General features: G+C 53.7%; 6 protein-coding genes across 9 annotated transcripts; 2 read left to right on the top strand and 4 right to left on the bottom strand.

Annotated features, from left to right (window-relative positions):
- The first annotated feature begins 7,837 nt into the window (after window positions 1-7,837).
- On the top strand, window positions 7,838-40,222 carry PINX1 (PIN2 (TERF1) interacting telomerase inhibitor 1). Its single transcript, XM_038771130.1, has 7 exons — window positions 7,838-7,971; window positions 13,002-13,111; window positions 13,609-13,701; window positions 14,800-14,878; window positions 22,958-23,050; window positions 26,857-26,936; window positions 38,869-40,222. The coding sequence occupies exons 1-7, from the start codon at window positions 7,953-7,955 to the stop codon at window positions 39,445-39,447; spliced, it is 1,053 nt and encodes a 350-aa protein (XP_038627058.1). The 5' UTR covers window positions 7,838-7,952; the 3' UTR covers window positions 39,448-40,222.
- A 14,517-nt stretch (window positions 40,223-54,739) lies between these two features.
- SOX7 (SRY-box transcription factor 7) lies at window positions 54,740-62,292 on the top strand. Its single transcript, XM_038771455.1, has 2 exons — window positions 54,740-54,974; window positions 61,304-62,292. The coding sequence occupies exons 1-2, from the start codon at window positions 54,740-54,742 to the stop codon at window positions 61,843-61,845; spliced, it is 777 nt and encodes a 258-aa protein (XP_038627383.1). The 3' UTR covers window positions 61,846-62,292.
- Window positions 62,293-72,736: 10,444 nt separating this feature from the next.
- On the bottom strand, window positions 72,737-79,170 carry CX2H8orf74 (chromosome X2 C8orf74 homolog). Its single transcript, XM_038771454.1, has 4 exons — window positions 79,103-79,170; window positions 77,265-77,442; window positions 73,776-74,167; window positions 72,737-72,963 (listed from the first exon to the last, which is right to left on the bottom strand). Exons 1-4 carry the CDS (start codon window positions 79,148-79,150, stop codon window positions 72,766-72,768), a joined length of 816 nt encoding a protein of 271 aa, XP_038627382.1. The 5' UTR covers window positions 79,151-79,170; the 3' UTR covers window positions 72,737-72,765.
- A 14,008-nt stretch (window positions 79,171-93,178) lies between these two features.
- Window positions 93,179-113,303, bottom strand: LOC119949587 (acrosin-like). Its single transcript, XM_038771453.1, has 11 exons — window positions 113,299-113,303; window positions 112,829-112,929; window positions 111,751-111,937; window positions 110,605-110,855; window positions 109,789-109,931; window positions 108,514-108,825; window positions 108,331-108,472; window positions 101,502-101,547; window positions 100,715-100,807; window positions 95,353-95,774; window positions 93,179-93,252 (listed from the first exon to the last, which is right to left on the bottom strand). The coding sequence occupies exons 1-11, from the start codon at window positions 113,301-113,303 to the stop codon at window positions 93,179-93,181; spliced, it is 1,776 nt and encodes a 591-aa protein (XP_038627381.1).
- An 864-nt stretch (window positions 113,304-114,167) lies between these two features.
- On the bottom strand, window positions 114,168-116,659 carry PRSS55 (serine protease 55). 3 transcript variants are annotated; one of them, XM_038771239.1, is made up of 5 exons: window positions 116,418-116,656; window positions 115,860-116,043; window positions 115,059-115,309; window positions 114,723-114,862; window positions 114,168-114,468 (listed from the first exon to the last, which is right to left on the bottom strand). In XM_038771239.1, exons 1-5 carry the CDS (start codon window positions 116,602-116,604, stop codon window positions 114,181-114,183), a joined length of 1,050 nt encoding a protein of 349 aa, XP_038627167.1. In that variant the 5' UTR covers window positions 116,605-116,656; the 3' UTR covers window positions 114,168-114,180. The 3 variants fall into 3 exon arrangements, with proteins under 3 accessions (XP_038627167.1, XP_038627166.1, XP_038627168.1); XM_038771238.1 differs by having other exon boundaries at window positions 115,860-116,046; window positions 116,418-116,655; XM_038771240.1 differs by having other exon boundaries at window positions 114,223-114,468; window positions 114,723-114,833; window positions 115,860-116,046; window positions 116,418-116,659.
- A 1,655-nt stretch (window positions 116,660-118,314) lies between these two features.
- On the bottom strand, window positions 118,315-132,875 carry MSRA (methionine sulfoxide reductase A). 2 transcript variants are annotated; one of them, XM_038771122.1, is made up of 7 exons: window positions 132,701-132,875; window positions 128,216-128,284; window positions 127,040-127,159; window positions 126,342-126,446; window positions 124,562-124,668; window positions 120,243-120,368; window positions 118,315-118,846 (listed from the first exon to the last, which is right to left on the bottom strand). In XM_038771122.1, the coding sequence occupies exons 1-7, from the start codon at window positions 132,828-132,830 to the stop codon at window positions 118,682-118,684; spliced, it is 822 nt and encodes a 273-aa protein (XP_038627050.1). In that variant the 5' UTR covers window positions 132,831-132,875; the 3' UTR covers window positions 118,315-118,681. The 2 variants fall into 2 exon arrangements, with proteins under 2 accessions (XP_038627050.1, XP_038627051.1); XM_038771123.1 differs by lacking the exon at window positions 120,243-120,368 and having other exon boundaries at window positions 132,701-132,874.
- Window positions 132,876-139,447: the final 6,572 nt, after the last annotated feature.

Here is a 139,447-nt window from a genome sequence, read left to right as displayed (position 1 = left end):
TGTGTCCTGCTGCATGGTTCGGGTGTATTCGGTGCATTAAGACTGTCGTGGGAGGTGGGGGGCGGGGGGGGTCCTCAGTGAAAAGAATGGATGTTTCAGGGTCCTCGCAGTGACTGTTTCGTTGACCAGAACCCCCCCGGCAGTGAGCGTCTCGGGTTTTAGCTTTTTCCTCCGGCGGGGTTTCCGGGTTTGCGTTTTCTGTTTGGAATCGTCGACTTCCTCGTCGCGTCTCGCGCCCTCTCGACTGCATCTCTTGTCCCCGCGCCCCAGGGTCCTCCCGGGGTGGGCGGGGGGCCAGCGCCCGCCGTCCAGATCTGAAGCCCGTCCCAGTGCCGGCTGGCCCACGGGGCGGGGGGCCCGGCCTCTACTCCTTCACGCCACCCCCTTCTCCAGCTTTCCCCTTCCATCCGAACCCCTTCACGCCATCCCCGTCCACCCAGCCCCCTTCTCCATCTCTTTCCCGCCCACCCGACTCCCTTCTCTGGACCACCCTGTCCGTCCACCCAACTCCCCTTCTTCATCTCTTCCTCACCCCCCCATTCCCTTCCCCATTTGCCCTGCCTTATGTCCTGCCCCCTACCCCCAGGACAGTGCTGATTAGCCCAGATCACTCCAAGATGAACTCCTCCTCCCTCTTCCTTCCCCTCTTTCTCCTCCACCCCCTTCCCCTTCTCCTCCCCCTCAGTTCTGCCCCATTACCAATTCTCCCTCCTTTTCTTCCTCTTCCTCCTCTTCCTGCTACTCATTCTTCTCCTCCCCCAGCTCTTTCTCCTCCTCATCCTTCTCCTCTTCCACCACCTCCTCCCGCTCCTCCTCGTTTTACTCATTAATCTCATTCTTCTCTCCTCCTCCCCCTCCAGCTCCTTTACCACCTCCTTTTCCTTCTCGTCATTCTTTTCTCCTCCTCCTGCTCCTTTACCACCTCCTCCTCCTCATTCTCCTCCTCCTCTTCCACCACCAGCTCATTTTCCTCCCCATTTTATTCATTCATCCCCTCATTCATCTTCTCCACTCCTCCTGCTCCTCTACCGCCTCCTTCTCCTTCTCCTCCTCTGCCACCACTTCTTCTTCCACCACCTTCTTCTCATTATTCATCTTCTCATTCATCATCTCCTCTCCTCCTCCTCCTCCTTTTTCTCCTCCTCCTCTTCCTCCTGATCCTCATTCTTCTCTTCCACCACCTCTTTCTCCTCCTCCTCCTCCTCTTTCTTATTCTACCCATTCATCTTCTCATTCATCTCTTCTTCCACATTCTCCTCCTCCTCTTTCTCCTTATTTCTCTCCTCCTTCTCTTCTCCTCTTCCGCTCTCTCTTCATCCTGCTACTCCTCGTCCTCTTCCTCCCTCTCCTCCTCACGGGGTCGTGGGGTTGCTGGACTCAGAGGTGGCCGTGCCCTGAGCCAAGCCCAGAGGCCCACTGGGGACCGGGAGAGGCAGGGTAGTCCCCATGTTGATCTATGCAGCCCATTTGTCCTTCTGGGAAAATGAGGGGCATTCTCCCCACGCCGGGCCACCAAAGTGCTTTGAGGTCTCCAGATGAAGAGCCCTGGGTGCTGGGCCGAAAATCTGCTCTCCGGTCATTCTGGGCCGGAAGCAGGCGCCCCACACCCTCAGGAGGGACTGCCAAGGTTCATGAGATCGCCAAGTCGAGGGCTAAGGGGCCATCCAGGCCAGTCCTCCGCTCCCGGGCTGGTGGGCAACCCCAACCATCGAGGACAAGCCTGGCTTCATCCTGTCGTTAAAGACGCCCCAGGGCAGAGGCATCCTCCCCACCCTGCCCCACTCCGAAACACTGAGCCCATTCCCTTGGGGGCCGGGGGTGGCTCCCCCCGACCTCGGCCTTCCACTGGGGATGGGCCTCATCCACACGGCTCTCCCGCCTGCTGTCCTCGGGCCTTCCGGCCTCCCCGTCTCCCCACCTGCCCCCCCACCCTTTACCCCCATCCTCCCCCTGGCTCTCCTCTTTCCTCTGCCAATGCGGGGACTCACTGGTCTTCCTCTCAGACCCCCCCCCCAAGTTGATTTTCACTCTTCCTCCTGCCCGCCCCCGGAATCCCAGACCCCGTCCCCTCTGCCCCTACGCTGCGGGGCTTGGTGCTTTGATCTCTAGGTTCCTCCAAGCAGAAGAGGTCATCTGGTCCAGTCCTCCGCCTCCGGCCTGGGAGGATGGACCACCCCCCCCCGACTTCCCAATCAGATTCTTCCCAGTCTCTTGCCTCTCTGGCTCTCCATCTCAGGACCCCCCGCCCAAAGGGAGCCCCGTCTCTCCTCAGAAGATGGACGGACGGGACTCCCAGGGGACAGGAAGTGGCTAAAGGTCAACAGCTTCCAGCTTCAGGTGCTCTGCCCCCCCCCCACCCCCCCCGCCACCCCTCCCAGCCCACCGGTGGGATGCCAGTCCACCGGTCCTGCCGTCCCCTGGAAGTCTTCCAGAGGCCTGGCCCTAGCACCCCCAACTCCCTCCCCCCGGGTCTCTCCGGCATCACCCCCGCCGGCTACTTGGCCGGTGTCCATCCTCCCAAGGCCCGGCTCTGCCGAGCGACCCTTGGTACGCACGGCCTTGGGGTCGGATCACCGGCCGCCCCGGGCCGCCCAGTATCCACCTCATCACCGGGGTTGGCAGGGCACCTACCGTATGCAGAGCATTGTGCTGGGCTCCTGCTGTGTGCGGACCTCGGCACCGGGCACCTACTGCGTGCAGAGCATCGTGCCGGACGTCTGCTCTGCGCAGAGACTTGGGCCGGGTGTCCGTTGCATGCGGAGCATTGTGCCGGAAGGCTGCCGTGTACAGATCACTGGTCTGGGCCCCCCCCGGTGTGCAGAGCACTGTACTGGGCACCTCCTTTTTGCACAGCAAGGGGTTGGGGATGAATCCCGGGGGGTGGAGAAGGAGGGGAGGTCAGTCGGTTCCCATCCCACGGGCTGCGCATCTCTGCCCTCTTCCCGAGCCCATCAGGACTTTCTTGCCTTAACCGTCCCCCGCCTCAGCTTCGCCCCTCGGCCCCCATCCCCGTCCCCCCCGGGCTTCCGGGGTCTCCCCCAAGATGGGCCCCCCCCTTCACTTTGCTTCAGATCTGGACTGTCCGGGCGGTGCCCCCCGCCCCCCCCAACCCGTCCTCCTCCTCCTCCGTGCCCTCTCCGCCCCTCCGGGTCTGCCCTCGCCCCCCGGTCGCCCCCGCCCACCGTCTTCCCGTGGACGATAGTGAATGTATCCGCCGCCACGTGCGTGTGTCCAGGCCGACCCGGGGGCGGGGGCGAGGAGGGGGCGACCACGGGCGGCGGGAGGAGCCCGTTGCCCGCTTTCGGGCGCCCCTTCCCAGGCCCGGGCCCGGGCCCGGGCCCAGGCCGGTCTCACGCCAAAACAAGCGCAACGTCGTTTCTTTCCCACTGATTCCGTGTCATTTCCGTGTTTTCCTTGGGACATGTACTGATGCTCAACAAAAACAGATTTATACATGAATCAGAAAGTATTTATTTCGATTTTAATACATTTTAATACACTTTCCATTTTAATACATTATAATGTATTGACTCGACAGACAGAATATATAAACAGTTCATTTTAATAACCCGCCTGTGTCTCTTTCTTTCGCGGGGGCCGCGGGGCAGCCGGGGTGGGGGGGAAGGGTCGAAGGGGAGGGGACCCCAAGATTTGGGGTGGGGGAGTGAAGGTGAAGCGCGGGGAAGCCCCGAGGGTCCTCTCCCTCACCCCCTCCGCCCCCCCCCAGCCTGTGCTATCAGCCCTCCTCACCAAAATCAATCGTATTTATTGAGCGCTTACTGTGTGCGGAGCACTGTACTAAGCGCTTGGGAAGTCGAAGTTGGCAACATCTAGAGACGGTCCCTACCCAACAGTGGGCTCACAGTCTAGAAGGGGGAGACGGACGACAAAACCAAACGTATTAACAAAATAAAATAAATCGAACCAAAACACAGATTGCGGCATTGGGCAACACTTCCTAGGCGCCAAACACTGCGCGAAGCACTCTGGTAGATCCATTCAGTCATTTGCTCATTCAGTCGTATTTATTGAGCGCTAACTGTGGGCAGAGCATCATCATCATCAATCGTATTTATTGAGCGCTTACTGTGTGCAGAGCACTGTACTAAGCGCTTGGGAAGTACAAGCTGGCAACATAGAGAGACAGTCCCTACCCAACAGCGGGCTCACAGTCTAAAAAGGGGAGACAGAGGACAAAACCAAACATACTAACAAAATAAAATAAATAGAATAGATATGTACAAGTAAAATAAATAAATAGAGTAATAAATATGTACAAACATATATACAGGTGCTGTGGGGAAGGGAAGGAGGTACATATCTATTCTATTTATTTTATTTTGTTAGTATGTTTGGTTTTGTTCTCTGTCTCCCCCTTTTAGACTGTGAGCCCACTGTTGGGCAGGGACTGTCTCTATATGTTGCCAATTTGTACTTCCCAAGCGCTTAGTACAGTGCTCTGCACACAGTAAGCGCTCAATAAATACGATTGATGATGGTTGATGATGATGATGAGGTAAGATGGGGGGATGGAGAGGGGGACGAGGGGGAGAGGAAGGAAGGGGCTCAGTGTGGGAAGGCCTCCTGGAGGAGGGGAGCTCTCAGTAGGGCCTTGAAGGGAGGAAGAGAGCGCTGTCCTAAGCACCCAAGGAGTACAAGTATAAATAGTGACATCCCCTGCCCACTGCACAATTAAATCAGAGTCTCTGTCCCTTTCTAAGCTTTCGGTCTCCAGGGGCCGCGGGGGGAGGAACGTGTCTTGAGTCCCCAGATGAGGAACTGAGGCACGGGGAAGGGAAGTGGTATGCCCAAGGTCACACAGCAGGTAAGGGGCAGAGGCGGGATCATCATCATCATCATCAATCGTATTGATTGAGCGCTTACTATGTGCAGAGCACTGTACTAAGCGCTTGGGAAGTACAAATTGGCAACATATAGAGACAGTCCCTACCCAACGGTGGGCTCACAGTCTAAAAGGGGGAGACAGAGAACAAAACCAAACAGACTAACGAAATAAAATAAATAGAATAGATATGTCCAAGTAAAATAAATAAATAGAGTAATAAATATGTACAAACATATATACAGGTGCTGTGGGGAAGGGAAGGAGGTAAGATGGGTAAGACTTGCCCAAAGTCCCGCAGCTGACAAGTGGCGGAGCCGGGACTTGAACCCATGACCTCTGACTCCAAAGCCCGGGCTCTTTCCACTGAGCCACGCTGCCTCTAACTGTGTGCAGAGCACTGTACTAAGCGCTTGGGGGAGGGCACTATAATCATAAACAGACACATTCCCTGCCCCCAAAGGAGCTTAGTATCTAGAAGGGGAGACAGACGCTAACAGATGACAGATGAGGGGGACAGATGAGGCCCAGAGGAGTGACGTGGCCTGCCCAGGGTCGCCCAGCCGACAAGTGGCGGAGGCGGCATTCGAACCCATAACCTGTGACTCCAAAGCCCGGGCTCTTTCCACTGAGCCACGCCGCTTCTCTAACGATGGGCATCTGGCTTTATTTCTATTTATTCTAATAAAATGAATAGAATAGATATGTACAAGTAAAATAAATAAATAGAGTAATAAATACGTACAAACATATATACAGGTGTTGTGGGGAAGGGAAGGAGGTAAGGCCGGGGGGAGGGTCGTGAGGTCTAATCCTGGCTCTCTCACATAATAATAATAATAATGAGGGCATTTATTAAGCGCTTACTACATCATCATCATCATCATCAATCGTATTTATTGAGTGCTTACTATGTGCAGAGCACTGTACTAAGCGCTTGGGAAGTACAAATTGGCAACACATAGAGAGACAGTCCCTACCCAACAGTGGGCTCACAGTCGAAAAGGGGGAGGCACTGTTCTAAGTGCTGGGGAGGTTACAAGTGTTGTTTTGTTAATATGTTTGGTTGTTATTGTTTTGTTGTTATGTTGCCAACTTGTACTTCCCAAGCGCTTAGTACAGTGCTCTGCACACAGTAAGCGCTCAATAAATACGATTGATTGTTTGGGTGACACGTTGGGGCGACGGTTTTTTGGAGCACGTGACTCTCTCCCCCTCGTCCCCCTCTCCATCCCCCTATCTTACCTCCTTCCCTTCCCCACAGCACCTGTATAGATGTATATATGTTTGTACATATTTATTACTCTATTTATTTTACTTGTACATATCTATTCTATTTATTTTATTTTGTTAGTATGTTTGGTTTTGTTCTCTGTCACCCCCCTTTTAGACTGTGAGCCCACTGTTGGGTAGGGACTGTCTCTGTATGTTGCCGATTTGTACTTCCCAAGCGCTTAGTACAGTGCTCTGCACACAGTAAGCGCTCAATAAATACGATTGATGATGATGATGATTGATTGATTGATTGATTGACGACTTGACACCCGTCCACGTGTTTAGTTTCGTCGTCCGTCTCCCCCTTCTAGACCGTGGGCCCGTTGTCGGGTAGGGGCCGTCCCTATATGTCGCCAACTTGTCCTTCCCGAGCGCTTCGTCCGGTGCTCCGCGCGCAGTAAGCGCTCAATAAATACCACTGAATGAATGAAGGCATGAATGAATGAACATAAAGAAACTACAGATACGGACGGAAGTGTTGAGAGACCAGAGCTGTCCTCGGAGGCCTGTGCCGGGGCATAGCTCCGGCACCTCTGGATCATCGTCAATCGTATTTATTGAGCGCTTACTGTGTGCAGAGCACTGGACTGAGCGCTTCTCAGGATCAGGAAGGGCACAGCCCTGGCACCCCTGGACCGGGCAGGGCCCAACCGCGGCACCTCTGGACCAGGCAGGGCACGGCTCTGAGAGGGGGGGTCCTCCTTGGTAACCATGAAGCAGCGTGGCTCAGTGGAAAGAGCCTGGGCTTTGGAGTCAGAGGTCATGGGTTCAAATCCCGGCTCCGCCACTCGTCAGCTGTGTGACTTTGGGCAAGTGGCTTAACTTCTCTGGGCCTCAGTTCCCTCATCTGTAAAATGGGGATTAACACTGTGAGCCCCACGGGGGACAACCTGATCACCTTGTAAATTCCCCAGCGCTTAGAACAGTGCTCTGCACATAGTAAGTGCTTAATAAATGCTATTATTATTATTATTATTATTATTATGACAACCACATCACCTCTCTCTTGGGAAACGGACCGGATCGCATCACTTTCTCTACTCATTATGGGTGCCTGCTGGTTATCCCTCCAATCCCCTGCTTCCGACCATTTGAAAGGTAAGAAATTCCCTAAGGGAGGGAGGAAGGGAGAGAGGGAGGGCCTCCTTCCCCATCCCAACCTTCTCGGATCCCAGGGACATCAAGGGAGCCCCCAAATCCTCCGCATTGATTCAACGCACGCCGGTCCCTGCCTCCCTACCTGTTGGGTAGGGACTGTCTCTAGATGTTGCCAATTTGTACTTCCCAAGCGCTTAGTCCAGTGCTCTGCACATAGTAAGCGCTCAATAAATACGATTGATTGATTGATTGATTGTACTTCCCAAGCGCTTAGTCCAGTGCTCTGCACACAGTAAGCGCTCAATAAATACGATTGATTGAATGAGTGATTGAATGAATGAATGAATGAGCAAAGCTCCCCCCCGCCCCCACACACGCTGAGGCCTCCAGGGGTGGAGCGGTTGGGCCCCGCCCCCGCGGGCGGCGGACGAGCCAATCAGCGGCGCCCCCGCCCCTGCCCTTCCCCGGGCGGAAGTGGCTGCCTCGTGTCGTCATCGCCGCGGGCGGCCGACGAGCCAATCAGCGGCGCCCCCGCCCTCCCCCCGGGCGGAAGTGGCTGCCCCGTGTCGTCATCGCCGCGCGCCGGAAGTGGCGGCGGTTGGGAGCCGGCTCGGCCGCGCGGTCTCCTTGGGGCCTGGAGTTGGGCCGCCGCCCTTCATCCCTCGACGCCCTCCGAGGTTGCGGGGACCCTTGAGGCCCCCTGCCCGCACAAGGCCGCCATCAGGAGCCCGCCGGGATGGCGATGCTGGCCGAGCGTAAGCGCCGCCGCTTTGGGGGGGGGCGAGCGCGCATGCGCGGGCGGTACCACTCTGGCGGGGGGGGGATTTGGAATGGGACGGCCCGGCGCATGCGTCGAGGTTGCCATGGCGACCGCGGCCCGGAGGCTTCGCGGCCCTGTGGAAAGAGCCCGTGCTTGGGCCTCAGAGGTCAATCCATCTAATCGTATTAATTGAGCGCTTACTCATCATCATCATCATCATCAATCGTATTTATCGAGCGCTTACAGTGTGCAGAGCACTGTACTAAGCGCTTGGGAAGTCCAAGTTGGTAACTTATAGAGACAGTCCCTACCCAACAGGGGGCTCACAGTCTAAAAGGGGGGAGACAGAGAACAAAAGCAAACATACTAACAAAATAAAATAAATAGAATAGATACGTAGAAGTAAAATAAATAGAGTCATAAATATGTACAAACGTATATACAATCAGTCGTGTTTATTGAGCGCTTACTGTGTGCAGAGCACTGGACTAAGCGCTTGGGAAGTCCAAGTTGGCAACATCTAGAGACAGTCCCTACCCAACTGTGGGCTCACAGTCTAAATGGGGGGAGACAGAGAACAAAAGCAAACATACTAACAAAATAAAATAAATAGAATAGATAGGTACAAGTAAAATAAATAAATAGAGTCATAAATAGGTACAAACATATATACAATCAATCGTATTTATTGAGCGCTTACTGTGTGCAGAGCACTGGGCTAAGCACTTGGGAAGTCCAAGTTGGCAACTTATAGAGACAGTCCCTACCCAACAGCGGGCGCACAGTCTAAAAGGGCGGAGACAGAGAACAAAAGCAAACATACTAACAAAATAAAATAAATAGAATAGATAGGTACAAGTAAAATAAATAGAGTCATAAATATGTACAAACATATGTACAATCAATCGTATTGAGCGCTTACTGTGTGCAGAGCACTGGGCTAAGCGCTTGGGAAGTACAAGTTGGCAACATAGAGAGACGGTCCCTACCCAACAGTGGGCTCACAGTCTAAAAGCGGGGAGACAGAGAACAAAAGCAAACATACTAACTAAATAAAATAAGTAGAATAGATAGGTACAAGTAAAATAAATAAGTAGAGTAATAAATATGTACAAACATATATACAATCAGTCGTATTTATTGAGCGCTTACTGTGTGCAGAGCACTGGACTAAGCGCTTGGGAAGTACAAGTCGAGAAGCAGCGTGGCTCAGTGGAAAAGAGCCCGGGTTTTGGAGTCAAGAGGTGGTGGATTCAAATCCTGGCCCCGCCACTTGTCAGCTGTGGGACTTTGGGCAGGTCACGACTTCTCTGGGCCTCAGTTCCCTCAGCTGGAAAATGGGGATGAAGACTGTGAGTCCCACGGGGGACAACCTGATCACCTTGTATCTACCCCGGCGCTTAGAACAGTGCTTGGCACATAGTAAGCGCTTAACAAATACCAACATTATTATTACAAGTTGGCAACACCTAGAGATGGTCCCTACCCAACAGTGGGCTCACAGTCTAGAAGGGGGAGACAGAGAACAAAACCAAATATATTAACAAAGTAAAATAAATAGAATAGATATGTACAAGTTAAATAAATAAATAGAGTAATAAATACGTACCAACATATATACAGGTGCTGTGGGGAAGGGAAGGAGGTAAGGGGTGGGGAAGGTCGCGAGGTCTAATCCCAGCTCCCTCACATAATAATGATAATAATGAGGACATTTATTAAGCGCTTACTACGTGCAAAGTACTGTTCTAAGCGCTGGGGAGGTTACAAGTGTTATTTTGTTAATATGTTTTGTTGTTATTGTTTTGTTGTGTTGTTATGTTGCCAACTTGTACTTCCCAAGCGCTTAGTACAGTGCTCTGCACACGGTAAGCGCTCAAATATGATTGATGGATTGATTGTTGTCTGTCTCCCCTTTCTAGACTGTGAGCCCGCTGTTGGGTAGGGACCGTCTCTATATGTTGCCAACTTGGACTTCCCAAGCGCTTAGTACAGTGCTCTGCACACAGTAAGCACTCAGTAAATACTATTGAATGAATGACTGAAAGGTTGTCCCACGGGGCTTACAGTCTTCATCCCCGTTTGACAGATGAGGTCACCGAGTACCAGTGAAGTGACTTGCCCAAAGTCACACAGCTGACAATTGGCAGAACTGGGATTTGAACCCATGACCTCTGACTCCAAAGGCCGTCCTCTTTCCACTGAACCACAGTGTGTCTTGTTAAGCGCTTGTATATATTGTGGATATTTTTTTTTTTGTTATCTGTCTCCCCCTTCTAATAATAATAATCATGGCATTTATTAAGCGCTTACTGTCTGTTCTAAGCGCTGGGGAGGTTACAAGTGTTATTTTGTTAATTTGTTTTGTTGTCCGTCTCCCCCTTCTAGACTGTGAGCCCGCTGTTGGGTAGGGACCGTCTCTGTATGTTGCCAACTTGGACTTCCCAAGCGCTTAGTACAGTGCTCTGCACACAGTAAGCGCCCAATAAATACGATTGAATGAATGACTGAAAGGTCCCACAGGGGGCTTACAGTCTTCATCCCCATTTGACAGATGAGGTCACTGAGGCCCAGTGGAGTGCCTTGCCCAAAGTCACACAGCTGACAATTGGCAGAACCGGGATTTGAACCCATGACCTCTGACTCCAAAGGCTGTGCTCTTTCCACTGAGCCACGCTGTTTCTTGTTAAGCACTTATATATATTGTGGATTTTGTTTTGTTATCTGTCTCCCCCTTCTAATAATAACAATGATGGTATTTATTAAGCACTTACTATGTGCACAGCACTGTTCTAAGCGCTGGGGGGATACAAAGTGATCAGGTTGTCCCACGTGGGACCCACAGTCTTCATCCCCTTTTTCTTGTTGAGGTAACTGAGGCTCAGAGAAGTGAAGTGACTTGCCCAAGGTCACACAGCAGACATGTGTGGGAGCCGGGATTAGAACCCATGACTTCTGACACTCAAGCCCGGGCTGCTTCCACTGAGCCACACTGCTTCTCTTGCATGTCAGCTGTGTGACTTTGGGCAAGTCACTCAACTTCTCTGGGCCTCAGTTCCCTCATCTGGAAAATGGGGATGGAGACCGTGAGCCCCACGTGGGACAACCCGATTACCTTGTATCTACCCAAGTGCTTAGAACAGTGCTTGGCACGTAGTAAGCGCTTAACAAATACCAACATTATTATATACTTGTCGCAATGAATCCACCGGATTTATTGAGCGCTTACTGTGTGCGGAGCACTGTACTGAGCACCTCATTGTGGCTTTCTCCCTTTATTGTTGTTTTGTTGGTATTTGTGAAGCGCTTAATCATCATAATAATAATGATGATGGTATTTATTAAGCGCTTACTATGTGCCGAGCACTCTTCCAAGCTCTGGGGTAGATATAAGATTATCGGGTTGTCCCACGTGGGGCTCACAGTTTTAATCCCCATTTTACAGATGAGGCCACTGAGGCACAGAGAAGTTAAGTGACAACTTGCCCAGTCACACAGCTGATAAGTGGATGAACAGGGAAGTTAAATGGCACAGAAGTTAAATCACACAGCAGACAAGTGGCGGAGCCGGGATTAGAACCCACAACCTCTGACTCCCAAGCCCGGGCTCTTTCCACTGAGCTGCCTATATTATTGTTATGGTATTTGATAGGCGCTTACTATGAGGCAGGCACTGTACTAAGCGCTGGGGTGGATACAAGCAAATCGAGTTGGACACAGTCGCTGCCCCCATTTTCCACCCCCATTTTCCAGATGAGGTAACTGAGGCACAGAGAAGCAGCGTGGCTTGCATTCATTCAGTTGTGTTTATTGAGCGCTTACTGTGTGAAGAGCATTTTACTAAGTGCTTGGGGGGAGTAAAATGAGCAAACGGACACATTCCCTGCTTGGGATGGGTACAAGCAAATCGGCTCGAATACAGTCCCCATCCCATTTGGGTCTCACAGTCTCGATCCCCATTTTACAGATCATCATCAGTCGTATTTATTGAGCGCTTACTATGTGCAGAGCACTGTACTAAGCGCTTACAGATGAGGTAACTGCGGCACAGAGAAGTGAAGTGACTTTCCTAAGGTCACACAGCAGACAAGAGGCAGATCTGGGATTAAAAACCAGGACCTTCTGACTCCCAGGCTTGTGCTCCGACCACTGAGCCACGGTTCCATTGTATTGTACTCTCCCAAGCGCTTAGCACAGTGCTCGGCACCCAGCAGGTGTGCACCCGTTTCACCGCGTAAGCCACCGTTTTAACCAAGTGCCCTTCCGATCCGAGCTGTTTGCCTGGATATAGAGAGTTCATCAATCAATCAATCGTATTTATTGAGCGCTTACTGTGTGCAGAGCACTGTACTAAGCACTGTTCATGACAACACAGCAGGTTTTTGAGAGTTTGGGCATAAACCAGGGGATTTCTGGAGCCAAAAAAGAAAACTGTGGGCTCGACCCCACTGCCGCAGGTGGCTCTGGGTCCTGTCGGCCCTTCGCCCCGGTGCTGGTAGTTTCTGAGGCGGAGAAACTGGGCCCTGCCCCGCCTGAAGCCATGGATGCCGGGGATCATCACGGCTACTGGGGTTGCCGGGGACTGGGGTTGCCAGGGACTGTGTCGCCGGGGACCGCAGTTGCCAGGTCCGGTTGTTCCTATTCACTGTGGTTGTTGGTGACTGTTTTCCGGGGACCATGGTGGTTGCTGAGAACCACGGTTGTCAGGGACCGCGGTTGCTGAGGACCTTGCTTAATCAGATGCCGTGGTTATCAGATGCGGCGGTTACCGGGGGCGGTGGTCTTTGGAGACCATGGTTACCAGATGTGATGGTTGATGGGGGTAGAGGTTGCCGGGGACCGCGGTTACCAGATGCTGTGGTTGCTGGGGACCCCGGTCGCCGGGCCAATTTGATTTCCGAGTGGATCTCATAGCGTCGCCTTCCTCCTCCGGTTGGGGTCTCGGGCCGGCCTCCCCGGGGCTCCCTTGAGGCTGCCCCGAGCCCCGGCACCTGCTGAGAAGGCCTTTCCCCTTGGCGCCGGCAGCCCGTCGGAAACAGAAGTGGTCCTTGGACCCGAGGAACAGTGCGTGGAGTAACGACGACTCCAAGTTCGGGCAGAAGATGCTGGAGAAGATGGGCTGGTCCAAAGGAAAGGTACCACGGGCCGCGGGGTGGGGGTGGCAAGGCCCTGCCTGGAAACTCCTAGGTCTGGGCAGAGAGTGGGGTTCGGGGGGCTGGGCCTGTCCAGTTTAGATGGCACTGGGGGGGTGCCAGCCCTTTTGTCCCCTGAGGTACAAGAGCGGGCACCCACGCGTGAGGAAGCCAATCCCCACTTGGTCCCATCCCTCCCCCTCGTCCCCCTCTCCATCCCCCCCATCTTACCTCCTTCCCTTCCCCACAGCACCTGTATATATGGTTGTACATATTTATTACTCTATTTATTTTACTTGTACATATCTATTCTATTTATTTTATTTTGTTAGTATGTTTGGTTTTGTTCTCTGTCTCCCCCTTTTAGACTGTGAGCCCGCTGTTGGGTAGGGACTGTCTCTATGTGTTGCCAATTTGTACTTCCCAAGCGCTTAGTACAGTGCTCTGAACACAGTAAGCGCTCAATACGATTGATGATGATGATGATGATCCCTCCACAGGGTCTCGGTGCCCAGGAACAAGGGGCCACGGAGCACATCAAGGTCACGGTGAAAAACAACCAGCTGGGGCTCGGCGCGACGGCCAACCACGAGGTGAGCAGAGCCAGGCGCGGGGCCGGCTCCCCCGGACCCCCGCGGGACCTCCGGGAGCGTCCGGGGACTCGGGGGGAGCCGGGCTGCTTTGTAGGGGAGGTTTGGGCGGTCGGGGGGAGCCGGAGATGGTTGAGAGAGCTGTGAGCATATGCGGGGAGCTGCAGGTATTGGGGAGTGTCGGTCAATCAGTCAGTCATATTTATTGAGCACTTACTGAGTGTAGAGCATCGTAATAATAATAATAATGATGGTATTTGTTAAGCGCTTACTATGTGCAAAGCACTGTTCTAAGCGCTGGGGAGGTTACAAGTTGATCAGGTTGTCCCACGGGGGGCTCACAGTCTTAATCCCCATTTTCCAGATGAGGTAGCTGAGGCCCGGAGAAGTGAAGTGACTTGCCCAAAGTCACACAGCTGACAGTTGGCGGAGCCGGGGTTTGAACCCATGACCTCCGACTCCAAAGCCCGGGCTCCTTCCATTGAGCCACGCTGCTTCTCTAAGTGCTTGGGAGAGTACAGGATAACAGTGAGCACGACGAGCTTTGAGTCGAGAGGGAAGAAAGACATTAATATAAAGAAATAAGTTACGGATATCGGCGAACGTGCCGGAGGCTGATTAAAGGGAGCAGGTCAGGGTGACACGGAAAGGAGAGGGAGAAGAGGAAAGGAGGGCTTAGGCAGGGAGGGCCTCCTGGAGGAGGTGTGCCTTCAATAAAGCTGTGAAGCCGGGGAAACTGAGGCAGGCCTCCTGTAGGCGTGTGTATGCGTGTGCGGGTTCGGGTGGAGGCCGAGGGAGAGCTGGGCCGAGGTGGTTGACTCAGCCGGTGGCGAAGCAGCGTGGCTCAGTGGAGAGAGCACGGGCTCTGGAGGCGGAGGTCACGGGTTCAAATCCCAGCTCTGCCAGTTGTCAGCTGTGTGACTTTGGGCAAGTCCCTTCTATGTACCTCATCTGTAAAATGGGAACTAAGACCGTGAGCCCCCTGCGGTGCAACCTGATCACCTCGTAACCTCCCCAGCGCTTAGAACAGTGCTTTGCACAGAGTAAGCGCTTAATAAATGCCGTCATCATTATTATTACTGACTCCCGCGTTATCTGCAGGACAGCTGGCTGGCCCACCACGACGAGTTCAATCAGCTCCTGGCTCAGTTGAACAGCTGCCACCGGAAAACGGAAGCAGGTAAGGCCTCCGTGACCCCCCCGCCCCCCCAAACCGTAATCGGTCACGCGTGGACGGGCCAGAGCTCTGTACTGAGCCCTTGGGAGAGTCCTAAGAGGTTAGAAGGCTCGTCTTATCATCATCATCATCAACATCATCAATCATATTTATTGAGCGCTTACTGTGTGCAGAGCACTGTACTAAGCGCCTGGGAAGTACAAGTTGGCAACATATATCTTCTGCCCTCAAAGAGTTTACGGGTTAATGGGGGATACGGACACAGAGATTCCAGCTCTACCGACGTTATATTAATGTCTGTCTTCCCTCTAGACTGTAAGCTCGGTGTGTTTGCTGTTATACTGTACTCTCCCAAGCGCTTAGTACGATGCTCTGCACTCAGCGAAGCAGCGTGGCTCAGTGGAAAGAGCCCGGGCTTTGGAGTCAGAGGTCATGGGTTCAAGTCCCGGCTCCACCGCTTGTCAGCTGTGCGACTTTAGGCAAGTCACTTCACTTCTCTGGGCCTCGGTTCCCTCATCTGTAAAATGGGGATTCGGACTGTGAGCCCCCCGTGGGACAACCTGATCACCTTGTAACCTCCCCAGCGCTTAGAACAGTGCTTGGCACATAGTAAGCGCTTAATAAACGCCATCATTATTAGTACCGAACAGTCATTCGTTCATTCAGTCGTATTTATTGAGTGCTTTACTGTGTGTGAAGCACTGAACTAAGTGCTGGAGACCTGTACTAGGGAATCAGTCAAACTTGGGAGGGAACAGTAATCAGTCAGTTTATCGCTGGTATTTGCTGAGCACTTCATGCAGAGCACTGTACTGAGCGCTTGGGAGAGGAGACTAGAGCTAGAAGACACGATCCCTACCCTGGGATGTTTACTGGGTGCAGAGCACTGTATTGAGCACTCAGGAGAGGACAGTAGAATTAGTAGACATGATCCTTGCTCTCAAGCTTCGAGCTTACTGTGAGCGCTAGGGAGAGGACAATAGAAATAATAAATAATAAAAATTATTTCCTTGAACTCGAGCTGACCGTCTGCTTTGTGCAGAGCGCAGTACTGAGCACTTGGGAGAGGACAGTAGCGTTGGGCGATATGATCCCTGTTGTCGAGGAGCTCCCAATCTAGCGGGGAAGCCTGACTTTAAAAACAGTTAGAGAAGAGGAGAGAGACCGAGTGGATAGGTCGATTGATGGGTAAGCGCGTACCATATAGGGTCTGCGTAGGGATTTGGACTGGAGTGCAGCAGGTAGGCGGGTGGAGGTGGCACAGTCGTATTCCGGGGAAAGTGGGAGATTCATTGGGGAAAGACTCCTGGAGGAGGTGGGCTGGGCAAGGGGCTTGGTGGGGACATGAAGAAACTGTGAGCCCATTGTGGCCAGGAATTGTCTCTCTTTATTGCTGTATTGTACTTCCCAAGCGCCTAGTACAGTGCTCCGCACACGGAAGTGCTCAGTAAATACGATTGAACGAATCTGGAGGGGGTGCTCTTGGCCTCGGGGATTCTGTCCCCCTGAAGCAGCCCCTCTGCGTCCGGTCCTCGGGGGCTTTCTCCGGGTGCCCCCAACCTGCCCCAGCTGAGGGCTCGTTTTGCAGGGGTTACCCTCCGGGGGCCGGGGCCCAGAGTGAGGGGGAGTCCAGCCCGAACCCACCCCTCCCCAAGCGGTGTCTGCACTGCTGTTGACCACACCAACGTAAGGAGCAACTTAAGGGGCCGACTGTTGGAGGGAGGTGACCCCAGCCTGTCCGCAGCCCCGGGGGAGGCTAGGACCGCTCAATTCCGGTCGGGGGGGTTGATCTCCCTTCGGTTGTGAAGCCGTCCCGTGCCTCCGTAGGCACCTGAGGTGGGGGGCACAGGGGAGGGTGGGGACGAGCCCCCTCTTGTGTGCCCGCCTTCTGACGGATTTATTTGGAGGGAGAGGCCCCAGGGCGGCTGGGAAAAGCCGGTAATTATTGGGTGGGGGCGGGGTGGGGGCCCGCCCTCCCTCCCTAGGCCGAGCCCAGCCGCCAACAGATTTATGACCGCGCTGGGAGGGGCCGGGCATCTGAGAGCACGAGGGGCCCTGGTGGGGGGAGACGACCCCCCAACAACCGTTCACTCGGGGGTGCGAGGTGTCGGGATCAGCGGAGCTTTGGGGGCGGGTGGAGGAGTGGACGGTGGCAGGGGCGGCTCCCCGGGGAGGCGGCAGGCCCCGTCCCCGCCCTCAAGGGAGACGGGTGGGGAATGAGCGCCAGAAATCCGAGCCGACTGGGACAGACTCGTGCCGTGTCCTGCCCGCCACAGTGGGTGGCCCCGAGACCCTCCTACCAGAGCGGAGATGGCCCGGGGACCCTCCTGGCGCCCTTGGGCCACCCAGCTCTCCGGTGCGCTGCCCCAGCCCTCCAAGCCCACCTCAGTTCCACCCTTGAGCCCCAAATGAAAACCTGTTAGGGTGGACTCTTGCTGTGGGCAGGGAATGTGTCACCTGCTTGTTTTGTACAGTACATCACTCTTGGTGGGTGGTCCATTCAGAGCCTCCCACCTCTGCCTCCCACCCTCTAACTGTGGAAGGCCCTCAAGGCTCAGTTCTGGGCCCCCTTCTACACCCATTCCCGGGGAGGACTTCTTCGCTCCCACGGCTTGAATTCCCAGCTGTACGCGGATGATTCCCAAATCTCCCTCCGCAGCCCCGACCTCTCTCCTTCTCTGCAGGCTCGCATTTCTTCCTGCCTTTCCTACATCTCCGCTTGCTTGTCCCGCCAGTACCTCAAATTTAACACGTCCAAAGCAGAACACCCCATCTTTGCACCAAAATTCTGTCCTCCCCAACACATTCCCCTCACTGGAGACAACCCCCTCTCCTCCCTCCTCACAGGCTCCTAACCTGGGCAGTAACCTCAACTTTCCTCTCTCATACAACCCACATATCCAATCCGCCACCGCATCCTGTCGGTTCTTCAGTCTCGTCACGGGAAGGGAGTGTGTCTGTTATATTGTTGTATCGTACTCTCCCAAGCGCTTAGTACAGTGCTCTGCAAAGAGTAAGTGCTCAATAAATGTGATTGAGTGACCTTGCAACAGTTCTGGAAACCGACCTTTCCTCTCCATCCTCATTGATCCAACCACTTACCCTTTCCCTCCTTGATTACTGCATCATTCATTCATTCATTCAGTCGTATTTATTGAGCGCTTACTGTGTGCAGAGCACTGTACTAAGCGCTTGGGAAGTACAAGTCGGCAACATCTAGAGACGGTCCCGACCCAACAGTGGGCTCACAGTCTAGAAGGGGGAGGCAGAGAACAAAACCAAACATATTAACAAAATAAAATAAATAGAATAAATGTGTACAAATAAAATAAATGAATAGACTAATAATTACGTACAAACATATATCCATATAGACAGGTCTGTGGGGAGGGGAAGGAGGTAAGGTGGGGGGGAGGGGGAGGAGGGGGCTCAGTCCATGCATCAGCCTCCTCACCGACCTCCCTGCCTCCTGTGCCTCCCCGTGCCAGTCCATGATTTACTCTGCTGCCTGGATCATTTTCTTAAAAATATTTTCAGCCCATAATAATAATAATAATAATAATAATAATGGCATTTGTTGAGCGCTTACTATGTGCAAAGCACTGTTCTAAACGCTGGAAGTGGGAAGCCCGTGTCTTCCCACTCCCCATAGAAAAACCTCCTATCATCGTCATCATCAATCGTATTTACTGAGCGCTTACTGTGTGCAGAGCACTGTACTAAGCGCTTGGGAAGTACAAGTTGGCAGCATATAGAGACAGTCCCTACCCAACAGTGGGCTCACAGTCTAAAAGGGGGAGACAGAGAACAAAACCAGTTACTTCCGAAGTAAACAGATACTCCGTACCCATCGGCTTGAAGGTGCTGTCAGCTCTCCCTCTCGTTCCTTACCTCGCTCATCTCCTACATTTCAGCCCACACTCTTTGCTCCTCTAATGCCAACCTACTCTCTGTACCTCCAGCTCCTCGATCTCGCCGCCACCCCCTCGCCCACGTTCTCCGTCTGGGCTGGGGCTCCCTCCCCGTTGGTCTCCCGCAGGCCACCCCCCTCCCCACCTTTAAAGCCCTCCTAAAATCCCATCCGCTCCAAGCGGCCTCCCTCTTCAACTCTTCAATTCCTCTCCCACCCTTCCCTCGGTGTTGACTGGTTGTGTGACCCTTAGGAAGCAGCGCGGTGGGGTGAGTAGAGCTCGGGCCTGAAAGTCAGAAGGTCAAGGGTTCTAATCCCAGCTCCACCACTTGTGTGTGATGCGTGACTTGGGGGAAGTCACTTCGTTTCTCTGTGCCTCTTCTGTAAAATAATGATGGCACTTATTAAGCGCTTACTATGTGCAAAGCACTTGGGGATACTGTGAGCCCCACGTGGGACAGGATCTGTGCCCAGCCCCAGCGCTTAGGACAGTGCCTGGCACTGTAAGCACTTAACAAATACCATAATTGTTATTATTATTCTAATACCCCAGCTCCACAGCACTTATATCTGAATCCTTAAGCTCAGCTGTCCCTCCAGTCTGTAATTTAACGTTTCCTCCTTCCAGATTGTAAGTCAGTCGTATTTACTGAGCGCTTACTGTGTGCAGAGCACTGTACTAAGCGCTTGGGAAGTCCAAGTTGGCAACATATAGAGACAGTCCCTACCCAACAGTGGGCTCACAGTCTAAAAGAGGGAGACGGAGAACAAAACCAAACATACTAACAAAATAAAATAAATGGAATAGATATGTACAAGTAAGTGCCTAGAAGGCAGGCATAGTGACTACTAACTTTATTACACTGTAGTCTCCCAAGCGTTTAGTACAATGTTCTGTGCACTCTAAGTGGTCTGTAAACCCCATTGATTCATTGCACCCATTGGGTTCTCAGTAAATTCCTTCATTCATTCAAGTGTATTGAGCGTTTACTGTGTGCAGAGCGCTGTACTAAGCGCTTGGGAAGTACAAGTCGGCAACATAGAGAGACGGTCCCTACCCAAAAACGGGCTTGCAGTCTAGAAGGGGATGCTTCTCTGTCTGGGCCCCTTGTGTCCCTTGTCCCTGCCTGGGAATTTGTACTCCCCAAGCGCTTAGTACAGTGCTCTGCACACAGTAAGCGCTCAATAAATGTGATTGAATGAATGGGACCCGTCCCCCACCCCCAGGGAATCTTTCCCAGGAATGGGGGAGGTGGTCAGAGGCGCAGCAAGCGGGGAGGGGAGCAGCCTTCCTGGCGTTCCCTTGGCCTCTCCCACGGAGCGGTGGGATGTGACCAGGGGCCGGATCTGTGAACCCTTATGGGGCCAGGAGTGGCCACCCCACCCGCAGCAGACTCCCATCCACCACTTCATCAATCATCATCATCATCATCAATCGTATTTATTGAGCGCTTACTGTGTGCAGAGCACTGTACTAAGCGCTTGGGAAGTACAAATTGGCAACATACAGAGACAGTCCCTACCCAACAGTGGGCTCACAGTCTAAAAGGGGGAGACAAAACCAAACATACTAACAAAATAAAATAAATAGAATAGATATGTACAAGCTAAATAAATAGAGTAATAAATATGTACAAACATATATACATATATACAGGTGCTGTGGGGAAGGGAAGGAGGTAAGATGGGGGGGGTGGAGGGGGGACGAGGGGGAGAGGAAGGAAGGGGCTCAGTGTGGGAAGGCCTCCTGGAGGAGGTGAGCTCTCAGCAGGGCCTTGAAGGGAGGAAGAGAGCTAGCTTGGCAGATGGGCAGAGGGATTGGGGGCATTCCAGGCCCGGGGGATGACGTGGGCCGGGGGTTGATGGCGGGACAGGCGAGAACGAGGTACGACATTTGACCCACGGGCCGCAACGGGAACCACCCGGCGTTTCAGGGGGAGCTGGGGACCTGGACCACGGCCTCACTCAATCAATCAATCGTATTTATTGAGCGCTCACTGTGGGCAGAGCACTGGACTAAGCGCTTGGGAAGTCCAAGTTGGCAACACTCCCCGTGACGTTCCCCACCGAGGTCACAAGGGGGCGCCATCCCCCCTCCTTGTGGACCTCTATGAGCCGCTCCGACTTGGCTTCCCTCCCCCCATCCCACTGGGCAACCCCTCTCCCTCCAGCGGAGAGGATCCCGGTGCCAGGGCGGACCGCTCCCTTCCCCGCCTGATCCCCCTTGGTGCAGGGGGCTTCTCCGTTCCCTTCCTCCGTGGAGGGGATGGCTGAGACCCCGCCAGGAACCCCCCGCCCCCCGGGGCTTGAGGAGCCTCTCCACCGCATCCGGGGTCCACCGCTACCGCCCCTCCCTCCCCCGGCAGCTGTGTCCACTTGTCCCCGGGCTCCCAGAGGTTCCTGGCGGCCGGAATTCCGACCCCCACCATACCAGCGGGTGGGACAGGGGCTGCCCAGGGCCCTAGCCTGGCCTCCCCCCACCGCCACACCCCCGGGGCCATGGGGGCCCCGGCGCCAGGTTGTATGCACCAAATTTATCTGCCAACTCTGCCGTATCATGCTCTTCCCAGCGCTTAGTACAGTGCTCTGCATTCATTCATTCAGTCGTATTTGTTGAGCTCTTACTGTGTGCAGAGCACTTTACTATGCGCTGGGGAAGTACAAGTCGGCAACATATAGAGACGGTCCCTACCCAACAGTGGGCTCACCGTCTGCACAAAGTAAGCGCCCGATAAATATCATTGATTATGACCGGCTAGCCCGGCATGAGCCTCCACCCCACCTCCCCTCTGACTTGCTTCCCTACTCGGGCAACTACCAGAGAAGCAGCGTGGCTCAGTGGAAAAAGCCCGGGCTTTGGAGTCAGAGGTCGTGGGTTCAAATCCCGGCCCCACCAACTGTCAGCTGGGTGACTTTGGGCGAGTCACTTAACTTCTCTGGGCCGTAGTTACCTCATCTGTAAAATGGGGATGAAGACTGGGAGCCCTCCGTGGGACAACCTGATCACCTTGTAACCTCCCCAGCGCTTAGAACAATGCTTTGCACATAGTAAGCGCTTAATAAATGCTATTATTATTATTATTATTACCCCTTCCCACCTGGTCTCCCTTGGCTCTGGCCCCGGTGCCAACCCCCGGTGAGACAGAACTCTGGTTAAGCTCTGTGGGAAACCTGCGGGGACGTCCCGGTCCCCGGGACTTGGTCTTTCCGAGCAGAAGGAAGTCCAGGAGTCGAGGGTCTGGGGGCTCAGCTCGGATCTGGCTCTGCCGCTGGCCTGTTCTGGGCCCACCCCCCTCCCAAGCCCTGTGTCCCGCCCCCCTACCCCAAACAGTGTGGAGATTTTGGGGTCCTACGTCCGCTGCAGCGGCAGTGCCAGCAGGACTTATTGGGTTCCCGCTCCATGGAGGGCACTGTAGCGGCTGCTTGGGACAACCTGATCACCTGGTAACCTCCTCAGTGCTTAGAGCAGTGCTTTGCACATAGTAAGCGCTTAACAAATGCCATCATTATTATTACTGGGAAGCGGGGAGTAACCAAGTGGCCCATTCCCTGGCCCCAAGAAGCCTCAACGCTAACAGGAGAGGTAGATTGAGTCCCTGCCGGCAAGGCTGCTGGCATTCATTCATTCGTTCAGTCATATTTATTGAGCTCTTACTGTGTGCAGAGCACTGTACTAAGTGCTTGGGCAACATATGGAGACGGTCCCTACCCAACAACGGGCTCACAGTCTAGAAGCAGGAGACAGACAAAACAAAACATGTAGACAGGTGTCAGAACCGTCAGAATAAAGAGGATTATAGCTATCATCGTGGAAGTAGCGCTATCCATTGAGCGCCGATTCTGGACACTGTGCTACTGAGCACCTGGGAAAGTCCAGCCAGGGCCCGGGAACCCCGCGGGGAAGCGGACCTGCCTTGGGCCTGATGATGTTGTAGCCACCCCAAGGCTAGGCGGTGAACACGTCCTCTGTGGAGTCCACAGCTGGGAAAAACAATTGCCCGGATTTTCCCCAGATGCAAATAGGTTCCTTTATCCCCGACCTTAAAGCTTCCCAAAGACAGGTTCCTGGGGCTTGCTGGGCTCTGCACAGGCAGGCCCGGGCCAGGGGCCGCGGGATCGTGAGCCAGCCGTCGTAACCTCTTCCCCCCGTTCTGCCCTCTCCCGGCCCGCAGGTTCCTCCGACTCCAAAGAGAAGCCAACGTTCAGCCTGGAAGAGAAGTCAAAATCGTCCAGGAAGCGGCTTCACTACATGAAGTTCACGAAAGGTGAGAGGAGTCGTTCACATCCCGCCCCAGCCCGCCCGCCGGGTCCCACGAGGGACTCCCAGGGGCAGAGGCGGCGGGGGTGGGCCAGCCGACCTGTCCGAGGGCGTCCGCTGTGGGCGTCGAAGGATCCAGGAGGAGCCCCCTCCGGGCAGGGATGGGGGTGTGGGCTCTCCGGAATTCTCCCCCCTGGCCATGGGAGAAAACAGAGGCTGTGTCCTGGCTTTTCCCTGCTTCCTGGGGTCATCTCCCACCCCCCCCAGCTCCGTGGGGAGCCCTGGGCATTTTACGCGGGACCCCTTTCCCCTCGGGCCACCCCGGAGTGCAATTTTGGCGCCAGCAGACGTGAAAGCGGCCCAGGCTGGGCGGATGGTTGGAGGTCATCCGCTCCAGCCCCCTGCCTTCAGGCAGGTGAGTGGCCAACGCTCCCCCTGCACGGACATCCCAGGGCGGAAGCCGCCCCGACTGCCTCGGGGGTCTGGCCCGCGTTTGGTCAGCCGCAGGCTAAGAGGTCTTCCCCAAGAGGAGGGAAGGTGGCTTCCGCCTCGGAGGTGGTGGCGGGGGAGCCCGGGAGACTGTGAACCCACTGTTGGGTAGGGACTGTCTCTATATGTTGCAAATCTGTACTTCCCAAGCGCTTAGTACAGTGCTCTGCACATAGTAAGCGCTCAATAAATACGATTGATGATGATGATGAGAATCGGCCCCTGCGCCGCCCTCGATGGCAGCTGTCAGTCTCTCCTCCCGCCCCTCCACCAATCCTTTCCCCTGTCCGGCAGCCGGAACATGGAGCCCCGTTGTCCTCCAGAATTGGGTCCCGAGTCAGTCCCTTCCCCACTCCCCTGTACTCCTCCACGTGGCCTCCCGAGATGGTCCATTTCACAGGCCAGGAAACTGAGTCCCAGAGAGGGGGCATCCCTCGGGAGTGGCTGGGGAGGAGGAGGAAGCTGTAGTTTTCCAGAGTGCCTTGGGGGCTCCGGTCTGCGGCCAGGCCGCTCGGGGTGGCTCTACGAGCCCCAGATTGGACTGGGAAGGGGCAACTCGGCCTCCCCGACGGAGCAGCCCCCGCTGCGGGCCCCGGCTCGCCGAGGGCCGGGTGGAGGTGAGAACGTGGAAGCCCCAACTTGAACGTGCGGCTCCGTGGCCAGGATGGCGCTGGGGGGCCCTGCCCGGGTGCCCGGGGGCACAAGGACTGGCGAGAATTTCTCCTCCCAGTTGTGCAATGGTGGGTGGCGCCGGGATTGAGTTGCACAAGGCTCCAGCTGCGTGTCCCCTTCTGCTGCGTAAACAAGGAAACGAAATGCAAAGTAAATGCTTCTGGTGAGTGGGGTGCTGTGCGGGGCCGGGGCCACGACTCCCGCGCTGCCCGCGCCGGGCCGTGCCCTCCTCTTCACGGCCGCGGGCGCCGCGCCGCCTCCGTCCGGGCTCCCGGGGGACCACAGATGGGTCAGTCGAAGATAATAATGATGGCATTCGTTAAGCGCTTACTATGTGCAAAGCACTGTTCTAAGCGCTGGGGAGGGTACAAGGGGATCAGGGTATCCCACCTGGGGCTCACATTCTTAATCCCCATCTTACAGAGGAGGTCACTGAGGCCCAGAGAAGTGAAGTGACTTGCCCAAAGTCACACAGCTGACAAGTGGCAGAGCCGGGATTAGAACCCATGGCCTCTGACTCCCAAGTCTGGGCTCTTTCCACTGAGCCACGCTGCTTCCCTTATGATCAGAAGATCTGATCATAGCCCTCCTGGGCCACCCGCTGCCATCGTGGGATTGTTCATTCTGAGCTCTAACCATGAACCCCCCCCCCCCACCATCCACAGTGGGGTGGGTTTGGTCGTTTGTATTTATTGAGTACTTACAGCATGTAGAGCACTGTACTAAGCGCTTGGGTGAGTACAGTATAACAATAGACACAATCCCAGCCTACAACGAGCTTAAGAACTGACCATGGGCCCCTCCCTGCCTTGAGTGGCTTGGTCTAAGTGCTGACCAGTAGCACCTCCTTCCACCTCGGGATGTTTCCGACAAAGATCTGACCATAGGTCTCCTCCCCACAGCCCCCATCCACCTTGGGATAGTGACCACGGCTCCCGGATCACCCCCCGCAACCTCCGTGTCGAGATGGACAGGTCTAAGATTCATTCAGTCGTATTCATTGAGCGCTTCCTGTCTGCAGAGCACTGTACTAAGATCTGATCCGGCCAGGGTGTCACCGTGGAAACGGCTCTCACCCAGCTACTGGGTACCAGGGGCTCCTTGGCCTTGCCCAGAATTCTTCACATCTAGTTGCTCTTGGGGTTCAGGAAGGGGCCCCCACTATCTCCCAAAGAAAGGGTAGGATGTCATTCTCGGACCGCTGTCTAGGACCATGGGGCCCCAGGGCTCCCTGCCCTCCCAGGGCCGCCCCCACTGCCCACCCAGGACCATCGGGACCAAGCCGGGGCCCCGCCTGCATCCCCACAGAAGCATGTTCGTGCCCCGGTGTCGACGGGTGGGCCGGGGCGGCGGGACCCAGTTTGGGGGCGGGGGGGACACATACCCACTGGGCTTTGGGATTGGCCGCCTCTACCTGGGAAACTGGTTCTAGCACCTGGCGTGGGATCGAGTCCAACCTCGGGGGTTTTTCCCTCCGGAGTCACCCGACAACGCGTCAGGACGACTCCGCGGTGCTCGGCGGCCCGGTCCCCGCCCCGTCCCCTCCCCCTGCCCCCCGCATCTTGCCAATCCGCCCTGCCACCGCCACTGCCTGGAAACCAGGAAAGCAACAGGGCGAGGGAGCGAGTCACTGAGAGGTCAAACCCCTGAGACCCGCAGATACCGAAGGCCCCCGTCCCCATCCACGCTCCCCCACTCCGTCTCTTTCCTCTTGTACCTCCCCCATCTCCTCTGTCTCCTCCCCCCCCACCCGTCCCCTTCCTTTCCCTCTCTTTCTCACTCCCTCTTCTCCTCTGTCTCCTCCTCCCTTGCCCTCTCTTCCTCTTCCCTGCCCCTCTCAGCGGAGGAATGGGGCCTTCAGAGAGGTTAGCAAATAATGCTAGTCTTTATGGAGCCCTTTGGCTGGGCCAAGCACTGTGCCAAGTGCGGGCCTAAATCCAGGATCTTAAGATGAGGCACAGCCCTTGTCCCATTCGGGGTTCACAGACTTGGAGGAGGAGAGAACAGATTGTTTTATCCCCATTTTACCGATGAGGAAGCTGAAGACGGCACAGGCCTCTACTGCCCACTGTTCATTGGGCATTCATGTGGGTTCTTTTCACCCCCCACCCCTGCCACCTCCAACACACACACACAAAGGTGGGGGTAGAAATGGGGCTGTCGTAATGATTTCATGGGGGTATGATCCAGGACACCCCACGGGTGAGGCCCTGGGCCGAGTGCTGGGACCATTTGGGGAGGATTGGGTGGACCAGCCCTTCCACCCCTTCCGGTCTGGGGTAGGGGGCTGGTCATGTCACCGGGACATGTGAGGTCAGAGGGCAGCATTCTGATCCTGACATGGGGCTGGGGGAGGCCTTTGCTCGCTCGCAGTTCACGGGGTCTCTAGGCCTGGTGCCTGGTGCCTCCTCCAGGGGCCCAGCCCCACCACCCCTGCCAGGCAGGGTGCTCTGTTGGCTCACCCAAACCCCCACAGTGGGTAATTTCGATGTGCCATGCTCCGTCACAGTAATGGTGAGAGGATGGGGAGGAACCGTGGGAAAGTCCAACCACCATAAAGAAGGGGCTGTTCCCAGAGTGAACAGAAAGGAAGCTCCTTTTCCCATTATTGTGGAAAGAAATTGACCAGGCGGGTTTGTGTTGCTTTTCCAGGGAAGGATCTGTCCTCTCGGAGCGAGACGGATCTGAACTGCATTTTCGGGAAGAGACGGGAGAGCAAGGAGGTTGCCAAGGTAACAGCTGCGTCCCAGGTTCCATCCTGGTCCCCACTGAAAGGGCCCGAGTCCTTGTGGAACCTCACGTGGAGCAACTCTGGCAATTGAACCCTCCCCAGGCCTGACACCGCGCGCATATACACACACACTCGCCCACACTTGTGCTTACACACCTGCTCTCGCTGGTGCATGGACACAAGCGGAGACCCTTTCTCCCCACCCTGTGGTCACTCGGTCGGGCTGGTGATCCTGATTCCTGGGCCCCGGCCAGGAAGCACCACAAGGTCAAACCAGGTGGGTGAGTGACCGGCGGGCAGCAGGACTGCATCCTGCAGCTCCCGGAGCTGCTGGACCGCGTGGCTGCCAGGAGCAGCCGGTAGCAGTGGGAAGCCCCCTCCCACTACCTCCCAGTGGTGGTGTGGGTGTAGAGAGGTGCCATTAGTAAGTTTAAAATCACCAGCAGGCTTCCCCTGGGGTGAGGACTCTGTAGCGTTCATCTCCCCAAGTTTCCCAAGACCTCTTGGGAGGCGGCCATATATGAAGCTGTAGCCAGGCCAGGCCCCCCACCCCTACGTGGCTGGCAAAGAGCAGAACCCCAGGGAAGCGGCTCAGGGTGCTGGTGCACCCTGGCAGGGAGGGGAGTCTCCCATGGACCCCCTGGGCCTCTCCCCCACTGTTCCCGTGGCAGGGAAATGCAACTGGGGCCGGTCAACTCCGGGCTCACTCCCCGTGAGGCCAGTCAGAGCCCAGGTCTGATGGGTTCACCGCCGGGGCCTGCCCTGGAGTGGGAGGAGGCATCACGGGGGAGCGTGGGAGGTTTCCAGCCGATGGGCAGCAGGTGAGGTTGGCACATGGCTTCCACCATCCACGGGGAAGCGTGGCTCATGGTCCGGGGCCTCTCCCCTCCTGCCCTTGAGGGCTCGGGAACCGGACAGCGAGAGGCCTCGTCCTCTGGCTCATCCCCTCCCCCTCTCCACTCCTATCTTTCCTGCGGCCCTACCTCCTCCCCTGTCCACCTCTCATCCTGCCCTTCTTCCCCTTCCCTTTCCCCCCCTTCCGTTCTTTTCTTCCCCTCCTGCCCTTCCTGTCCTTCCTGCCCCTCCCCTTCACCCTCTCCTCCATCCTCTCTCCTTTCAATCCTCCCCCTTTCCTCTTCCTCTCCCTCTTGTCCGCCCCCTCCCACTCCCTCCCAGTGATGTTGTGGGTGTAGAGAGACAGGGAAGGGTCAGCGAGGAGCAGGGAGGTCGGAGTGCAGAGGGACAGGGGAAGATGCAGAGAGGTGAGCTGGCCTGACCCATCCAGCTGCCCCTGTGGTGCCTGAGTGGGAGGAAGATGCCCTGCGAAGGCCTGAGCCCCCCCCCATTTACCGAGCGACCCCCTCAGGGGCAGCCGCTCCCCAATTCCCTGCCCCCGGCTTCTCCGAGACAATGGCTGGTGGCCAGTGGGGGCTCCCAAATTGGAGATTCGGCATTTTCTTCCAGAGACAATGAAATGGATCGAAAATATTGGATTAGGAACCCGGGGCCTTCGGGAACCACCACAGCAGCCTGTCCCGATCACAGCCTGTTTGGTTTTCGGGGGGGTTGGGGTGGGAGGCAGCCGGGGGGGGCCTACTTTCTGCTCTGCAGGACCTCGAGCTGAAAGCCAGCAAACAACACCTTCCACATGACCCATCTGCTTCCCAAAAACATCATACGTTTTTGATGTCTCTCCCTCCTTCACTGTCTCCCTCTCCCTATCTGTCTCTGCCCCTCTCTCCATCCGTTTTTGTCCCCATCCCCTCTGTTTCCTCCCTCCCTCCCTCCCTCCTGGGCGACATGTGAGATGATCAGGTCGAACACGGTCCCCGGTTCACGGGGAGAAGGCTGGCCCGAGGAGGGTCATGCGAGCCAGCTGGGGGGTAGCAGGAGAGGTCAGAGGACAGAGCTGATGCATGGCTTTAAAGCTAATATAAATAACATAAAAACAACAAGTAAGCAAGTTATCCTCATTACATCAAACAAACTCCTGCCCATCGGCTTCAAGGCCCCCCATCAGTTCAGTCTGTGCCCCCACCCCACTTATCCTCCCTTCCTTCCCACTGTACCCCAGCTCACACTCTTCGCCCCTTCCACACCAACTGGCTCATCGGGCCTCGCTCTCGTCCCTCTGTCAATCTCTTGCTGACCTCCCACTTCCTGCCTCCCCTCTTCACATCCGTCAGGCTGCCGCTCTCTCCTTCTTTAAGACCCAGCTGAGATTCCCACTCCCTCAGAAGGCCTTCCCAGATTCATCTCCCCACCCTATTGTCCCCCCATCCCCTGACCCCAAACTGCCACTTCAGTCCTTCCATGCCACCCAAACCCTTTGCTAAGTCACTACCTTTATACTATGTTGTGTCCCCTATCCGTAATTTATTTTAGTGTCTGTCTCCCATGCTGAACTTTAAACTCCTTGGCTGCAGGGATTATATCTACCAATTCTATCCTACTCTCATGAGCACTCAGCACTGAGCTCTGCACACAGTAGACCGTCAGCTTCTTGAGGGCAAGGATCATGTCTGCTAACTCTGTTGTCCTCTCCCAAGTGCTCAGTCCAGTTCCGTACACAGAGGAGGCCGTGAGCTCCCTGAAGGCAGGGAATCATGACTGCTTGCTGTGTTGCTCTCTTCCTGAGCGCTCAGATTGGTGCTCTGCACGTAGTAGGCTCTCAGTCTAGACTGTGGATGGAGAGAGAGGAGAGGTTATCCTCGATGAGGGGAAAGGGACTGTGACTTCACCGTGGATTCCCTGGAAGTGCCCGATATCCTGGGACTCTTCCTCAGATGCAGGGAGCAAACAGATGGAGCCCGGAGCAGATTCCGTGCTTCCCTTGGGTCGACACATTGTGCTAAGCTCTGGGTTAAGTCCAGGCAATCAGGTTGGACACGGGTTCTGCCCCATCCCGGTTCACAGTCCAAGAGGGAGGGACAACAGGTACCATTCCCCCATTTGACAGGGGAGGAAACTGAGGTCTAGAGAGACCAGCGTGTAGTCCGGTGGGAGGGTGAGGGCAGAGCTAGGAAGAGACCCCAGTTGTCCTGAATCTCAGCCCCCGAAAATGTGATTCTCCTAACCAGGTGAGGTGCCAAGGCCCTCCGGGATTCGGGTTGGCTGGAGGAGAGGCTGGAGAAATGGTTGTTGGGTGATGGGGAGGTTGTGTGGACACCGGACCTCTAAGGGCAGGATCCCAAGTGGCCCTGAATGGAGGCACGGGGGCTGTCCGGGTGAGCGGAAGTCACGGCCGCAATCCCCTTCCCATCGAGCGGCCCCTCGCGATGGAGGGGCGGTTGAGGATGGGGGGGTGTCCGTATCGACACCTCATGGTCGGGCGCGGCGGAGGCCCATTAATCAGAACAGAGTAAATTGCCGTTTCTCAGACATTCGGGAGCGGAGCCCCTTTGGTCCCCAGCTTCCTGGGCTGGGGGCAGGGAGGTCCTCCCGTGCCTCCCCGCTCCGCCATTGGCCGAGAGAGCCCCCCTCCGTCCCCCGTGCCCCTCGGGGATCAGCCCGGGGCCGGAGGGGGCCCGCGGGGAGCGCCCGTGATTTATCTCCCCACCTTCCCCTCCGGCCAGTCCACGGGGCCAAAGGGGCCGGGGGCCCCAGGCGCGGCCCCCCCCAGAGACCCCTGCCGCCAGCAGAGCCCGGCGGTGAAAAATGTCCCGGGCCGGCCCAATTAATCAGTCAGAGGGGGCTGACACGGGCCCCGGCTTGGGGGACCCCGACGGGCGGGGGCAGACCGATGATGGATGCGCTCCCCACAGCCGACTCATCCATCAACCAAAACTTAGTCATTTTTTTCACTACGCTGGAGGCCACGTTGAATTTTTTTTTTCTCTCTTTTCACCTTTGTATCTTTTTCTCCTGCACTTTGCTTTTGAAGCGGCCATTTGAGGTGATGGAGGGAGGGGAGGGGGGCTTCTTGCTCCCCTCAACTCCCTACCCCGACAGCGAGGCCTCCTTTCCTCCCCTGGGCAAGGTGAGGGGTGGCAAAGCAGAGGTTTGGCCCCGATTGAGGGCTCCTTCCTTGAAGCCTTCTTTCCTGGACGACCCATGTCCACGCCTCAGTCTCCCCCTCTCAGAAGAGAGTCCGGGGTCTTTCTGGGATCACGGGAGGGTCGAATCCTCACGCCAGCGCTTAGAACGGTGCTTTGCACATAGTAAGTAAGCGCTTATTAAAAGCCATTATTATTATCATTGATCTATTTAGCAGGAGGGAGAGCAATAGCGATCTCATCCCCATTTTACAGGTGGGGGAACTGAGGCCCAGAGAGGTTCAGCAACTTGCCTGACGTCACTCAGCAGGTTAGCGGCTGAGCCGGAATTAGAACCCCGGTCTCCTGACCACCAGGCCCCGCCGCTCCTGACCTGTTCTGTGGGGTGCTCCGTTTCCTTCTGCATGGAGGGCACCGTACTGAGCGCTTGGGAGAGCACAATAGAGTTAGTGAAGGCGATCCCTGCCCTCGAGGAGCTTACAATGTAGTGATTGTTTCAGTTCTGCTCCGCAAGGAGGGGCACCGGGCCAGAGGCTTCCGATGAATCACGGCGACCAGCCGAGCCGTCTCGCTCACCGCGGCACGTTGCATCAACCCCAGACTCGGGGAAAGAGTCTGGCAGGGCGGAACGTTTGATCTTTTATTTTCCTCTTTTTAAGCTCCCGAGAAACCTTGCTCTGGCACTTCTTTCCTTGAAGCGCCCGTTTGCTCCAACCCCCGGGCTCCCGTAGGGGTAGGGGGTCTGCGCTTGGCCAGATTACAGGGGTCCCTCCCTGCCCCGGGGCCGGCGGGTGCCGACACCTGTGTGCAGAAGAGCTTGCCGCCCCGGTCCCCGCCCCGGCAGAACCGCAGGGCTCCAACCGCGCGGCCTGGGCTCGGGCCAGCTGACAGAGAAGCCGCGTGGCCTGGGCAGAGCACTCGGACCTGAGCAATCATCCCGGCCCGGGCACTTGCCCGCTCTACGACCTTGGGCAAATCACCTCACTTCCCTGCGACTCAACGTCCTCATCTGTAAAATGGGGGTTCGATACCTGTTCTCCCTCTTACTTAAGACCGTTGAAGCCCACGTGGGATAGGGACCGTGGCAAATCCGATCCATCTTTTTTCTTTTTAGGTGGTTTTTATTAAGCGCTTATGTGCCAGGCACTGTATTAAGCGCTGGGGTAGATACAGACTAATCAGGCTGGACACAGTCCCTGTCATAATAATAATAATAATGGCATTTATTAAGCACTTACTATGTGCAAAGCACTGTTCTAAGCGCTGGGGAGGTGACAAGGTGATCAGGTTGTCCCACGGAGGGCTCACAGTCTTAATCCCCATTTTACAGATGAGGTAACTGAGGCCCAGAGAAGTTAAGTGACTTGCCCGAAGTCACACAGCTGACAACTGGGGGAGCCGGGATTTGAACCCATGACCTCTGACTCCAAAGCCTGTGCTCTTTTCCACTGAGCCACGCTGCTTCCCCACGTGGAGCTCACAGTCTTAACCCCCGTTTTACAAATGAGGGAACTGAGACCCAGAAAAGTAAAGTGACTCGCCCCAGGTCACACAGCAGGCCAGCAAGGAGAGTCGGGATTAGAACCCAGGTCCTCTTTCTCCCAGGCTCGGTCCCTTTCAACTGGGCCATGCTGCTCCCCCTGGTACCCACCCTGGCACTTAGCCCCCCTTAGCCTGGCACGTAGCAGGCCCTCAACAAATGCCACAGTCATAATGCGGCTTTGCAGAAAGTGCATGGGTTTCTGAGTCACAGGACATGGGTTCTAATCCCAGCTTCCCCACTTGTCTGCTGTGTGACCATGGGCAAGCTTAACTTCTCTGTGCCTCAGTTATCTGTAAAATGGGGATTAAGACTGTGAGCCCCCTGTGGGTACTGTATCCAGCCCAGTCACCTTGCATCTACCCCAGCGCTTAGAACAGTGCTTGGCACACAGTAAGCATTTAACAAATACGTAATAATAATGATGATGATGGTATTTGTTAAGCACTTACTATGTGTCAAGCACTGTTCTAAGCCCTGGAGGGAGGGAGAAGGTAATCGGGTTGGTCACAGTTCATGTCCCACAGGAGCCTCACAGTGTTAATCCCCATTGTATAGATGAGGTAGCTGAGGCCCAGAGAAGTGAAGTGACTTGCCCAAGGTCACACAACCGACAAGTCACAGATACCATAATAATAATAATGATTATTATGGTATATTATTATTATGGTATATTATGGTATTATTAGAACAGTGCTTGGCACATAGTAAGCATTTAACAAATACATAATAATAATAATGATGATGGTATTTGTTAAGCATTTACTATGTGTCAAGCACTGTTCTAAGCCCTGGAGGGAGACAGAAGCTAATCGGGTTGGTCACAGTTCATGTCCCACAGGAGCCTCACAGCATTAATCCCCATTGTATAGATCAATCAGTCATATTTATTGAGTGCTAACTGTGTGCAGAGCACTGTACTAAGCGCTTGGGAAGTACAAGTTGGCAACATATAGAGACGGTCCCTACCCAACAGTGGGCTCACAGTCTAAAAGGGGGAGAGATGAGGTAGCTGAGGCCCAAGAGAAGTGAAGTGACTTGCCCAAGGTCACACAGCAGGCAAGTCAGAGAGCCGGGATTAGAACCCAGGACCTCCCGATGCCCAGGTCCCTGCCCTATCCACTAGACCACCGCAGCCGGCCCTAAGAAAAGTGTCTCAGGGGCTTCGCAGGTCCCAGCCAGCTTGTCTTCCAGACAGCCACCCTTCCGTTAAGCGGGCACAGGTGCGTCCGCGCTCCGGCCTGGGCCGGACCCCGGGCGGGGGGCCCCCTCGCCGTTTGGAAGGACCCGTCTCGTTCCGGGCTTCAACATTTGGGAAAGCGGGACGTGCTGTCTCCCCCAGCCCCCTCTCTCTCTCTCCATCACTGTCAGCGTCCGCTCCGCTGGGCCCCGGACGGGCTGCCCTCAATACGTGCCAGAGATAAATGGGTCTCTCTGTTCCTGGGCAGAATCGGGGGCACTGCCCCGCCCCCCGTGCCAGGGTCCGCGGACGGACTGGGCCGGGTGCCCAAGGAGGGGCTGGCCCTTTGCCCAAGCCCTGATCGGTGTCCCACCTGGGGGCCCGGGAGACTCGAGCACCGTGAAGGAAGCAGCTAGAGAAGCTGCATGGCCTAGTGGGTAGAGCAGGGGCCTGGGTTCTAATCCTAGCTCCACCACCTGTCTGCTGTGTGGTCTTGGGCAAGCCACTTCACCTCTCTGGGCCTCAGTTACCTCATCCGGGAAATGGGGATTAAGACTGTGAACATCATGTGGGACAGGGGACTGTGTCCAACCTGATTAACTTTACTCCAGCGCTTAGGACAGTGGCCGGCACATAGTAAGCGCGTAACAAATACCGTAATTATTATTAGGCTAGATCTCAGATCCAGCCCCAGCCCGTCAAGGGGGCACAGGATGGAGCTGCAGGAAGAGAAGGGCGGGGGGTTGGAAGGAAGCCAGCTCCTTGAGGGCTCCCCCTCCTCTTCCGTCCCCCGCCTCTGCTCTGCAGCCTTCTGTTCACATCTCTGTTCTCACCAGTTCCTGTTTTTGCCAGTGAAGGTAAACACTCTTCTCCCTCTTCCCGGGAGAAACCCTTGCGCCGGTTGGCCGCCACGGGCCGGGAGAGCGGAGTCCGATCCCTGACCGACCTCCGGGGAGACCCCCTTCTGGGGTGGCTGAGGTCCAGCCGGGCTCTCCTTGGGGCCGCGGAGGCCGTGGTCGGTCCCTGCCCCGTCCCCCAGCTTCTCTCCTCCCCCCAACCACCCCCATCCCACTTGGGGCCGACGGCCACAGTCCCGGCCAAGTCTGCCAGCATTGCGGGACAGGGAGTCGGGAGACCTGGATTCTAGTCCCCTCTCCCCCTCCTCCCCAGCCAGCTGTGTGACCTTGGGCCGCTCACTTACCCTCTCTGGGCTTCTCTATCCTCATCTGTCCATTTGGGGAGAGGATCCGTGCTCTCCCTTTTAGGCTGGGAGCCCCAAAGATGGGGGGCAGGGGGCAGGGGGCAGGGACCACCCCAAGGGGTCTACTGCTTGGCCCCAATCCGGGCTTGCCCCATCCCTCTTGCCCCTGGCTGGAGTCTAGTGGGGCCAGGCCAGGGGGTGAGCAGGGACAGAGCCCGAGGCCTCCTACCCATCCTCCGCCCCCTTCCTTGGGCCAGCTGCTTTGACTTTTGGCTGGCCGGGCACGGGCTCCCTGATCTGGAGGGGAGCAGGAAAAGCTGATAAGATGCAAGGACAGACACCCCTGCGCTTATCTCCACTGGACACACGGGCCCCGGAGTCCTGCCTGTTCCTGTGCGGAGGCGAGACACGTCAACCCTCGTCTCTCCTGTCAGCTGGGGCTTCCAAAGGGGGCTTCATCATCCCCCGCCCCCCCCAAACCCATTCTGTTTCCCCCCAGCTCCCGTCAAGGAGAATGGGGAAGGCCCTACTTCCTATGTAGGCCCGGCCCGGCCCCCCTGGGCACGGTGCGGGGAGACCCAGGGCTCGCTGGGAGCCGGAGCCGGGGTGCTTCCGTTCGGTGGCCGGATGCACCCTGCCTTGTAGGGATTTTCCAAGGACAAGAGGGAATCAAAGAGGGAGTTAGCAGGGTTGGTCAGAGGGGCCCTGTCCGTGGCTCCCAGCGGAGGAGGAGGAAGAGGAGGGTGGCCAGAGTCCGGCTCCCCCTGGCCCCCCAGGGCTCCCGGGAGGACCAAGCCGGAGAGATAAGTGCAGGGCGAGGCTCGTTGTGTCCGGGCGACGCAGAACACAACTTCCTGCGTCGGAGGAGGGTCCGGGTGGCCGCGCCCAGAAGAGGACAGATTCCGTGGGCTGCCTTTCTGCCCCGGAGGGCAAGAGCGAGCAAAGCAACGGCACAGACTGCCCTCCTCTCAGGGGAGCCCTTGTTTTCCTGCATCCCCCCTCCCCGTCTCCGTTGGTGTCACCCCTTGACCCTCTCCACTTGGCCTGGGGGCCACTTCCTTTGACCTCCTTGCTCCCCTGGCACACCACCATAAAGGCTGGCCTATGTTGTCACAGGCAGTGTTCCCGGAGCCCCCGCCTTCGCATGCCAGGGCAGTGTCATAATAATATCAGTGGTATTGGTTAAGCTCTTACTATGTGTCAAGCACTCTAAGCGCTGGGGCAGACACAGGATATGCAGACCAGACACTGTCCCTGCCCCGCCCAAAGCGCACAGTCTGTGCGGGAGGGAGAACGGGTGTTGAATCCCCATTTTTCCAGAGGAGGAAACGGAGGCACAGAGAAGTGAAGTGACTTGCAAGCCTGGGCTCTTTTTCCCGGGCACCTTTTTTGGGAGCCTTTTTTGTGGAGAGCACTGTGCTGGGCACTTATTTCAGGCAGATCGCCATACTGAGTCTCTGGGAGAGTACAGCTTAGTACTGCTCTCTACACACAGTAAGCACTAAATACCATTGATTAATTCAGTACAGCAGGACCCAGAGTCCTGGGGTGGTCCTCAGTGGGCTTCCGATCTAATGAGATGGTCCCAGACCAGGTCTGTCTCTCTTGCTAGACTGGCACCACTTTTTTTTTATTTTAATGGTATTAGTTAAGCGCTCACTACATGCCAGCCACTGTACTAAGCACTGGAGTAGATGCACAGATACAAGCTACTCAGGTTGGACACAGTCCATGTCCCACATGAGGCTCACAGTCTTCATTCCTGCTTTACAGACCAGGTAACAGGCCCAGAGAAATGAAGTGACTTGTCCAAGGTCACACGGCAGACAAGTGGCCGAGCTGGGATTAAAACCAGGTCCTTGTCAGTCAATTGTATTTTTTGAGTGCTTACTGTGTGCAGAACACCGTACTAAGCACTTGGCAGAGTAGACACATTCCCTGCCCAAAATGAGTTTACGATCTAGAGGTCCTTCTGACTCCCAGGCCACCCTGATGGATCGGGTCTCCTCACCGTACTGCCCTCCCCTGACTGAGCGCTCAGTACAGTGCAGGGACGTTCCTGGATCCCGCTTCCTGTCCCGGAGCACCCTCGGCCCGGCTCCAATCCCTGCACTCCCCGGGAAGACTGACATCCCAGAGCGGGTCTCCGTGCGCAGAGAGCGAAGCCGGATCACCGGGGATTGGAAATTCCCATGGGCTGGGATTACCCGACGACCCCGCCCCAGGCCAGCGGGTCGGACGCTCCCACCCACCGGGGCTGCGGGAACCGTTGTTACGTGAGTCAAGGAAAGTTTCCGAGCCCGAGGACCTTTGGTGGAAGCGGGAAGTCTGTCTCGCTCCCTCTCTCGCTCTCTTCTTTTTTCCTGGCTCCCTTTTCTTTCCCTACCAGCGGCTGCCTGGCTGTTGTCAGTTTAACCCCCTTCCCCCCCACCCCGGCGTGCACCAGATGTTGCCACAGAGAAATGACCACGTTTGTGGTGTTGACTCCTCTTCCAAACAAGTGGCGGTGTGGAACGGCCCGTGGAGGTGGGAGGAAAGGCGTGTGCACTCCGCGGCCTGCATCCAGAACGCTGTGCTAAGCGCTTGGGGAGAGGACAGTAGAGCTAGTAGGCACAATCAATCAATCGTATTTATTGAGCGCTTACTGTGTGCAGAGCGCCGTACTAAGCGCTTGGGAAGTACAAGTTGGCAACATATAGAGACTGTCCCTACCCAACAGTGGGCTCACAGTCAAAAAGGGGGAAACAGACAACAAAACCAAACATACTAACAAAATTAAATAAATAAATAGAGTAATAAATATGTACAAGCATATATACAGGTGCTGTGGGGAAGGGAAGGAGGTAAGATGGGGGATGGAGAGTGGGACGAGGGGGAGAGGAAGGAAGGGGTGATGATGATAGCATTTATTAAGCGCTTACTTTGTGCAAAGCACTGTTCTAAGCACTGGGGGGGTTATAAGGTGATCCGGTTGTCCCATGGGGGCTCACAGTTTTAATCACCATTTTACAGATGAGGGAACTGAGGCACAGAGAAGTGAAGTGACTTGCCCAAAGTCACACAGCTGACAATTGGCGGAGCTGGGATTTGAACCCACGACCTCTGACTCCAAAGCCCGTGCTCTTTCCACTGAGCCACGCTGCTTCTCTATCCCTGCCTTCAGGGAGCTTACAGGCTACTGTGTGCAGATGGCTGTGCTGAGCACTTTGGATAGGACAAGAGAGCTGGGTGACATTCCTTGCCCTGAAAGGACTAACAGTTTTCTGTGTGCAGAGCACTGTGCTGAGCGCTTGGGGAGAGGACAACAGACAATGACAAGATCCCTGCCGTCAAGGAGCTGACGGTTTAGCAGGACATCATTAAATGCTTTGTTGGGTCTGGAAATGCCGAGAGGGTTTCAGGAGTTGGACACACACACCTCTGAAGAACTTCATGTCCCTATCTTTATTCTTTTATTTCTCCCTACCTGTAAGTTTTTTTACTTTCTCCCCCCACTAGATTGCCTTAATTTTTTTTTTAAATGTGTATTATTTGCAAGGCACTGAACTAAGTGCTGGAGTAGATACAAGGTGATCAGGTTGGGGACAGTCCATGTCCCCCATGGGGCTCCCGGCTTAATCCCCATTTTCCAGATGAGGTAACCAAGGCACAGAGAAGTGAAGTGAGTTGCCCAAGGTCACACGGCAGACGTGACAGAGTCGGAATTAGAACCCAGATCCTTCTGACGCCCAGGCCTCCCTTCACCCTGTGGTCAGTTCAACCCACCGGCCCAGCGGTGGCCCCGGGACCGATCCAGTTGGCCCCGATCACCTCGGCCACCACCGCCTGTGGGCTGACAGGGCCCGGAGGGGATCAGTCAATCGTATTTATTGAGCGCTTACTGTGTGCAGAGCACTGTACTAAGCGCTTGGGAAGTACAAGTTGGGATGGGGGCCCAGTGGACTGTGCTCACTCGCTGCCCTTCGGACCGACCCAGCCCTAGACCTGACCAAAGTTTTGTCCCGTCTGTCTCCTCAGGAGGGGCCTGACCCCGACTCTACAGAAGTGGAGGAGTCCAGCACAGTGACCAGCGCCCTCACCGTGCAGGAGTATTTTGCCAAGCGGATGGCGGAACTCCAGCAATCCCGGAAGCGGAACCAGGATGCCCTCTTAGGCGCCGGCTTCACCCAGCCCCCCGAGGACCAGGCTCCAGGCAGAGGGCTGCAGGACAAGAGGAAGAGGAGGAAGAGCAGGGGCCTGCAGGAAGAGGAAGCAGAGGAGGAGACGGAGGACGAGGACGGGGCCCAGGAGGCGACAGGGGTGACGGAGAGGAGACGGAGGAAGAGGAAGAACACGGAATCCCAGAGCCCCGGAGAAGCGGGCAGCCGGGCCGAAGCCCCCGAGCACAGACAAATTGGGGTCTGCGCGGCCGGAGACCAGGACCCCGAGGCCACGGGATCCTCTGTCAAGCGGAAAAAGCGGAAGAAGAAAAAGGAGAGAAAGCGGGAGGTGGAGGAGGAGGCAGAGGAGGAGGCCAGAGAGCAGACCCAAGAGAGAACCCCACCGAAGAAGAAGAAGAAGAAAAAGAAGAAAAGAGAGGAAGAGGAAGAGGGCTAGATCTGGCCTTGGGTGGGGAGACCCAGGCCACAGACTTGGGCCAGGGACGGTGGTGTTGCTACCTCGCCCTCCGGGCCCCAGGCGGGACCTCCCTCGCTCCTCACACCCCCAGCCCGCACTCCCGCATGCCCAGACCCAGATCGGGGCCCAGCCGGGATCGGAGGCGGGGGGCTAGGGGGTAGGCTCCTGGTCTCCCCGGCCAATTTCCTCCGTGGCCCTCAGCGAGTGCAGCTTGGGCTTCCTGCCTCGGACCCATTAAAGGATTATGAGTCGCTAGCGGAGAATGCAGCCGCCTGGTCCGTGCCGTTCCCCACCCGCCGGCCCCGTTTGTCTGAGCAGGAATCTGGCCGCCGGAGGCCCTGCCCGGCACCCTGACCCGGCTGTCGGCCTTGACCTCGGGACCCGGCGGCCACGCCGGGAACCTCGGGGCCCCCGTGAGACACTCCTGGCTGGGGTTGACCTCCCTAAGATAGCCGGGAAAATTACTTTTCCCTGCCCATGGGCCTCCAGAACAGCATTCTGCACCCAATAGGGGCTCAGAACAGCACTTTGCACCTGATAGACGCCCAGCACAGGACTCTGCGCACAGTAGGTGCCCTGCAGAATGTCCCTGGTCCTCTCCAGGACTTCTATCGTTCCCCATCTCTGCCTGCACACAAGTCTCCTCAACACCACCTCCAACCCCAGAAACACGGTCCAGGCTAAGCCCACCTAGGCTGCCAGCCTCTTCCCACCCATTCTCTGTCTTTGACCCTTCTCTGCCAGCCTTTCCCTTCCCATCCTCCCACATAGGCCTGTCTCTGCCAGTGCCCCCTATGCTGACCTCTCACCGCCCGTTCCCCCCCGTCCTCATCCTTAGCTTATTGGACAGAGCACAGGCCTGGAAGTCAGAGGACCTGAGTTCGAATTGTGGCCCCGCGGTGTGACTGTGGGCAAGTCACTTAGCTTCTCTGTGCCTCCGTTACCTCACCTGAAAAGGGGGGTTTTCTGTTCTCCCTCCTATTGACCGTGAGCCCGCTGTTGGGTTGGCACCGTCTCTATATCCAACTTGTACTACCCAAGCGCTTAGTACAGTGCTCTGCACACGGTAAGGGCTCAGTAAATACGATTGAATGAATTGTGAGCCCCGTGTGGCTCTGTATCTGACCTGTATCCTCCCCAGCATTTAGAAAGCGCTTGACACATAGTAAGTGCTTACAGATAACACCCCTCTGTGCCAGCCTCTCCCCACCTATCCTCCGTGCCCCGTCTCTGCCAGCCTCTCTGTCCATCCTCCCTGCCCACCCTCCACCTTCTGGCTTCTCCCAGCCCGGCTGCCTCTCCTCCCGGCTGGCTCATGGCCAAGGGTGTGGGCCTGGAGGAACCGAGGGCCTGGGGCTTCTGCCTGATGTATGCATTACTGCGGGCTCCCATCCCAGCCAAGACACACAACCTAGTGACCTTTCGATCTGGATCTCAGCTCACGGGGGGCAGCCCGCCCAGAGAGAAGGTAGCATGCCCTCCACCGGGTCCGCGGCAGGGAGGCCCTGGCAGCCGGGACCTGGGCTTGCCTCCTCCTCTGCCACCAGAGGAGCGGCCCGGGCCCCGGTCCCACCCTGTGGACCCCCACAGTCCCCCGGACCGTGTCACCCGGGGTGCCCAGCCTGCCCGGGCTTGTCCCTGGCACAGAGCGGTGGAAGGCATCGGGGGCGGTAGTTGGGAGACCGGTCCCAGGCAGAGACAACAGAGGCAGGCGGGCAGTGCCCGGGCTGCCCTGACTTCACAGGGAGGAACCCACTCACAGCTGGGTCCAGATTGGACCCCTTTTTTTTTTATTTATGGCATTGGGTAAGTGCTTACCATCCGCCAGGCGCTGTTCTAAGTGCTGGGGCCGATACCAAGCGATCAGGTTGGACACAGTCCCTGTCCCACTTGAGGCTCACAGTCCTAATCCCCATTTTACGGATGAGGTAGCTGAGGCTCAGAGAAGTGAAGTGACTTGCCCAAGGTCCCGCAGCAAAGTGGCGGAGCCGGGATTAGAACCCAGATCCTTATGACTCCTGGGCCCCTGCTCTAGCCACTACGTGATGCTGCTTCTCAGGTACCCCGAAGAAGGGAGCCCAGACTACAGGGAGAGTGATTCCTTGGGGTCAGGTGAGGGGCTTAGACTTGGGGCAGCCCCTGGGTGGAGAAGCAGCGTGGCCCAGTGGAAAGAGCCCGGGCTTTGGAGTCAGAGGTCAGGGGTTCAAATCCCGGCTCCACCAACTGTCAGCTGTATGACTTTGGGCAAGTCACTTCTCTGTGCCTCAGTTATCTCATCTGTAAAATGGGGATGAAGACTGTGAGCCCCCCCGTGGGACAACCTGATCACCTTGTAACCTCCCCAGCGCTTAGAACAGTGCTTTGCACATAGTAAGCGCTTAATAAATGTCATCATTATTATTCCTGTAGAAACCCAGCCCAGTGGCCTGCAGGAAGCGGAGACCCACATTGATCCTGGGTGAAGACTGGTCACCCTGGTAACGTCACAGGGGCGATAATAATAATGGCATTTATTAAGCGCTTACTATGTGCAAAGCACTGTTCTAAGCGCTGGCATCATCCCCTCTGGCATTTCCCCCGACGGGGGTGGAGGGAGCCAAGGTGGCTTCTGGAAACTCAGGGACAGGGGCAGTAGTCGGGGGGGTGGGGGTGGAAGGGTTGTTGCATCTTTCCCCACCATGTGCTGGAGCAGATGTGTCCACCAGTTGTAGAGGGAGATCAATCAATCAATCAGTCGTATTTATTGAGCACTTACTGTGTGCAGAGCACTGTACTAAGCGCTTGGGAAGTACAAGTTGGCAACATATAGAGACAGTCCCTACCCAACCGTGGGCTCACAGTCTAAAAGGGGGAGACAGAACAAAACCAAACATACTAACAAAATAAAATAAATAGAATGGATATGTACAAGTAAAATAGAGTAATAAATATGTACAAACATATACATGTATACAGGTGCTGTGGGGAAGGGAAGGAGGTAAGATGAGGGGGATGGAGAGGGGGACGAGGTGGAGAGGAAGGAAGGGGCTTAGTCTGGGAAGGCCTCCTGGAGGAGGTGAGCTCTCAGTAGGGCCTTGAAGGGAGGAAGAGAGCTAGCTTGGCGGATGAGCAGAGGGAGAGCATCCCAGGCCAGGGGGGAAATGGTACAGGGGCCACAGTGCAGCACTGATGAAAGTGAGCTGGAAGGCCTGGGCTAGTGCGGAGGGCAGGGAAAACATTCTACCTTCCCTCATTCCCACCCAGCAGAGTTAGAGATAAAAATAATCGTGGTATTTGTTTAGCGCTTACTGTGTGCCAGGTACTGTACAAAGCGCTGGAGTGGATACAAGCAAATCGGGTTGGACGCAGAACCTGTCCCATGTGGAGCTCACCGTCCCAATCCCCATTTTATAGATGAGGTAACTGAGGCACAGAGGAGTGAAGTGACTTGCCCACGGTCACGGCAGGGAAGTGGTGGGGTCGGAATTAGAACCCATGACCTTCTGACTCCCAAGCCCGTGCTCCATCCGCTTCACCTAGGTGCAGGAGACATCCCCCCGCTTCCCCTGCCCCTCGCTTTTCAGGCTACTGCAGTGGCCATGGGTGGTCTCAGCACCCATTCACCCCCCCCCCCCCCCAGCTCCAGCCCACTGTTGGGTAGGGACTGTCTCTATATGTTGCCAATTTGTACTTCCCAAGCGCTTAGTACAGTGCTCTGCACACAGTAAGCGCTCAATAAATACGATTGATGATGATGATGGAAGAGTCCCAGACAAGGTCTTCTTGCATCCGGGCCCTCGAAAGGCCCCCCACTCTCTCACCCAGGGAAGCATGGAAACCCGCAAGTCTCTAATCCGAATTCTGCCATTTTCCTCCTGTGTGACCCTGGGCAAGTCACTTAACTTTTCAGGGTTTCATCTGTAAAATGGGGATCAAGGGTGTGAGCCCCAAGTGGGACAGGGACTGTATCCAACCCGATTAACTTGTATCCACCCCAGTGTTTAGTACAGTGTCTGGCCTATAGTAAGCCGTTAACAAATACTATAATTATAAGTATTGTTTTTCTCTGATTTGTAGTCCCCGAGCGCCGAGTTCGGGACACTCAGGAGGCAGGGGAGGCCCGGACAGGGTCAGGTTGTTTCTCCTAAAGGCCGGGGGTGGTAGGTTGCCCCTGAGGCCTGCCGCCCATGTAGACACCCGCTTCGGGCCCAGCCTAAGGGGTCCTGAGGGCCGGATGCCCCCCCTAAGGGCGTGAGGTGCTGCAATTCTCATCATCATCATCATCAATCCTATTTATTGAGCACTTACTATGTGCAGAGCACTGTACTAAGCGCTTGGGAAGTACAAATTGGCAACATCTAGAGACAGTCCCTACCCAACAGTGGGCTCACAGTCTAAAAGGGGGAGACAGAGAACAAAACCAAACATACTAACAAAATAAAATAAAAAGAATAGATATGTACAAGTAAAATAAAGAGTAATAAATATGTACAAACATATATACATATATACAGGTATCTCCCTGCCCCGGCTGCACCAACGGACAGTTTCACTGCCAGAATACGGAGTAGATAATAATAAAAATAGTACGTGGTAAGCGCTTACTAGGTGCCAAGCACTGTCCTAAGTGCTGGGGTAGATACAAGGCAATTAGGTTGGACACAGCCCCTGTCCCACATGGGGCTCACAGTCTTCTCTTAGTCCCTGTTTCACAGATGGGGTAACTGAGGCCCGGAGAAGTTCAAAGTGGCTTGCCCAGGGTCACACAGCACAGTAGACATGTGATGGAGCTGGGATTAGAACCTGGGTCCTTCTCATTCCCAGAACCGTGCTCTACTCACTAAGCGACGCTGCTTCTGTTGGTCCCATAAGCGTCAAGCACAGGGCAGTGCTCCATTCATTCATTCAATCGTATTTATTGAGCACTTACTGTGTGCAGAGCACTGTACTAAGTGCTGCAGAAGTACAAGTCAGCAACCCTACCCAACAACAGGCTCACTGTCTAGAAGGGGGAGACAGACAACAAAACAAAGCACGTAGACAGGTATCAAAGCCATCAGAATAAATAGAATTATAGCTATAGCACTGTTCTAAGCGCTGGGGAGGATACAAGGTGATCAAGTTGTCCCACGTGGAGCTCACAGTCTTCATCCCCATTTTCCAGATGAGGGAGCTGAGGCTCAGTGAAGTGACTTGCCCAAAGTCACACACCTAAGTGGCGGAGGGGGATTTGAACCCATGACCTCGGAATCCCAAGCCCGGGCTCTTTCCACTGAGCCACGCTGCTTCTCTGTATGCACATCATTAAACAAATAAGCGGAATAGTAAATACGTACAAGTCGAGCACAGGGCTCTGCGCGTAGTAGGCGCCCAGCACAGCGCTCTCCACACAGTAGGCGGCCAGTCCAGTGGCCAGCTGATGAGGATAGGGGTGGTGGTGACCCCATAATCAGGCCTGTGACAGAAGGGGCTGAGGATGAATCCCAGACTGAGCCCCCTTTTTCCTCTCCTCCCCATCCCCCCCGACTCCTTACCTCCTTCCCCTCCCCACAGCACTTGTGTATATATATTTGTACAGATTTATTACTCTATTTTACTTATACATATTTACTATTCTATTTATTTTGTTAATGATGTACATCTAGCTTTAATTCTATTCGCTCTGACGATTTTGACACCCGTCCACATGTTTTGTTTAGTTGTCCGTCTCCCCCTTCTAGACTGTGAGCCCGTCGTGGGGTAGGGACCGCCTCTATCTGTTGCCGACTTGGACTTCCCAAGCGCTCAGTCCAGTGCTCTGCACACAGTAAGCGCTCAACAAATATAGGTTTCGTGGCTCAGTGGAAAAGATCCCAGGCTTTGGAGTCAGAGGTCATGGGTTCAGATCCCGGCTCCGCCAATTGTCAGCTGGGTGACTTTGGGCAAGTCACTTCCCTTCTCTGGGCCTCAGTTCCCTCGTCTGGAAAATGGGGATTAAGACTGCGAGCCCCACGTGGGACAACCTGATAACCTTGTAACTTCCCCAGCGCTTAGAACAGTGCGTTACACATAGTAAGCGCTTAATAAATGCCATCACTATTATTATTCCAGCGCTTAGAACAGTGCCCAGCGCTTAGAACAGTGCTTTGCACATAGTAAGCGCTTAACAAATGCCATCATTAGTAATAAATACGATTGAATGAATGAATGAATGAATGAATGAATCCCGGTTGGCGCCGGACTTTGGCCTTCGGCCACAAGGGGGCGCCACTCTCCGCTCCGGTGCGCCCCCTAGAGGGCCGCGGGCTGATTGAGCTGAGCCCCAATATTTTGAGATCCCCATCACTTCATCATCATCATCATCAATCGTATTTATTGAGCGCTTACTATGTGCAGAGCACCGTACTAAGCGCTTGGGAAGTACAAATTGGCAACATATAGAGACAGTCCCTACCCAACAGTGGGCTCACAGTCTAAAAGGGGGAGACAGAGAACCAAACCAAACATACTAACAAAATAAAATAAAATAAAATCACTTTCATTCATTCAGTCGTACTTATTGAGCGCTTACTGTGTGCAGAGCACTGGACTAAGCGCTTAATCACCCTACTAAATCACCCCATCACCCCTCCAGCTCGGGCCTCCCTGCGACCCCCACGCAGGGGGACAGGAATCCCACCGCAGCTTCTAGACTGTGAGCCCTTGGTTGGGTAGGGACCGTCTCTATCTGTTGCCGACTTGTACTTCCCAAGCGCTTAGTACAGTGCTCTGCACACAATAAGCTCTCAAGCTATAATTCTATTTGTTCTGACGATTTTGACACCTGTTTGCATGTTTTGTTGTCTGTCTCCCCCTTCTAGACTGTGAGCCGGTGGTTGGGTAGGGACCGTCTCTAGATGTTGCCGACTTGTACTTCCCAAGCGCTTAGTACAGTGCTCTGCACACAGTAAGTGCTCAATAAATACGAATGAATGAATGAATGAATGAAAGTTTTTAGTTCGCTGCCCAAGCCTTTACGCCAGAAAATTTATTAAGCACGTTTGGGGGGCGGGCAGAGCCTTAATAGGAGCTCTGAGAGAATACGAGATAATAATGATGGTATTTGTTAAGCGCTTACTATGTGCCAAGCACTGTTCTAAGCACTGGGGGAGGTACAAGGTCATCAGGTTGTCCCACGTGGGGCTCATAGTCTTCATCCCCATTTTACAGGTGGGGTAATGGAGGCCCAGAGAAGTGAAATGACTTGCCCAAAGTCACATAGCTGACAAGTGGCGGAGGCGGGATTAGAACCCACGACCTCTGACTCCCAAGCCCGGGCTCTTTCCACTACGATGTTCATTGATTAATGCGTTCATTAAGTAATTCACTCCTTCATTCAATCGTACTTACCGAGCGCTTACTGTGTGCAGAGCACTGTACTAAGCGCTTGGAATGTACAATTCAGCAATAAATCTGTGTACATATTACCTGCCTATGGGTGTGTGTGTGTGTGTGTGTGTGTGTGTGTGTGTGTGAATCTCTCTGCCCTGTCTGTCCCTCTCTATGGGTCCCTCCGTGTCTCTGTTTTCTCGTGGCTCAGTGGAAAGAGCCTGGGCTTTGGCGTCAGAGGTCATGGGTTCAAATCCCGGCTCTGCCAACTGTCAGCTGTGTGACTTTGGGGAAGTCACTTCTCTGTGCCTCAGTTACCTCATCTGGTAAATGGGGATGAAGACTGTGAGCCCCCCCGCGGGACAGCCCGATCACCTTGTAACCTCCCCAGCGCTTAGAACAGTGCTTTGCACATAGTAAGCGCTTAACAAATGCTATTATTATTATTATGATTTTCCTCTCTGTCTCCTTTCTGTCTTTTAGACTGTGAGCCCACCGTTGGGTAGGGACTGTCTCTATGTGTTGCCAATTTGTACTTCCCAAGCGCTTAGTACAGTGCTCTGCACATAGTAAGCGCTCAATAAATACGATTGATTGATTGATTGATTGATTGATTTAGAGCGGGCCCTCTTTGAGGTCAGAAGGCCGGGAAGGGTGCGTCCTCGGTACTTTCCCGAGCGCTCATTTCAGCGCAATGCACTGCACCACGAGGGCGTTCAGTACATGCAACTACCGCCGCTGTGACTTCTCTTCTCTCCTGCCGGTAGGGACGGGGGCAGGGTGGGGGGGAGGGGGATCCCCTGGAAAATGTATTTTGCCTGGAACAGCCCCCCGCCACCGGAAACAGCCTGTGGAAGGAGGGACCAGGTGGAAAACTGGAATCCCCCCCAACCGCCCCCCGCCCCTTCCTCCAATCAATCAATCAATCGTATTTATTGAGCGCTTACTGTGTGCGGAGCACTGTACTAAGCGCTTGGGAAGTACACGTTGGCAACATATAGAGACGGTCCCTACCCAACAGTGGGCTCACAGTCTAGAAGGGGGGAGACAGAGGACAAAACACATTAACAAAATAAAATAATTAGAATAAATATGTACAAATACAATAGAGTAATACATACAAACATATATACAGGTGCTGTGGGGAGGGGAAGGAGGGGGCTCAGCCTGGGAAGGCCTCCTGGAGGAGGTGAGCTCCCAATCAATCAATCAATCATATTTATTGAGTGCTTACTGTGTGCAGAGCACTGTACTAAGCGCTTGGGAAGTACAAGTTGGCAGGCAACAAATAGAGACAGGCCCTACCCAACAGTGGGCTCACAGCCTAGAAGGGGGAGACAGAGAACAAAACCAAATATACTAACAAAATAAAATAAATAGAATAGATATGTACAAGTACAATAAATTAATAAATAGAGTAATAAATATGTACAAACATATATACATATATACAGGTGCTGTGGGGAAGGGAAGGAGGCTCCAGTAGAAGCAGAGTCACTTCGTGGAAACAGCCCGGGCTTGGGAGTCAGAGGTCGTGGGTTCTAATTCCGCCTCCGCCACCTGAAGTGGGCAAGTCACTCCACTTCTCCGGGCCTCAGTTCCCTCATCTGGAAAATGGGGATGAAGACTGTGAGCACCCCCCCGTGGGACAACCCGATGACCTCGTATCTATCCCAGGGCTTAGAACAGTACTCGGCACATAGTAAGCGCTTAACCAATCAGCATCATCATCAATCGTATTTATGGAGCGCTTACCGTGTGCAGAGCACTGTACTAAGCGCTTGGGAAGTACAAATTGGCAACATATAGAGACAGTCCCTACCCACCAGTGGGCTCACAGTCTAAAAGGGGGAGACAGAGAACAAAACCAAACGTACTAACAAAATAAAATAAATAGAATAGATATGTACAAGTAAAATAGAGTAATAAATATGTACAAACATCTATCCATATATACAGGTGCTGTGGGGAAGGGAAGGAGGTAAGATGGGGGGGATGGAGAGGGGGACGAGGGGGAGAGGAAGGAAGGGGCTCAGTGTGGGAAGGCCTCCTATACCATTATTACTATTATTCCTCCGGCTTAGTAAACTGAGGCTGGGCTGGGGGCTCGGAGACCCCCTCGGGCCTCGGACTCTGCCTTGTTGGCCCGGACAGACGGACCCCTTCTTCCCAACGTGGCCATTCATTCATTCACTCATTCAACCAATCGATCGCATTTATTGAGCCCTTACTGTGTGCAGAGCACTGTACTAAGCGCTTGGGAAGGACAATTCAGCAATAAAGAGAGACAATCCCTGCCCACAAAGGGCCTACAGTCTACGGGCTCCCATGGCCAAAGGGCGCGCTCGTTTCCCCGCGTGTACGCGACGTGGGGGGCTCGGGGGTCCGGACCCCGGGCTCCTCAACTCCGGCCCGACGACCACCGGCCGGCCGGAGATGGGGGGCTTTCCCCGCCCCCACCGGGCTGAGACTTTTCGAGTCTGGGAGGAGGACGGGAGGGAGCCCCAGAGAGGGAACAGAGGGCGGAGATGATCATGATAATCAATCAATCAATCAATCGTATTTATTGAGCGCTTACTATGTGCAGAGCATTGTACTAAGCGCTTGGGAAGTACAAATTGGCAACACATAGAGACAGTCCCCACCCAACAGTGGGCTCACAGTCTAAAAGGGGGAGACAGAGAACAGAACCAAACATACCAACAAAATAAAATAAATAGGATAGAAATGTACAAGTAAAATAAATAAATAAATAAATAAACAGAGTAATAAATATGTACAACCATATATACATCTATACAGGTGCTGTGGGGAAGGGAAGGAGGTAAGATGGGGGGATGGAGGGGGGACGAGGGGGAGAGGAGGGAAGGAGGGAGGGAAGGATAATGACAATAATGGCATTTATTAAGCGCTTACTATGTGCGAGGCACTGTTCTAAGCGCTGGATGACGATATGCGTTGCTGAATTGTACTTCCCAAGCGCTTAGTACAGCGCGTTGCCTACAGTAAGCGCTCAATAAATACGACTGAAGGAATGAATGCCTCCCCCTCTTAAGACTGTGAGCCCACTGTTGGGTAGGGACCGTCTCTATATGTTGCCAATTTGTACTTCCCAAGCGCTTAGTAGGGTGCTCTGCACATAGTAAGCGCTCAATAAATACGATTGATGATGATGATGATGAAGACTGTAAGCCCGTTGTGGGCAGGGATCGTCTCTTTATTGCTGCGGTGTACTTCCCAAGCGCTCAGTACAGTGCTCTGCACTCAGTAAATGCTCAGCAAATACGAATGAATGAATGTCTCTTCTCCCCCCCCCCCCCCCCGCCTTTTAGGCTGTAAGCCCGTTGTGTGCAGGGATTGTCTCTCTTTATTGCTGCAGTGTACTTTCCAAGCGCTCAGTATAGTGCTCTGCACACAGTAAGCGCTCAATAAATACGACTGAAGGAATGAATGCTTCCCCCCCCCCCCCCCCTTAAGACTGTAAGCCCGTTGTGGGCAGGGATTGTCTCTTTATTACTGTGGTGTACTTCCCAAGCGCTCAGTACAGTGCTCTGCACTCAGTAAACGCTCAGCAAATACGAATGAATGAATGTCTCCCCCCCCCCCCCCCCTTTTAGGCTGTAAGCCCGTTGTGGGCAGGGATTGTTTCTCTTTATTGCTGCAGTGTACTTTCCAAGCGCTCAGTATAGTGCTCTGCACACAGTAAGCGCTCAATAAATACGACTGAATGAATGTCTCTCCCCCCACCCCACCCCTTTTAGGCTGTAAGCCCGTTGTGGGCAGGGATTGTTTCTCTTTATTGCTGCAGTATACTTTCCAAGCGCTCAGTATAGTGTTCTGCACACAGTAAGCGCTCAATAAATACGACTGAATGAATAAATGAATGAATGTCTCCCCCCACCCCCCTTTTAGACTGTAATCCCGCTGTGGGCAGGGATTGTTTCTCTTTATTGCTGCAGTGTACTTTCCAAGCGCTCAGTATAGTGCTCTGCACACAGTAAGCGCTCAATAAACGCGACTGAATGAATGTCTCTCACCCCACTCCACCCCTTTTAGGCTGTAAGCCCGTTGTGGGCAGGGATTGTTTCTCTTTATTGCTGCAGTGTACTTTCCAAGCACTCAGTATAGTGTTCCACACACAGTAAGCGCTCAATAAATACGACGGAATGAATAAATAAATGAATGTCTCCCCCCCAACCCCTTTTAGACTGTAAGCCCGTCGTTGGCAGGGAATGTCTCTATTGCTGTATTGTACTTTCCAAGCGCTCAGTACGGTTCTCTGCACACAGTAAGCGTTCAACAAATACGATTGAATGGATGGATGGATGGATGGATGATATAGCTTTAATTCTGTTTGTTCTGACGATTTTGACACCTGTCTAACGTGTTTTGTTTTAGTTGTCTGTCTCCCCCTTCTAGACTGTGAGCCCGTTGGTGGCTAGGGACCGTCTCTAGATCGATCAATCAATCAATCAATCAATCAATTGTATTTATTGAGCGCTTACTGTGTGCAGAGCACTGGACTAAGCGCTTGGGAAGTCCAAGTTGGCAACATATAGAGACAGTCCCTACCCAACAGTGGGCTCACACTCTGAGGGGGAGACCGAGAACAAAACCAAACCTACTACCAAAATAAAATAAATAGAATAGATATGTCCAAGTAAAATAAATAGAGTAATAAATATGTACAAACATATATACATATACGCAGGTTGTTGCCAAGCGCTTAGTTCAGTGCTCTGCACACAGTCAGCGCTCAATAAATACGATTGAATGAACGGATGGATGAATCAATCAATCAATCGTATTTATTGAGCGCTGACTGTGTGCAGAGCACTGCACTAATTGCTTGGGAAGTCCAAGTTGGCAACGTATAGAGACAGTCCCTACCCAACAGTGGGCTCACAGTCTAAAAGGGGGAGACAGAGAACAAAACCAAACATACTAATAAAATAAATAGAATAGATATGGGCTTTGGAGTCAGAGGTCATGGGTTCGAATCCCGGCTCTGCCACATGTCTGCTGTGTGACCTTGGGCAAATCACTTAACTTCTCTGAGCCTCAGTTACCTTATCTGTAAAATGGGGATTAAGACTGTGAGCCCCACATGGGACAACCTGATCACTTTGTATCCCCCCCCCAGCGCTTAGAACAGTGCTTTGCACATAGTAAGCGCTTAACAAATGCCAACATTATTATTATTATTATTATATGTCCAAGTAAAATAAAGAAATAGAGTAATAAATATGTACAAACATATATACATATACGCAGGATGTTGCCAAGTGCTTAGTGCAGTGCTCTGCACACAGTCAGCGCTCAATAAATACGATTGAATGAACGGATGGATGAATCAATCAATCAATCGTATTTATTGAGCACTGACTGTGTGCAGAGCACTGCACTAAGCGCTTGGGAAGTCCAAGTTGGCAACATATGGAGACAGTCCCTACCCAACAGTGGGCTCACAGTCTAGAAGGGGGAGACAGAGAACAAAACCAAACATAATCATCATCAATCGTATTTATTGAGCGCTTACTGTGTGCAGAGCACTGTACTAAGCGCTTGGGAAGTACAAATTAGCAATATCTAGAGACAGTCCCTACCCAACAGTGGGCTCACAGTCGTAAAGGGGGAGACAGAGAACAAAACCAAACCTACTACCAAAATAAAATAAATAGAATAGATAGGTCCAAGTAAAATAGAGTAATAAATATGTACAAACATATATACATATAGGCAGGATGTTGCCAAGTGCTTAGTTCAGTGCTCTGCACACAGTCAGCGCTCAATAAATACGATTGAACAGATGGATGAATCAATCAATCAATCGTATTTATTGAGCTCTGACTGTGTGCAGAGCACTGCACTAAGCGCTTGGGAAGTCCAAGTTGGCAACGTATAGAGACAGTCCCTACCCAACAGCGGGCTCACAGTCTAAAAGGGGGAGACAGAGAACAAAACCAAACCTACTACCAAAATAAAATGAATAGAATAGATATGTCCAAGTAAAATAGAGTAATAAAAATGTACCAACATATATACATATAGGCAGGATGTTGCCAAGCACTTAGTTCAGTGCTCTGCACACAGTCAGCGTTCAATAAATACGATTGAATGAACGGAACATATAGAGACAGTCCCTACCCAGCAGTGGGCTCACAGTCTAAAAGGGGGAGACAGAGAACAAAACCAAACCTACCAAAATAAAATAAATAGAATAGATATGTCCAAGTAAAATAGAGTAATAAAAATGTACAAACATATGTACATATAGGCAGGATGTTGCCAAGCGCTTAGTTCAGTGCTCTGCACACAGTCAGCGCTTAATAAATACGATTGAATGAACGGAACATCTAGAGACAGTCCCTACCCAACAGTGGGCTCACAGTCTAAAAGGGGGAGACAGAGAACAAAACCAAACCTACTACCAAAATAAAATAAATAGAATAGATAGGTCCAAGTAAAATAGAGTAATAAAAATGTACCAACATATGTACATATAGGCAGGATGTTGCCAAGCGCTTAGTTCAGTGCTCTGCACACAGTCAGCGCTTAATAAATACGATTGAATGAACGGAACATCTAGAGACAGTCCCTACCCAGCAGTGGGCTCACAGTCTAAAAGGGGGAGACAGAGAACAAAACCAAACCTACTACCAAAATAAAATGAATAGAATAGATAGGCCCAAGTAAAATAGAGTAATAAAAATGTACCAACATATATACATATAGGCAGGATGTTGCCAAGCGCTTAGTTCAGTGCTCTGCACACAGTCAGCGCTTAATAAATACGATTGAATGAACGGAACATCTAGAGACAGTCCCTACCCAGCAGTGGGCTCACAGTCTAAAAGGGGGAGACAGAGAACAAAACCAAACATCATCATCATCAATCGTATTTATTGAGAGCTTACTGTGTGCAGAGCACTGTACTAAGCGCTTGGGAAGTACAAATTGGCAACATGTAGAGACAGTCCCTACCCAACAGCGGGCTCACAGTCTAAAAGGGGGGAGACAGAGAACAAAACCAAACCTACTACCAAAATAAAATAAATAGAATAGATAGGTCCAAGTAAAATAGAGTAATAAATATGTACAAACATATATACATATAGGCAGGATGTTGCCAAGTGCTTAGTTCAGTGCTCTGCACACAGTCAGCGCTCAATAAATACGATTGAACAGATGGATGAATCAATCAATCAATCGTATTTATTGAGCGCTGACTGTGTGCAGAGCACTGCACTAAGCGCTTGGGAATTCCAAGTTGGCAACGTATAGAGACAGTCCCTACCCAACAGCGGGCTCACAGTCTAAAAGGGGGAGACAGAGAACAAAACCAAACCTACTACCAAAATAAAATGAATAGAATAGATAGGCCCAAGTAAAATAGAGTAATAAAAATGTACCAACATAAATACATATAGGCAGGATGTTGCCAAGTGCTTAGTTCAGTGCTCTGCACACAGTCAGCGCTCAATAAATACGATTGAACAGATGGATGAATCAATCAATCAATCGTATTTATTGAGCGCTGACTGTGTGCAGAGCACTGCACTAAGCGCTTGGGAAGTCCAAGTTGGCAACGTATAGAGACAGTCCCTACCCAACAGCGGGCTCACAGTCTAAAAGGGGGAGACAGAGAACAAAACCAAACCTACTACCAAAATAAAATGAATAGAATAGATAGGCCCAAGTAAAATAGAGTAATAAAAATGTACCAACATATATACATATAGGCAGGATGTTGCCAAGCGCTTAGTTCAGTGGGCCCAGGAGGGTGGGCCGGGGGTGGGGGCGTGGAGGTTTTCGGGGGAGGGGGCGGGCCAGGAGGCGGCGGAGCTGATAAAGGGCGGACGGGGCGGCCCGGCCGCCGCACAAGGGCAAGCCCGGAGGGCGGCGGGGAAGAGGACGGAGTTGGTGGGGGGGGGCGCGGGGGGCCATGGCCTCGCTGCTGCTGCCGCCGGGCCTCTACCCCTGGCCCGAGGCCCCGGCCCCCCCGCTGACCCCGCTGACCCCGGGGGGCGGGCTGGGCTCGCCGTCGGGGCCCCGGAGCCCCCCCGACAGCCGCATCCGCCGGCCCATGAACGCCTTCATGGTGTGGGCCAAGGACGAGCGCAAGCGGCTGGCCCTGCAGAACCCAGACCTGCACAACGCCGAGCTCAGCAAGATGCTGGGTGAGTGTCCACCCCCACGACCCCCACAGTGCCCACCCACCCGGCTCCACGACGGCCACCCATCCGGCCCCCGCAATCCCCCCCCCCATCTTATCTCCTTCCCTTCCCCACAGCACCTGTATAGATGTATATATGTTTGTACAGATTTATTACTCTATCTGACTTGTCCGTATCTATTCTATTTATTTTATTTTGTTAGTACGTTTGGTTTTGTTCTCTGTTCCCCCCCCTTTTAGACTGTGAGCCCACTGTGGGGTAGGGACCGCCTCTAGATGTTGCCAATTTGGACTTCCCAAGCGCTTGCCGGGCTCTTTGTCCAGCTGTCCCCACTGACTGCCTCGGGGCTCAATGGAAAGAGCGGGGGCTTGGGAGTCGGACGTCGTGGGTTCAAATCCCGGCTCCGCCACTTGTCAGCTGGGTGACGTCGGGCAAGTCACTTAACTTCTCTGGGCCTCAGTGCCCTCTTCTGTAAAATGGGGATTAAGACAGTGAGCCCCACGTGGGACAACCTGGTGACCTTGTATGCTTCCCAGCGCTTAGAACAGTGCTTTGCACGTAGTAAGCGCTCTACAAATGCCATTATTATTATTAGTAGTAGTACAGTGCTCTGCACATAGTAAGCGCTCAATAAATACGATTGATGATGATGATAGTGATGATGGCATTTATTCAGTGCTTACTATGTGCAAAGCACTGTTCTAAGCGCTGGGGGATACCAGGTATCAGGTTGTCCCACGCCATCATCCTCCTCATCAATCGTATTTATTGAGCGCTCACTGCGTGCAGAGCACTGGACAAAACACTTGGGAAGTCCAAGTTGGCAACGTATGGAGACAGTCCCTACCCAACAGTGGGCTCACCGTCTAAAAGGGGGAGGCAGAGAACAAAACAAAACCTACTAACAAAATAAAATAAATAGAATTGATATGTACAAGTGGGGCTCACAGTCTTAATCCCCATTTTACAGATGAGGCAACTGAGGCTCAGAGAAGGGACTTGCCCAAGGTCACACAGCAGACATGGGGCGGAGGCGGGATGAGAACCCATGGCCTCTGACTCCAAAGCCCGGGCTCTTTCCACTGAGCCACGCTGGGCCTGTGGGGTCACCCGGGGAATCTCTGTGTGTGTGTGTGTGTGTGTGTGTGTGTGTGTGTGTGTGTGTGTATGTTTGTGTGGGAGGGGGAATGTGTGTGTGTGTAGGGGGGAAATCTGTGTGGAACTGTTTGCTTTGGGGGTGTGTGGGGGAGACTGTTTTCTCAGTGCCTGCTTTGGGATTGTGTGTGGGAGGCTGTTTTAATAATAATAATAATAATAATGGCATCTATTAAGCGCTTACTATGTGCAAAGCACTGTTCTAAACGCTGGGGAAGTTACAAGGAGATCAGGTTGTCCCACGGGGGGGGCTCACAGTCTTCATCCCCATTTTACAGATGAGGGAACTGAGGCCCAGGGAAGTGAAGCGACTCGCCCAAAGTCACCCAGCTGGCAATTGGCAGAGTCGGGATTCGAACCCATGACCTGTGACTCCAAAGCCCGGGCTCTTTCCACTAAGCCACGCTGCTTCTCTGCTTTTCTCAGTGCCTGCTTTTTGGCGGGGGCGGGGGGTGGGGGAGAGACTGTTTTTTCAGTGCCTGTGCATTTGTGTGTGTGTGTGAGACTGTTTTCTCAGTGCCTGTGCATTTGAGTGTTTCTGGGACTTTTCTGAGAGCCTGGGCATCTGGGGGTGTGTGGCACTGTTTTCTCAGTGCCACTGCGCGAGTGTGAGACTTTCTGAGGGTTTGTGCATTTGTGTGTTTGTGGGGCGTGAGTGTGAGACTTTCTGAGGGTTTGTGCATTTGTGTGTTTGTGGGGCGTGAGTGTGAGACTTTCTGAGGGTTTGTGCATTTGTGTGTTTGTGGGGCGTGAGTGTGAGACTTTCTGAGGGTTTGTGCATTTGTGTGGTTGTGGGAGACTTTTTTAATTGCCTCTGTGTGTGTGAGAGACTTTCTGAGGGTTTGGGCAGTTGTGTGTTTGTGGGGCGTGAGTGTGAGACTTTCTGAGGGTTTGTGCATTTGTGTGTTTGTGTGTTTGTGGGGCGTGCGTGTGAGACTTTCTGAGGGTTTGTGCATTTGTGTGTTTGTGGGAGACTGTTTTTTAATTGCCTCTGCGTGTGTCTGAGACTTTCTGAGGGCTTGTGCATTTGTGTGTCTGTGAGAGACGTTTTTCTGAGTTCCTCCGCTTTTGTGTGTGTGATGAGCGGATGAATGTCTGTGTGTGTGAGTGTGTGCGCGCGTAGAAGTGTTGTGTATGCATGCGTTTGCTGAGTGCGTGTGTGTCCCCGTGTGTCTCTGTGTTTGTGGTGCCCGGGAGACTGTGTTGCGGGGTTTTTCCTGGAAGGGTGTGTATTTGAGTGTGAGCTTCTGTGTGGAGCGAGAGGTGCGCGGGCGGGATAACGCGGGGGGCTAGCGGACAGCACGGAATAATAATAATAATAATAATAATAATGGTATTTTTGTTAAGCGCTTACTATGTGCCAAGAACTGTTCTAAGCGCTGGGGTGGATACAAAGAAATCCGGCCGGACCCAGTCCCTTTCCCCCATGAGGCTCACACTCTTAATCTCCATTTTCCAGATGAGGGAACTGAGGCCCAGAGGAGTGAAGTGACTCCCCCGAGGTCACACAGCAGACAAGTGGCGGAGTCGGGATTAGAACCCACGACCTCTGCCCAGCGCGCCCCCGAGGACTCGGACTGGCGCCGGGAGAGGGGCGGGTGTCCGGGAAGAAGGAGCGGAGACCCGATTCCAGGCGGGAATTTGGCGACTCCAGGAAGGGAGGGGAAGAGGGGGGGGGTTCATCTTGAAGATGGGGTGCCCTCCGGAAGGGGGGAGGGGTCCTGTCTCCCCCGCAGGGGACCGGGCCCCGCCGTCAGGGCGATTTATTCATTCAATCAATCAATCAATCAATCGTATTTATGGAGCGCTTACTGTGTGCAGAGCACTGTACTAAGCGCTTGGGAAGTAGTTGGCAACATATAGAGACAGTCCCTACCCAACAGTGGGCTCACCGTCTAAAAGAGTCAATCGAATTTAAGGAGCGCTTACCATGTGCACAGCTCTGTACTAAGCGCTTGGGAGAAGACAGAATAACTATAGAGAGACCCATTCCCTGCCCTCAATGATCTTACAGTCTAATGATCTACAGTCCTCTCCCCCTCGTCCCCCTCTCCATCCCCCCATCTTACCTCCTTCCCTTCCCCACAGCACCTGTATATACGTTTGTACAGATTTATTACTCTATTTTACTTGTACATATCTATTCCATTTATTTTATTTTGTTAGTATGTTTGGTTTTGTTCTCTGTCTCCCCCTTTTAGACTGTGAGCCCACTGTTGGGTAGGGACTGTCTCTAGATGTTGCCAACTTGGACTTCCCAAGCGCTTAGTCCAGCGCTCTGCACACAGTAAGCGCTCAATAAATACGATTGATTGATTGATTGATTGTTGGGTAGGGACTGTCTCTAGATGTTGCCAACTTGGACTTCCCAAGCGCTTAGTCCAGTGCTCTGCACACAGTAAGCGCTCAATAAATACGATTGATTGATTGATTGATTGATAGAGGGGGAGACGGACGTTAATATAAATTAAAGAAATTGCAGAAATAATAAAAAAAAGGACCTGACCCACCCCCCCGCCCCCCTGCCCCGGGCCTTCTCTAAGCTCCCGGGAGCTGGGGGCGGGAAGAGATGGGGCAGAAGCCAACCTTTCCCACCCCCCGCCCCCCGTTTCCTCCGCTCCCCCCACCCCCCACAACATTCCCGGCTCTTCCTCCTCCTTCCCGGTTCCTTTTCCCGCTTTGGCGCTTGATGTAAGCAAGAGGTTTTCCGGACCAGGGAATCCCTGGTCCCGCTGCCCCAGAGGGGGGCAACCGGGGTGGGGGGCAGGGACGGGAAGGGGCCTCTAAACACTCCCTTACACACACACACACACACACACACACACACACACACACACACACACACACACACACATTCCCCATTCCCCGCACATCCCGGAGCGCTATTGTGGGGCCCACGGCCCGCGCAATAACCAACCCAAGGGGCTCTGTGGAGGGTGTGTGTGTCTGTGTGTGGGTCAGTGTGTGTGTGAGAGACAGAACCGTGGGGGCGTGGGCGAGGAACTTTTGTGTAAGAGACGTTTGTGTGAGGTGAGTGTGAAAGACGGGCCGAGGGGGTGAGTGAGGAGTGGGAGGTGCGAGGGGTGTGGGTGCGGCGTGGTTAGTGTGGACACCGCAGCTAGGGTGTGAATGACAGTGAATGTGGCAGTTGTGTGATATTGTCTGTATGGGGGCCGGCGAGGGGTTGTATGGCAGTGAGAGTGTGTGTTGGGGGGTGGGGGGCATTGTGTGAACTCTGTGGGGGGAGGCGGGGGGGGGGGTGCTGCGAAAGATTGTATGTATGTGAATATGGCAATGAGTGTATGTGTTTGGTGCCTGTTGTATATTTGTGCCGGTGGATAAGGATAAGGTAATGAGGGTGTGTGTGTGTGTGTGTGTTGTGTGTTTTTGTGCCAGCGAGTGGCTCTGTGTGTAAGGCAGTGAGGTTGTGTCCTTGTGTGCTTTTGTTTGTCCGCATATGTGAGCCAGAGACATTCTGTGTATGTGTGTGTGTGTGTGTGTGTGATGGCAGTGATTATGTTTGTTAAGTGCTTGCTATGTGTCAAGCACTGTTCTAAGCGCTAGGTTAATCAGATTACAAAGTGATCAGATTGGACCCAGTCCGTGTCTCACATGGGGCTCAAGGTCTAAGCAGGAGGAAGAACAGCCATCGAATGTCCATTTAATGTAGTGGCTACAGCCCGGGCCTGGGAATCAAAAGGTCACCAGTTCTAATCCCGCCTCTGCCACTTGTCTGCTGCGTGACCTTGGGCCAGTCACTTCACTTCTCTGAGCCTCAGTTACCTCACCTGGAAAATGGGGATTAAGGCTGTGAGCCCTGGGTGGGAGAGGGACTGTATCCAACCCGGTACCACGGCGTGGCTTAGTGGCAAGAGCCCGGGCTTGGGGGTTAGAGGTCGTGGGTTCTAATCCCGGCTCCGCCACTTGTCAGCTGTGTGATTTTGGGCAAATCACTTCACTTCTCTGGGCCTCAGTGACCTCATCTGTAAAATGGGGACGAAGACGGTGAGCCCCACGTGGGACAACCTGATGACCTCCTATCAACCCCAGCGCTTAGAACAGTGCTTCTCACAGAGTAAGCACTTGACAAATACCATCGTTATTATTACCTCGTACGTACCCTCAGTGTCTGGCCCAGAGTAAGCTCCCCAGCGTTTAGAACAGTGTTTTGTACAGAGTAAGCGCTTAACAAATACCATCATTATTAATAAGAATAATAATGGTGGTATTTGTTAAGCACTTACTCTGTGCAAAGCACTGTAATAATAATGATGGCATTTGTTAAGCGCTTTTTCTGTGCAATCAATCAATCGATCAATCGTTTTTACTGAGCGCTTACTGTGTGCAGAGCACTGTACTAAGCACTTGGGAAGTACAAGCTGGCAACATATAGAGACAGTCCCTACTCAACAGTGGGCTCATAGTCTATAAGGGGGAGACAGAGAACAAAACCAAACATACCAACAAAATAAAATAAATAGAATAGATAGGTACAAGGAAATAAATAAATACAGCAAAGCACTATAATAATAATGATGGTATTTGTTAAGCGCTTACTCTGTGCAAAGCACTGTAATAATAATGATGGTATTTGTTAAGCGCTTATTCTGTGTAAAGCACTGCAATAATAATGATGGTACTTGTTAAGCGCTTACTCTGCAAAGCACTGTAATAATAATGGTGGTATTTGCTAAGCGCTTACTCTGTGCAAAGCACTGTTCAAAGCACTGGGGGCGGGATACAAGGTGATCAGGTTGTCCCATTCGGGGCTCACAGTCTTCACCCCCATTTTCCAGATGAGGGAACTGAGGCACAGAGAAGTGAAGTGGCTTGCCCAGAGTCACCCAGCTGACAATTGGCGGAGCCGCGATTAGAACCCACGCCCTCTGACTCCAAAGCCCGGGCTCTCTCCCCTGAGCCACGCCGCTTCTCTTTGCCCCAAGTCCCACGTTGCCGGAGCCGGGATTAGAACCCGTGACCTCTGACCCCTGAGCCCCGCTGCTTCTCTAATTATTATTAACAACGAGCACTCTAATTGTTATTTAACGATTGAGGACTGTGTGTGGGTGGGTGGGTGGGTGGGGGTTGTGACTCTGGGGTGGCAGGGTGGCTGAGCCCCCCCCGTCCCCCCGGGTCCGCCCGCCCGTGGGTGCGTCCATCCCCCTGCTGTCGGGCAGGTCGCTCCTGGAAGGCCCTGAGCCCCGCGCAGAAGCGTCCGCACGTGGAGGAGGCCGAGCGGCTGAGGGTCCAGCACTTGCGTGACCACCCGCACTACAAGTACCGGCCGCGCCGCAAGAAGCCCACCAGGCGCTTCTGCAGGCGCGGGGACGCCCCCCGGCCCCCCGGGGGGCCGCCCCCCCAGGCCCCAGCCGTTGAGGCCTACCCTCACGGGCTCCCCACGCCCCCCGAGGGGTCGCCCCTGGACGGCCCGGACGCCAACCGGACCTTCTTCTCGCCCGGACCTTCGGAGCCGGTGCCGGCCCCCGCGGCCTTCTTCTCCCCCGGCCCGTTCCCGGGCCTGTCGCCGCTGTCCCCGCCGCCCGAGCCCGCGGGCCTCGAGGCCCTGGACCGCCTGAGCCCCGACGACCTGCTGGCCGACGTGGACCGCGACGAGTTCGACCAGTACCTCCGCGCCCCCGGCCCCCCGGCCGGGGTCAGCCTCATCTCCGCCCTGGCCGACGCCACCGCCGCCTACTACAGCAGCTACAGCGTCTCGTAGGACGCCCCCCACGCCCCAGAAAGTCGCGCACACACACACACACACACACACACGCAGAGGCGGTCAAAAGCAGTCTCCCTCAGTCACTCACCCATTGCAGTCGTATTTATGGAGCGCTTACTGTGTGCAGAGCACTGGACTGAGCGCTCGGGAAGGGGCAACGGAGCGGGACAGTCCCGGGCCCAGACTGGGGAAGGGCACCTGGCTTTCTCCATCTCCCTCCAGTGGCTCGTGGGGTCTCTGGGCTAGTGGAGGCGGCGGGGCTCCCTTGGGCCCTGCCCGGCGAGCCCCCTCACACCCACCGCCCAGGCCGGGCCTCGGCTGGGGAGAAGAACCCGCTGGACGAGGCCTCTCGGTCCCGCGAGTTCGCAATTCGGGGAGAAGGATAACGATGGCATTCGGTAAGCGCTTACTAGGTGCCAAGCACTGTTCTAAGCGCTGGGACAGATACAGGGTCTGTCCCACTTGGGGCTCACAGTCTCCATCCCCGTTTTAGCGACGAGGCCACTGAGGCCCAGAGAAGTGAGGCGACTTGCCCAAAGTCACCCAGCTGACAAGTGGCGGAGCCGGGATTCGAATCCATGACCTCCGACTTCCAAGCCCTTACTCTTTTCCACTGAGCCAAGAAGCGTCCTCCCTACCCACGGACACGCGCGAACCAACACACACACACACACACACACACACACACACACACACACACAAAATCGCTCGTCTCCGGTTGACACGAATCTATCCTGCCCTTCCCGGCCCTCAGCTCCACAAACTCCAAGATCCAGCCTCAGCCCCTTCCCCACGCGACCCCCAGACCCCAGTTGGTGCCCGGGGCACGGGGGCGGGAGTGGGACAGGACGCGGGACTTCGTGGGACGCTTCCCTTTCCCGAGAAAAGCCTTTCTGGACCATTCCCGTCTTCCCATCCCAGGTATCCTTAGCCGAGGTTGGCGTCCACGCAGGCCCCCCCCAGGGCGAACCGAGGGACCCCCGGCCGCTGAGATATTTAATTTAAATAAACGCTATTTTCTTTCCTAATCCGGGACGCTTCGTCCTTTGAATGGAAGCTTGACCCAAAGGATCCGGATTTTGAGCAAGATGTTCTCCCCGAGTCGTCCGCCCTGCTTGTAAATCGTCCCCCCGACCCCAAAACCGTTTTCTACAACGTTTTTTTTTTTTCTAATAAAAATATCTGTGGGAATCCTCGCCCGCTGGCGTGATGTGTTTCCCCGGCGAAGATGCAGCCGTCCGGAGAGAGGGCAGAGCCCAGCGAAGCGGGAGAGGAGTTATTAGGCCACGTTCCGCTGGAATCCGAGTTTTATTGCATGATTTGGGGACGAGCCTCTGTCTTCAGGCTACAAAAGCGTAGGCGTTCGTGTTTTGGCCAAAGCGGCTCGCCCTGGGAGCCGAGAGAAGTAAGGACTGCAGAGGGGAGAGGCTGGAGGCAGGGAGGTCTTTGAAGAGGCCGATGCCTTTGTCCAGCCGGGATATGGGTCTGGGCCAGCGTGGTGACTGTTTGGATGGAGAAGAAGGAGCGAATTCCGGAGGTTTTGTGGAGAGAGAACCCACAGGATCTGGTGACAGACTGACTTTAGAGGTTGAAAGAGAAAGAGGAATCAGGGATGATGCCAAGGATGCGATAAATCGTCCTTACTGTGTGCAGAGCACTGTACTAAGCGGTTGGGAGAGGACGATACAATAATAAACAGACACATTCCCTGCCCACCACGAACTAGAGATACAGGTTTGCTAGAGGGGGAGGAGAGTGGTGGTGGAGGTCTGTCAACGGTGATAAGAAAGTCAGGGGGGAGGAGAGGAATTGGGAGGGAGGAGGAGAGGATTTGGGAGTTCAGCTTTAGACATGTTGAGCCGGAAGGGCCGCCTGAAAGAGTCCTGGAGGCAGGAGGAGATGTGAGGTTGCCGAGAAGGGGAGAGGTCGGAGCCGGAGAGGCACAGTTGGGAATTATCGGCCTAGAGATGATAGTTGAAACCGTGGGAGCAGATGAGCCCTCCAAGGGAGCGAGTGTTCGATGGAAAACAGAAAGGAGACGCAGAAATGAGCTGGGAGAGCTTCCCACAGTTAGGGGGTGGGAGGCAGAGGGGGACCCCGTGGAAGAGACGGAAAAAAGAGCGGACAGAGAGGTCAGAGGCCGAGAAACCAGGAGGAGGGAGCGGACCACAGCGTCGAAAAAAGACGGCCGAGAGGTTGAAAGGGATTGGGACAGAGTGGAGTACTTTGGATTTGGCGCGGAGGTGGATGTAAAGTGGAGAAGGTTGACTGTAAACTCGCTGTGGGCAGGGAATGTGTCCGTTTATTGTTTTATTGTACTCTCCCAAGCGCTTAGTACAGTGCTCTGCGTACAGAAAGCGCCCCGGTGAGATGGGGGAAGGTGAAATGGGGAATTGGGTCAGAAACAGGTAGAGGACGAAGGGGAGGTTGTCTACGGTGGGGCGGGGGTTATTATTATTATTACTATTATGGTCTTTGTTAAGCTCTTACTAGGTGCCAAGCACTGTTCTAAGCGCTGGGGTAGATACAGGGCAATCAGGTTGTCCCATGTGAGGCTCACACTTTTGATCCCCATTTTCCAGATGAGGTAACTGAGGCCCAGGGACGTTAAGTGACTTGGAGAAGCAGCGTGACTCAGTGGAAAGAGCCCGAGGCTTGGGAGTCAGAGGTCATGGGTTCAAATCCCGGCTCTGCCACTTAGTTGTGTGACTTTGGGCAAGTCATTTGACTCTTCTATGTTGCCACCTTGTACTTCCCAAGAGCTTAGTACAGTGCTCTGCACACAGTAAGCGCTCAATAAATACAATTGATTGATTGATTGATTGATTCTCTGTGCCTCAGTTACCTCATCTGTAAAATGGTAATTAAGACTGAGAGCCCCACGTGGGACAACCTGATAATCTTGTATCCTCCCCAGCAGTTAGAACAATGCTTTGCACATAGTAAGAGCTTAACAAATCATCATCATCATCATCAATCGTATTTATTGAGCGCTTACGATGTGCAGAGCACTGTACTAAGCGCTTGGGAAGTACAAATTGGCAACATATAGAGGCAGTCCCTACCCAACAGTGGGCTCACAGTCTAAAACGGGGAGACAGAGAACAAAACCAAACATACTAACAAAATAAAATAAATAGAATAGATATGTACAAGTAAAATAGAGTAATAAATATGTAAAAACATATATACATATATGCAGGTGCTGTGGGGAAGGGAAGGAGGTAAGATGGAGGGGATGGAGAGGGGGACGAGGGGGAGAGGAACTAATGACATTATTATTATCATTACTGGCCCAAGGTCACACAGCAGACAAGTGGCAGAGCCGGGATTAGAACTCATGTCCTCTGATTCCCAAGCCCCGGCTCTTTCCACTAAGCCACGCTGCTTCTCTTAGGGTTTCACAGGGGGAGATGAGATGGGAGAAGGGGGGATGATGGGGAGATGGGATGGCTCAGGGGGTGGGGATGGGCTGCAGGGATCTGAGGAGGGGGCTTGGGGGGGCGGTGAGAAAGGAGGACTGGGATGTGGTGAGCAGGGAGCGGGGGGCAAGGTCACCGTTTGGAGTGACCGCATCTTCCAGTCCTGAGGGACCCCAGCTTCCTGGACCGGAGTGACCCCAGCTTCCGGCCCCCGGACCGGACTGACCGCAGCTTCCCGGATCACATCCCGAGTGACCCCAGATTCCCGGCCGACCTCCCGAGGGGCCGCGGCTTCCGGGACCAGGCCGGAATCACCGCGGCCCGACCAGCAGGTCGGATGGAGCGCACGGGTTCGGCGCGAATGCGTGTGGACGTGGCGGTAGGCCTCGCCTCGCAGGACAGGGACAGAGAGAGAGAGAAAGAGGGAGGGAGTTCACACGGTAAACTAGCAATGCGTTCAGTGGGGCCCCGCACTCTGGTAGTGGGAAGAAAAAAAAATAATATGGAGAAATTTGTGTGGAAATTATCGCATTTTCACCTCCGATTCCAGGTGCCCTCCTACCCGCCCGTTCTAACGCGCCCTGGTTTGCGGGCGCCAGATTTGCTCATAATAATAATGGCATTTATTAAGTGCTTACTATGTGCAAAGCACTGTTCTAAGCACTGGGGAGTTTACAAAGCGATCAGGTTGTCCCACGGGGGGCTCACAGTCTTAATCCCCATTTTCCAGATGGGGTAACTGAGGCCCAGAGAAGTGAAGTGACTTGCCCAAAGTCACCCAGCTGACAAGCGGTGGAGCCGGGATTTGAACCGATGACCTCTGACTCCAAAGCCCGGGCTCTTCCCACTGAGCCACGCTGCTTCCCTGCTTCTCATGACAGGGGACTCTCCCACAACGCAGTCTCGCGCTGTAGCAGAACTCCCTTCAGGTACCATTAGCTGAAGCCCCCCACCCCCACCCCAACACAGACACAGACACAGACACACACACACACACACACACACACACACACACAGAGCAGCGGGCTTAGTGGAAAAAGCCTGGGCTTGGGAATCAGAGGTCACGGGTTCTAATTCCGACTCAACCACTTGTCAGCTGTGTGTTAGTATGTTTGGTTTTGTTCTCTGTCCCCCCCTTTTAGACTGTGAGCCCACTGTTGGGTAGGGACTGTCTCTGTATGTTGCCAATTTGTACTTCCCAAGCGCTTAGTACAGTGCTCTGCACATAGTAAGCGCTCAATAAATACGATTGATGATGATGATGATGATGAAGTCACTTAACGTCTCTGTGCCTCCGTTCCCTCATCTGTAAAATGGGGAGTAAGACTGTGAGCCCCACGTGGGACAATCTGATTAGCTTGTTTCTACCCCAGCGCTTAGAACAGTGCTTGGCATATAGTAAGCGCTTAACGAATGCCACAATTATTATTATTATTATTATTAATTATTTATATATACACAAGTCTGGCTCTGTCCTGAGACCCAGCGTCGGGGCTCCCTCCCTCCCGTTTGGGTTGGGGTCCCGAGGAAGGAGCTTTTCCCCATCCTCTGTGGGGGGTCAGTCTGATTAGTCCCGGGAAACAAACGCAAGCAGTCACATTCATTCAATCTCATTGATTAAGCGTTTACTGTAATCAGACACATTCCCTGCCCATAATGAGCTTGCAGTCTAAAAATAATAATAATAATGGTATTTGTTAAGCGCTTACTACTACTACTAATATAATAATGATGGTATTTGCTAAGCGCTTACTACGTGCCAAGCACTGTTCTAAGCGCCGCGGTAGATACAAGGCAATCAGGTTGTCCCTCGTGGGGCTCACAGTCTTAATTTATGTTGTACAGGCGAAGTAACTGAGGCCCAGAGAAGTTAAGTGACTTGCCCAAGGTCACACAGCAGACAAGCAGCGGAGGCGGCATTAGAACCCACGTCCTTTGACTCCCAAGCTCGAGCCATGTTACGTCTCTTGAGTCTAGAGGACGGGGAGACAGACAGGAATGCAAATAAAGTGTTTCTTTGAGCATTTTATGTACGAAAAAATAAAAGGACAGCTCCCTGGGGTTACCCCTGCTGTCGTGTATTAAACAGGAGGAAGAGCACATACACACTCATCCTCTGGGGCTGGATGGGCTGGACGCGGTCCCTCCATCTGGCCTTCTGGCCCTGTCCAGGACTACCCCTCGGACCAATCAATCAATCAATCAATCAATCATATTTATTGAGCACCTACTGTGTGCAGAGCACTGTACTAAGCGCTTGGGAAGTACAAGTTGGCAACATATAGAGACAGTCCCTAACCAACAGTGGACTCAGGAGGGCCTCGGCTCCATCCTCTGCTTCCAGCCCCCCGCAACGGCTCCCAGTTTCCCCAGCAGAAACCCCCCACCCCCAGTCCGTCCTCTGGGAGGCAGCCGGAGTCTAGCCGGGAAGTCCTTCCAGTTCTCTGATGGCATTTATTAAGCGCTTACTATGCGCAAAGCATTGTTCTAAGCGTGGGGGAGGTTACACGGTGATCAGGTTGTCCCACGGGGGGCTCACAGTCTTCACCCCCATTTTCCAGATGAGGTAACTGAGGCCCAGAGAAGTGATGTGACTTGCCCAAAGTCACACAGCTAAGTGGCGGATCCGGGATTTGAACCCATGACCTCTGACTCCAAAGCCCGGGCTCTTTCCACTGAGCCACGCTGCTGCCTTTTCTTCTCTCCTGTCTCGGGGCGGGCGGAGAGAGCAGGGCCCCACGCTGTCTCCCGGGGCCCAGGCCTGGGCAGGGACGAGGTGAGGAGGAGGAGGAGGGAGAAAGGAAGGGAACAGGGGAAAGCGGCGTGGCTCAGTGGAAAGAGCACGGGCTTTGGAGTCAGAGTTCATGGGTTCGAATCCTGCCTCTGCCACTTGTCAGCTGTGTGACTTTGGACAAGTCACTTCACTTCTCTGGGCCTCAGTTCCCTCATCTGGAAAATGGGGATTAAGATTGTGAGCCCCCCCATGGGCCAACCTGATCACCTTGTAGCCTCCCCATCGCTTAGAACAGTGCTTTGCACGTAGTAGGTGCTTAATAAATGGCATTATTATTAAGGGGCGAGGAGGGAGGGTGAGGAGGGAGGCCCCCGCTGGGTTTCCGGCCAGAGTGGCCGAGGGGCGCGGCTCCCGCTGACCAGGCCCAAGGAGCGGATGTGTCCAGAGCCGAGGGTTTCCTGCCTGATAAACCAGGCCCTGCCCCCGGGACCCGCGGGTCTGGGCCTTCCTGGACCCTCCCGGACCCTCTCGGACCTCAGGGCAGCGGAGTGACCCCATCCCGGGTGGGGTCTGGCTGGGGTGGGCGGCAGGGGGTAGGGAGGACAGTGGTCTCAGGGTTCCGGCCGGTCCCCGGGTTGCAGATCATCATCATCATCAATCGTATTTATTGAGCGCTTACTATGTGCAGAGCACTGTACTAAGCGCTTGGGAAGTACAAATTGGCAACATATAGAGACAGTCCCTACCCAACAGTGGGCTCACAGTCTAAAAGGGGGAGACAGAGAACAAAACCAAACATACTAACAAAATAAAATAAATAGAATAGATATGTACAAGTAAAATAAATAAATAGAGTAATAAATACATGCAAACATATATACCCATCATCATCAATTGTATTCATTGAGTGCTTACTGTGTGCCCAGAGACATGAAGTGACTTGACCAAAGTCACACAGCAGACAAGTGGCAGAGTGGGATTAGTATGTTTGGTTTTGTCTCCCCCTTAAGCGCCTCCAGAATGCTTAATCAATCAATCAATCAATCAATCAATCATATTTATTGAGCGCTTACTGTGTGTGGAGCATTCATTCAACCGTATTTATTGAGCGCCTGCTGTGTGCAGAGCACTGTACTAAGCGCTTGGGAAGTACAAGTTGGCAACATATAGAGACAGTCCCTACCCAACAGTGGGCTCACAGTCTAAAAGGGGGAGACAGAGAACAAAACCAAACATACTAACAAAATAAAATAAATAGAATAGATATGTACAAGTAAAATAAATAAATAAATAAATAGAGTAATAAATATGTACAAACATATATACAGGTGCTGTGGTTAAGGGAAGGAGGTAAGATGGGGGGGATGGAGAGGGGGATGGGGGGAGAGGAAGGAAGGGGCTCAGTCTGGGAAGGCCTCCTGGAGGAGGTGATATGAGATATGAGGCGTGGGGCCGGGGTCCTCAGGTTCCGGCTGTGGGGACGATGAGGCCGGTGAACCCGGGTTCTGCCTGGGGTGGGGGGCGATGGGACATTGGTGGAAAGAGCCCGAGCTTGGGAGTCAGAGGTCGTGGGTTCTAAACCCGGCCCCCGCCACTGGTCAGCTGGGTGACTTCACTTCTCTGGGCCTCAGATACCTCCTCTGTAAAATGGGGATAATCATAATGATGATGATGATGGCATTTATTAAGCACTTACTATGTGCAAAGCGCTGTTCTAAGCGCTGGGGTGGTTACAGGGTGATCAGGTTGTTCCACGTGGGGCTCACAGTCTTCATCGCCATTTTACAGATGAGGTAACTGAGGCCCAGAGAAGTTGAGTGACTTGCCCAAAGTCACACAGCTGACAAGTGGAGGAGTCAGGATTGGAACCCATGACCTTTGACTCCAAAGCCCCTACTCTTTCCTCTGAGCCACGCTGCTTCTTATGAAGACTGTAAGCCCCACGGGGGGCAACCTGAGTACCTTGTATCTATCCCATTGCTTAGAACGGTGCTTGGCACCTGTATATATGTTTGTACATATTTATTACTCTATTTATTTATTTATTTTACTTGTACATATCTATTCTATTTATTTTATTTTGTTAGTATGTTTGGTTTTGTTCTCTGTCTCCCCCTTTCAGACTGTGAGCCCACTGTTGGGTAGGGACTGTCTCTATAGGTTGCCAACTTGTACTTCCCAAGTGCTTAGTACAGTGCTCGGCACACAGTAAGCGCTCAATAAATACGATTGATTGATTGATTGGCAAATAGTAAATGTTTACTAAATAGAAAGCACTTACCAAATCCCATTATTATTATTGTTATTATTACGCTCCTCCACCTGCTCCCCTTCCAATCCTCTCTCTGCTGGGTGGACTCAGGGGAACACACTAGGGGATTCATGGAAGCTGGAGAGGGGAGGGCAACTTGGAGGGCCCCATTTATTCTCATCCCATTCTCCTCATTGAGGTTGCAATGGGGATTTCTAAATCTTCAGTGTGCACTGGGTGCCGAGTATTGTACCTACTATGTGCAGAGCGCTGTGCTAGGCCCTTCCTGCATGCAGAGAGCTGTGCTGGATGCCTACTGTGTGCAGAACGCTGTACTGGGCGACTGCTGTGTGCAGAGCACTGTACTCGGCGTCTTCTGTTTACAGAGCATGGTAATAATAATGATGATATTTGTTAAGCACTTACTATGTGCGAAGCACTGTTCTAAGCGCGGGGAGGGGGGATACAAGGTGTTCAGTTTGTCCCACGTGGGGCTCACTCTTAATCCCCATTTTACAGATGAGGTAACTGAGGCACAGAGAAGTTAAGTGACTTGCCCAAAGTCACACAGCTGACAAGCGGCGGAGCAGGAATTAGAACCCATGACCCATGGTAGAAAAGAAGGGTACCTAGTGGATAGAGCCCGGGTTTGAGAATCTGCTCTGCCACTTGTCTGCTGTGTGACCTTGGGTACGACACTTATCGTCTCTGTGCCTCATCTGTAAAAAGGGGATTGCTTGTGAGCCCCTTTCATTCATTCATTCATTCGATCATATTTATTGAGCGCTTACTGTGTGCAGAGCACTGAACTAGGCGCTTGCGAAGTACAAGCCGGCAACATGGGACATGGATACAGATTATCGTGTATCTACCCAGCGCTTAGTATACTGCATGGTACAGAGTAAGCGCTTAACAAATACTATTAGTCTTTCAGACTGTGAGCCCACTGTTGGGTAGGGACTGGCTCTATATGTTGCCAACTTGTACTTCCCAAGCGCTTAGTACAGTGCTCTGCACACAGTAAGCGCTCAATAAATATGATTGATTGATTGATTGATTATTATGAGAAGCAGCATGGCTCAGTGGAAAGAGCCCGGGCTTGAGAGCCAAAGGTCGTGGGTTCTAATCCCGGCTCCACCACTTGTCAGCTGTGTGACTGTGGGCAAGTCACTTCACTTCTCTGTACCTCAGTGACCTCACCTGTAAAATGGGGGTTAAGACTGTGAGCCCCACATGGGACAACCTGATTACCTTGTATCTCCCCCAGCGCTTAGAACAGTGCTCGGCACATAGTAAGCGCTTAACAAATATCGTCATTATTATTATTATTATTAAAAAAAACCCAAAACCTGCATGCAAAGCACTGTACTGATCTCCTCCTGTGCTCAAATAATGATAGTATTTGTTAAGTGCTTACTGTGTGCCAAGCACTGAATATTACCCTCTCACAAGCACAGTGCTCTGCACATAGTAATTGCTCAATAAACGACATTGATTGATTGAATGATTGATTGCTAGTTGGCTTTCCAATATTCCTTAATATAAAGTTTCTTTTCACATTTCTCTTCTACCAAATCTGTTATTGTGGGAGCACGAACACAAAGTACAGTGCTCTGCACATACCGAGTGCTCAATAATTGCCAGTGATCAACTGACCTATGCTAATGAAGGTGGCAGGTGCTTTCGTTTTACAAGTAGGTGGAAGGTCAATTTATGCCTCCAGCCAAATTATTTCTCTGGTGAAGGGAGACCTTTTTGAAAGAAGTCTCAAGCACCGTTTCCCATGAGCTTTCCTTCCTCAGAAAGTCTTGTTTCATTCATTTCTTGTGTCATTCATTGTTTTGTTGTATTGTTACGTTGCCAACTTGTACTCCCCAAGCGCTTAGTATACTGCTCGGCACGCAGTAAGCGCTCAATAAATACGATTGATTGATTGATGATTGTCTGTCTCCCCCTTCTAGACTGTGAGCTCACTGTTGGGTAGGGACCGTTTCTATATGTTGCCGACTTGGACTTCCCAAGCGCTTAGTACAGTGCTCTGCACACAGTAAGCGCTCAATAAATACAATTAATTGATTGATTGGTGATTAGAGAAGCAGTGTGGCTCAGTGGAAAGAGCCCGGGCTTTGGAGTCAGAGGTCATGGGTTCACACCCCGGCTCTGCCAATTGTCAGCTGTGTGACTTTGGGCAAGTCACTTCACTTCTCTGTGCCTCAGTTCCCTCATCTGGAAAATGGGGATGAAGACTGTGAGCCCCCCGAGGGACAACCTGATCACCTTGTAACCTCCCCAGCGCTTAGAACAGTGCTTTGCACATAGTAAGCGCTTAATAAATCCTATTATTATTATTGGTGAAAGCTGAATGCCATCCCTATCCGGTGGGGACAACCCCCTCCCCCCGTGAGGCCCCAGCCCCAAGCAATCATTGACCACAGCTGTTGGAAAAAGCACTCCATCTTTCCCGAGCAGCGCCAGGCCGGTTTTCCAGGCGCAGGAGGCCCGGGACGAGGCTAATTCTTCCTGTTCCGTGGGAAGGGCGTCTTGTGGGGGTCGGGCCCGGGTTTGGCCGGGGGTGCGCGGAAGCTGAGCTCCTTCCTCCGGACCCGCAGCTGCAGCAGGTCGAAGGCGGCCTGGACTTGGGCCTGCAGCCTTCGCCCCGCAGCCCCCAGCCGGGCGCCCACCGCCCCCCGCACCACCCTCTCCAGCACCTGCGGACGCGGGACAGACCCTCAGGCCGGGGAAGGGGGTCCCCGCATCCCTCCCCACCCCCCCAAGCCCAGACCACCCCTTCAGCCTCCTGTCTGTGGCTCTACTAGGCAGAACTACCCCAGAGGGGATCTTTGGGCTGGTGTTTTGTGTCTTCCCCTCATCCCGGCTCCACCAATTCTCAGCTACGTGACTTTGGGCAAGTCACTTTGCTTCTCTGTGCCTCAGTTCCCTCATCTGTAAAATGGGGGTTAAGACTCTGAGCCCCCCCCCGTGAGATAACCTGATCACCTTGTAACCTCCCCAGCGCTCAGAACAGTGCTTTGCACATGGTAAACGTGTAATAAATGCCATCATCATCATTATTACTATTATTCTCCTGCTTCACCCTCCTGCTCTCTCCCTATAAAATGGGGATTAAGACTCTGAGCCCCCCTGTGAGATAACCTGATCACCTTGTAACCTCCCCAGCGCTTAGAACAGTGCTTTGCACATGGTAAATGAGTAATAAATGCCATCATCATCATTATTATTATTATTCTCCTGCTTCACCCCCCTGCTCTCTCCCTGTAAAATGGGGATTAAGACTCTGAGCCCCCCCCGTGGGATAACCTGACAACCTTGTAACCTCCTCAGTGCTTAGAACAGTGCTTTGCACACAGTAAGGCACTTAATAAATGCCATTATTATTATTATTACACTCACCACCCCCTGCCTGACCCCAGCCTCCCGGCAGGCTCCATCTCCCCTAGGCCTCCAATGGCCCAATTTGACTGGATTCTGGACGCCCCTTCCTCCCCCCCAGGCCCCTCACCTCTCTGTCCAGGCCCTGCCCCCTGGGCACCTGCAGCTCCTCCTGGGCCTCGCTCAGGGCCTGCTTGGTCTCCAGCAGCGGCGGGGCCGGGCGGCTCAAGATCTCGGCCTCCTCTTGGCTCAGCTCTGCCAGCCTCTGGCGATGCAGCCAGGAGTCCCGATCGGTGCCCTCGGCCAGTGGGGCGGGCTGCGGTGGCAGACAGAGCTGGAGGCGGGCGGTCTCTCGCTTCTCCTCGGGTGCCCGGACCAGGACACACTGGTAGAGCCGGAAGTGGCAGAGGTAGGTGTGGTGGACGTAGGCACAGAGGGCATCCAGGTGAGAGGGGCTCAGCCAGGCCCTGGCGCTTTGGAGCTTGTATCCGAGGACGGCCACAGCCGAGGCCAGAGAGACACCTGCGGGGGCGGGGGAGACGGAAGGATCTGGGTTCTAATTCTGACTCCACCGAGTGTCTGCTGTGACTTTCACTTTTCCGGGCCTCGGTTAACTCATCTGTAAAATTGGGATGAAGACCGTGAGGCCCAGGTGGGACAGGGACTGTGTCCAATCCGATTTGCTTGTATCCACTTCAGTACTGAGAACAGTGCCTCACACATAGTAATGCTTAACGAATGCCAGAATTATTATCATCTTGTGCCCCCCTGCTCCCCACATTCCAAGCTTCCCACGTTTGGGTCCCGCCCGGGGGTTGGCACAGGGGTAAACTTGGACCCAATGAGACAAGCAATGATGGCCAAATTATGTTATTAGTAATAGGGAACCACTGGGCATTTGTGGAGGGCTCTTAGCGTCTCACGTTAGTTAGCAACATCCCCAGGAAGGAGGGAGAGGCCCATGATATTGCTCCCATTTTGCAGATGAAGATGCCAAGCCCCAGAGAGGTTAAGTGACTTGCCAGAGGTCACGCATAAGGCCAGTGGCATGGGGAGTGGGGGACGGTTAGAACCTCGCTCTCCTGATTTCCGGTCCCACGCTCTTTTGGTTAGGCCTTGCCCTTTCCCTGCAATGAGAGCTCATTCGATTCAAATTGCACCTCCCTCCTCCCTTAGCCCTACTTGGGGCACACAATTTGTCTCTGCTTTGGGGTGGTCGAGCCCCTCCCACTCCACACTGTATCAGGGCCCAGGGTGACTCTGGTGGTCTCTGTTCCACCAGGAATTATGTCAGGCTGTAATCCTGCAGACAGAGCTCTCCCTGTATCTCGATCTCACGTGTCTCGCCGCCGACCCCTCGAACACATCCTACCTCTGGCCTCGAACACCCTCCCTCCTCGTATCTGACAATCACCCTCTCCCTGTTCAAAGCCTTACTGAAGGCACATCTCCTCAAGAGGCCTTCCCTGACTTGGCCCTTCTTTCTTCTTTTCCCTCTCTCTTCTGTGCCCCTCCGACTTGCTCCCTAAATTCATCCACCCCCCGCCACCCCCAGGCCCATAACACTTATGTACATGTCCGTCATTTGTTTATATTAATGTCTGTTATCCCCTCTAGACCAAACTCGTTGTGGGCAGGGAATGTATCTGTTGATTGTTAGATTGTACTCTCTTTAGTGCTCAGTACAGGGCTCTACACACAGTAAGCTCTCAATAAATACGATTGAACGAAAGAAGTTTTTCCCAGATGACTGTGACCCCTGAGCCCCTCCTGACTGGTCCAGGAGGCTGTTTGGTTGACAGCTGCTTCCCGGAGCGATGGGGACTCCCTCTACCCTTCCCACCTCCTCCTGCCTTCTGGCCTGTCCGGCTGCTGTGCCAACAGGGACTGCCAAACTGCTCACGGCTCGGAGGAGGGAAGAGCAGGGGGTGATGCCGGCGGGGTCAAGGGAGGGTGTGCGGTGCCAGGACAGGTCATCCCGCGGCATCTGGCCGGACCCTCGAGGATATGTCTGGTCTCCAGGAGCCAGAGCCCACAGAGTCCTTGCCGGCCCCATGGACCCCAAGGAGGCCACCGGTCGTGACTCAGGCCTGGATTAGGGCCCCGGGAGAGGGCGGGGAGGCTTCCCGCAGACAGGCGTGTGTCTGCACGTCGAGCTGGCCTGCGGGGTGGGGCTGGCATTGGCACAGGCAGCCCGGGTTCCTGCTGGCACCCCCCACTCCCTGGGGGCCAGCACCTGCACGGGATTCTCAGGGGCTCGTGGGTGGGGAGGGAGGGCGGCTGGGGGGGGGGAGGAATTTGAAGTGGGGGGAAGGGAGAGAGGAGAGAAAGAAAAGGAGGAAGAGAGAGGAGGTGGTGAGGGAAGAATACTAACAATTGTGGGATTCGTTAAATGCTTACTCCATTCCAAGCACCGTAGGAAGCGCTGGGATACCTCGATTATAAATAGATGGGACACAGTCCTTATCTGACACGGGGCTCACTGTCTGAGAAGGGAGATCAAGGGTTGCAGCCCCGTCTTAAAGATGAGGAAACTTGCTCAAGGTCATACAGCAAGGAAGTGGTGCGGCTGGGATTTGCATTCAGGTCTCCCGACTCCCAAGCTTGGGTTCTTTGCACTAGGCTCTGTTGCAGAGGAAGAGGAACAAGGAGGGAGAAGAAGGTGGTCTCCTCTCTCTCTCCCTACCCCTGCTCCCAGCACTGTGTGTGTGTGTGTGTGTGTGTGTGTGTGTGTGTGTGTGTGTGTGTGTGTCCGTCCATCAGACTGGCAACTCCTTAAGGACGACTGGGCTTCCTCTCCCACTCCCCCCACCACCACCCAGGGCCATGCCCTCCGTGCCCAGTGGGTGCTCAGCAAACCCTACCATTGATGTATGTATTGGCCCCTGACCTGAGTGACCTCCCTGGAATTTCCTGACTTGGTGCGGTGGAGGTGGAGAAAGAGATTGAGATCAATCCGGTTCTGGGACTGTCTCCCACCCAGGGAGAAGGAAGAGAGGGATAGCACCAGTGTCACAGAGCCCTGCCCCACCCCACTCTCTGCTGGTGATTGAGGGGGGCAGCCGGCCAGAGCCAAGGGTCTGTTTGACATGGAGAGGAGTCAGGGTCAAAGTGGGAGGACTCTGGGTAGCCCAGCTTCAAATATGCACAGAGTGGATGGATGAAACACTTACTGAGTGCCAAGCGCAATGAATGCGTTTCATTTGGTTTCAGTTTTTCACCTTTCCTCTTTCGCTGACTCTCTCTGGCTCTCCATATCTCTGCATGTCTCTCTCTCTTTCCCTCTCTCCCCCTTTTTGAGACTGGCTACTTGCCTCCCCCCAGCTGTTGCTGTCTCATGGGCCGGGACAAACGAAAGACCCGGGAAGCTTCCCCAGAGCAGCGACCTGGAAGCTTGCCAAACCCCCTCCTCCAGGAGGCCTTCCCTGACTGACCACCTCAACCCCCTCCACAGGGGCATCCGCTGGTGATTGACTGATCCGTGTCTCCTTCCCTTCTTCCCCCGTGGTCCTGGCACCGAACTCATCGGCTTCCACACCAGGTGGAAACCCTGGGGGCCGGGCCTAGTGGGGCCCCCAGCCCCGGGCGGCCTGCTCCGGCCAGCAGAAGGTGCTCCTACCTCTGGTTTCCTCCAACAGCTCCCTGATGAAGCTGACCACCTCGGCCACGGCGGGCCACGGGAAGCCTTTCTCGCCGGCAAAGATGAGGCTGTCGTAGTAGATGTCTGCCAGGATGTCCTGGCGGGGGTGGTCTCCCTCCTGCAGGAGACTCCTCAGGCACTGCCGGCCCTCCTCCTCCTGCTGGACCCCAGGGGGCAGAGGGCTTCAGGGCCCGGGAAGGGGGGAGAGAGGGGCGTCTAGACCCCGTCTGCTCTCTCCTGGACTACCTCTCTCCCGGGGACACCGCAAAGAGTCTCGGAATTCCAGGCCACAGGCCTGACCTTCTAAGGCTGTGGTTGCTAGGGATTGTGTGATGGGTAATGGGGCTCACTTAGGGGTCAGGGTCAAAACTGCAGGTTCCTCCCTGCCCCCCCACCCCCGCATCACTGGGGGTCCTCTGGCCTCTGCTGTGGAGGAGGGAAGAGACTCCCTGGGTGGGTTGGCTGACCCCCAGCCTCAGATTCTGCCAGACAACAATTCTCCCCTGCCCTCCTCGAGGGGTCCCCTCTCCCCACATTGGCCCATCTCCTCGGACCTTGGGAGGGGGCATGACCATGGGAGGGGGGCAGGAGTGAACCAGCCTCTGCCATTCTGCCTTGACCCCTTCCCTCAGCTCTGCTGCAGGACTGGGCAGCCCGGGCTGAGAAGCAGCATGGCAAAGTGGATAGAGCGCTTGCCTGGGAGTCAGAAGGTCATGGGTTCTAATCCTGTCTCCACCACTTGTCTTCTGTGTTACCTTTGGCGAGTCACTTCACTTCTCTGTGCCTTAGTTGCCGCATATGTAAAATGGGGAATAAGACTGTGAGCCCTATGTGGGACAGATCATTCCAACCCAGTTTGCTTCCCTGCTTCCCCTGCAGGGGAAGGGAATAAGCCCACCTACTCCCATCCCTCTTCGTCCCCAGGTCACCAGCCTTAAGTAATAACAATAATAATAATTATGGTATTTGCTAAGTGCTTACTATGTGCCAGGCACTGTACTAAGTGCTGGGGTGGATACAAGCACGTCGGGTTGGACGTGGTCCCTGTCCTGCATGGTGCTCACAGTCTTATTTCTCATTTTACACCTGAGGTCCAGAGACGTGAAGTGACTCGCCCAAGGCCATATAAGCAGACAAGTGGCAGAGCCAGGATTAGAACCCATGAGCTTCTGACAACCAGGCCTGTGCTCTATCCACTATGGCCTGCTGCTTCATCTGCCCAGAATTGTGGGTCAGAAGCCCCAGCCCCTGGTCTGCTGTCTTCTTGGGGCAGGGAACCCAGTAGTTCCCAATCCCTGCCACGGCTCTGAATCAGCCTCCACCCCAATCCCCTGTGGTAACGGGCCACCCTGCCTGAAGACAGGGGATTTACTGAAGTAAACTCTCAGATTGACTTGCTTCTCCCCCATTACCCCGGCGTGATGCTGTGGGCCTCTCTGGCCCCAGCTTGCCCCCAAGATGCAGCAGGGTTTGCTAGGGGTTCTCTGATGTATAATGGGGCCAAGATACCCCTTATGATAAGGCCCCTCGTGCCTCGAGTTTCCAGGCTGGACCCTCCTCTCCCCCAACCAGCCCTGCCCCCAGACTCAGGGAGAGATGGGGAAGGGCTTTCACTGGGTCAGACACGAGTGTAGGTGGAGCCTCTGGAGGAGGAGTAAGGGGACACTAAAAGAGTTGGTCAGTGGGCCCCCACACCCATCCTCTTTGGGGCTGGGGTCCTGGTTGATTGGGGGGTGTGTGCCTAGTTCTGGGGACCCCTCAGCATTATATTCTCTCCCTGGGCTGTGCAGGGAGGGTGGGAGGGGAGACAGGGTCACCTGCAGCGAGAAGATTCTCCTCACATCCTGGGTGGACAAAGTCGCCATTGGCTCAGCGGGTTGCTCTCCAGCACTGGCCCACCCCCTGGGCAGCTTTGTGAGGTCACTTCCTCTTTTTCTTGGCCCCTGACACCTATACTAGCACATACGTACATGCAAACCCTCACACGAAGGTATTTTATTTTTATTTTATTTTATTTTATTTTATTTTATTTTGCTAGTATGTTTGGTTTTGTTCTCTGTCTCCCCCTTTTAGACTGTGAGCCCACTGTTGGGCAGGGACTGTCTCTATATGTTGCCAATTTGTACTTCCCAAGCGCTTAGTACAGTGCTCTGCACATAGTAAGCGCTCAATAAATACGATTGATGATGATGATGATGATGATGATGATGATGATGATGTTGCCTAGTGGCTAGAACATGGGCCTGGGAATCAGAGGACCTGGGTTCTAATCGCAGCTCCGCTATCTGTCTGCTTTATGCCGCTGGGGCAAGTCACTTAACTTCTTTGTGCCTCATTTGCCTCATCTGTAAATTGGGGATTCAAACTGTGACTGTGCCCAACCTGATCAGCTTGCACGGTGTAGTGGATAGAGCACGGGCCTGGGAATAAGAAGGCTGTAATCCAGGCTCTGTCACTTGTTTGCTGTGTGGCCCTGGGCAAGTCACTTCACTGTGTCTCAGTTACCTCATCTATAAAATGAGGATTCAGACTGAGAGCCCCATGTGGGACAGAAATTGTGTCCAACCTGATTTGCTTGTGTCCACCCCAGCGCTTAGTATAGTGCCTTACACCTAGTAAGCACTTAACAAATACCACTATTATTATTATTATTACCCTCTGGACTGTAGGCTCACTATAGGCAGGGAACACGTCTGCTAATTCATTCACTCGCATTTACTGAGCGCTTACTATGTGCAGAGCACTGTACTAAGCAGTTGGGAGAGTATTATTCTGTTGTACTCTCCCAAGTGCTTAAACAAGTGCTCTGCACATACTAAACAATAAATGTGATTGATCTACCCCAGGATAGTGCCTGGCACTTAGTAAGTGCTTAACAAATACCATAAAAACAAAATATTTGTCAGGCCACAGATCTGGGCCACAGTTTCCCCCTCTGTAAAATAGTAATAAAAATAACTATAATTGTAGTCTTAAACACTTGATATGTGCCAAGCGCTGTATTGAGCCCTGGGGTAGGTACAGATCGTCAAATCCCACATGGGGTTCCTAACCTAAGTAGGAAGGAGAACAGGTATTGAATCCCCATTTTGCAAAGGAGGGAACTGAGGCAGGGAGAAATTGTGACTTACCCAAAGTCACATAGCAAGTAAGTGGCAAATCTGGGATTAGAACCCAGGTCCTCTTACACCCAGGCCCATGCCCTTTCCATGTTGGGATTTTGTTTGTTTTTCTGTATCTGCTAAGTGTTTCCTATGTGTCAGGCACTGTACTAAGTGGTAGGGTAGATGCAAAACTGCGAAGGTAAGACACAGTCCATGTCCCGCTTGGCGCTCATAGTCTTAATCCTCACTTTCCCCATTAAGTAACTGAAGTACAGAGAAGTGAAATGACTTGCCCAAGGTCACCCAACAGATAAGGGGTAGAGCAGGTTAGAACCCAGGTCCTTCTGAATCCCAGGCCTACGCTGTATCCACTAGGCCACGTTGCTATCCCAAATGGGAATTCAATGGGAATTGAATACGCTTTCACCCCCTCCCCAGACGGTGAGCCCCATATGGGACAGAGACACTGTCTGATTTGACAATATCTCGTATCAATCAGTGATACTTATTGAGCGCTTACTGTGCAGATCGGGTCTGACCTTGCTTACTGTGAAACCCATCCCACTCCAGACGTATCTCAGAAGCCCCCCACCCCTGGCTGATTTCCAGAGCTGAGCTAGAGTACCCCTCTCCCCACACCGACGTTTCCAGGTTCTAAGGGAGCACATTTTGAAGGCTGTCTCCCCAGTAAAATCTAGGTGACCCCCGCAACCCCTCGCCAGCTCCTTCCTTACCATCCATAGTGTAGCACGGGGCTGGAAGTCAGAAGGTCATGGGTTTGAATCCCGGCTCCCCCACTTGTCTGCTGGGTGACCTTGGGCAAATCACTTCGCTTCTCTGTGCCTCAGTTACCTCATCTATAAAATGGGGATTGAGACTGTGAGCCCCACATGGGACAGGAATTGTGTCCAACTTGATTAGCTTGTGTCTACCCCAGCACTTAGTACAGTGCCTAACAAATGCCATCGTTATTATTATTACCCTCTCCCTTTAGGGGCGAGGGCTTGTGCTTGGCGATCTTGAAAGACTGTGCCACCTCAGAGCGACCCTCCCTCCCCCTGGGCACCTGAAGGGTCCCTTGTCCTCGGGTAGGCCCTCCTCCTGCCCCCTCTTCCTTAAGCTAATGATCTCCGCTACAGCGGCCCCCGGCCCCGTGATAATCCTCTTGGCCTCCCGCCTCCTCTAATCCAGACCCGAAGCGGGAGGAGGTTGAGGGGTCGACTGTCCATCTGACTCTACCTGTGCCCCTCTGCCCGGGTGTGACGGGCACAGACCCAGCCGAGGAGACTCTTAGGAGGGCCGGGTGTGGTCTGGGGCGTCCAGGTGGCTCCTGGAGACCCTGTGTGGCCCCCAGAGAGCAAGGGATCCTGGTGGGAGCCAAAGTCGGCGTGACCCAGATCCTGGAGCCCTCGGGAGGGTAAGGCAGAGCCGAGCACTGGGCGCGGAGGGAAGGGAGTTGCCGAGGGGCAACTGAATGGGGCTGAGAGCTGAAGATACTTTTCAACAAACATTGTGCTGGGCACTGACTGTTTGGAGTGCTGTGCTGGGCACTTGCCGTGAGCAGAACACTGTGCTGAACTCCTACTCTGGATGAGTAGAGAGGGTTGGGCTGAGTGCCTGGGTGCGGAGCTCTGTGTTGGATGCCTGCTCTGTGCAGAGCATTGCGTTGAACCCATACTGTGTGCAGAGTGCTGCACTTTGCTGTGTACTTGCTATATGTAGAGCACTGTACTGGGTGTTGACTGCGGGCAGAGTCCTGGGCTGGCTCTTCGCTGTGTGCAATGCTGTGATGAAGCTTGGCCGTGTTGCAGGATGCTGTCCTGGGTGTCTGTCGGGGGTTGGGCGTCCTCTGTGCCCAGTGAGGAAAGGTGAGGAAGGCCTGTCAATCAGTCTGTCGATTGTATTTATTGCTTGCTGTGTGCAGAGCACTGGGCTAAACAATAAACGGGCACATTCCCTGCCCACGTGTCTGTAGGTGGAGTGAGCGGAGTACCCAAGCTGGCTGGATTCTTCATCCCTGGGGGATGGGGACAGGGGATGGACAGCTTGGCAGACATGGCAAGGCAACCGAGGTCCAGGGCCGAGGATAGAGGTGTTTGGGTGGCCCAGTCAGTTCTGGTTCTCCACGGGGAAGACCACCTGCTCGTCTACTCCTGCTCTGGGCCCCTCTCTGCCCCAGCCACCCCTGCTTCTCCACCTGGGATTCCCTCCCTTCCCTCTCTCCCCCTACTTTAACCCATCTTAAAGGTTCCTGAAATCCCACCTCCTCCTCCAGGAGGTCTTCCTCCATCAGTCTGCTCCCCAGGTCAACCCCTCCCAACTACGGCTCCAGCTCTTGCCCCCTCCCAGCCCCCCATAGCACTTTTGTAACCCTCCATCTCCATCCTCTACTGGTTCACCGCTCATTTATCCAATGATCCATCCACCTTTCCATCCTCTTCTTCCTCCCATCTGTAAATCATTTCTGGGTCTGCTCACTCTACTTGCCCGAAAGCTCACTGAGGGCAGGGATCGTGTCTACTAACTCCATTGTCCTCTCCCAAGTGCCCAGTACTGTGTTTTGCACACAGTAGACCTGTAAGCTCCTCGAGGGCAGGGATCATAAAGAAGAAAATTATCGAGAAGCAGAAAGAGCTTGGGCTTTTGAGTCAGAGGACATGGGTTCTAATCTCAGCTCTGCCACATACCTTCTGTGTGACCTTGGGCAAATCCCTTAACTTCTCTGTGCCTCAGTTTCCTCAACTGTAAAATGGGGATTCAGTATCTGTTCTCCCTCCTACTTTGACTGTGAGCCCCTTGTGGGACCTGAGTATCTTGTATTTACCCCAGTGCTTAGAACAGGGCTTGGCACATAGTAGATGCTTACCAAATAGCCCAATTGTTATCACTCCTTCTGGCTCTGTTGTAGTCATCCAAGTGTTCATTTCAGTGCTCTGCACACAGTAATAATAATAATAATGTCATTTATTAAGCGCTTACTATGTGTAAAGCACTGTTCTAAGTGCTGGGGAGGTTACAAGGTGATCAGCTTGTCCCACGTGGGGCTCACAGTCTTCATCCCCATTTCACAGATGAGGTAACTGAGGTTCAGAGAAGTGAAATGACTTGCCCAGCAGACAGTAAGCTCCTTGAGGACAGGGATTGTGTGTGTGCTGTCTCTTGAATTTTCTCCTCAGTACCCAGTAGAGCGTTCAGCACACAGTCAGAGCTCAGCCCATACTATTGAGAGGTGATTGAGGGAGAGGGCAGAATTTGAATCTAGAGAGCTGTTCTCTACTCTTCATTCCCATCTGGGCTGAATACTGCTCACCTGGGGTAGGGGACAATGTCTCTAACCTTAAGCCCCTCGTCCCCCACTCCCCCCGGTTTTGTCTCTCTTCTACTGGGCCTTCTGCAGTGCCCACCAGGTCTGGGGCAGGAAGTAAGATTTGGGGGGCTGTGTTTGCCAGCACCCAGATGTCTGGCGGGGAGGTGCTGCGGAAATCCGCAGAAAGGACCCAGCTGCGGTGACCGGTGGTCAACAGCGAACAGGCTGCGGTGGGAGCTCCAGGCTGGGCTGGATTGGGCTGGACTGGGCCGGGCTGGACCAGGCCCAAGGGGTGCTCCGAGTGGGAACAGCTAATGGGATTAGCCCAGAGCCAGGGATGATTCAAGCTGGGGATTACAGGGGCTGAATCCGTCCTGCTGGGGCCTGGGGTCCCAGAGGCCTGGGTGGGGGTGACCCCTCCGGGGGTGGGGCCGGGAGGAAGAACAGGGTCGAGAAAGATGGATCAATCAACCAATCAATCAATCGTATTTATTGAGCGCTTACTGTGTGCAGAGCACTGTACTAAGCGCTTGGGAAGTACAAGTTGGCAACATATAGAGACAGTCCCTACCCAACAGTGGGCTCACAGTCTAAAAAGATGGATAGTAGGGAGCGGCGGGAGGGGGAGCTTGGGGGGCTGGGGTGGGGGAACCGGCTGGCTGGAGGGTCCTGGGGGTGGGGGGCTGGGGGAGAGAGGGGGGTAGGGGACTCGGGCATGGAGGCGATGGGGTGGAGGTTCCTGGAGGCTGGAGGGGAGGGAGTTGAGGGGGATCCTGGAGGCTGAGAGGAGGAGGCTAAGGGGGATCTTGGAGGCTGAGGGGAGAAGGGTGAGGGGGCTGCTGGAGGGGAGAGAGTTGAGGGAGATCCTGGAGGCTGGGGAGAGGGGGCTAAGGGGGCTTTTGGAGGCTGAGGGGAGGAGGGTGAGGGGGATCCTGGAGGCTGGGGAGAGGGGGCTAAGGGGGCTTTTGGAGGCTGAGGGGAGGAGGGTGAGGGGGATCCTGGAGGCTGGGGAGAGGGGGCTAAGGGGGATCTTGGAGGCTGAGGGGAGGGGGGTGAGGGGGATCCTGGAGGCTGGGGAGAGGGGGCTAAGGGGGATCTTGGAGGCTGGGGGAAATCGTGTTCCTGGGAACCACCTGCCGGTTTGACTGGTCTGTCTTCGCAGGTCCGGAGAGCGAGCGGCGCGCCCCCAGGCCCGAAGATGGCCTGCTTCTCCAGCAAGGCCCCCCGGGGCGCGGCCTTGCCCGTGTCCGGCCGGCCCCTGGGCTCCCTGCCGGGGGGCTCGGACCCCCGCCGGCCCCTGGGCTCCCTGCCGGGGGGCTCGGGCCCCCGCCGGCCCGCCTTGGCTGAGCGGGGACCGGCCCGGGCCAGCGGTCGGAGGGACCCCGGGGGGGACCCCGGCCTCCGGGGGAGGGGGACTGGGGCGCACAGAAGCCCCCAGACCCGGAAGAGCCCCCTCGAGCTGCCCGGGCTCCCGCCGAAGCCGCTCCCCAGGGCCGGCCCGAGGACGGTGGGTCACCCTTCCCCCCGGGGGGCGCGGGGCCCGGCGGAGGGAGGGGCCCAGGGAGGTCCAGGGGGATGGAGGGAATAATAATAACGGTATTTGTTAAGCCCTTACTATGTGCCAAGCACTGCCCTAAGCACAGACCGTGAGCCCCTTGTTGGGTAGGGATTGTCTTTGTTGTGGAATTGTACTCTCCAAGCGCCTGGTACAGTGCTCTGCACACAGTAAGCGCTCAATAAATTCGATTGATGATGATGATGATGATTAAGCGCTCAATAAATAGGATTGAAGGAGTAGCCCTGGGGTAGATACAAGGTAATCAGGTTGTCCCACGTGGGGCTCATAGTCTTAATCCCCGTTTTACAGATGGGGTCACTGAGGCCCAGGGGAGTGAAGTGACTTGCCCAAAGGCACACAGCTGATAAGTGGCGGAGCCGGGATTAGAACCCACAACCTCTGATTCCCAAGCCCGGGCTTTTTCCACCAAGCCAGGCTGCTTAGGGTCTCAGCGTGAAGATGTTGCCAGAGCGGCGGGCTAGCGGGCGCTGGAGGCGGCCTGGGCAACAGGGCACATTCTCACCCCCTTCCCCTCGCCCCCTTCTCACCCCACCCCAGGGCCTGCACCAAGGATCCGCCACAAGGCAGAAGAGGCCCGGCCTGGAGCAGAGCCACTTGCCCGCGATGAAGGCCAGAGAGGAGGAAGAGGAGGAGGAAGAGGAGGTGGTGCTTACCCCACATCTTCAGGCCGTCGAGGGGCTCCCGGGACTGACGGCTGCCCAGAGGAATGGTGAGTCGGGGGTCGGTGGGGGTCTGGACCTCCATGGTGAGGAGCACTGGCGAGAAGCTGCCGGAATAATAATAGTAATGATGATGGTATTTGTTAAGCGCTTTCTATGTGCCAAGCACTGTTCTAAGCCCTGGGGTAGATACGAGGAAACGGGGCTGGATTCAGTCCTGCCCCACATGGGGGGCTCACAATCTTCATCCCCGTTTTGGTAACTGAGGCAAAGAGCAGCGAATCGACTTACCCAAGGTCACACAGCAGACAAGGGGCCAAGTCATCATCATCAACAATCGTATTTATTGAGCGCTTACTATGTGCAGAGCACTGTACTAAGCGCTTGGGAAGTACAAATTGGCAACATATAGAGACAGTCCCTACCCAACAGTGGGCTCACAGTCTGAAAGGGGGAGACGGAGAACAAAACCAAACATAAAAGTCAGGTTTAGAACCCAGGTCCTTCGGACGCCCAGGCCCTCTCCACTAGGCTAAGTTGCTTCTGCACAGAACTATGCCCAGAGCACTGGGGAGAGCACAGTGAGGAGCCAGTCGTGTGCTCATCCTGAGGGTGGCCTGTACTGAGATTGCAGAGCCCTGAGCTGTACTAAACGCTTAGGAGCCTTCACTGAAAGCGAAAGACACAGCGGTTCCTCCCCTCCATCATCATCATCATCATCAATTGTATTTATTGAGCGCTTACTATGTGCAGAGCACTGTACTAAGCGCTTGGGAAGTACTAATTGGCAACATATAGAGACAGTCCCTACCCAACAGTGGGCTCACAGTCTAAAAGGGGGAGACAGAGAACAAAACCAAACATACTAACAAAATAAAATAAATAGAAAAGATATGTACAAGTAAAATAAATAAATAAATAAATGAATAGGGCGTTGTAATCTAATGGGGGAGACAGGCAGGCACAGAAGGTGCATATACAATGGGAACAGTCAATCAATCAATCGTATTTATTGAGCGCTTACTGTGTGCAGAGCACTGTACTAAGCGCTTCGGAAGTACAAGTTGGCAACATATAGAGACAGTCCCTACCAAACAGTGGGCTCACAGTCTAAAAGGGGGAGACGGAGAACAAAACCAAACATACTAACAAAATTAATAGAATAGATATGTACAAGTAAAATAAATAAATAGAGTAATAAATATGTACAAACATATATACAGGAACAAGAGTGAAAGCAACAGGTAGAAGCACGGTAAACACATGACAACTAAAAATCCGATAACCACATAGTGCCCAAAGGTTGGCAGAGGGAGGTGGATAATCTGGGAAGGCCTCCTGATGGAGGTGGGATTTCAGGAAACTTCGAAGCTGAGGTCTGGTGGGTCTGAGTGGGGAGGGAGTGCTGCTACCGATAATACGGGTTGTGTCTAAGCATTTACTATGCGCCAAGCACTGTACTAAGCAATGGTGTAAATGCAAGTTAATCAGGTCAAGCACAATTGCTATTTCGCATGGGGATCGTAGTTTGGAATCTAAACTCCTTGAAGGCAGGGCTCATGTCTACTCATTCTTTTGGGCTCTCTTAAGGACTTAGTACAGTGCTTTGCACTCAGGCGCTCAGGAAGGACTATTGATTGATTGGCAGGTATGAGCAGCATATGAGCTGCTTGGAGAAGCATCGTGGCTTAATGAAAAGAGCCCGGGATTGAGAGTCAGAGGACATGAGTTCTAATCCCGGCTCTGCCACTCGTCTGCTATGTGACCTTGGGCAGCCACTTAAGTGCTCTGTGTCTCATCATCATCAATCGTATTTATTGAGCGCTTACTGTGTGCAGAGCACTGTATGAAGCGCTTGGGAAATACAAATTGGCAACATATAGAGACAGTCCCTACCCAACGGTGGGCTCACAGTCTAAAAGAGTGGGCTCACAGTCTAAAAGATAATAATAATGGCATTTATTAAGTGCTTACTATGTGCAAAGCACTGTTCTCAGCACTGGGGAGGTTACAAAGTGATCCAGTTGTCCCACGGGGTGGGCTCACAGTCTTAATCCCCATTTTACAGATGAGGGAACTGAGGCCCAAAGAAGTGACTTGCCCAAAGTCACACAGCTGACAATTGGCAGAGCTGGGATTTGAACCCATGACCTCTGACTCCAAAGCCCACGCTCTTTCCACTGAGCTATGCTGCTTCTCACTGACCTCACCTGTAAAATGGGGATGAAGACTGTGAAGACGTGGGACATGTGCTTGGCACATGGGAAGCACTTAAATACCATCATTATTATTATGAACGGTGGGTTGGATTCAGAAGTTGGGAGTGAGGCAATGAGCAGTAGTCGTGAGACCAGAGACGCCCCCATCCCCAGCCAGGAACCAGGGTTGGGTGTGAGTCTCTGGTCACATGACTGTTGGCCAGGGTCCCTGGTCGCCCCCCAAGGATTGGGCTGGGCCCCAAGGGGTTACCCCTGAGCCGCAGGGGTGCTGGGGGAGAGGAGGGGGCTCACTGGCCACGTCCCTCTCCATCCCTCCTGTCAGGATGGTATAATAATAAATAAAAATGATGGCATTTGTTAAGCACTTACTATGTGCAGAGCACTGTTCTAAGCGCTGGGGGTGGATACAAGGTGATCAAGTTGTCCCACATGGGGCTCACGGTCTTAATCCCCATTTTACAGGTGAGGTAACTGAGGCTCAGAGAAGTTAAGTGACTTGCCCAAGGTCACACAGCAGACATGTGGCAGAGCCGGGATTCGAACCCATGACCTCTGACTCCAAAGCCCGGGCTCTTCTCCACTGAGCCACGCTGCTCTACTTGTTTTGTTTTGCTTTCTGTCTCCCCCTTCTAGACTGTGAGCCCGTCACTGGGTAGGGACCGTCTCTATCTGTTGCCGATTTGTACTTCCCAAGTGCTTAGTCCGGTGCTCTGCATTCATTCATTCAGTTCAGTCGTATTTATTGAGCGCTTACTGTGTGCAGAGCACTGTACTAAGCGCTTGGGAAGTGCAAGTTGGCAACATATAGAGACAGTCCCTACCCAACAGTGGGCTCTGCACACAGTAAGCGCTCAATAAATGCGATTGGATGAATGAATGAATCCCTGGGTTTGTTCTCTCCCTTGTTCCCTCCCTGTCCCCAGCAGGGCCCCTACGCCTGGACAGCCGGCGGAGCATCATCCATCCTCGGGCGGATTCCAGCGGCAGGACCAGAAGGGCGACCCCGGCCCCCCGGAAGCCCAGCCTCGACGGCCGCCGTGGCATCATCCCCAGCCCCTCGCTCCCCGGCCCAGCTCCCATCGCCCCCGGGCCCAGGCCCATGTCCGTGGAGTTGAGAGTCCGTCTCCGCCTGCAGGACCACGAGACCCTGCGCTGGTCCACGCAGATCAGGAGGAGCCCCACCATGGGGGACCCCAGGGGAAGAGGCAGGAACCACCCGGGGGGCTCCTTGGAGGAGGTGGGGGGCCATCCGGCCCCACAGGAGTTTGGGTCCTGGGGGTCTGGGCCGGGGTACCAACTCTGGACCAACCCCCTGTTTGCCACCACCGCCTTCGCCGGGGGCCACCGCCGGGCCACTTTAGGGGAGGAGGCCCGGCCAATGACCCCCGGCTCCTCCTCGCCCCACTCCTCCCCGTCCTCATCAGCCCGCTCCTCACGGACCCTGGGGGCTGGGGACCAGCCCCGACGGACTGAGGAAGAGGGGTCTCCAGGGGGGTTGGACTGGGGGCATGGGGACTCGGGTTCCTCGGGCAGCTCGGCCCCCGGGAGCCAGGAGAGCGGACGCCCCTATGCCCCCCGACTCCTCGGCTCCTTCCTGGGCAGCGGCAGCCCCGGCAGCTCCCCAGTGGAGGAGGACTACGGGAGGTGGGGACGCCCCACTGGCTCCAGCTCCCTGGCAGCCCCTGGAGGGGGAGGGTCCGGGCTCACCCCAGCCAGTGGGGCGGTGGGCACCGAGAGGGGTCCCACACGGGCCGTATCCCCGACCCCCTGCCCGCAACCCGCCAGGAAACTCTGGGTCTCCCAGGTGCCCACGGCAAGGGGCAGCCCCGGCCCCGCCACCCCCGGCCCACAGGGGCAAGGCTGGGATGGTCCCGGGGCCCTGCCCGATAGCTCCCCCGTGGAAGTGGTCCACCAATGGCTCAGCAAGATCCCCGCGGCACCCCCGCCTCTTGGGTGGAAACTAGGGGCAGGGGGCATGCAGGCGGCTGGACCGCCTGGGGTCCCAGGGGGCGGAGACGGGACCGAGCCCGAAGGGTCAATGGCCTGGGGGACGCCTGTGGCCGCTCGTCACAGGCCTGAGGTCACCACTTGGGCCACCCCCTCTGGAACAGGGAGCCCCTTGGGTTCCGGGAAGACCCAGGCCCGGGCCTCAGACCAGCCCGACCCACTGGTGGTGACGGGGTCCAGCCCCAAGCCGGGCCCAGGCCGGGCCAGCAGCCTGCCCGAGGTCTCCCCGGCCATGGGCAGAAAACTCCGGTGCTCCGCGCAGGCTCTGGTCACCTGCCTGGCCCAGCTCCGGCTCTTTGGTCCGGAGGCCTCGGGTTCGGGCCTAACCACAGGGCCGGGCCTAGCCTCGGGCTCGGGCCTAACCTTGGGCTCTGGCCTGGCCGCGGCCGGCTACCAGGAGCTGCTGGGTGCCCTGCAGGGCCTGGGGCTAGGGCTCGGGGGCCGCCTGGAGGGGCTGACCCTCCGGCAGGCCGAGCCCTCCAAGGTTTCCCCAGGAGGCCACTCACATCCGTCCACCAACGGGGAAGGGTCCCCAGTGTCATCGTCAGGCGTGGACGTCTGCAGCGGTTCCGGTGGGTCCGGGGAAGGCAGCCTGGCTGGACGGCCGGACGGCCCCGGGGGGTGCGGGGAGAGGGGGGGCGGCAGCCCCGTGAACCCCGACCCAGGGCCCGTCCCCAGCCAGGCCGAGGGAGACGGGAACGGGTTCGGGACGGAAAGCCGCCTTCGCCAGGGTCCGGAGGACAAGGATGAGAAAGAAACCCTGGGTGGGGAGACTGAAGCTGCAGAGATAGGAGGAGGCGGGGAAGAGACCCAGAGAGCTGGAGATGAGGAGGCTGGAGACAGGAAGACCGCAGAGGGAGGCAAGGAAGAGACGTTGGACCAAGAGACTGGAGGCGAAGAGGGGGAAGAGACCCTGGATGAGGAGACTGGAGCTGGAGACACAGGAGAGAGAGACAGGGAAGAGAAGCTGGGCCAAAAGTCTGGAGCCCAGGAGGCAGGAGAGAGAGATAGGGAAGAGATGCTGGACCAGGAGACTGAAGGCCAGGAGTCCCTGCCCAAGGAGACTGGAGCTGGACAGACAGGAGAGGGAGACGGGGAAGAGATGCTGGACCAGGAGGCTGGAGCCGGGGAGACGGGAGAGGGTGATAGGGAAGAGACCCTGGATGAGGAGTCTGGAGCTGGACTGATAGGAGAGGGAGCCAGGGAAGATGAAGAGATTCCTCTGAAAGGCGTCCAGCCCAAGGAGCGAGGCCAGCGGATGGAAGGAAGACCAAGTGAGAGGGAGGAAGAGCGGGGGCCGGAGGGGCCCGGGTCTGAGGATAGGCAAAGCCCAGGGCTATCTGGGGCGCGGTCAGCGTCCCCCAGCCCCCCGCACCACCGACCTGCCCGGGTGACCGCCGTGGCCGGCCCGAGGCAGGAGCCGCCCAGGTGCGGGTCACCCAGGGGCCCGGACCTCAGCTGGACGCTGCGGCTGCTGCGCAAGGTGGAGAGGGAATTGGTGGTGCACCAGGCCCGAGCCGTGGGCCGGCTGGAGGCCCGCTGGGGCCTGGGACCAGACTGGCGGTTGGTCAAGATGGTGGGCGCGCTGCAGCGCCGTGTGACCAAGTGGCTGCGGGCCACCATCCGCGGGGAGGTCCGCAAGCTCCGGAGCCAAGCGGGAAGGTGGCCGCCACCGCCGCCCGCGCCGATCCTTGCCACCCTGCCCACTCTTCCGGCCCTCGCTGCCGTCCAGGCCTTCCCGGGCCGCCGCCAGGCCTCGCTGCAGATGGAGCAGCGGCGGGGGTGGTTGCGGGGCATGCGGGACCACAGCCCGGCACCCACCACCCCCAGCCTCTCCCCAGAACAGGACCCCTTCCTGGACCCCCCAGGGTCCCGGGGCCACGGCCGGGGGGACCAGGCGGCCGAGCGGACCTTCTGCCCCTGCAATTCATGCGTTGGGAGGGAGGTGGATGCGGGAGCCCCTCCGCTCCGGCCCAGCCCGCAGCCTCCCACCCAGGAGGCCTTCGACCTGCGGCGCCTTCTGCGGCGGCGGAGGGCAGGGGAGGCCGAGGAGGGGGTCGCGGAGGGAGCCCGGGAATTCCGGCAGGGATCCGCAGGGTCCCTCCGCACGAGAATCCAGAGCTCCAAAGCGGAGGAGGAGCCGGGCCTGGGAGGTCCCGGGGGCCCTGGGGAGAGGGCAAGGGGACCATGCAGCTTCAGCAGTGGAGAGGAGTTGGAGGAGGACGAGGAAGGGCCCGAAGGAGAAGGCTGGGGAAGGGAGCTCGAGGGGGCTGACAGCCCCTCTTCGCAGTCCAACTCAGCCTGCAGCATGGCCTGTCCCCCCGATCCCCGCCTCAGCTTCTACTCCTGGACTCCTGGAGGAGGGGCCGCAGGGAAAGGGTCTGGGGGAGACGCCCGAGACCCTGGCCTTTGTGGGGGTCCTGACCTCCAAAGCGCCACCTCCTCTTCCTCCTGCGAAGAGGACGGGGTCCCTCCAGACCCCGGGCCCCCCTCGACCAGCCCCCTTGCCGGGATCAGGGAGCAGTCCCAGGAGAGCCCTCTCCCTGAAAAGGCAGCCGATGTGTTTGACCAGGGCGATTTGGACTTCTAGAAGGCTGGACAGGTTGTCACTGGCCCCAGCGCCTTTGTGCTGGCCACCTCTCAGCTCTGCTTCTTTCCCTGTCTGCTCTCGCTGTCTCACTCGTTAGTATCTTTCAACTCCTAGGGTGTGCAAAGAGCTGTGTTGGGGGCCTGTTGTGTTCAGAGCACCATACTAGGCGCTTATTGTATGTGGAGCGCTGTGCTGAGCACTTGGGAGAGTATATGAAAGCTATATATATTTGCTATATCTTTCATATACTCTCCCAAGACAGATACATTAATATAAATAAATGTAGAGATAGCCACATAAATTTATGGGTATGTACCTAAGTACCACTATAATTATCTGTAATATCATGCTGATATAATATGAATAATATAATATTATAGAGGGACACGAGGTGCCATCGGATGCTTTAGGGGAGGAGAGCAATGGGTTCAGAAGGTTTGAAATGGTAAGAAGATGATTAGCGCCATTAGAGTGTAGCAAGAGACTAGGAAGGGGAGAGGCCCTGCGGGCGGAGAGGAAAGAGTGACACCAGTGACACTGGGAGGAAAATCTGGTGCGATTCAGAAGCGAATTGAATATGGAGGCAAGACATGAGAGAGGACTCAAAGATCAATCAATCAATCGTATTTATTGAGCACTTACTATGTGCAGAGCACTGTACTAAGCGCTTGGGAAGTACAAATTGGCAACACATAGACAGTCCCTACCCAACAGTGGGCTCACAGTCTAAAAGGGGGAGACACAGAACAGAACCAAACATACCAACAAAATAAAATAAATAGGATAGAAATGTACAAGTAAAATAAATAAGTAAATAAGTAAATAAATAGAGTAATAAATATGTACAACCATATATACATATATACAGGTGCTGTGGGGAAGGGAAGGAGGTAAGATGGGGGGATGGAGAGGGGGACGAGGGGGAGATGCCATCGAGATTGTGCGAGATGCCGGAGATAGAGGGAGGGTCGTTTTAGGAAGGAAGATAATAATAATAATGATGGCATTTGTTAAGCGGTTATTATGTGCAAAGCACTGTTCTAAGCGCTGGGGGGGAAACAATGTGATCAAGTTGTCCCACGTGGGGCTCACAGTCTTAATCCCCATTTTTACAGATGAGGTAACTGAGGCTCAGAGAAGTTAAGCGACTTGCCCAAGGTCACACAGCAGACTTGTGGTGGAGTCGGCATTCGAACCCATGGCCTCTGACTCCAAAGCCCGGGCTCTTTCCACTGAGCCACGCTCAGGGGGTTGGGGGATGAGGGAGGAATGAAGCGCTCGCGGGGGGGCGACTCCATTTAACAGGAGGCCGCTAGGACACGGGATTGAGAATTCTCATCCTGCCTCATCCTGTGTGACTTTGGGCAAGTCACTTCACTTCTCTGTGCCTCAGTTGCCTCACCTGGAAAATGGGGATGAAGACTGTTAGTCCCCCGTGGGACAACCTGATCACCTTATAGTACTACTAATAATAATGATGTCATTTATTAAGCGCTTACTACGTGCAAAGCACTGTTCTAAGCGCTGGGATACAAGGTGATTAGGTTGTCCCACGTGGGGCTCACAGTCTTCATCCCCATTTCACAGATGAGGGAACTGCGGCACAGAGAAGTTAAGTGACTTGCCCAAAATCACACAGCTGACAAGTGGCAGAGTCGGCATTTGAACCCATGACCTCTGACTCCAAAGCCCGGGCTCTTTCCCACTGAGCCACGCTGCTTCTCTTGTAACCTTCTCACCTTGTAACCTCCCCAGCAATTAGAACAGTGCTTTGCACAGGGTAAGCGCTTAATAAACGCCATCATTATTATTCCCTCCATCCTCCACACTCCTCCAACCGCCCCTGCCCCCATCTCTGTCCCTCCCCCTCCCCCCGGAAGAGGGGAGGGTCTTCGCCGCGAGCACGGGGAGCCGAAAGGGAGAGGAGAATCGGCAGGTTGGCCGGCAGGCTTCAGGGTGATGTATGGGCCCGGGAACCTTATTAATGGTTTGTGGGTTTTTACCTTTAAAAACTTTGGGCGGATTATTTATTATGTCACCCGGCTGGGCCTGGCTCCTGCGAGGCAGAGCTCCCCCGGGCCCCCCTTCTTAGCGGCCCCACCGGCTCTTTCATTCATTCATTCAGTCGTGTCTATTGGGCGCTTACTGTGTGCAGAGCACTGTACTAAGCGCTTGGGAAGTCCAAGTTGGCAACATAGACGGTCCCTACCCAACCAAGGGCTCACAGTCTAGAAGGGGGAGACGGACAACAAAACAAAACATATGGACAAAATAAAATAAATAGAATAGTAAATATGTACAAGTAAAATAAATAGAGTAATAAATCTGTACAAACATATATACAGGTGCGGTGGGGAGGGGAAGGAGGTAAGGCGGGGGGGATGGGGAGGGGAGCCCCTTCTAGACTGTGAGCCCACTGTTGCCAACTTGTACTTCCCAAGCGCTTAGTACAGTGCTCAGCACACAGTAAGCGCTCAGTAAATACGACTGATTGGTTGATTGATGGATTGATTGATTGATTGAGAGGAAGGAGGGGGCTCAGTCTGGGCTCTTCGCCCCCCGTCGAGCTCCCTCTGCTGGTCGTATGGCAGTAGGGCAGCGCCGCAGGGGACTGGCCCCCTCTGCTGGTCGTATGGCAGTAGGGCAGCGCCGCTGGGGACTGGCTCCCTCTGCTGGTCGTATGGCAGTAGCGCAGCGCCGCTGGGGACTGGTTTCCTCTGCTGGTCGTACGGCAGTAGGGCAGCGCCGCAGAAGACTGGCTCCCTCTGCTGGTCGTATGGCAGTAGGGCAGCGCCGCAGGGGACTGGCTCCCTCTGCTGGTCGTATGGCAGTAGGGCAGCGCCGCAGGGAACTGGCTCCCTCTGCTGGTCGTATGGCAGCGCCGGAGGGGAGTGGCTCCCTCTACTGGTCGTATGGCAGTAGGGCAGCGCCGCTGGGGACTGGCTCCCTCTGCTGGTCGTGTGACGGTAGGGCAGCGCTCCTGGGGACTGGCGCCCTCTGCTGGTCGTATGGCAGTGCCGGCCTCTGGCGTCAAAGAAGGGAAAAGGCCCCGATCCGGGGAATAGGTTGGGGGCGCAGACTCCTCAGGCCCCTGCTCCTTCCTTTCCCAAGAGCTCTTTATTATTATTATTGTTAATAATAATAATATTTGTTAAGCTCTTACTCTATGCCAGGCACTGAGCTAAGAACTGGGAGGGTGTACAAACAAATTCGGTTGAACACAAGTCCCTGTCCCACATGGGAGTCACGGTCTTAATCCCCATTTCACATGAGGCACAGGGAGATGAAGTGACTCGCCCAAGGTCACACAACAGACAAGTGGCAGGGTTGGGATTAGACTCCAGGTCCTTGAGAAGCAGCGTGGCTCAGTGGAAAGAGCCCGGGCTTTGGAGTCAGAGGTCATGGGTTCAGATCCCGGCTCCGCCAATTATCAGCTATGTGACTTTGGGCAAGTCGCTTAACTTCTCTGTGCCTCAGTCACCTCATCTGTAAAATGGGGATTAAGACTGTGAGCCCCACATGGGACAACCTGATCACCCTGTAACTTCCCCGGTGCTTAGAACAGTGCTTTGCACATAGCGCTTAATAAATGCCATTATTATTATTATTCTTATTATTACTCACAGGCTGGTGTTCTATGCACTAGGCTGTGCTGCTTTTCCTGCTACCCCCAACAAACACACACACACATACTCTCTCTCTCTCTCTCTCTCTCTCTCTCTCTCTCTCTCTCGCAGGGCACCCTGAGAGATGCCCCAAACCCGAGAAGGATGGCAGAGAGTGCCATCCTGCTTCCTTGGACCCCATTTTAGAGCTGTTAGGGTCCTCAGACAAGATTCATTCTCTGCACAAGACCAAGCTAGAGTGCCAGGGGATGACCCTGCCCCGTCCCAGGCCACCCCCCCTCCCTCCAAGGTTATTGTGGCCTGTCATCTACTGGTACGACCAACTCATTGCTTTGAACAGTGCTTAACACAGTTATTGTTATTAAAGTAAGGGTTTAACAAATGCCACAATACTTATTTTTTACTCTTACCACGCGGTAGAACTGGGGAAGGAAGCAAGCAGAGTGACCAGGGGTATTTTTTTTGGTGTTTGTTAAGCGCTTATTATGTGCTAGTCACTGGGGTAGGTACAAACTGTTCAGGTTGGACACAGCTCCTGTCCCACATGGGGCTCACAGACTTAATCTCATTTTACAGAGGAGGTAACTGAGGCCCAGAGAAGCAAAGTGACATGCCCAAGGTCACACAGCAAACAAGTGGTGGAGCCAGGATTAGGACCCAAGGTCCTCTGACTTATTATTATTGATTTATTATCTCACCAGGGCCAGAGGGCTCCACTAGGGCTGGAGGGACTGGATTCAGAACAAGTTCGTTATGGGCAGGGAATGTGACTAATAATTCTGTAGGATCGTTCTCTCCTAAGCACTTAGTACCATGCTTTGCACATAGTAAGTGCTCAAGAAATACCATTGATTGATTGATTGATTGATTTCCCCAGTTGGAGTCAGCAAAGACCATCTCAGGCTCATGCCTATTTCATTTTTATAATTATTTGTTCATTCAAGTATTTCTTTGGCTGTTTCATCCTAAAGCATTTTGTTCGACTTCCTGGTCTATCTACCCCACCTGATGTCATTCATTCATTCAATCGTATTTATTGAGCGCTTACTGTGTGCAGAGCACTGTACTAAGCGCTTGGGAAGTACAAGTCACTGGCTGACAGTCATTTCTGTCTGCCTCACCCATTAAGTTCATTCATTCAATCATATTTATTGAGGGCTAAGCTCTTGGGAGAGTACAATACAACAATAAGCAGACACAGTCCCTGCCCACAACAAGCTGACAGTCTAGAGGCTAACGTGTAGGCTTGAGGGGGGAAAATGAGGCTTTTGCTACTGTTGACTACTTCTGAGTGCTTAGTACAGTGCCTAGCACTCAGAAGAGGCTCAGTAAATGATAATGATGTTGAGTGTTCCGCAGAAAGCTGAGCAGGTGGAAATAACAGGAGATCCAAAGGGATTTAGGTAGATCCATGGATGGACAGTCATGTGGGTCTCTGGGGGCAGAGTCAGGGATGGAGAGGGGAGAATCAGGGGTGTTGGATGGTCCATGCTGGGTCACTGAGGGCGAGTCAGGAGTGTGGGATGGTCTGTGTTGGGTCACGGGGAAAGAGTCAGGGATGGAGAAGGAGCAGTTCGGGTGTGGGATTGTCCATGCTGGGTCACTGGGAAAAGTCAGGGGTGGCCTCCCTCCTCCTTTTTTTCCTTCCTTCCTTCCTTCCTTCCCCACGTCCTCCCTCCCCTCTCCCCACTGAGCTCCCCTCCACCTCCCCCAGCAGTATAAATTTGGGATTTGATCCAGAAATGAAACAATCAGTCCCGCCCCTCCGGGCCCCTCCGGCGAATGGCCTGTTTGGATTTGTTGTGGAGTCTATTGTGTACCGGGCCGGGCCCTTGCTGTGGGAACAGCCTACGGGCTTGGTGTGTGTGAGTGTGTGTGAGTGTGTGTGTGTGTGTGTGCGCGCTTGTGTGTGCTTTCAGGGGGCATGGGGGGAAGCAGCCCGGCCCATGGCCCTACCGACGTCCAAGGTTCAGGGGCAGTGTGGGAGAAGGAAAGTGGCCTGTGAAGCTCATCCATTCAGGTCAATGCCAAGACCCTTCCCACGCCTCATCTCCCCCGCCCTGCCGTGCCATCTGCAAGAGGCGGTGGGAGGGGTGGGGGTACCAGATGTGCCCTGGGAGAGCCCATACCCCATTCAAGCAGGTCTCTTCAGAGCCCCTCAGGTGGCTGTCTCCCCAGCAGGTCATCACAACTTTGGATCACAAGCTTCTTGAGGGAAGAAATGGGTGTCTAAGTATGAGGCGCAGTGCTCAACAATAAGTACTCAATCGCTTTTTACTCTGGGGGAAGGAAAGGGATGGAAGTTTGGAATCACGGACAGAGGAATAGTAAGGCGATTTGTCTGATGGAAATGAGCTTTTGGGTGGGGAGAGAGGAGTGGTCACTGCTCTCTGGGCAGGGGGAATCTCAGGACATGAGGGTGTCTCAGAGCAGAACTGGGTTGGAGGAAGCTGATTCTTACCATCGGATTTAAGGCCCTTGATCAGCTCTTTCTCTCTTACGTTACCTCGCTGATCTACAACAACCCAGCCCGCACATGCCGCTCCTCAAATGCCAACCTCAGATGCCAATGTAAAATGCCATTTTACAGTTGCCTCATCTGTAAAATGGGGATTAAGACTGTGAGCCCCCCGTGGGACAACCTGCTCACCTTGTAACCTCCCCAGTGCTTAGAACAGTGCTTTGCACATAGTAAGCCCTTAATAAATGCCATTATTATTATTATTATTAACCTACTCACTGTGCTTCAATCTCGTCCATTCATTCATTCATTCATTTCATATTTACTGAGTGCTTACTGTATACAAAACACTGTACTAAGTGCTTGGGAGAGTACAGTCCATCTCATCGCTGAGCCTTTTCTACATCCTCCCTCTGGCCTGAAGCTCCCTCTTCATTCATCTCCAACCACCAGAGCAGCAAGGCCCAGGGGAAAGAGCACAGGTCTGGAAATCAGAGAATGTGGTTTCTAATCCCGGCTCCTCCACACATCTTCTGGGCGACCTTGGACAAGGCACTTAACTTCTTTGGGCCTCAGTTCCCTCACCTGTAAAAGGGGGATTTAGACTGGGAGCTCCCTGTGGGGCAAGGATGGTGTCCAACTCGATTATCTTGTATCTTGCTTAGAATTAGTAAGCGCTTAACAAATACCACAATTATAACTATTATTACCATTTCTATCTTCCAAGTCATTCTAAAATCACATCTCCAGACAGCTTTCCCTGACTAAACTGACTGCATTGCATATGCACTTGGCTCTGTCCCCCTTAATCACTGATATTCACCCCACCCTAAGCCTCTCAGCACTCACGTCCACATTCTTACTGTCCTTGTTCCTATCTGCAATTGACTTTATTGTCTGCCTCCCCTTCTAGACTGAAAACTCCTTGTGTCCTTGTGAATTGTATTTTCCCAAGGGCTCAGTACAGTGCTCTGCACACAGTAAGTGCTCAATAAATACCACTGATTGGTGATTCTTCTACCAGTGGGATCGATCCGATCAGAATATGAGAGGCTGTAACAGGAGATTTTTCTGTTGTCAAACTCTCCCTCCCTGACCCAAACAGAGTTTGGACTCCCCAGTGCCTGGTAGGCCCGAAAAACAGAGTAGCCTAGTGGAAAGAGCCCAGGCCTGGGACACGGAGGACTTGGCTTCTAATCCCAACTCTGCCACTTGACTACTGTGTGACCTTGGGGAAGTCATTTCACTTCTCTGTTCCTCAGTACCTCGTCTGTAAAATGGGGATTAAATCCTCCTCCCTCCTCTGATTGAGCCCCATGAGGGGCAGGGATTTCAACCTGATTATCTTGTATCTACTCCATTGCTTAGAACAGTACTTAGCGCAAGACTGTCTCCCCCTTCTAGACTGTCTCCCTCTTCTAGACTGTGAGCATGTTGTTGGGTAGGGTCCGTTCTCTATATGTTACCAACTTGTACTTCCCAAGCGCTTAGTACAGTGCTCTGCACACAGTAAGCACTCAATAAATACGATTGAATGAATGAATGAATATACCATGAAAAAGAAATGGGGGAAGGGCATGGTTAGAGGGGAGGAGAGCAGAATCCCCTTCCTGGAGGCTGGGGAGTCGGGGGCAGGAAGGTCAACTCCTTCGAGTCCGGAAGAGAGACAATGTGGCCAGTCAGGTGTCCACAATGGGGAGGAAGAGGGGGAAATTCCAGGCTGATGGGGAATCCCCCTTCCAGGGGAGAATCCGGCTGGGTAGGAGGGGACTCGGAGGAGGAGGCTGGAGATTGGAACCGGGGGTGGGGGGATAACCGGAGCAGTTGGCAATCAAAGCAACTGGATATGGGAGAGGACTGATTAGGGGAGAATTCACAGCTCAGATGCCCTCCCCAGGTATCCGGAATCATTCAGGAACCAGGAACCACTAGATCCTGTTCCCATTCCCACATCATTGTAGGACAGGTCACTGTGGAGAGAGTTGAGAGGGAGAGAGGAGAGTCAGGGTATAGGATGGTCATGCTGGGTCACTGGAGGAGGGTCAGGGATAGAGAGGAGGGTCAGAAGTGTTGGCTGGTTCAGGTTGGGTCAATGTGGGAAGAATCAGAGATGGAGAGGGGAGAGTCAGTAGCATTGCATGGTCTGTACTGGGTCATTGGGAGAAACCCATACCCCATTCAAGCAGGTCTCTTCAGAGCCCCTCAGGTGGCTGTCAGGGGGCCAGGAGTGTGGGATGAGGGTAGGAGAGAATCAGGGGTCCAACAATGAGGGAGAGGGCCCAGAAGGGTCATCAGTCCCCAGTTCCTCCTGGTGTCCTGGTGTCCTGGGCAGGGTGGGCCGGGGGACTGACCGTGGGGTGTTTCCCATGGTTTTATATGCTTAGAAGGACTCTCTTGTTTGACATGAAGACAGGCATCTCCACAATGCTCTGAGCTGGACATTGGGTTCCAAATGGCCTCTGCTGTTTCTGGGCCCAGACTGGGCCAGCCCGGCATGGGGAAGGACTTACAGAAAAGGGCCTGAAGACAATATGGGCCGGCTGCCCCAAGTGTGCCCAAGAGCTGGCAATCCCACCTCTCTTCCCTGCCTCCTTTCCCTTTCACCATTCTCCCCCTTCCCTCAACTCTCTCCTGACCCTTTCCCCCTGCCCCCCACCCCCCCACCTCCTGAGTGGCTCCCCTTCATCCTGCCTCTTGAACCTGTGGCTCCCTGGGGGAAGGAAAGAAAATGAGATGTGGGAGCACCCCGGAGTCCCTCTGCCCCTGGCCACCCTTCCCTCCCTCTCCCCCTGGATGAATAGAGTAAGCAGCCTCCTGGGGTGGGAACCCCCCGGGTGACTTTATAATCCCTTTTCCAGGGTCTATTTGGGCCTCATTGGCATTTTCCTCTTTCCTCTCCAGCTGCCCCTGCCTGTCCTTGCCATGGTCAGAAACCTCCTTCCTCCAGGATAGCACTGAGGCCCAGCCCAACCTCACAGCTATACGCACACACACACACCACCACCACTGCCACCCCCCAACGCACACCAGTGCGGCTAACCATACAACCAGCAGGCAGCCATACAGACACCGTCTTCCACATTCGGCCACACACAAACTATCACACAATCACACAAAACTACAGACTCGCCTATTTCCCACGCATCAGATGGTGAGTTCCTTGTGGGCAGAGAACATGTATTTGGCTTCTGTTTTTTGTTTTTTGGGGTTTTTTAATGGTATTTGTTAAGCACTTTGTGCCAGGCACTGTACTAAGCACAGGGGTACATCCGTGCTAATCAGGTTGGACACAGTCCTAGTCCAAGGGACTCACAATTTTAATCCCTGTTTTATAGAAGTAACCGAGGCACAGAGAAGCAAAATGATTTGCCCAAGGTCGCACAACAGATGTGGTGGAGTAGGATTAGAACCCACGTCCTTCTGACCCCCAGGCCTGTATTCTACCACTAGGCCATGCTGCTTTGTTGTACTTGCACTCTGCCAACAGGCATTCAGTAAATATACTTGATAATAAGGGCGGTACCGGAGACAAAGCTTGGGATTGGAAGTAAGGAGACCAAGTTGAGTCCTGGCTCTACCTGCTGACTTGCTGTGTGACCTCTGGTAAGTCACTTAACATCTTTGACTTCAGTTTTCTCCTCTATAGAGTAGAGATAAGATCCCTTTTCGCCCCCATCTTAGAGGGAGGAACCCTGGGGTAGACAGGGACTGTGTCCGAGCTATGTGAATCTACCCCTGTGCTCAGCAAACAGTAAGTGCTCAATAAATATCACGTTTAAAGCACACACTCACATCTCCTACCTCCACCACCTGTTAAGGTGGCCCCATTAACCATTCTCCAGAATTCTGTTGATATGAGTTTATTCCATTTACCTATTCTTTTTGGGTGGTTTCATTTCATTTATTCATACTCGTTCTTTCCAGGTGTATCTGCTTTCTCCCTCATTAAGGGTCTCCAGAGCAACGTTTGTCCTTTCCCTAACCCACCACCTTTGAGCCCAGAATGGTGGGCCAGGCCCTTTCTTCCAGGACTGTTTTCCATCCAGAGCCCCTGCCCAATGCCACCCAGGCCCTTGTGCGGAGGAACGGGGCTGCCCCGACGACCGGACGGACCGGCTATTGTCCGCTCTCCAAGGGTCGCGTGAGTGCGGTCTCACTTCGGGGGGGGGCAGGTTACCACCCCCTCTGGCATCCCCAGAGCCCCCCGAATCCTCTGGAGCGGTTCCCACGGGGGGCAGGAAATGGGGTCTCACAAAAGGCCGGACCTTGACCGGAGGAAGCGGCCGGGGGATTTCGGGGATGGAGGAGGGCGTGGGGCCGGTCCTCAGAGAGCGAGGGGTTATTGTGTCGCCGGGGTCAGCCTTGTGGATTTTCCACCAGCTGGATAGTCGGATCCCCCGACCCCCCATTAATGCTGTTGTGAACCTGGTCCATTCATAACACCACCCGGACCCTCCCTCCCTCCCCGCGGTCATTGTTCCCGGGATGAAGGGGAAACCACTTTCCTGGTCCCATCCGCCCGCCCTCCACCAGCCCCGACCCTGGCTCTGCCTTGACCCCTTCGCTCCAGGAAGAGGGGTGACCCTCCATGACACCTGTCCTTTCCCCACTCATCGGTGCTAGTTTTTGCTCCCCCGTAAACCTCCCCTATATCCACTGTCCCTCGCCCTTTCCAAACCACTTTCCAACCTGAGCCAGGTCGGGGGTGGGAGTGTGGGGTACGGAGCATGAAATGGCCTCTGTTCCTCAAAATAATAATAATTATGGTATTTTTAAAGCCCTTACTATGTGCCAGGCACTGTATTAATCGCTGGGGTTGTTATTATTATTGCATGCCATCGAGTCGTTTCCGATTCATAGCGACTCCATGGATATGCTTTCTCCAGAACGTCCTGTCCTCTGCCATAATCTGCAACCTTTCTAGTGGTTCTTCCGTTATCGTTGTGATGGTCTCTATCCATCTAGCTGCCGGTCTGCATTTTCCACGTTTTCCCTGGACTTTTCCTAGCATTAGTGTCTTCTCCAGAGAATAATAATAATAATGATAATGGTATTTGTTAAGCGCTTACTATGTGCAAAGCACTTTTCTAAGCGCTGGGGAGGTTACAAGGTGATCAGGTTGTCTTTCGTGGGGCTCACAGTTTTAATCCCCATTTTACAGATGAGGTAACTGAGGCACAGAGAAGTTAAGTGACTTGCCCAAAGTCACCCGGCTGACAGTTGCTCTCCTCCTCCAGGAGGCCTTCCCAGACTGAGATCCCTTTTTCCTCTCCTCCTCCCCATCCCCATAGCACCTGTATATATGTTGGCACAGATTTATTACTCTATTTATTTTACTTGTACATACTTACTATTCTATTTATTTTGTTAATGATGTGCATCGAGCTGTATTTCTATTTATTCTGATGACTTGACATCTGTCCACATGTTCTGTTTTGTTGCCTGTCTCCCCCTTCTAGACTGTGAGCCCATTGTTGGGTAAGGACCGTCTCTATATGTTGCCAACTTGTATTCCCCAAGTGCTTGGTACAGTGCTCTGCACACAGTAAGCGCTCAATAAATACAACTGAATGAATGAATGAATGAATGACAGTTGGCGGAGGCAGCATTTGAACCCATGACCTCTGACTCCAAAGCCTGTGCTCTTAATCAGTCCTCCTGATTAGGTGTCCAAAATATGCTCATTTTAGTCAAGTCATTTGGCCTTCCAAAGACCACTTTGGTTTAATTTGCTCTAAAATCCATTTGTTTGTCTGTCGGGCAGTCCACGGAATCCGCAAAAGCCCTCCACCACATTTCAAAAGAATTGATGTTCTTTCTGTCCTGATTTTTCACTGTCCAGTTTTCGGATCCGCTGGGGAGGAGACAGGCAAATTGGGTGGGACCCAGCCCCCGTCCCGCCTAGGGCTCACGGGCCTAATAGTCACTTCACTTCTCGGTGCCTCAGTTACCTCATCTGGAAAATGGGGATGAAGACTGTGAGCCTCACGTGGGACAACTTGATCACCTTGTATCCCCCCCAGCACTTAGAACAGTGCTTTGCACATAGTAAGCACTTAACAAATGCCATCATTATTATTAATATATTTTTTTCCAGATGAGGTCACTGAGGCCCAGGGAAGCAAAGTGCCTTGCCCAAGGTCACAGAGCAGACGAGGGGTGGAGGTGGGACAACGGCTAGGAGATGCAGCTGGCGGGGAGCTGCCCCGGGCCAGGAGCATTGGGTTCCCCTTTATTCCCCTTCTAATCAATCAATCAATCAATCGTATTTATTGAGCACTTACTGTGTGCAGAGCACTGTACTAAGCGCTTGGGAAGTACAAGTTGGCAACATCTAGAGACGGTCCCTACCCAACAGTGGGCTCACAGTCTAGACGGGGGAGACAGGGAACAAAACAAAACATATTAACAAAATAAAATAAATAGAATAGATATGTACAAGTAGACTTGTGAACCCACTTTTAGACTGTGAGCCCACTGCTAGGTAGGGACTGTCTCTATATGTTACCAACTTGTACTTCCCAAGCTCTTAGTACAGTGCTCTGCACACAGTAAGCACTCAATAAATACGATTGATGATGATGATGAAGTAAAATAGAGTAATAAATACGTACAAACATATATACAGGTGCTGTGGGGAAGGGAAGGAGGAAAGGAGGGGAGGATGGAGAGGGGGAGGAAGGGGAAAGGAAGGAGGGGGCTCAGTCTGGGAAGGCCTCCTGGAGGAGGTGAGCTCTCAGTAGGGCCTTGAAGGGAGGAAGTGGGCTAGCTTCTAGACTGTGAGCCCGTTGTTGGGTAGGGACCGTCTCTATATGTGGCCAACTTGTACTTCCCAAGCGCTTAGTACGGTGCTCTGCACACAGTAAGCGCTCAATAAATACAATTGAATGAATGAATGAATGAATGAATGAATTCCGCGCATCCCTCCTTCTTTGCGCGCCGGCTCCACCTAGTGGCGAGCAGGAGGAACGCAGCACCGGGACGGCGGCCAAACGAGAGGACCGGAAGGGTGTGCGCGGGTGCCGCCTAGTGGCGGACAGGAAGACCGCAGCACCGAGGGCGGGGTAGAACCGGAATGGGAAGGTCAATGGGGTTGGTCAGGGAGAGGGGACCACTTCCTGTCGAGGACAATCAATCAATCAATCAATCGTATTTATTGAGAGCTTACTGTGTGCAGAGCACTGTACTAAGAGCTTGGGAAGTACAAGTTGGCAACATATAGAGACAGTCCCTACCCAACAGTGGGCTCACAGTCTGGAAGGGCAGGACAACCCCAAGGGTCAGGTCTGGGCAGTCTGGATGGGCCAGGCTGAGAGGGGACAGAATCTGAGTGTAGAGAACCAGGAAGGTGGTGCTTAGTACAACGGTAAGCGCTTAGTATAGCTCTCTGCAAAACAGTGCACCGGTGGAAAGAGCACTGGCCTGGGAGACGGGCCCTGGGGTTCTAATCCCAGCGTGGCTCAGTGGAAGAGCCCGGGTTTTGGAGTCAGAGGTCATGGATTCAAATCCCGCCTCTGCCACTTGTCAGCTGTGTGACTTTGGGCAAGTCACTTCTATATGTTGCCAATTTGTACTTCCCAAGCGCTTAGTACAGTGCTCTGCACACAGTAAGCGCTCAATAAATACGATTGACGACGACTTCACTTCTCTGGGCCTCAGTTCCCTCATCTGGAAAATGGGGATGAAGCCTGTGAGCCCCCTGTGGGACAACCTGATCACCTTGTATCCTCCCCGGCGCTTAGAACAGTGCTTTGCACATAGGAAGCGCTTAACAAATACCAAAATTATTATTATGAATCCCAGGCCGGCCACTTGTCTGTTGTGAGACCCTGGGCGAGTCACTTCACTTTCATTCATTCATTCAATCGTATTTATTGAGCGCTTACTGTGTGCAGAGCACTGTACTAAGCGCTTGGGAAGTACAAGTTGGCAGCATATAGAGACGGTCCCTAACCAACAATGGGCTCACGGTCTAGAAGGGGGAGACAGACAAAACATGTGGACAGGTGTCAGGTCACTTCTCTGGGCCTCATTTTCCTCATCTGCAAAATGGGGATTTGAGTGCCCGGTGTGAGCTTCATGTGGGACAGGGACTGTATCTGATCTGATTATTTAGTATCTAACCCAGCGCTTAGTTCAGTGCTTGGCAATCAATCAGTGGTATTTATCAAATGCTTACTAGGTGCAGAGGATTAAACTAAGGGCTTGGGAAAGTACAATACAATAGAGATGGTAGACCTGTTCACTGAACACAAGCAGCTTACAGTCTACAGGGAGAGACAGGCATTAAAATAAATCGCAGATAGGGGAAATAGTAAAATATGAGGTTATGTACATAAATGCGGTGGGACTCGGGTGGGTATTAGTGCTTTACCAATATACGACCAAAGGGAAATGAGGGCTTTAGTTAGAGCAGGCCTCTTGGAGATATGAGGTAAGAGGTGAAATCGGCCAGCTGAACTAGGAGAGGGAGAATTGATTGCATAAAAGTGGATGTTTTATAATAGTAACTGTGTTATTTGAGGTGGAGGTGGATGGGCGACCATCGGCGGTTTTCGAGGAGTGGGGAGACATGGACTGAACGTTTTTTCAGAAATATGATCTGGGATGCATAGTTAAGTATGGCCTGGAGAGGGAAGAGAAAGAGGCCAGGAGGCTGATGCCGTAGTCGAAGAGGGAAATAAGTGCTTGGACCAGCGTAGTAACAGTTTGGATGAAGAGGAAAGGGTGGATTCTAGCGATGTCATGAAGGTAGAACAGGTAATATTTTATGATGACAGATTGAATGTGCTGGTTGAATGAGGGTGATAGGCAAATATAAAGCCAAGGTTATAGGCTTGTAGGGCAGGGAGAATGGTGGTGTTTCCTACTGTGACAGGAACAAACAATTATTAAGGGGCAGGGGTTGTTCAGGAGTGGTGGCAGGGTGGAATCTAGGCCTTCAACTTCCCCCCTCCTCACTCTCACTCTCCCTCCCCTCCCCCCAGAGCCCAGACCCTATGGACTTGTCCCCTCCCCAGGAGCAGGGAAGGAAGAAGAGGGTCTCCTATTTAAGCTGCTGGAGGGTCCTCACTGTTAGGGGAGGGGGCTTGGCCATCCGGTTCTGTGACCCAGCTGCTCCTGATGCTGGGTGTGGGGCCGAAGCGAGGTCAGAGTTCATTCATTCCGGGATGGGGGCGGGGGGGGCTTCGGGAGTCAAGTCTCCTTCTGGGTCTCTTTCCACATCCCCCTGCCTGGTACTCTCTCTCCATCTCTGTTTTTCTCTCTGGCTCATCAAGAATTTCCTCGAGGGTGTTTCTATGTCTGTAACCGCCTCTGTCCATTTTTTCACTTTGTCTCTTCTTGGGCCCACCTGTCTCTCTGCATCTTTATGCCTCTGGGGCTCTCTCTTTCTCTATCTCTCTAGAAAGTGGCCCCTCTGGCCCCAGTTTGGGACCCCCACCTGCTCCCCTTCCTCACCCCCACCACATCCATTCTCAGCCCCCGACCCCACAGATGGACTCGGAGATATGGACGAAGCGGCTGTTTATCCCCCCGAGAGAAGAGACCCCACCAGCAGAAGGAGAAGGCAGGGCAGGAGACAGCAGGTGGAAGGGGGTTGGAGGGGAGGGGCGGTGCTCCCGAATTCGGGGGAGCTGGGGAGGGGTGGTTTGGGGGGCGGTTGGGGGACGGGTACGGGGACTGGTGCGGGGACGGGTATGGGGACTGGTGCGGGGGTGGGCGCGGGGACTGGGGCAGGGGTGGGCGCTGGGATGGGGGCGGGGACGGGTCTGGGGGAGGGTTTGGGGGTGTAGGCCTGGCCCTCGGGGATGAAGGGCTTCCCCTCCTGAGCAGTCACCGCCTTGATCCAGTTGAGGTAGTTGAACACGGAGGTGTAAATCCCAGGTTTCCCAGGGCGGGCACAGCCCTCTCCCCAGCTCACGATTCCCAGCTGGGACCACTTCTCTCCGGCTCTTGAGCTGCAGACCAGGGCCCCACCGCTGTCTCCCTGACAAGGAGACAGACAGAGGGGGGCAAGCAGGGAGATGCGTTCAACCTCAGGCCACAGCTGCCCCTGCCCCACCCTGATTCATTTTGCCCCTCTGTGACATGGCCTAGTGGATAGAGCCCGGGCCTGGAAGACAGAAGGACCTGAGTTATATTTGTCTGCTGTGTGACCTTGGGCAAGTCACTTAACTTCTCTGGGCATCAGTTCCCTCATCTGTAAAATGGGGATTAAAACTGTGAGCCCTGTGGAAGACAGGGATTGCGTCCAACCTGATTATCTTGTATCTACCCCAGCACTTAAAACAGTTCCTGGTGCATGCTAAGCGCTTAACAAATATCACAATTATTATGATTACAGAGCACATATGTATATATTTGTAATTTATTTATTTATCTATATTAATGTCTGTCTCCCCATCTAGACTGTGAGCTCGCTGAGGGCAGGGTATGTGTCTTTTGTTGTAGTGTACTCTCCCAAGTGCTTAATACAGTGCTTTGTACACATTAAGCGCCTAATAAATACGACTGAATGAAAGAGAGCACAGATTGTATGCCTGCTGCCCAGCCACTCGGGGCTGTGTAAGCCCTACTACATGGCAGGACGAAGGTTAATGATGATAATAATTATTATGGTATTTAAGTGCTTACTACGTGCCAAGCACTATTCTAAACCCTGGAGTAGATGCAAGGTGATCAGGTTGTCCCATGTGGGGCTCACTGTCGTAATCCCCGTTTCGCAGATGAGGTAACTGAGGCACAGAGAAGTTAAGTGGCTTGCCCCGGGTCACACAGCACACAAGTGGAGGAGCTGGGATTAGAACCCATGTCCTCTGACTCTCTGTCTGGGCAAGGGACCAGCCCGTTGCTCGCCTGGAACTCTCCCTGATCCCTACCGTGGCCTGGCATCCATCCCTGAGCCTGGGGACCCGGGTCCAGGACTGGGCCCCAGGGGCTATTGAGCTACCTGGCAGGAATCCCGGCCTCCTTCCTCGAAGCCGGCGCACAGCATATTGCGGGTGACCAGGGGGAACCGGGCTGCACACTTGTCCCATGGAATCACCTTCATTTCTACTTTCTGCAGCGTGCGGGACACTTGGTATTCTTCTCCTGGCCAGGGAGACAAGGGGGCTGGGAAGACTGCCCACCCTCTGCCCGCATTCTGCCCTCCCTCTGCCCAATCTGCCCCCTGGCTCTTTCCACTGAGCCATGCTGCCTCTCTGCCCTCTTTGTACAGTAATAATATCCGTGGCTCAGTGGAAAGAGCCGGGGCTTTGGAGTCAGAGGTCATGGGTTCAAATCCCGGCTCCACCATTTGTCAGCTGTGTGACTTGGGGCAAGGCACTTCACTTCTCTGGGCCTCAGTTATCTCATCTGTAAAATGGGGATGAAGACTGTGAGCCCCCCGTGGGACAACCTAATCACCTTGTAACCTCTCTAGCACTTAGAACAGTGCTTTGCACATAGTAAGTGCTTAATAAATACTATTAAAAAAAAAAAACAGGAACCAGGCCACCTTGGGAAGGCCTAGGGAAGTTGGAGCCCTGGATGGGATTTCTCTAAAGCCAAAACGAAGACTGTGTCAAGGGGCACAGCTTAAGCTCCAAGCTGCTCCCACTGCCCATAGCTGCTCCCTCTCCCCTTCCCTTCTCTTCTGTCCCTCCCCATTTCCCCGCCAGCCTCATCTTCTCCCACCCTGTGGGCAGAGAGCGAGGGGCCGCGGAGTCAGCCCTGCCAGAGCCCGGCCCAGCCGGTACCACCCCCGCCCCGCCGACTACCGTACCTTCTTCGGTCCGGCCCCAGCCAGCCACCCAGCAGTCTGGCCAGGTCAGCGGATCGTGCTGTAGCGGCAGGCAGATGGGTCCTTTGTCCTTGCCAAAGTGGAAGGGGGTATCCAGCAAGAGCAGGGCGATGTCGTGATCCATCGTGTCTTTGTTGAATTGGGGGTGCATCACCAGCCGGTCCAGCCTCTTTATCTCCATATTGGGGCTGTCCAGGTTTGTGTTACCGACTGCGATGTTCAGGTCGGATTTGCTGGCGAGGGCAAAGGGGAGCACTGGCCATGTGGCAGTGAGGGGGGCAAGACAGGGAGGACCTGGCTGCTGGCAGGGAACAATAATTATAATAGTACTTGCTAAGTGCGTACTATGTGTCTGTGTCCAACCTGATTAACTTCTATCTCTCTACCCCAGTGTTTAGAACGGCATTTGGCACATAGCGCCTAACAAGTACCATAATTATGTGCCAAGCAGTGTTCAAAGCGCTAGGGTAAATGCAAGTTAATCAGGTTGGACAAAGTCCCTGTCCCGCGTGGGGCTCACACTCTTAATCCCTGTTTTACAGGTGAGTTAACTGAGGCCCACAGAAGTGAAGCGACTTACCCAAGGTCACACAGCAGGAAAGTGGCGGAGCTGGGATTAGAACCCAGGTCCTCTGACTCCCAAGCCCGTGATCTTTCCACTAGGCCCCGCTTGCTGCTTCCCAGGGAAGGCATAGGACATATGCCTGCTGATTCTGTTGCGTCATACTTTCCCAAGCACTTAGTATAGTGCTCTGCGCATAGTAAACACTCAGTACATTTGATGATTGATTGATGGGTCAGTGAGGACCAGGCTGGTGGCAGTGAGGGAGATAGGGCAGGTGTGGGGTGAGAGGGAGGCTGGAGTGGGACAAGGGGGACAGGGCAGGCGTGAGGTGAGGGGGCCTGGCACTTTGGCAAAAACTGGCCAAGGGGCATCAGATGACAGAGTTGTGGGGGAGACACGGGACAGGCCGATGCGAAAGGCCGGCTGGTCTGGGGCTTCTGCCCCTCTCCCTTCAGTGGGGCTCTAGTGATCTGGATCCCAGGGGTGGACCTGGCTTCTTCTGGGAACCTGCCCCTCCCTGGGTCCCGCCCCCGCCCCCTCCCCCGGCGCACCCTGACACTCACATTCTAATGAAGCAGTGGGCAGCCGTGAGGACCCACCAGTTGCTGAGGATGGAGCCGCCGCAGAAGTGGGCCCTGCGCATCTGGATGCTCACCTGCCACGGGAACTCTCCTGCTGCGGCGTCCGTCCCCCCGACGATCCGGGACTGCAGGCTGCCGGCGGATCTGTACCCAGGCCTCACGCCACAGACTGGGAGGAGACAGGAACCGCCAACCCTGTGAATCCCACCAGGTACACCCCTGACTCACCCCCACGGTGACCCGGCATGGACCATCCAACTCTCCTCACTCTCTCCTCTCCATCCCTGACTCTCCCCCAGTGACCTAGCCCGGACCATCCAATACTCCTGACTGACCCTCACCCCCCGCACCCCACAGTGATCTGGCACAGACCATCCAACACCCCTCCTCTGACTCCTCTCCATCCCGACTCTCACTCTCAATACAGAGCGTACAACACCCCTGATTCTCCCCTCTCTAACCCTGACTCTCCCCCAGTGACCCAACATCGTCCATCTCACTCCTCTGACTCTCTTACTCCATCCCTGACTCTCCTCCAGTGACCCATCGTGGACCATCCCACACCCCTGACTATTCTCTCTCCACCCCTGACCCTCCCCGTTTCCTCCCTGACTCTCCCTTCTCCATCTCTGGCTCTCCCCTCAGTGCCCCAGCAGAGACGATCATCTATGGATCTGTCCAAACCCCTTTGGACCTTCTGGGATTCCCGACTGTACAGCTCCCTATGGGCAAGGATTCCCTGCTGGGGGAAGAAGTGTTTCCCGCTGTTTGTTGTAATTCTGCTCTCCTCCTCTTCCCCCAGCCCTCCTGATCAGACCCACTGGGGACCCCTCACCCTGGAGGGGTGGGGATTGGGGAACAAATCCAGTACTGGTCCTGTCCACCCTCTATTCATAAGTTGGGGGGGGGGGGGTCAGAGGGAAAGAAGGAGAGGGTGAACCCCCTGAAAGTGGGGACAGTGGGGGTTCAGAGGGCCCTGGGAGGTGTGTGTATGTGGGTGTGTGTATCTGGTGGGGAGTGATGGGGGTGGCAGGGCTGCCAGCTGGCGGGCTCACCGTACCCGCCCCGGCCGTGTGCATGGAGGCCACGAGCAGCGAGGCGAGCAGCTGCGTTGGCAGCATCGTGTCTCCCTCCAGCCAACCGCCTCTGCCAGAGCTCCACCTGGGTGGGGCAGAGGGGTGGGGCCCCTGGAGCCACCCACCCTGGTGACATCACAATAGGGACAGCCGGAGGGGCGGCACTCAGGTGGGGTCCCAAGAACTGGTGATGTCACAATGCAACGAACCTGCCGTTGAGGGGGGCGGGGGAAGCATGGCCTCTGGGTGGTGATGTGAGTTATGGGTCAGTCAATTGTATTTACTGAGCGCTTACCATGTGCAGAGCACCGTACTAAGCGCTCGGGAGAGTTCAGTACTACAATAAACAGACACAACCCCTGCCTACAACAAGCTTACAGTCTAGAGATGTCTGGTGATGTCACAGTAGAGCAGTGAGAGCTGGCAGGGTTGGGGCGCTGGGGAATCTCCCTACTTCATCTCAAGCTTCTCAGTCAGTCAGCCAGTCGATCTGTGGAATCAACTGAACGCCAAAGGAGAAGTAGCATGGCCTAGTGGATTGAGCGAGGGTCTGGGTGTCGGAGGACCAGGGTTCTAATCCTGTCTCCCCAACTTATCTGCTTTGTGACCTGTCCCACATGGGGCTCACAGTTTAAGTGCAAGGGAGAGCAGACTTACCACGTGCAGACCACTGTACTAAGCTCTTGAAAGAGTACAGTAGAGTTGGTAGACATGATCCCTGCCCTGAAGGATCTTACAGTCTAGTGCATTCTTTGCTGTCTTTCAAGTCTCACGTTCTGTCAACTGCCACCTCCTTCCTTTCTTCCTCCTCAACATTTCCTGAATCTGTCTCATCCTCCTCTCCTGTCTCCCTGCCTCCAGCCTCGCCCCGCTTCAGTCCATACTCATTCATTCATTGATTTATGTTTAAGTGCTTACTGTGTATTAAGTGCTTGGGAAAGTACAGTACAACAATAAGCAGTGACATTCCCCGCCCTTAATGAGCTCACAGTCTACCCTGCTGCCCAGATGGTTTTCCTGAAACGTCACCCGGCACTGGTCTCTTCACTCCTCCAAACCTTCCAGTGGTTGCCCATCTGTCTCCACATCTAGACTCCTGGCCACGGCTCCGTTCATTCACCAGTTCATTCTTTGTTCTGTACCCGCTATGTCACATGTGGAGATGCCCCCTCTCTTTCAGCCCCCCACCCCCTCCAAAGAGGCTGTCAGGGCTGAAGGCTATTATAGACAGACCTCCCAGGTGAAGGAAGGAACCAGGACTAGGTGCTTTCCCCTGGCCAGTGCCCCCGGCTGCATGAGTCCCAGGAGACCAGGCAGGGAGGATTTAGGGCAGTGTTTATTTCCAGGGGAAGCAGGCCGGGAGAGGGAGGATCCAGAGGGAGGCCGGCAGGGAGAGCAGCCAGGGCAGAGGCACAGCGGTGGGATGCCCGGAGCCCAGGAGGGGCGAGTAGGGTCTGCCCACCAGTGAGGTCTCATTCTGGATCCAGTCCAGGTAGTTGGGCATTGCCGTATAGACCCCGGGGCGGCCCTTCCTGCCGCAGCCTATGCCCCAGCTGACGATACCCAGCTGGTACCACTGCTGTCGGGCCCCCAGGGTGCACACCAGGGGCCCCCCGCTGTCGCCCTGAGACAGGGAGAAAGAAAATCAGTGTAGGAACTTCCTCCTTCCCCTTAGTATAATCTACCCTCCCCTGTCCCCCAGCCACGTGCCGTCGGCAAGGTCAAAAGGTGACTTTGAATCACTCAAGGGGGCAGACTTGCTCCAGAGGAAAGGACCAGGCACATCTCTCCAGGAAAAAGGAAGCATCTCAGGGCTCAAGTTGGCACTAGGTGGTTGGCGGTTGGGCGGACGCCACTGTGGTGCCGGAGCCCACCTACCTGGCAGGTGTCCTTTCCCCCTTTCTTGTGTCCAGCACAGAGCATGTTCTGGGTGATGAAGTGGATTTTCTTGGTGCAGTGTTCCCAGCTGACCAGCTGCAACTGGACTTTCTGCAGGATTGAAGGCATCTCCTTGCCCCCTGGCCCAAGGGGAGATAAGGGTACACTGTCCCCAGTGAGGCCACTCTTGAGCCCCCCTGTAATACTCACAATTCTCCATTTCCAGGAGTTATTGGGAGGACCGAGCTTCAGAGATCCAGGAAGAACTGTGTTCACAGTGGACAGGGTGGCCCAAGATAGAGGCCCAAAGCCCGAGGACAGGGCAGACGCACGTACCTTCTTCGGTGATGCCCCAGCCAGTTGCCCAGCAGTCCTTCCATGCCCTCGGACCCCCGGGCGCCGGCAGGCAGATGGGCAACTTGCGCTTGCCGAAGTCGATGGGGGAGCTGAGGAGGAGCAGGGCCACATCGTTGTCGTTGAACACGTGGTTAAAGTGCTGGTGCATGATGGTCCTTTTGACTGCCTTGTGCTCACAGTCTGGGCTTTGCAGGTCATGGGAGCCCAGCACGACCCGCAGCGCAGTTGACCTCATCACAGAGCGAGAGGGCCTGGGTGAGCCAGGGGCCACTCTCCCCCACTGACCCAGCATGGACTGTCCCACACTCCTAACATCCCCCCCAGTGACCCAGTGCAGACCATTGCACACCTTTGATTCTCCAGTGACGTAGCATGTACCATCCAACCCCTGACTCCCTCTCAGTGACCCAGGTACAGACCGTTCCACACCTTTTGATTCTCCCCTTGTGACCCAGAATGGACCATCCAACACCTCTGATGACCCCACCATGGACCATCTAACACTCCTGACTCTCCCACAGTGATCCAGCATGGTCTATCCAACAGCCCTGACTCTCCTCTCTCCATCCCTGCCTCCCTCTCCAGTGATCCAGAACGGGGCATCCAACAGCCCCGACTCTCCCCTTTCCATCTCTGACTCTGCCTTGGTGATCCAGCACAGACCATCGACCATTTCTGACTCTCCCCTCTCCGTCCGAAACTAACCACCCAGCACGGACACTCAGCGTGCCCATCGATGAAGCCAACACCCTGGGGAACGGTTGAAGTTCCTACACGTACTTGCTCTTGGAGAAGCAGTGGGCGGCTGACAGGACCCACCAGCGGTCTAGGATGGCTCCTCCACACAGGTGTACCCCTTTGTTCTGGATGCTCACCTGCCAGGGGAACTCTCCGGGCCTCGCCGCGGTGCCCCCAATGACCGGCATCATGGTCCGACCCTGGGGGCCCAGCGGGCGACCACATGCTACTGTGGGGAGAGAGTGGGGGCGGGGCTCGTGAAGCGGTGTGTGGACATCAACAGTTCCTCCTCCGGGAGATGCCATCCTCCTGCCCTGCTACACCCTCTCCATGGGTCTCCAGGGGGCTTCTGGCTGTAGGAGTGGCTGCTGTTCTCCCAGCTTCACCTAGAGGGTCCCTGGGCTGGTCAGAGGAATGGCCCCGGGACTCTGGGGTTCGGGGCAGCACATGGGCACGGGATGACACGGGGGCCTGTGCCGAGATCCGGAACTGCCCCGGCTGAACTGGGCCATCTGGTCATCCTTCTTTGAGGGCCCCTGGGCCCTCTCCCACCCCCGGCCAGACCGCCCCCTCGTCTGAGACCACCTCCCGCATCCTCACATTGTTTCTCTCCTGCCCCTGAGCGTTGAGCCCGGACACTGTTGTTTGCTGACTGCCCCGCCTGGGCCCTGCCCAGCGAGGCCGCGAGCAGGATGGTCAGTAGGAGATGCCGTCCCCAGCTGGCCGTAACGGCCGTAGTGGCGGATGTGGGTGTCTCAATGGCTTGGGCTGGTCCTCCCCTGGCCATGGCTTCTGTCACCTGCTCTGGCCCCAGTGAGGGCAGTGGGGTCAGGGCTCACAGCCCAGCCTTGGTGTCCCCCTGATGCTTCCCACCCAGGCTGGGGCTGCTGAGGTCACAGTGGAGCTGTGGGGGCCTTGCCGGTCTGTGTCCTGGCCCTGGGCCCAGTTTCTCGGACGGCCTCCCCTGGGGTCTACCCAGCTCCCAAGGCCTTGCTGCAACAGGAGGAGCACAGTGGAGACTGCAAGGCTTAGCACAGTCAGGAGACCTAAATTCAATCCCGGCTCTGCCACTGGCCTGCACTTTTTTATTATGGTATCTGTGAAGTGTTTACTCCATGCCAGGCACTGTACTAAGCACTGGGGTAGATACAAATTTAGCAGCTCAGACACAGTCCCTGTCCCACATGGGGCTCCCAGCCTTTTCTCCATTTTGCAGATGGAGCAGCTGCAGCACGGAAAAGTTAAAAGTGACTTGCCCAGGGTTTTCCCATCTGTACAGTGAAAAAAGAGGATAGAAAGAACATCGTTTCTTTTGAAATGTGGTGTTGGAGAAGGCTTTTGCGAATACCACGGACTGCCCGAAAAACAAACAAATGGATTTGGAGCACATTAAACCAAAGTGATCTGCGGAAGGCCAAGTGACTTGACTTATATTAGCATATTTTGGACACCTGATCAGGAGGACCAATTCCTCCAGAGGACCACGCTGCTGGGAAAGCAGCGTGGCTCAGTGGAAAAAGCCTGGGCTTTGGAGTCGGAGGTCATGGGTTCAAATCCTGGCTCTGCCAATTGTCAGCTGTGTGACTTTGGGCAAGGCACTTCACTTCTCTGTGTCTGTTACCTCATCTGGAAAATGGGGATTAAGACTGTGAGCCCCCCCGGGACAATCTGATCACCTTGTAACCTCCCCAGCGCTTAGAACAGTGCTTTGCACATAGTAAGCACTTAATAAATGCCATTATTATTATTATTACTATTTATTCTTTGGAGAAAACGTTAATGCTGGGAAAAGCCCAGGGAAAACGTGGAAGAGGCAGACCAGCAGTTAGATGGATAGAGGACATAATGATAACGGAAGAACCATTAGAAAGTTTGCGGATTATGGCAGAGGACAGGACGTTGTGGATAAAGTATATCCACGGAATTGCTATGAATTGGAAATGACTCGACGGCACTTAATAATACTACTGCTATTAATAATAATAGCAGTGGGGATGGAATACCTGTTCTCCCTCACTCTTAGGCTGTGAGCTTCGGGTGGGACGGGGTTGGATCCAATCTGACCATCTTGTATCTACCCTAGGGCATAGCACAGTGCTTGGGCAAATCGTAACTCTGTAATTACAATTGTTAAACCACCAGGTCTCCTCCCTGCGGGAACCCTTGCCGATACGCTTCTGGACAGCCTTGATGACCTCTGCTGCCTCTCTTCATTTGCTGGGCAAAGGTAGAGTCAGGGTTGGCTAGGAACTTGGAGAGCCAGGCCGAACTGTGGCCCCAAAGCCCGAATCTTTCCCCCAGACACCAGAGCCCTGGGATCGGCTGCATCTCCCTCACCACCCTTTCCCTTGTCCCTTCAATCTGTGATAGTTTCCAAGGATTGCCGCCCCCCACTCCCCACAAAAAGCCTTGGTCTCCCGTGGCTCCCCTCCAGCTTTCTGTGAGGGATGGTCCGAGTGCCGCGCTGTCCCCCGGGATAAGGTCAGCCTTGAGGCAGTGACGGTGATAGGAATGGGCTTTTATTGGGGTGCAGGTTGGGGACACGGCTTGGTGGGGGACTGAGGAAGAGAATCCAGCAGCAGGGCCAAACGGGGAGGTGGACGAAGTCCAGTGGGATGGAGTGGACGGAGCTGGGCGAGGGGGCATGGTAAGGAATGGGCATGGTGTGGTGCCGTCGGGGGGGAGGTGGAGGGGGTGGGTAAATAGTGGGTGTGGCCTTCCAGAACGCGGAAGGGCAGGAGGGAGTGAGGCAGTTACCCTGCCCTCCAGCCCGCCTGGCCAGCGTTCCCACTGCCGCCAGTGCCCAGTCAGCAGGGCTGCCAGGCAATAAGCAAATGGGCAAGGGGCGGGGGCTGAGCTGCCAATCACTTCTTGATTCCAATGGGACAGGAGACGCCGGTGCCCCCGAGCCCGCAGTAGCCGTCGGGGTTCTTGCTGAGGTACTGCTGGTGGTACTCTTCCGCGTAGTAGAACTCCTGTCCCTCACGGATGTCGGTAGTGATGGCTCCGAAGCCGCTGTCTGTCAGCACCTGCCAGGGTCAGGCGAGACGGGGGTGGGTTGGGGCAGGTTCACCCCCTGGCATATTCCTTTCTGGGCATCCCCTGATGTGTGGGTGGGTGTGCTGTGCCCTGTCTCAACAGCAACCTCAGGTCTGCCCAGGTGCCCATGGGCATGGAGTCCAGCCAAAACGGTCTGTCATTACACCCCTTCCCACTCCCTGAAATGCTCTGTGGTCTTGGCTTGGCTGCTGGGCTCTGATTTCCAGTCAGTCATCTGGGAGAGGACAGAAATCTCTGCTAGGCACCTTCCGTGTGTGGCGTTCTGTACTGGGCCCCTCCTTGGGGCAGAGCTCTGTACTGGGCACTTACTGTTTGTGGAGTTTTGTATTGGGCCTCCCCTGGTGCCACACCTCTGCATTGGGCGCCTACTGTGTGTGGAGTTCTGTACTGGGTCCCTTCTGGTGTTAGAGCTCTGTATTGGGCACCAACTGTGTGTGGAGTTCTCTACTGGATCCCTCCTGGGGGCAGAGCTCTGTATTGAGCACCTCCTGGCTGTAAAATGGGGATCAAGACTGTAGGAACTGTGCCCAACCTGCTTGGCTTGTATCCACCTCAGAGCTTAGTGCAGTGCCTGGCACATAGTAAGCGCTTAACAAATACTATTATTATTATTATTATTGTTATTATGTCTCTCCGAAGGTTCCGGTGATAAGGAAATATGGCTAGTTGTGACCGGGAGGTGGGCTGAGAAGGAGCATTGGATTGGACTTGGGGCCTGGGCTTCCTTCTGCTGCTAGCCACTTCCCAAGCCCTGCTAAGCCCGGGGACCCCACGGCGCTCGCCATTCCGAAGGCTGCATTTCCGATCGTGAGGGTGCGCTGGCCTCGCTGGCAGTGGGTGGCAGATGGCTGGTCGCGGGGGTGGGCGACCAACTGGTGTGGGCTGCCAGGAAGTCGGAGCAGCCGCTGGGCCGCCCCGTGGCCTGATTGGCTCCACCCGCAGATGCTGCTTGGGGAGCATGGGGGTGGGTGGAAACCAAGAACAGGAGTCAGAGCTTGTTAGGGCCGGGGGTGGGGAGGGAGAAAAATGGCAGAAAATCAGCGCCTCTCGATCCTTACTTTCCTCCTCTCAGGAAAGTGGGTGACCTCGTTAGAAACCCGGCGTGAGGGGTATGGGAAGCAGTATGGCATAGAGGACAGAGCATGGGCATGTGAGTCAGAAAAACAGGGTTCTAATTCCGACTCTGCCATTTCTGTCCTGGGTGACCTTGGGCAAGTCACTTAGCCTCCCTGTGCCTCAGTTGCATCATCTGTAACATGGGGTTCAAGACCGTCGATTTCACCCACTCCCCTTCCTCTTTTTAACGCCAAGGGGAATCGGATCCAGAGAGTGGCCTCCCTCCGGGCGGGCAAGCGGGCAGCTCACCTGACTGCTGACCCCGACCCCCGGCCAGCCTTTTCTCCCCCAGCGGCAGCCAATGGGCAGGCTCGGCTGGCTGCCATGGTAACTGTGCAGGAGCGTGGCAGCTCGGCGTGTAGATGTCACATGAGCCTGGAGGGGTACGTGATGGGGACCGGGGATTAGGGGGGGCCTACACGTGATGGGAGTGGACTGTGCCCACCAGAGGGACTGACTCATTTTGGAAGCAAACTTGAGGTGGAAATGTCCATCCTCATCCTTCCCTCTTTCTCCAAGTCCTAAAAACACACGCAACACATATGCGAACTGGCCTGCCTTTCCTCTCCCTTCTGCTCAAAACCCCTGTCACTCTAGCGGTGGGAAATGTGAGCCCCGCTTTCCTTTTTTTATGGTATTTGTTAAGCACTTACTATGTGCTAGGCACTGTACTAAGTGCTGGGGTATATACAAGCTAATCAGGCTGGACACAGTCCCTGTCCCACACAGTGCTCACGGTCTTAATCCCCATTCTACAGATGAGGTAACAGGCACTGAGTGACTTGCCCAAGGTCATCCGGAAGACAAGTGGCGAAGCCGGGATTAGAAACCGGGTCCTTTTTATTGTTTTTTTAAACGATATTTGTTATGTGCTTACTGTGTGCCAGGCACTGTACTAAGCGCTGTGGTAGATACAAGTTGATCAGGTTGGATACAGTCCCTGTCCCACATAGGGCTTGCAGTACTAATCCCCATTTTATAGATGAGATAACTGAGGCGCAGGGAAGTTAAGTTATTTGCCCAAGGTCACACAGCAGACAAGTGGCGGAGCTGGGGTTAGAACCCAGGTCCTTGTGATTTCCAGGCCCAGGTTCTATCCTCTAGCCCCCGCCGCTTCTCCCTTTCATTCATTCATTCATTCATTCATTCAATCGTATTTATTGAGCACTTACTGTGTGCAGAGCACTGTACTAAGCGCTTGGGAAGTACAAGTTGGCAACATGTAGAGACGGTCCCTACCCAACAGTGGGCTCACAGTCTAGAAGGGGGAGACAGAGAACAAAACATATTAACAAAATAAAATAAATAGAATATGTACAAGTAAAATAAATAAATAAAGAGTAATAAATCGAGGTCGCCTCGCACGGTTACTTGGTTGCACAAATGGAAGGTGGGGTTCGCCGCCCCCGTCCCTCCCCTGTAGACCGGCCTGGTCCCGGGGCAAAGCGCCCATTCCCAGTCCTGAGCGAATGCCAGGTTAGCCCGAGTTGCAGGCAGCCTGGCACCCTGCCCGTTTGGCTCGGCTGCCATCCCTTCACTCTGCCTCCAAACCCTGTTCCACCACCCCGGAGGCATTGCATTTCCGTATGTCCCTGTGCCCTTCTCGTTGCCCGGAATTAGCGAGCGTTGAGGCTGTGAAAGAGGCCAGGTGGTGCAATAGCGTTGCACGGCAGGGGAGGGATCCACGTTCTCAATCAGTCGATCGATCAGTGGTAATTATTGAGTGCTTACTGGGTGCAGAGCCCTGTACTAAGCGCTTGGGAGAGCACAACAGAATTAGCTGTTCCCCACCCAAAATGAGCTGACATCATCCTCTTCCTTCTTGGCTTATAGGCAGGCTGTGCAACCGGAACTCACTCAATCAATCAATCGATCGTATTTATTGAGCGCTTACTGTGTGCAGAGCACTGTACTAAGCGCTTGGGAAGTACAAGTTGGCAACATCTAGAGACGGTCCCTACCCAACAGTGGGCTCACAGTCTAGAAGGGGGAGACAGAGAAAAAAACCAAACATATTAACAGAATAAAATAAATAGAATAGATACGTACAAGTAAAATAAATAAATAAATAGAGTAATAACTCGAGATGTAGTGTGGTCTAGTGGCTAGAGCCCGGGCCTGGGAAGTCAGAAGGGCATGGGTTCTAATCCTGGCTCCACCACTTGTCTGCTGTGTGACTTTGGGCGAGTCACATCACTTCTTTGGGCTTGACATACCTCATCTGGAAAATGGGGATGAGGACTGTGAGCCCTATGTGGGACAAAGACTATGCCCAACCAGATTAACTTGTATCTACCCTAGTGCTTAGAACAGTACCTGGCACATAGTAAGTGCTTAACATTCATTCATTCATTCAATCGTACTTATTGAGCGCTTACTGCGTGCAGAGCACTGTACTAAGCGCTTGGGAAGTACAAGTTGGCAACATAACAAATACCATTAACATTCATTCATTCATTCAATCGTATTTCTTGAGCGCTTACTGTGTGCAGAGCACTGTACTAAGCGCTTGGGAAGTACAAGTTGGCAACATCTAGAGACGGTCCCTACCCAACAGTGGGCTCACAGTCTAGAAGGGGGAGACAGAGAACAAAACAAAACATATTAACAGAATAAAATGAATAGAATAAATATGTACAAAGAAAATAAATAAATAACCACACCGCTAGGGCAAGGGCTGATTCTCTCGGGGAGAGTTTTACAAGTGGTCTGCAGGCTGGGAAGGGTTGGGCTGAACCCGACGTTTAGTGACTGTCTCCCCCTCTAGACTGTAAGCTTGTTGTGGGCAGGGAATGTGCCTGTTTATTACTGTACTCTCCCAAACACTTAATACATTATTTATTCATTCAATCGTATTTATTGAGCACTTACAGTGTGCAGAGCACTGTACTAAGCAATTGGGAAAGTACAATACAACAATAAACAGTGATATTCCCTGCCCACTACAAGTTTACAGTCACTGTACTAAGTGCTGGCGTAGATATCAGTTAATCAGGTTGGATACAGTCCATGTCCTACGTGGGGCTCATAGTATTAATCCCCATTTTACAGATGAGGGAACTGAGGCACAGAGAAGTGAAGTGACTTCCCTAAGGTCACACAGCAGACAAGTGGTGGAGGTGGAATTAGAACCCGGCTTTCGTAATGGTATTTGAACTTCGGCCCCCTATTTCAACACCATCCCTTTCCTGCCAGTCCCCGGTTCCTCTCTCCGCCCCTCCCCTGCCCCTTGGCAATCCGGAAAAGCGCAATTGGGGGGTAACTGCAGTGGCATTCGGGTCCGTCCGGGGCATTGCCATCTGGAAAGGAGCTCTGAGAGGGTCAGGAGGCCGGGGGGCAGAAGCAAAAACAGTGCCAGGAGCTAGAATGCAAACATGACAGCACACCTCCTCCAAGAAGTCTTCCCTGACTGAGCCCTCATTTCCTCTTCTCCCACTCCTTTCTGGGTCACTATTGCATTTGGATTTGCACCTTTTATTCACCCCTTCTTCAGCCCCGCAGCACTTATGTCCCGATTTATATTTTAAAGAAATATAATTTATTTATAATAATGTCTGTCTCCCCCTCTAGATTGTGAGTTCCTCGTTGGCAGGGAATATGTCTACCGGTTTTAGTGTTCTCTCCCAAGCGTTTGGTACAGTGCTCTGCACCCAATAAGCACTCAGTAAACATGATTGATTGATTGATTGATTGACAGCATCGCTGGGGGTGGAGTGGGCGGGGCTGTGGGTCCCACATCGGGCCTTCCAAGCCGCACTCACAGAGACGAACCAGATATGCAGTGCCTAGCTTCCTCATGCCTCCTGCTGCTGTTGCCTAGTGGTTAGAGAACAGGCTTGGAAGTCAGAAGGATCTGTGTTCTAATCCCAGCTCCGCCACCTATCAGCTGTGTGACCTTGGGCAAGTCACTTCTTTGAGCCTCAGTTAGCTCATCTGTAAAATGGGGATTAAAACCGTGAGCCCCGTCGGGCACAGGGACTACGTCCAATTCGGGTTAACACCTATCTACCCCAGCTCTTAGCACATTTGGTAGATGGGTCTACCAACTCTGTTAATATTGTACTCTCCCAAGCGCTTAGTACAGTGCTCTGCACACAGTAAGTGCTCAATATCACTGACTGATTGATTGAGGGAAACGGAGACTGTGGTAGGAAAGGAAACAGAATAATAATTTCCATCTGCCTCCCTCCTGGGATTCTCCCAAACCTCTGGGGTAGATACAAGGTAATCAACTTGGACACAGTCCCTGTCCCACATGGGGCTCACATGCTTAATTCCCATTTTACCGATGAGGTTACTGAGATCCAGAGAAGTGAAGTGACTTGTCCAGGGTCACACAGCAGACATGTGGCAGAGCCGGGATTAGAACCCAGGTCCTTCTGACTCCCAGGGTCCAGGCTCTGTCTACAGTGCTCTGCACACAGTAAGCGCTCAATAAATACGATTGATTGATTAAGCTGTGATGCTTCTCCAAATCACACAGCAGATGAGACCCCAGGTCCTCCGACCTCCAGGTCGGTGGTCTTTCCACTGGGCCCCGCTGCTTCTGGCTGGGGCCGGCCCCTTACCTTCTGGTACTTCTCCCTGGAGTTCAGCGCGGCCTCCAGCTGACCCGCTGCTGCCGGGAAGATGGCCGATCGGTATTGAGTACCAAAGTCGTTGCCCTGGCGCATTCCTGGGAGGGGAAGTGGGGGAATCAATCAGGGATATTTACTGAGCACTTACTGTGTGCAGAACATTGCAATAATAATAATGATGGCATTTATTAAGCGCCTACTATGTGCAAAGCTCTGTTCTAAGCGCTGGGGAGGTTACAAGGTGATCAGGTTGTCCCTCGTGGGGCTCACAGTCTCAATCCCCATTTTCCAGACGAGGTAACTGAGGCCCAGAGAAGTGAAGTGACCTGCCCAAAGTCACGCAGCTGACAATTGGCGGAGCTGGGATTTGAACCCATGACCTCTGACTCCAAAGCCCGGGCTCTTTCCACTGAGCCATGCTGCTTTTCTGCAATAGGTCCTTGGGACAATATAGTAGGAAGACCAGATCTCTGCCCTCAAGGATCTTACAGCTTTATCAGTCAATCAATCAATCGTATTTATTGAGCGCTTACTGTGTGCAGAGCACTGTACTAAGCGCTTGGGAAGTACAAGTTGGCAACATATAGAGACAGTCCCTACCCAACAGTGGGCTCACAGTCTAGAAGCTTTATGGGGGCAGAGCACCGTAGTAAGCACCTGGATCAGTACAATACAGTTGGCAGACCCCACCTCTACCCTCAAAGAGCTTACAGTCTACTTTGTGCAAAGCACTGAGCTGAGCGCTTGGGAGAGGATGAAACAGCAGTGTTGGTAGACACGAGCCCTGTCCACAGGAACGTACAGTCTAGCATGGGGGAAATTACAGATGGGGGAAATAGCAGAAATATGGAAGGTGATGAAGAAGGGCGAATGCCCAGGTTAACAGAGGCCTCTCCCTCCCTCCCCTCCCAACACCCCACCCACCATGCTGCCCCGGGGGGTGTCTCAGCCCTCCCTCAGCTGCTGGGGGCTGCTTCTCTTCCAGGAAACCTTCCCTGATTCAGCTCCATTGCCCCCAGTTGCAGTGCCCTGAATTTATCAGCTATATTATGTTGTACTTTCCCAAGTGCTTAGTACAGTGCTCTGTACAACGTAAGTGCTCAATAAGTACCACTGATTGATTGTTAGTAGACGGTTTCCCTGCTCCCTGAGTGCTTGCGAGAGTCCAGCAGAGTTAGCCGCCATGATCCCTACCCTCGGGACAGTTTAGCAGAGATGTTGTACCCTGGGGTTTGGCGTGGGTGTCAGCATGGCTGATGAGGCTGTGGGGGAACCTTTGTCCGATGTGCATGGAGGATGAGGAGGGAGATGAGGGGGTCCTGCTTCGGGTGCCCCCTGAGGCTCTGGCACCGCCTCTGCCTCCTGGCACGGGCACCTTCTTGGAGCTTCTGCTCTGAGACTCGGCCTCGGTCGGGCTGCGATCGTGTGCTTTGTTTTTTTATGGCATTTGTTATGCTCTTACTATGTGTCAAACACTGTCCTAAGTGCTGGGGTAGGGACAATTTATTAGGCCAGATGCAGTCCCTGTCCCCATGAGGGGCTCAGGGATTGAATCCCCATTTTACAGTTGGGGAAATGGAGGCACAGAGAAGTAAAGTGACTTGCCCCAGGTCACGCAGCAAGCAATCAGGAGAGCCAAGATTGGAACCCAGGTCCTTATGACTCCAGGCCCGTGCCCATCTCCTAGGCCGGGCTGGTGTCCCGACCCCAGAAGTCGTCGTTGACGATAACTGAGTAGACCCCCTCTCCGGCTCCCACAGGCGGGCTCTACCTTGCGTGGGGTCATGGTTCTCCCAGAAGACTCGCAGCAGGTCCTCGAAGCTGATGCGTTCTGGGTAGTACACGACTCTGACACACTCCGCGTGGCCGGTTTTCCCTGAGGAAAGAGGGCATGTAGACAGACAGACAGACAGTCTCTCTCTTTCTCTCTCTCTCTCTCTTTCTCTCTCCCCCCACCCTCTCCAGGTCTCTGTTTCCGCCATCCATGGTATTTACTGAGTGTTTACTGTTTTTGGAGTACTGTGCTCAGCACTTGGGAGAGCATGAAGCAACAGAGTTAGTGGGCTCATTCCCCACCCACCCCTTTAGCCCTATCAGCTCCACGGCCACCGGAGGGTCCCGAAACATGCATCTGTCCAGCCGGCCTTTCTTCACCCCCATCCTCCCCAAGCCCTTCACTCCCCTTCTCCGATCTCTCTTTCCCCCTTACCCCCAATCTCCACTCCCTCCTCCATCTCCCAATCCCTCCGTCACCCCTCCTCTCCCCAATTTTACCCCTTCACTCTAATCTCCCATCCCTCCTCTACCTCCCAATCTTCCCTAATCCCCTCCACCCACCCCTCCTCTGTCACCCCTCTTCCTCCCCAAGCCCCAGGGGGCCCAGGTCCAGTCCACCTGGGGATGGCCTGGGGCTGGGGACTGTGCCCACATCATTCTTGGCCACGGGCTAAAGCAACAGAGGCCTCGTACCTGAGCACACCTCCTTGTAGGTGGGGTTTGGGGTGTAGCCCCCCGCGTAGCCTACGTGCGTGCAGTACACTCCCGGCTGCTTCCAGAACTTCCTTTCGGCACCCCAGAAGCAGCCCATGCCTGGATGGAGCAAAGAGGACGTCAGTCCCTCCCCGGCTTCCGGGGGCCAGACACACGCCTTCTGCAGGGTCCAGCGCTGACTCTGTGCCCCACGTTGGGGCCAAACTGGATCATCAGCCCAGACCCAGGCTCAGGCCTGACCCTTGCCTGAGTTCGGGCTGTGGGAAGGGATCTTTTCACTGGTTTATGGATGAAGGGATTGAGGCCCAGAGAAGTTTGGCGACTTGCCCTAGGTCACACAGCAGGTAAGAGGCAAGGCTAAGGTTAGACTGGACTCCCAGCCCCGGGATCTCTCTGCTAGGCCCTGCTGCCCCTCTCTTCTCCTGCCTTTTATCCCAAGCAAAGATTTGGAGGGGTGTGAGGGTCCTTCTGCCCAAGGCAGAGCTATTCTTGGAGGGAAACTTTGCCACTATAACTGTGTGTGTGCAGCTAACTTGGCTCCATCTTAAGTGGCATCCCCCCCTTTTCCCTCTGCCCACTACAAAGAAGGACGGGGGGAGGGGAAGCGTGTTTCCAAATACCATCTTCCCTCAGTTGGTAGCAAGCTGCCTAAACATGAGATTCTGCATTAATGGTGAATACTTATTTAATGGTCTGCTTCTTGATCTGTTCAATCTCTAAAGGTGGCAAGGTAACAGTGAACTAAAATACAGCTTGTTCCTGGTTGGGGTGGCAGGGTGGGGGACGGATTCCCTGCTTCAGAATTAGTCATCTTCCAGGCAAAGCGGCTCGTAACAAATTGTCCCTTCTGCTTGCTTCCTTGGATCCAGGGAACCACTGGCATCCTGACCACACACTACATTGGGACTCATCTGATGAGGGAGAGGAGGCACAAGCAGGGGAGAAAGGAGGAGAGGCGAGGGGAGAAAGGTAGGGAGGAAGGAGGGGAGGGGGACTGCTGGAGTGAGGAGGCCCAGGTTCTAATGCTGACTCTGCCCCTGGCCTGCTGTATAACCTTGGGCAAGACCCTTATCCTCTGTGAGCCTCAGTTTCCTCCCCGTAGACTGTGAGGCCCAGGCCATGTGCTCCGCGGGCCCAGCACACGCGGTATCTTACCGAACACAATCATCTGGGTGCCTTCCGGGAAGGGGGCCACCGTCCTGTTCCCGCTGACGTGGTGTCTGCCTAGAAAAGTGGGGAGACATGGCATTTCGGGGAAACAGAACGCGAGGCCCTCCTTTGGGAACCCCGAAGATGCACCGTGCTCCATGACCTCGGTCGTGAACCGGACCACCCCCAGCCTCCTGAGGATCCCCACCCACCGAGGGCATCAAGCCCAGCCTTGCGTGGGCCCAGGATTTTGTTCTCAGCCGGGGCAGAGGGCTGCGCTCCAGTGAGGCAGAGAGAGGACCCACCATCGACCTTCCCTCATGACTCCACCTGGTGATTAGGTAACCCTCTCCCCACCTCCTTTGCCCCCACTTTAGACTCTTCATCTCCCCACTTTCCATCATGGTCTGCTCATTTCCCCCTTGTGCCTCTGAATCTAAGTGGCAGATTTTTCAATCAATTGTATTTGTTGAGCACCTACTGAACTGAGTGCTTGGGAGACTACCGTCAAGTTAGGTGACATGATCCCTGCCCTCTAGTCGCTTCTGGTCTAGCCGGGGAGGAGGCAGATGCTGAAATACATCACAGGTGGATGGGGTTCTTAATAACTGTGGTATTAAGCACTTACTAGGTGCTAAGCACAGCCAAGAGCTGGGGTAGCCAGGTTAGAGACAGGTCCTGTCCCAGAAAGGGCTCACAGTCTAAGTAGGAGGGAGAACAGTCATGGGTTCATTCATTTATTCATTCAATCATATTTATTGAGCGCTTACTGGGTGCAGAGCACTGTACTAAGCGTTTGGGAAGTACAAGTTGGCAACATATAGATTCTAATAGATTCTATAGGTTCTAATCCTGGCTCCTCCACTTGTCTGCTGTGTGACCTTGGGTGAGTTTCTTCACTTTTCTGTGCCTCAGTTACCTCGTCTGTAAAATGGGGACTGAGACTGTGAGCCCCACGTGGGACAGAGACTGTGTCCAACCCGATTAGCTTATATCCACCTCAGGGCCTAGTACAGTTCCTGGCACATAGTAAGCACTTAACAAATAGCACAATTAATACAATTATTGAATCCCCATTTTTCAGGTGAAGAAACGGAGGCCCGGAGAAGTGAAGTGATTCACCCCAGATCACGCAGCGGGCAAGTGGCATAGCTGGGATCAGAACCCAGGGTGGTTGATGAGGGGGCATTCGGCTTCCAACAGCCTCGGTAGGGAGCTTTGACCGACGTTTTTCCGATTTCCATAGAAACGACGGAGAACCACAGAGAGCCTCTCTCTATGCGTTCTGGGAGTCGTTTCCTTGAAGTGACTTCAGCTAATTAATAGCGCCGTTTCCTGAGAAACGAGAGGCCCGGCTCCCCCGAAGATGCCTGGGTGGGGTTCCCGCTCAGAAAGACCTTAATAATAATAATTGTGGTATTTACTAGGTGACTTACTATGTGACAAGCACTGCTTCTCTAGGGACTTTTAGACTGTGAGCCCACTGTTGGGTGGGGACTGTCTCTATATGTTGCCAACTTGTACTTCCCAAGCGCTTAGTACAGTGCTCTGCACACAGTAAGCGCTCAATAAATATGATTGATTGATTGACTCAGGTCCCATCACTGTCCGAGTCAGTGAATCGTGGGCCAAGTGGGGCATTTGTGCTCACTTTCTGGGGATGCAAGGTGGAGGGGGGCCCGGCAAAACAGCCGGGAAGCAGCGTGGCTTAGTGGAAAGAGCACGGGCTTGGGAGTCAGAGGACGTGGGTTCTAATCCCAGCTCCACCATTTGTCTGCTGTGTGATCTTGAGCAAGCCACTTAACGTCTCTGTGTCTCAGTTGCCTCATCTGTAAAATAGGGATTAAAACCGTGAGCCCCATGAGGGACATGGATTGTGTCCAACCTGATCACCCTTTATCTACCCCAGTGCTTAGTGCCTGGCACACATAGTCAGAATTTAACAAATACCATAAAAAAAGAGGGAATCAGCTCCCAGAATAATAAATATCCACCGCCTTTCTAAACAACACAATATGTTTTTTCCTGGTGCATAAACCAAGGGCTTTGTTTTTATGCTAGAACTAATGTAGAATTACAGGCTGCGAAAAATTCAGGTCATCTAATTTAATTCAATTATTTTTACTGAATTCACATCCAGTCCAGGGCAACCTCCAAAAATACGGTTGAACCGCTGAATAATAGATTTTTCGCAGGGTTTCGAGGAAGAGAAGTGGTTTATTTGGCTTAGAACTGTGCTGTATATTAAAGCTGAGGCAACAAAAACCACCTAAACTATTTAATTGGCGAGGAGAGTGTTTGCAATTTCAATTGACCAACCAAAATGCCGTACTGAAGAGCAGGCTTCGGGGAAATAAAAGCCCTAGGCAATAAATGAGATATTATGAGTATTATCAGGGGGTCAAGGGGTGAAAGCCTTCTGGGAGGGGTGCCTGAGTGAAGGAAATGGAGGGGACCAGAATTGGGAGATCAACGCCTAAGAAGGGGATATTTTTTTCCTTTGGTATTTGTTAAGCACTTACTATGTGCCAGGCACTGCATTAAATGCCAGGGTAAGGTACAAGCTAGTCAGGTAGGACACAGCCCCTGTCCCACATGGGGCTTATAGTCATAATCCCTATTTTACAGACAAGGTAACTGAAGCACAGAGATGTTAAACGACTTGCCCAAAGTCACACAAGTGGTGTAGCAGGATTAGAACCCAGGCCCTTCTGATTCCCAGGCCCATGCTCAGTCAATCAGTAGTATTTATTGAGTGCTGAACTGGGTCCAGAGCACTGTACTAAGCACTTGGAAGTTGGTAGATACATTCCAAGCGGAGAACGAATTTACAGTCTAGAGGGAGGCTAGGCAATTAGGCCACGCTGCTTCTCAACTTATACTGGGAGTCCCTAATAGGACAGGGACTGTGTCCAAACTAGGTGAAACTATGTTTCAAGCACTGTTTTAAGCGTTGGGGTAGATCCAAGGTAATCAGTTTGGACACAGTCCCTGTCCCACATGGGGCACACAGTCTTAATCCCCATTTTACAGATGAGGTAATCGAGGCACCGAGAAGATGTGACTTGCCCAAGGTCACACAGCAGACAATTGGTAGAGCCAGAATATGAACCCATGACCTTCTAACTCCCAGGCCCATGTGCTATCCACTGGACCACGCTACTTTTTATAGGGACTTGGACAAGAAAAAGAATGAGCAAATTACAGGTTCCTTGCCTATAAGAAGCTTTCGTGCTAACGGGGTAAGAGTTAGAGGGATATAATGTTGGGAGAGGAGAAATTAATCGGGGAAAGTTTCCTGAAGGAAGGCACACTTTTCTCCTCAGGCATGTCGCCTTCCATCCTCCTTCTCCCCTCCCCATCGCCCCCACTTCCCCTCCCCACAGCACTTGTATCTATTTCTACATATTTATCACTCTGCTTATTCTGTTTGTACATATTTACTATATTTATTTTATTAATGATGTGTATATAGCTATAATTCTATTTATTCCGACCTTATCGACACCTGTCTACTTGTTTGGTTGTGTGTCTCCCCCTTCTAGACTGTGAGCCCGTTGTTGGGTAGGGGCCATCTCTATCTGTTGCCGATTTACACTTCCCAAGCGCTTAGTACAGTGCTGTGCACACAGTAAGCGCAGAGAAGCAGCGTGGCTCAGTGGAAAGAGCCCGGGCTTTGGAGTCAGAGGTCGTGGGTTCAAATCCCGGCTCCGGCAATTGTCAGCTGTGTGACTTTGGGCAAGTCACTTAACTTCTCTGCGCCTCAGTTCCTTCATCTGTAAAATGGGGATTAAAACTGTGAGCCCCCATGGGACAACCTGATAACCTCATAACCCCCCCCCAGCGCTTAGAACAGTGCTTTGCACATTATTATTAATTAATTATTATAATGGCATTTATTAAGCGCTTACTATGTGCAAAGCACCGTTCTAAGCGCTGGGGAGGTTACAAAGTGATCAGGTTGTCCCAAGAGGCTCACAGTCTTCATCCCCATTTTACAGATGAGATAACTGAGGCCCGGAGAAGTGAAGTGACTTGCCCAAAGTCACCCAGCTGGCAAGTGGCGGAGCCGGGATTTGAACCCCTGACCTCCGACTCCAAAGCCCGGGCTCTTTCCATTGAGCCACGCTGCTTCTCCAAGTAAGCGCTTAATAAATGCCATTATTATTATATTATTATTATAAGTACGATTGAATGAATGAATGAATGAATGAATGAATGAATAACTCTCCATAGGGTTGCTCTACGTCATTTGCCCCCCCACCCGCGCATAAAACTGCGCATGCGTCACTCAGCCCCGTCCCAGGACCGTTCCTCACGCGCCACCCTTACGTCAGCGCGCACGCGCACCGCGCCTCTTTTCCTCCTCCGCCCTTCCCCTCACGTGCCGTCCTTGGGGCACGCGCACGCGCCCCTCCCCGCGGGGTGGGAGGGGGGCGCCTAGGGCGCCTGCGCAGAAGCACGGTTGCCAAGGTGACCCCTGAGGCCTACCGGTGGTCTGAAGGGGCTCGGCCCGGCCGAGCGGGGCCTGGTCCCGGCTGGGGAGCGTGGAGGACGCCTCCCCCATCTTGCGGCTGAGGCCGAGGGCACGTAGTAGCCTCCGAGACGCAGCGGGTAGCATAGGGTGGCGGCCGTGCGAGGCTTGCCCCGGGCCTGCCCGAGGCCCTTGTGCCCTGTGACTTGGGAAAGAGGCGGCCCCTTCCGCCCCTCCTCCAGCCGAGGCATTAATTATTGAGCAAGACGCCCAGGGCGCTGGGCCTTCGAGGGCTCGGGCCCGCAGTTTATTATTATTATTATTATAATAGCATTTATTAAGCACTTACCATGTGCAAAGCACTGTTCTGTAAGTGCTGGGGAGGTTGCAAGGTGATCAAGTTGTCCCACGTGGGGCTCACAGTCTTAATCCCCCTTTTGCACGTGAGGGAACTGAGGCACAGAGAAGTTAAGTGACTTGCCCAAAGTCACACAGCCGACAATTGGCAGAGCCGGGATTCAGGGGTTTAAGTTTAAGGAAAGCACACTTTTCTCTTCAGGCATAGGTCGCTTCCCCTCCTTCTCCCCCCGATCGCCCCCCCTTCCCCTCCCCACAGTCCTTGTATATATTTCTACATATTTACTATATTTATTCTGTTTGTACATATTTTATTAATCAATCATATTTATTGAGCGCTTACCGTGTGCAGAGCACTGTACTAAGTGCTTGGGAAGTACAAGTTGGCAACATATAGAGACGGTCCCTACCCAACAGTGGGCTCACAGTAATGATGTGTATATAGCTATAATTCTATTTATTCTGACAGTATCGACACCTGTCTACTTGTTTTGTTGCCTGTCTCCCCCTTCTAGACTGTGAGTCTGTTGTTGTTGGGTAGGGATCGTCTCTATCTGTTGCCGATTTGTACTTCCCAAACGCTTAGTACAGTGCTTTAAGGGGAAGGACCACATAATAATAACTGGTCTCTGTTAGGCGCTCAAGGTGCCGGGCACCGTACCAAGAGCTGGGGTGGGTGCCAGGAAACGCAGTTGGACCCAGTCCCTGACCCGTGGTCTCTATCCACATTTTACAGATGAGGCACAAGGAAGGGAAGTGACCCACTCAAGGACACACAGCAGACAAGTGGTGGAGTCTGGATAAGAACCCCTGACCTTCTTGCTCCCAGGCCTGTGCTCCACCTTGGGCTGTTACTTGGGGCACCCACCCAGAAGGCCGATGGATTACTGCATCAGCCTCCTTGCTGACCTCTCAGCCTCCTGTCTCTCCCCACTCCAGTCCATCCTTCACTCTGCTGCCCGGATCATTTTTCTACAAACAAGTTCAGGACATCACCCCTGCTCCTCAGACAACTCCAGTAGTTGCCTATCCACCTCCATATCAAGCAAAAACTCCAAACCACTGGCTTTAAAGCAACCCATCACCTTGTCTCCTCCTAACGCACCTCACTTCTCTCCTTCTACAATCCTGCCTGTGCACTGAGCTCCTCTAGGGCTAACCACCTCACTGGACCTCCATCTCGCTTGTCTCACTGCCGACCTCTGGCCTGGAACGCCCTCCCTCCTCAAATCCAAAAGACAATTACTCTCTTTCCCTTCAAAGCCTTATTGAAGGCACATCTCCTCCAAGAGGCCTTTCCAGACTAAGCCCCATTTTTCCTCATCTCCCTTCTGCGTTGCCATGACTTGGTCCCTTTGGCCTCCCTCCTCTCCCCACCCCAGCCCCATAACACTTACAAACATACCTGTAATTTTATTTATTTGTATTGATGTCTGTCTCCCTGCCTATAGAGTGTAAGGCTGCATGGGCAGGGAATGTCACTGTTGTTGTATTGTGCTTTCCCAAGTGCTTAGTACAGTGTGCTGCACACAGCGTTCAATAAATACGATTTAGTGAATGAATGAATTCCTGTTGGATCAATCGGTAATATTCACTGAGAGCACTTCACGCTGCAAAGCACTGTACTAAGCACTTGAGAGGCAACAGTAGAGTTAGGAACTATTCTCTCCGTCAGGGAATTTACAATGTAGTAATGGAGGGAGACACAAAAATCAACTAAGGGGAAGCAGTGGAGTAAAAGATCTGTGAATAAATCCTAAAGTGAGATGGGGAAGGGTATACTCAAGTTGATTTGGTAATGCAGAAGTTCAAATTGTCAGTCTGGGGAAATTGGATGGGAAAACAAGATTAATCAGTGAAGGCCTCTTGATTGAGTTTTTTTATAAAAAGCAACACCATTCTTTAAGCATTTATGATGTGCCAGGCACTATTCTAAGTACTGGGTTAGGTAGAAGCTAACTAGATTGGGTGTAGTCCATGTCCCACTTGGGGTTCACAGACTTAATCCCCACTTTTCCAGTGAGGCACAGAGAATTGAAGTGATGAAGTGAAGGTTACTAGGCTAGTTTGCTTCCCCAGAGGATCAAGGGGGATTTTGAGGATCAAGGTGAGCAAAGGGTCGACAGCCCCAAATTCTAGAGAAGAAAACCACAGATTTTCAAAGCCATTTTACATGCATTAATGAGAACGGCACCAGTGTTCTGTTTCAAAAACACTACGTATGTACTTTCACGGTAGTGGCTCAAAATAGTCATTCTGCTTGGTTGTCTTTTAAACCAGACCTGCAAATATATCAGGGTCATCGCACTGACTCCACACACTGTAGGCATTCAATAAATATTGATCGATTCTTCCCCGCTACCTTCCTCTCCATTTCTGTTCATTTCTTCAAAACCCTCCCTCACCAGAGTCCCAGAGCTCAGGATGTGCTCACCAACCCCACTGGATAGTTGGGGTGCTAATCCTTTGCTCCTCTCACATGGGTCATTTCCCTACCTACACCAATTTTTATTTTTTATTAGAGTATTTGAGGACTTATTTTCTGAATTTGGGATGAGTCCAAGATAAATAATTCAGACAGTCTTGAAGACACCTCTCTTTTTCACCCTGCAGTGGAGTGTCCAGAAAGCCCCTAGCATAGAATCAATTTCTCCACACAGATTCTCGGTGTCCGGAACAAGCCCCATTGGGCCATGGCTGGTGGGAGACTCCGGCCTTGGATTGATCACTTTGGGCATGAGGCTTTCTGTCTCAGCTCAGCCGAAATCTTCCCAGCCCAGGACTCTGTCTTCCAGAGGACACCAGGACGTCCGGAGGAACCATGTGCCAGGTAACCTCCTGGACACCCACCTTCATGTCTAGAATTGGATGATCCCACACCCTGACTCCCCCCGGTGACCCAGCACGGACCATCTGACACCCCCGACTCTCCCCTCTTCATCCCTCACTCTCCCCAGTGACCCAGCATGGACCATAAAACACCTCTGACCCTCCCCTCTCCATCCCTGACTCTCCCCCAGTGACCCAGAACGGGCCATCCAAAATCTCTGACTCTCCCCCAGTGACCCAGCGCAGACCATCTGACACCCCTGACTCTCCGCCGGTGACCCAGCACAGACCTTCCAACACCCCTGACTCTCCTCTCTCCATCCCTGACTCTCCTCTTAGTGATCCAGCATAGACCATTGCACCTCTGACTCTCCCCTCCCCATCTCTGCCTCTTCCCCCCAGTGACCCAGTATGGACCCTCCCACACCCCCGGTCTCCCAACTGACGCCCAGTGACCCAGCAGAGACCACCCCCACCCCCGACCCTTCTCTCAAATAGTAGAGTGTTTGGAGGAGACCCTGCCAACAGGGAGGCTGCGACCGTTAGTGTGAGTGTCACTGAGAAACAATCTCTCGCACACCGGCACACGGTTGCCATGGAGATGCACATTTCCTGGCCCCACCACCGTGCGGGTGAGCCTGGCTCAGACACCAGTGGTGAAGAGGGGAAGAGATTTGTGTCAGCGTTGACGGGCCCCACGATGAACTTGTTTTTGCGCCAATGGGGATGGAATGTGCAGAGCCATCCACTGGACTTTGGTCCTTGGCCTGGTCATTCATTAATAGCCGGCGGGGGTGGGCGGATGACGGTGTGCTGGTAAACAAGACCAGGCAGCGGCTCTCCTCGTTCAGATTGGGCCTGTGGCAGGCAGACTATCCAGCCTGTGTCCCTGGAAACTACCACAGGCCCCTTGGGAAGGGCCAGAGCCTCCGGGCCCAGCTTCACTCACATCCCAGACCAACGGGAATCTCCCGTGGTTCCCATGGCCAATGAGGGAGCTGTGCCCTTCTGGTAGCTGTTGAGCCCTCTCCATGTGCCAAGCACTGTGCTAAGAACTGGAGTAGATACCTAGTTGTCCTTTGTGACTGAAAACAAAACCAGTTGTCGTGACACTCGTGCGTGTGTATGTGAGAGAGAGACAGGACCCCATGATCTTCACACATAAGCATTTGCTGAGGTCTGTCATGTGCCACCTGGGAGCTTGGGGAACAAGCAGTAAAAATCAAAGACCCGGCACCTGCCCCCAAGGAGCTTACACTCCAATGCCAGCTCCAAGGGCCCAAAGTGATGGCTGGCCCAGGCTGGAGTGAGGCACATTCTCTGAGATGGACAGTCATTCCCTTCTCACCTTCGGCTGCCCTTGGTCCTACCCTGGTGAACAGGGTGGAGAAGGTGGATGACCTCTCTCCCATGTCCTGCCTCTGGTCTGGAACGCCCTCCCTCTTTATAGCTGACAATCGCTCTCCCCATCTTCAAAGCCTTATTGAAGGCACACCTCTTCCAAGAGGCCTTCCCTGACGAAGCCCTCTTCTCCCATTCCCTTTTGGGTCACCCTGACTTGCTTCCTTTATTCCCCCCTCCCTCGGCCCCACAGCAGTTATGTCCGTATCCATAGTTTATTTCTATTAATTAATGTTTGTTTCTATTATTTATTATTATTGTTTATTCCTATTATTAATTATTATTACTATTATTATTATTAATGTTTATTTCTATTAATGTGCGTCTCCCCCTCTAGACTGTAGGCTCATTGTGGGCTGGGAATGTGTCTACCAACTCTGTCATATTGTACCCTTCCAAGCATTTAGTACAGTTCTCTGCACATAGTAAACAATAAATACAGTTGATTGATTGATTGGATGGTTTGGCAAGATATTGAAAAGGTTAAAGGGTCCAGAGGCCAGCGAAGCTCGTTGTGGGTGAGGAAAGTCACTGTTTATTGTTGTATTGTACTTTCCCAAGCGCTTAGTACGGTGTTCTGCACACATTAAGTGAACCCCCGCTGCCCCTCGGATGGCTGGTTGTCACCACAAATGGCGCCCCTGGGATGCCCTGCGACCACGCTTGGGGACACGCTGGGGATGCCCTGTAGTCACCTTAGGGTCATCCTGGCTCAGTGGAAAGAGCACGGGCTTTGGAGTCAGAGATAATGGGTTCAAATCCCGGCTCCACCAATTGTCAGCTGTGTGACTTTAGGCAAGTCACTTAACTTCTCTGTGCCTCAGTTACCTCATCTGTAAAATGGGGATTAAGACCGTGAGCCCCCCGTGGGACAACCTGATCACCTTGTAAGCTCCCCAGCGCTTAGAACAGTGCTTTGCACATAGTAAGCGCTTAATACATGCCATTATTATTATTATTATTATTAATAAATACGATTGGATGAATGAATGAAGTCTCATTAAGAATGGGGTGCCCTCCCTTGCGCCACCTGGTGGCTCTCTCTGGAACTGCAGCATCAAACCGAATCACCGCATTTCCTGGGCGAGGCTTAAGGAGACCTTATTTATTTTTATTTTTATTTTTATGGTATCTGTTAAGCGCTTCAGATGTGCCAGCCACTGTGTTAAGCCCTGGGACAGATGCAAGCTCATCAGGTTAGCAGCATTCCCTGTCCCACATGCTGCTCTTAGTTCAGTGCCTTAACAAATACTGTAATTACCATAATTGTTATTCAGGCGGCAGTGGGGACACGGAGCCTGGCTCTTTGTGCTTCCGGTTCGGCCAAATCCTTCCCTCCAAGAGGCTCCAACTGCTCCCACCCTTCCCACTTGGTGCGGTTTCCATCTGCCCGGCAGAGAAGGGGTCTTTGAGCCCATCTTCCAGATGAGGAAACTGAGACTGAGTGAGGGGAGGAACCTGGGGTCCCCAAGGAGTCAGAAGTCCTGGGTTCTAATGCCGCCTCTGCCATATGCCTGCTGTGTGGCCTCGGGCAAGTCACTTAAGTTCTCAGTGCCTCGGTTACCTCACCTGTAAAATGGGGATTAAGGCTGTGAGACCTTTGTAGGACAGGGACTGTGTCCAATCCGATTATCTTGTATCCACCGCAGCACTTAAAACAGTTCCTGGCACATAGTAAGTGCTTAACAAGTACCATAATAATAATAATTAGTCTATTACTAGTATTTATTGAGCAAAATACACTGAACTAAAGCACTTGGAAAGTACAAGCAGGGAATGTTCGTTTTGTTTTGTTGTCTGTCTCTCCCCTCCTAGACTGTGAACTCGTTGTTGGGTAGGGATTGTCTCTGTTGCTGAATTGAACTTTCCATAAGCTTAGTACAGTGCTCTTAACACAGTAAATCCTCAATAAATATGAATGGATGAATTTCCTACCCACAAGAAGTTTCCAGTCGGGGATGGTTGTAAAAGGCACACAGTTCCTGCCTGCAAGAGGCTAGCAATCTAATGGAATCCTCCGCTGATATGATGTTGGATTCACCGGAGTACTTGGGATTTACAGTCTAGTAGTGAGACAGAAATGGAAATGTTTTACAGATAGGATGGCGTACTAGAGGGTAAAGGTGTGAACAGTAGTGCTACGAAGATTTGGGGTATTTTAACTGCGTAGATGGTGA

Source organism: Tachyglossus aculeatus, chromosome X2 (assembly GCF_015852505.1).
Source record: "Tachyglossus aculeatus isolate mTacAcu1 chromosome X2, mTacAcu1.pri, whole genome shotgun sequence".
Taxonomy (NCBI): Eukaryota; Metazoa; Chordata; class Mammalia; order Monotremata; family Tachyglossidae; genus Tachyglossus; species Tachyglossus aculeatus.
This window is presented reverse-complemented; position numbering and strand designations above follow the sequence as displayed.

Bases quoted from the DNA above. Each gene is read 5' to 3' on its own strand.
- PINX1 (XM_038771130.1), top strand. The intron at 13,112-13,608 runs GTACCACGGGCC...ATCCCTCCACAG, and splicing joins TGGGCTGGTCCAAAGGAAAG to GGTCTCGGTGCCCAGGAACA. The intron at 13,702-14,799 runs GTGAGCAGAGCC...CGTTATCTGCAG, and splicing joins GCGCGACGGCCAACCACGAG to GACAGCTGGCTGGCCCACCA.
- SOX7 (XM_038771455.1), top strand. From the start codon at position 54,740: ATGGCCTCGCTGCTGCTGCCGCCGGGCCTCTACCCCTGGCCCGAGGCC. The intron at 54,975-61,303 runs GTGAGTGTCCAC...GCTGTCGGGCAG, and splicing joins CGAGCTCAGCAAGATGCTGG to GTCGCTCCTGGAAGGCCCTG.
- CX2H8orf74 (XM_038771454.1), bottom strand. From the start codon at position 79,150: ATGGCGACTTTGTCCACCCAGGATGTGAGGAGAATCTTCTCGCTGCAG. The intron at 77,443-79,102 runs GTGACCCTGTCT...GGGGTCCAGCAG, and splicing joins GGAGAATCTTCTCGCTGCAG to GAGGAGGAGGGCCGGCAGTG. The intron at 74,168-77,264 runs GTAGGAGCACCT...CCGCCCCCGCAG, and splicing joins GCTGTTGGAGGAAACCAGAG to GTGTCTCTCTGGCCTCGGCT.
- LOC119949587 (XM_038771453.1), bottom strand. The intron at 109,932-110,604 runs GTACGGTAGTCG...CTCCCTGGCCAG, and splicing joins CTGGGGCCGGACCGAAGAAG to GAGAAGAATACCAAGTGTCC. The intron at 108,826-109,788 runs GTAGCTCAATAG...TCTCCTTGTCAG, and splicing joins GAGGCCGGGATTCCTGCCAG to GGAGACAGCGGTGGGGCCCT.
- PRSS55 (XM_038771238.1), bottom strand. From the start codon at position 116,604: ATGGCCAGGGGAGGACCAGCCCAAGCCATTGAGACACCCACATCCGCC. The intron at 116,047-116,417 runs GTGAGGATGCGG...CTCTCCCCACAG, and splicing joins AGGGGCAGGAGAGAAACAAT to TAGCATGTGGTCGCCCGCTG. The intron at 115,310-115,859 runs GTACGTGTAGGA...CTCTGTGATGAG, and splicing joins CACTGCTTCTCCAAGAGCAA to GTCAACTGCGCTGCGGGTCG.
- MSRA (XM_038771122.1), bottom strand. From the start codon at position 132,830: ATGCTACCCGCTGCGTCTCGGAGGCTACTACGTGCCCTCGGCCTCAGC. The intron at 128,285-132,700 runs GTAGGCCTCAGG...CCACTTTTCTAG, and splicing joins CGAGCCCCTTCAGACCACCG to GCAGACACCACGTCAGCGGG. The intron at 118,847-120,242 runs GTGAGCTGCCCG...TGACCCTGGCAG, and splicing joins GGGTCGGGGTCAGCAGTCAG to GTGCTGACAGACAGCGGCTT.